The sequence below is a fragment of the Myripristis murdjan genome, chromosome 5 (assembly GCF_902150065.1).
Source record: "Myripristis murdjan chromosome 5, fMyrMur1.1, whole genome shotgun sequence".
In the NCBI taxonomy this organism is placed as follows: domain Eukaryota; kingdom Metazoa; phylum Chordata; class Actinopteri; order Holocentriformes; family Holocentridae; genus Myripristis; species Myripristis murdjan.
The window spans coordinates 26,222,282-26,366,460 of NC_043984.1; the positions used below are offsets into that span (position 1 = coordinate 26,222,282).

The window sequence follows — 144,179 nt, forward strand, 5'->3', positions numbered from 1 at the left end:
TTTTTGTTTGTTTGTTTTTTGTTATCTTCCACCTAAAATCTGCACACCAGGCATGTGTGGCTCACCGGGTTTAAGTCATAGTTCAACACACCCACACACACTCACACACATACACACACACTGCTATGATGACAAGTTTCACTTGAAGAAGGCAGATGTAGCCTAGGTGAAGCTGATCAGCAGCTAATAAATTGTTGAAAAGGTGAACTCATAAATAATATCCATGACTGCTATTGAAGCCATCTTGCATAATGTGCATATTCAGTCTTGTTGGGATAATGTATCTTTGTAGTAACAGTTTTTTTTCCTGTATACTCTTATGTATATTATAATTTCAATTTTTAATAGCAGTAATTAACAATTAGTTAAGAATAAGGTTATTACTAAGTTTAAGATGCTCAGTTCTATTATTTGGCAGTGATTATGTCTGTAAGCTCATACTGTGTGTGTGCTCCACTAGTCTGTCCTGCTGATTGGAAGATTATCATCTAACTATTCACATGTCGGCCGGTAGACACAACATAATCTATGAAGCAGGTTATGCAGTGTTAGGTCGTTTTTTTTGTTTGCTTGTTTTTTTTTTGTTTTTTTTTTCTGCTGAGCCCATTATGGTTTTAAAGTTAAAAGGTGACTTATTATTGGACTCAGTGTGGACTTTTTGTTTTGGAACTTGGCAGTTTGTGGAATAAATCTGTTTATTTTTTGTATTTCATTCCTGCCTCTTTCTTTTCAGAACATTAAATAAATGGGTGACTGGCCAGCCAAAAGGGAACCGCAGCTTGCTGCTGAAATCAGGCAACCCAGGGGCTTTTTCGGTGTGTGGAGCTATTCTTTGTGGAAAAGCTCTCTGATGTGGAAGTGACACACTTGTGCCCAACTAATGAAAAATATTATCCAAAGTGATCCAAATCATCATTTTTTTCCAACTTAGGTTGAAGTAACAGTCCATTGAGACAATACGAATATACAGATTTGGAGTACATGACTGACATAGGTCCCTATGGCCAAGGACGGGTTCTGACAGGGAGACAGATGGCTTTACATGATAAAACAGGCAGGACTCTGGACACTGCGAACTTCTCAACAGCACAGCCACAAAAATCAATAGCAGCCTTGGCATAGAATTAATGCACCATATTGACTGAGCTGGGGTACATAAACTCAGGTCCTCCTCAGGGATGGCTGTAATGTAAAACTACCAGCTCTAGGACATGATCACTTATGTACTCATTTCATCACAGATACTTGTTAAATAAATAACAATAAATAAATCCGGTAATAATTTTATTCAATTCATAGGAGGATCTAATACGATTAAAAACATTTGACCTAAGCAACAAATAATTCTGTGTTCTTGCAAAGAAAGAAGTGTTTATATGCTCCACTTATCTCATGAAGAGCAGCATCAGGACAATAGAGGGGCGATACCAGGGTGTAAGTGGAGCTGTTGCTGTCCTCAGGTCTAATACAGATCAGGAGTAGAGACAGCAGCCCAACACAGACCCAGCTGGGGCTCGCGGCCAATGGGATCCCTCTGAGACACGCTTCAACAAGATGGATGTTGGGCAACGGGCTTCAAACTGGGCGCACTCAGCCCAGACATCATTGGGTCCGGGCTGAATAAAGAGGTGGTGGCCCTTCCCCTGCTCTCCCCTAATAGGAGGCGCTGCCTGGCTGACAGAAACCCATAAATAACCTAGTCGGTGTGTCACAGGAAAAGAACACACTCACCTGAGCACACTCACTCACACCATCACAAGGGGGAGGTGAGCCACACGAATACAAGGCCCTACAACTCTATAAAGACACGGAGAGTGTGTGTGTGTGAAGCTCATTTCTTGACATTCTACTTTTACTTATTCGTGTTATTTTTATATCACATCACTCTGTAATCTTGTAATCTTGTCAATATAGACCCTAGCACACAAAATACACAAAATTTCACAAAATTCATAGGTAAGACACATACACACACACACACAACTCAAGTGAGAATGAAAACATAGTATTTTCATAAATGAATGTTGCCATGGTGATATTCCAGATGGTGAAATGTTTGTTATTCTGCACCAAACTGTGCATGAAGCATAATTACTACTACCTCAATACAACTGCAGCCAACTTTAAACTGCACAAATGTGTCCAGCATGGATCTGACCAGTCCACCAGCCAGAACACTGGACACACACTGTCATGTTTCCCATGGTGTCCCATCAAGCCCAGTGACCAACCAGCATCAGTCACAACCAGTGGACCAAATAATGTGTTGCATGTCTAAGCAGCCTGCAACAGCTCACCAGTCACCAGCTGAATCACCAGTCAACACCTGTAAGCCAGTGGAAGTGGACCTGCCACAGGTTAACCAGTCACATGACCCCTGCAATCCACCAAAGGCTGATGAGACAGATGACATGGAAGCTAACTTTTAACCAATCAGTACTCCTTTATTTTCATGACACGAACATGAATATAAACAATCAAATCAAGTGTCTCTGTCATCTCCAAATTTACAAATATATACCTGCATTTTTAAAAGATGTCTAGCTGCACATATCAATACAGCAAAGTTGCTGGTTTTAGCTTTGTTAAGCATCATATTAACAGTTTATGATGATTATCAACACAAGTAATCGCCTCTCCGTGTATATCATATGTCACGTCTAAATCTACTTTCAACCCTGCCAAGACATATGAATTTTACAATGTTTGCAGGAAATCAGTATGACTCTGGACAATATGACTCTGGGCATGGCTAAAATACACCACACCACAGACACAAACACAAATAGCTTAACATATAAATGTGATGCATTTGTGAATTATGGTTTTCTTCTGATTAGAGTGGGTGATAGAAATGGAAATGATGACAGATCTGTTGGCAGCAGTTTCAAATATTGTTGGTGAGTCCAGCTTTCTCTAAACAGAGTATTCATTTGCGGCTGTATTTTAATCTTCTATTTTTTATTTGTTTTTTTTGCCAGTACCTGCGCTTACATATTAGCCTGCTTGTAAACCGACAAAGCTCAGTCGGTTTTATTATAGAAAAAAAAATGAAGGCATAGTTACAAATTGAAGAGAGAGAGAAAGCGAGAGCGAGAGGGGGCGTTCATGTTCACGTGATCAACACGCGTCACGACGTCACGCGGAAGTCATTCTGCCAAGATGGCAGCGTCCTTGATAAGCATGTTTTGATTTCAGAGGAGTGTCAAACATGAAGCACACCGGCAATTCATGATCGACACGGCTGACGAGAAGCTGACAGGATAAGACTTTGAAAGCGGAACATGGAAAGAAGGGAGTTCGTCGCGTCCCTTGTGGTAAAGTGACGTTTTTCTGTAGATAATGTAATCCTCTTAATCTTGTCAACCAACCAGCCAGCCCACCCCTGCTTTTAACTACTTGTGGCCATCACCTTAAATTGTTACATGCATTTAAGGGCACCCTTACAATTAGTTCTATATTTAAAATAACGAATATGTTAATGTTTGCTACATTTTTTCAGTCCCCATGCAAACAGCTGATCCTCAAAGAACAATAAACTAATAAACCATTATGTGAATACAGCATACTCACTTTGAATCTGAGCACACACAAAACCAAGCTTGAACAGTCAGCATGGAAAAATAAATGAATAATGAATAATAAATAAATACTCTGACATCATGAAGTTGGGGGATTGGTCAAAATATCCATTTGCATGCTGGAAGTCAGGACTTTGTTAATGTCACTTTATTCCAGTATGATTGTCACACGGCAATAGATGTACAAAGAGCATGTAATTTGGCACGACTTCCTCCTTGGTGATTTTATTTCAGTCGGGTTAGAGAATGAATGCCGCTGGTGTGTGATCGCAGTGTGTACCTGTACAGTAAACGTCACGTCCTTGTCACGTCCCAGGCGGGAGGCTGTGCGGGGATGTGCGTGGATCTGACCCTCTTCCCGCTGGACACCATTAAGACCAGACTGCAGAGCCAGCAGGGCTTCAACAAGGCGGGGGGCTTCAGGGGCATCTACGCCGGGGTCCCGTCCGCTGCCGTCGGCTCCTTTCCCAATGGTAAAGCGCTGTTTACACCATGTTATTCCCTTACCTAATGATATATAAAAAGTTCAAACGCTATTGTAGCCAACACCTGACATAGACCAGCTGACATTGTCTTCACAATGAATGTCACGGAGCGGCATAGTGCTAGCTAGTGTTAGTTGTCAAGCTAGCAGAAGATATAGATAAGAAAAGAAAAGATAGAAATAGAAAAGATATTTTTTGTTTATTTGCGAAAAACCGAAACTATCCAGGCATGCAGACCCAGACGGTAGCAGCGGCCTTTTCGGCAGTATGATATGTACAATATACTACTATCTATTTAATATATTATACAGATAATGTTAGCTGAAACATGTAGTGGCTTCTTCTTCCAATTCCGCTACGCACCCTGGTGGTGTGGTGGTGAAGTGCAGCCATACTGTCCAGTCTTCACGACAGAATATGATGCATTCAGGTCTTTTGGAAAACAAATTTCTTTTAGCCTATTTATCTAATTAATGTAAATAATACTCATTACATTAAAAAAATGCATTATTAGTGATTAAGTAATGATTTTCGGTGATGTGACCCCCAGAGATGTATGATTTTAATGCTTGCGCGGGAGCTCAAGCCACTGTTTCTGGGAGCTCAGCCTCAACTTGCTCCCACATAATTTGAACCCTGCCAAAACAGTGACACAACACACAAGTAGCACAACCAATCTGCTAATCCACATCCAGAGACATCATAAAGTCACTTTGGGTGTCGGAGCGACACCACCTGCATCCTCAAGCGCAGGAAAAAGTAGCATTAAAATGTTGCACCACACCCTATTTCCCGTGCATGGTCAAACTCTATTACCAAAGCCACCGCACTCTTCATATGAAACAGTATGATCATGATATCCCCCTGCAAAAAAATGCATTATGAAGTATTTAAAGTATTGTATTGTTTGCACTGCATCATATCATCGTGACAAGGCTGAATCGTATTGCACCGAATCACTGGCTACTTAAGATGGATTAAGATGCATCATCTCGTTGAATGTGTATTGAGATGTGTATCGAATCAGTCTCAAGGTCCTGTAAAACTGTCTATGTACATGTGGATGTGGTTACTGGACACAGACAAGTGGACAGGGATGCGCATGAAAGACATGTTTATAGTTTGTGTCTGAATGTTGATGTCCATGCACTTGTAAATGCAGACAGTCTGTGTGGGGTCACAAAATCTAGGAAGCACACAGACAGGCAGGTAGTGACAAAATTTTTTATTACACTCACAGACTCACAGCATCAGAAAGTATAAATCCTAGCTTCAGTGTGTTGAGATGCACACCATTAGTTGTGAGTAAGGACAATTGTTCCCCAAAGCTAGAACCAGAGAACCGAGACTCTTTTTTTGTTTGTTTGTTTGTGTCATTAAGAGACAAAATTTGGAGCTATGTGGTTCTCAAATCCACCCTCAAGTAGGCTTGGGTTGGGTGGAAAGAGTTTAGCTTGAACATCCTAAAGGTTTTTTCTTAGTGTCATTGTAGTGCGGGCAGTTACAATACATTAATCATGAATTAGGGACTGACATTTGATTTTGGAATTTGTGGGTTTATTGCAATATGATTGTTTGGTGCATGGATCAGCTTTGCGGGTTACAACCGTATTAGCTTTATTACACTGAATTGTTTCATGCTATGAGATACAGACTTCAAACTGAGCCACTCACAGTGAAATTACCTCACACACTGACATTCATTTTTCATAGGGTTTGTTTCTTGATGCCATCACTAAGAGAGTCTTGGTTCTTTATTTTCTAGCCATGGAGGGGTAATTTGGTCATGTTTATTTATACAGAGGCACATTTACCTGAATATAATGCAGATTAATAGAGATTTTCAATTAAAGGTAGACTTTATGGGGGTATTTGTTTTAAAAGGACACTACCAAGGTGGAATCTGAATAAATGACTGCTGTTCTGGGTAAATAAGACTGTCTTTTAAAGGTTAAAGGTTAAACAAAGATCTTGTGTCAAGACTGCTGTCTGTACGACAGGATCGCTCAAAAGACTTACCCTTCAGTCTGTTCATTTGTGTCTGGTTTATAATCAATACACCGTGCAGTCAATGTTGATACTTGCATCAGCCAGTATGTTACCCCCCCTAGGCCCGAGCTCTTGGCTTCTCTCACATTTATATGTTAATGAACATATTGGAGATCAAGAGAGAGTGAGCTTGAATGTCACAGTCAAATGTTCTCTGCTGCAGTTTGCTAATGAATTCAACACCTCCTGACGCATGACTCTGTGTTACTAGTTGGAGTTAGGACTGAACTCTTTTTGTCTGGGACACACATCATTGTCTTAATTTCTACATCTATTGCGCACACACACACACACACACACACACACACACACACACACCCCTCTGCTTTTCCCCTGTCAGTGGTAGTGAGGGATATTAATTGCTACATACAGGTTGACTAATGGTCCTTAAACAGCTGTGGTTCTGCTCGGTTTCAGCTGCTGCTTTCTTTGTCACCTATGAGTGTACGAAGTCCCTGCTCGGCGCTGGAGGACCGCTGGCAGCACCACACGTAGCACCTGTCACTCACATGTTGGCTGCCTCCCTGGGAGAAATAGTAAGTCCCATGTCTTCTTCCTGTCCCCACTGTCCTGTGGATTTGTACTCTTTTTTTTTTTTTTTTTTCACTCTGCCAATAGAGCCTCAAGTGAAGACAAGTTTCTCTGTAATCCCTTAATCATTCTTAGACGCTTTATTCTTAGAAAGCCAACAGCCTTTTAGTCGTATGCACTCATTGCTATTTCCCTCTTTGCTCATGTTCTTGTTCTCATTCCCTGCCATTCTAAGTTCCACAGTGAGCACCACCAGCGCGGCTCTTAATACGATTGCCCTGCGAATTTCACAGACAAATATGCCAAGGGGAACGGCAGAGGGGTGTGTGGGGTGGTGGCGGTGGTGGCTTCAGAATGTGGTTTTGGCTTTGGGCCCCGGGGTCCAGCTGGGTGAGTTTAGGAGCCTTTCTCAGCACTGTCCCAGCATTTCCCCCACCAGCTGAGTAAATAAGATCTCATTACTGCCTATTGACTTATCTGCTTTCCCAGCTCAGGCCCCCAGGCTCTGCCAATTTTGTCAGGGGAATTTGGGCCTGAAACTGATGAGGAGCAGCGCAATTTCCTCAGCCTGTCCTCTCCCAATCACTCGCAGTGAACCACAGAATCCAAGCTCCTATGGGGGCTGTGGGTATTCACATTGGCATGAAAAGGGGGGAGAGGGATTGGGGTGATGGTAAGAGGGATGCCCCCTGCTAAACCGCCTTGGCTTGCTGCAAAATACTAGGTTTTCAGTATTCATGGCTTTTGGATGGCTGTAATTTCCCCGAGTTTTGCATGTTTATGAAATGGGATTTTTCCACGTGGGTGGGTGTTCACTGTTTTTGAGTATTCTGCGTCTTGGGTTCTGTGACTGTTGAGAACAAGAGTGCCACATTTCATGTTGGAACAAACTGAATAAGGCCTGTATTTAGTCTTGTAATCCCTCCTCACTCTGTGTCTTGCACTCCAATTGTCCCAATGAGTGTATTAGTTACTGCAAAATGGGGCATATCCATCACAATGTGTGACTTTTTCAACTTTTCATCTGTAGCGTATTCTAGATGAGTGTGAGAGGTGAGGCTGAGGTCGAGGCTACCTTTAACCCCTTTCCCGCTGACAGGGATTTGAGCACATCAAAGGCAGAAATCCTCAGAGTGGAGCTGAGCAGAGCAGGGGCGGTATCCCACTGCATTCTGGCTAGCGGTTGCGTCTTGTTCAAAGCAAGTAATCTTCAGGCTTAGCCATGAAAGGCCTACCCCAGGACTGCCCTGAGTTGGATGCAAGGCCTAAACATCCACACGATGATGCAACAGCTCCCACATATGACTCTGTTTCAACATTTTCCCTGGTAATTGTTTTAAATTAGAACCAATTTCACAAAGACACACACAAAGAGGGACATTTTCTCTATTGTGTCTTGTGGGTCATGGTTCACTTGTTGGCATTTTGATTCAAGAATGATTTTTTTTTTTGTTTTTTCGTAACAATTCAGTTTGAGTTTGTAAACCGCGATGCAAGTTAAACGATTTGGTGCCAACATCATTTATCAAGTCGAATGACCTTTCTCTTCCCAAAATTTCAATATCAGTATCAATTAATAAACATATGCAGTAATGAAATGTTGCAGATCAATTCAGTTGACTTGGCAAACTTTATAATCAGTGCATTGATGCAATGATTGATGTAATAATCTGAATTTTTTTTCCCAAAATGCTTTCTCCATGGGCCTACAGGTTGTGGGGAGAGTGGGGAGATGTATGGGAGTTGGTTCAAACTAAAGCTGTAAGCTATTTGACCAGAACAGGCATCATTACCAGCAAATTCAGAAGCCAATCCTGTGTATCCTCCAGGTTTAAGCCTATAGCCTCTAAAGAAATATATGCCTCACTAGCTGGCTCTGTATCATCTGCTCTGTGACTGAGGAGGCTGACTTCCTGTTTCAGTAGAATTTAAATAGAGAGTAGGTACGGTTCTCTTATTCGCTGGCATTTAGTCTGTGTAGTTCAGGAATTATGATGGTTTCACACTCATGAAATAATACAGTAGAAAGCAAGTACAGGTACACATACACATATACACTATACACACAAACACACACTGGTCTTCTTTTCCTATTTCCTACCTCAGGTCCTTCCTCAGTCCCTACCTGCAACGTGTGAATACAAATCAGATTTCCGTCAACACAAATGAAAACTCCAGATTTTCATTAGCATTGTGTTTCATTTTCTATTCTACAGTCTTTGTTGTAGTCTGGCAGTGTAAGACAGGGTCACTTGTTTCCATTTTCTTTCTCTGTTGCTCGCTCTCCCCCTGTCTCTCTCTTGCTGGGAGCACCTGGCTCCAGGTACGCTTTGACACACAGCAACTTTCAGAAGTGGAGAAACAAGTCACCCTCCTCCCTACATGCACACACAGACTCACGCACACACACACACACTCATACACATACACACACACACACACTGTTATTTTCCCCATGAGTCCATTTTGTTGTGTTTTACCAACTGTGGCCACTCCGCATCCTTCTCAATACAAGTTGTATGAGGCTTATATCTTTTAATCCCCTCCCCAAGACTCCCTGGACAGAGGACACACTCGGCTTGGCACTAACATACAGGACATGGACTTTAGTCAAAGTCTATTATATTCATACCAAAGGGAGATGTAGCTCTTTGCAAGGTATGAGACCAGAAATTCTTGAAAATAAAATAAAAAAGAGCACGTCTGCCCACTTACATCCATGCAATTACAAAATGTTCAGTCCAAAACATGATCATCAGAGCAGATCGGCATAATTTTTGAGCACATACAACAGCAAGCTCCATCACCTTTATAGGAAGTATGCAAAATAGTTGTGACTAGGGTTTGGCAATATGGGCAAAAAACAAATATCATGGTATCTTTGACAGAATCCATCGATATTGATAATGTAATGATAGTGTCGGGATGACTATTGTTGCTTTCATCAGATATTTACACACAACAGATATTTGATAAAGAGTCCTTAGTAATGTGAATATGATGACCAAACAGCTAAAATAATAAATAACAGAACAGTAAACAGAAAAGTTCAGAAAATTGTGTCCCTTTACTGTTATTAAGTGTTTAAAACAACACTTATGATATATCATGGTATTATGATATTCAAAATTCTAGATGATATCTAGTCTCATATCACAATATCACCCAGCCCTGCTTTTTAGAATCACCACAGCTGATGGTAATTGTATAGAGGATTTTCAGCAAATTATTATTTTTTTTTTATCTTAAACATCAATAGTGAGGTTAAATTGAGGGATCACAGGGGCAGAAAGACATAAAACAGAAAAATACAATACGCTGTATGGTGTTGTTAAAATGTCATTTGGAGCCGATGTAATTTGTATAGTAAGACCTCGATGAGGCCATTTTTCTACACCTGGCTTAACCTCTGAGTCAATTGCTGTTTGGCAAAGTGCTCAGGAGGAACTGAGGACAAAGATGGAGACATTCAGAAGTTGCAGAGAGAAGCAACTGGAGATGGACAAGCTGATGAGAGAATGCCTCCGCATGCGTCGTCCTGGTGTTTGTGTGACTGCGGCTGTGGGACGCCCCCATAAAGAATGTATAAGCTGATGGTGTCTGTCAGGCTTGAGCAGGCTGTTATCCAGCCATTAGATCAGATTTATCTTCATTCCCATTCGCCCGACGTCTACCCTGAAAGCTCATTTGTCAAGGCTAGGCGGCGGGTTTCTCTCGCATCTGTAACACCCCCCCTCCCAACACCCCACCCCAACCACCACACGTCTGTAGGAGGATGTACTGGAAAATACAGTGTGACATGACAAGATAGGGGGACAGAGGGAACGAGGGGGAGAAAAGTAGGATTTTTAGGGGAGAAACTGGCAGCCACTTAAATTGGCACAGAGAAATAATCCATGCATCGCCTTCAAGCACTGCCTCGCCCTGTGATTTATTGGCTGTTGTTTCGAAGTGGGAGACACTCGGTGTCCTCTTCTCTTCCATTCTTTTCCTCACCTTTTTTCTTCCCTCCCTGTCTTGCTTTTTCCTTCATCGTCTCTTACGTGACTCTCCCTTGGTGTCTCCAAGGCATTGGACTCCAGGACTGGGCATAGGATCAAAACCCAGCAAGTCTTGGGAAATTGGTTTTGCCACGTTTAGTATGGCTCATAAACATCAAACAGCATCAGCATGTTGTACTGCTGTTCAGAGGCAGTGATGTGGTTTGAAAAAAAATTAATGAATTCTTTTGAACGAGTTAGATGTTCATGTCATTTTTGTTGTTTCTTAGTAGACTTTATTGCTGACATACAAGGTATTTTGATGTTGACATAATTTTTTTTTTTCATAGGGTTTGCCTTTTAATAGGAAGTCTGTATGGCCATAATGGAAGAGTATAACATTTGATGTAAGAGGATCTCAGCATTTGTAAAGGTCCTGTGATGAGTTATTATAATAAAAAAGATCCTTTGAGACAGACTTCAGTGGAATTTAATTTGTTTATTGTTTGTGCTGTTCCAGCCTATTGTTTACACAGACAAAAACAGCTCAGTTGCTCAGTTGTCTTGTCCAGAAAATTGGACATTTTTCCCCGTGCTCCATCCTGCACTTCTTCACATGCGTTGCACAGCTGCTGTTCAAGTGCATTGTTGCAGATTCTCTGTCCTGGTGCTCAGTGCCAATATCTTTAGATGCCAAAAAAATCCAATTAGTTGAGTCTTTATGGGGTTTCAGGAGAAAAGCCCTTAACTGTTGTTCTTGCTTGTATGTTATTCTTACCTGTTGTCTCTCTGTGGTGCCAAATGTTAATCCTGGCCTTGATTGACCGACCACTGTGTCCTGATGGCCATGAGCGGGAAAAGAGCGATGTAGTATAGGAGGACAGGACAGAGGGAGGTAAAGACTCAATCTGTGGATTGATTTGCTGGCCGTGCCGATAATGTGCTGCGAGTCTCTGTTAATTTCCCATTCCGTACCGCGCTTTGCCCATGATTGAGTGTCAGCTTCTTACCTTGTTGTTTGGCGGCCAGTGCTGGAAACTGAAAACACGGTCTGTCATTTGGATTTACAGCGACAGGCCAAGGGAAACTCACAGGCTCCAATCACAGGCAGGCAGCCCCCTAATTAACGCAGCTTGACGACTCCAAATAGCTTGTAAATAAAGATGAATGGCAGCGGGAATTTAAAAGACCGCCAATGAGTTTATAATAGGTTTACAAGCTAGATAGAAGGAGTAAAGCAATGAGAATGAATGGCAAGACGAAAGAGGTGAAGAGACAGACGTCTGTCATCCTGACAGCCACCCACCCACAGCACTCCCCAAAATGTAACAAGTCTGACTTGTACCAAGGGACACCTTAATCTGCCCTCCTGTTTTTGTTTCCTTTTCCCTTTCTCTTGCTTAAAAGTCATAATGGCAAGCTGCCTCTAGAATTTCCATGACAAGCCTTTATAAACCTTATTAATTCACACTTTCTTGGGTCCCACCCCCAGCTTAGTGCTACCTGATTCATCAGCATCATTTTCCCGATTTGTCGAAGGTTTCAAAGATCTCAACTCGCCTTGGATGCTGCTCTCTTTATCCTCTGTCCTCTCACTATCATTCTCCCCACCCCGAGGCGTGCAAATTACTCTCAAATAAACAATGTCCCTAATTTATTTGGTATAATCTCTGGCTCATTCTGCCCTCTCCTCTGCAGTGACAGGAGAGGAGAGCCATCTCCACTCTAGGCCCCCCATCCAATTACATCAGTAATTACTTGTCATAGCCACTTTCTTTCTATTTAGCCTCCTTATTCTGGTCCTTTGGAGAATTGGGTTGGGGAAAACATGATGTACTACATATCATAAATGGTAACCCGGCCAAAGGGAGAGCAAATGAGATATCTGAAATGGATACTGCCAGACTAGTTATCACGAGGAGGGCATGCAGATACCATTTTGGCCTTTTGGTGGTACTGTTGTACCACGGTTAGCTTAGGGAACTGCTAGAGAATGGTCGTACTCACCTGCAATATCAATGAGAATTGCATATTCTCTGACACTCATTTGAGGTCCTTTGTTCTTAGGTACTATAATGCAGTCAATGGCTAAAGAATGAGGCATACAGTATCTGTTTATTGTCTGTTGTCTATTGAAAGAGGCCAAGATTTCACTAAAGCACTCATCCTGTGGCAACGAGTGCTTTCTGCTACAGTGAAGCTCAAAATGTTACTAGCAATTAGACATAATTACAAAAAGCCTGTAGGGTTTTCATAGGAGAGCTTTTTGTGAACTCAACCCACACATGTGCACATGCGTTTGCTCTACAGGCTTCAGTTTGTGATTTAACTTAACTTCCAGCAGTGTTTGACTTCTCCTTCCTTCCTTCCTCCTGTGTGCTTCTGATCTTTGTGGCCATGTTCATTCAGGTTGCATGAGATGCCCTTGGTATTTGGCTGACAGAGGCAACAACAGAGACGATGGGTAGCTTACGAAGGCAAGTCCTCCAACAGCTGTCAGAGTTGCCTACTCCCCCTCACAGAGAATGGTATAAGACCTCTGTACCTTCTGGGGTCCATCTCTGGCACCTTTGGTTGGAAACAAATCCTAGATCATCATGGAAAGAGGGCTTAACAGGAAAGAGGTACATTTCATCTTTATTGCAGTGCCTCCATCTCGCTCTCTCTATCTTTTTCCCTCTCCGTTCGTTGTGATGCTGTGACGAGGTTGGCACTGGCAGACTGGCATCTGTACCACTGAGGGGAATCGCAGCGGGGGGGCAGCTCACCAATTGCTCTGTAAGATTGCTTGCTGTTAGATGGTATTTCCGCTCCAATGCTGGATAAATGGGAAATCAAGTCGCCAGGTGGGCAGCCGTGCCTGCCCGCCTGCCTGCTCGCCTGCCTTTAGGGTGATGGGAGTTTTGGAGCATAAATATTCATGTCCATCTTGAATAGCTGTTGGCAGTCCATATTTTTGTTGACATATGAAGGTTGGATAGGAATTTGTAGCTGGGAGTGGGGTTACAGAGGTTTGCATACCTTAGTCTATCAGCGTGTTTGATGGAAGGGCATATGCTTTGGACACAGATGCACAGTCAACCTGCTGACACTGCGACCTTTTCAGCTGTTGCTCAGGTGCTGTGTGTGATTCGTGATGGTCTCACTATGCTGGTTTGTTAATTGGCCTACAGGTACACAAACTTCAGCGATTGTTAGCCTGTTAGCTTGCTGTAATTGCTTTCCTCAGGCCGTGTCATGTCATGTACGCCTGCCGCTTTCTCTGAACAAACACTGGCTAGCGTTATGTACAACAAAACTCCGCTGTACCTTTTAGCTGCCCTCAGTGTTCAAACATTATTTCCAGGATATTTCTGCACTGAAATACGCCGTGTTTATGAAAATTTGAGGTATGTGCTCAGTTTATGTCATTTTCAAGGCCCTCATGTGCGTGTCTTTGTATGTTGGTGTCTGTAAAACGCAGGTATATATGCGTTTTGTGCTTTTGTACGTATGTTTTTATATGTATGGGGGGGTGAAATCACTAACTAGATGAGTTGTTTGTTATATGAGGTGGGGTGAAGAGTCTTGTAGCACAGACTGTTTTACAAGGCATGTTAAAGGCGGTTTTCTCTCCATCCTGCAGGTGGCGTGCCTGATCCGGGTGCCCACAGAGGTGGTGAAGCAGAGAACCCAGGCTTCCCCCTCCAGCACCACCTACCAGATGCTGCTGGCAACTCTCAGAGAAGAGGTAAACTACAGTCAAAAGTCATTTTTTGTAGTTCCATTTAATGCTGTCACAGGATGATTAAAACAAAAAAACGTTTTCATAATACTTTAATGTGTTGTGTCCTGGGGTTAAATATTCAGAATGCTAACATACACCTACTCATGATCCACGTATGCTACAGTACACACACAATCTACAATTATTCTCTTTTCTTTGAGCAGGGTGTCAGAGGCTTGTACAGAGGATACAGGAGTACAGTTCTCAGAGAGGTAGGATTCATTCGGACATTTTTTCCCCTTTTTCTCACTCTTTTTCTCACTCCGTTTATTTCTCTCTGTCGAGAACGATCCCAAACAAATCAACACAGTGTGTGTAACACCTGCTAAAAACCTTTCACACCCTTGGCACGCCTGTCTTCATATCTTGGCTTCTGATAAAGTTTGAAGAGTTTAGAAGCACATGCATGCTGTAGAAATCAATTTCATGAGCTGAGATTGAGGACAATTACTTGACTCCTTGAAGGCTATGCATTCTTTTGATTGGCTAGAGGAATACTGAGGCTTTCCACTACTTTGATTGAAGGTATTTTAATTTCTCTGGGGCTTTGTTCAGGTTGGAAATATTGATGTTAATTTTTTTCCCCCTCACTTTCATCTCATTCAATTACTTGTGCCAGCTCAAGACCAGCTCCCTCCTATTGGAGCTGCATCTGATTAATTAATGCAATTAGTGGCGTCATAAATGTAGAACAAAACAAGGCTAAATGAGCATTGGGCTGCTTCCTCTTTAGAATTGGGCAGTATGGCAAAAAAGTCATATCACAATATATTTTTTTACGATTCTGGCGGTTTCATGGCATATCACAGTATTTTATTTTATTTATTTTGGGGCCTGGGCTTTTATGTACGGTTGTTTGTTTTAGTGGCATATTCTACTGTCAGGAGTACATAATAAACAACCAAGCAAAAAAAAATCTCATTATGTATGTTCTGAAGGCTTTGATTACTATGGGGTTTGCTTGGCCACACAAAATGATACAAGATATGAAGGAATCAGAATGATTCATGCAACACAATGTTCAGTACTTTTGTTGGTTTGGCAAATATTATAGCCAGCTCATTCAAATGTTAATAAAAACACCATCCATTTTTTAAACATTAACATCCAAAATTTTAAACATTAACTATACCTTTAGGCTGTTAATAATATAATTTTTTCACAAATCCAATTTGTTTAATATACAGAAATATTCATATTTACCTATGGCAAGGTGAAGGAGTCTCAATCACTCAGCCGGGCTGCCTTCATGATGTTGGTACCACTGCCAGTAGCTGGGACCACCTGCCTCTCCTCTCCCAGTCCCCAGGAGTCGAGCACCTCTCTCAAGCCTTGTGCAGTTACTGCTCCGGTGTGGTTGTCCGGGAAATAAGACATCTGCAAGCAGTGGTTGCACAACGCCCATTCATCACTAATGAAATGTACTGTTATGCTGAAGTATGGCTTCATTGTGTGGCTAGACCACAAGTCTGCTGTTGTAGAAAGTGGGTGACTGCACTAACTCTGCTTCCAGCTTGCTTCAGTGTTATTGGTAAAATGCTGGGGTAGCAGTATTTTTAATAGAAGTACTTTTGCCCCAGTAAGACATAGCTGGAATCTAGTGTTTTAATCATTCATTTGAACCCGTCTTTCTCGACCACGTCCTTGAATAGGTGGATTGTTATGGCATTCATAATGTCGCTCCATCATTTGCTTTGCCTGTTACACACAGTGCCTCGAGAAAACGCCTCTTCAAGTGATGTCTGACCCTCTGGTTTCAATGTTTGACTGGCACAACTCCAACAAGTGCAATCTCTTACACTCTTGGTGCTTGGAGTAAGTGCTGTGTGTTATGCTTACCACCGCCGGCAACAACAGTGACTCAGCAAACTTTACAATGTATAGTCTTTTGGCGTATATTGTACTTTTTAAAACCAAAGTAAAGCTTCTAAACAGCAGACACGGTTACTCTGTACGGCACAGGTTCTTCTGTCTTCTGTTCTTCTCTTCATCTCTCTTTTCCTCTCTTAAATGTACCGTGGCGACGGAGCCTCTCCCAGGTATCCACAGACTGTAACGGTAGCTGGCTAGTGTCATGATACTGCAAATATACAATTATTCATGTTAAAAATTGTTTGTGTGCCTCAAATTGCTGTGTGCCATTGTGTTTGTCCCTGTCAAAAAGAGTTAGTTGTGGGTTATTTACTGTTGTGTTTAAGTTATAACAGTTAGTTAGAAGAATACGTCGTTAATAGGATTTCCTTTCAGTACCCTCTCAATCATTTGCCCAGACCATAGTGTTCTCTGCGATGTGCAATACTCTGTCTTTGGTTGCCTCTTGAAGATTTGTTCAGTTATGCACAGGTATATGAAAAATTCATAACATATGGAAAATTAAAACTGGTATACCAGATGAACCAGTATACCGCCCAGCACTCCTCTTTTTTTTCTTTTCCTTTGCTACACCACAAGTGAACAGTATTTACAGTGTATAGAGGTGTATAACTACAGGACAATGGAAAGGCAGAACGAGACAAACTGAGATAGAATGCGGCAAAACAAAAACAACACAGTAAAGGAAAAACACAGTTAAGCAAAAAAAATATATATTTTTTTTTCAGACAGGAATATAGTTGCCACAGTAAACCGCATTTTATAGTTGTATGTGTAGACGTGAATGTTCTGTGTGTGGGCGCTCACCTCTATGTAATGAAATGGCTGCTCCAGTTCTTTGATACATGATCATCTGTTTAATTGCACCTGCACTGCATGATAATACAGAATCAATCTGGTCAAACCTTATAGATCTCTCAGTTTTAGCTTTCCCTGCTCTCTCGAGTGTCAGTAGAACTTGGGAAGAAAATGAAAATGGGAGAAAGAGAGGGAAAGAGGTGTATGAAGGTGACACTTGTCTTTCCATCCTTTTTGGGGAGGTGGGTGAGGGTGTAATCTAGTCCCCACTGCTGTGCTAGCCTGTACTTATTTTCTGCCTCACTAAACTGATGTTATTCACGCAAATTCCATCTGGACAGCTGGGGAAAAAAGGACAACAAGACACTGTGATTTCTCCGAGGGGCTCTGAATAAATGAATACATTTCGAGGCTGGTGCGCGGCCCGTGTGCATACTAACACTGGCAGATGAAACACAGCGGCGGCGTCAGGGTTTTACGGCACAGGAACAGCAAAGGAGCGGCCAGGAACCTCTGTGGCGATTGGCTTTGACGTGTGTCAGGAAGGTAATTCATTTCCTCCCGGCCTCTGCCTCGGTCCGCCTATCTCTCCTCTTTTGGCCAAGCGACCCTGTCAAAATAAGTTTGTTTATGTGGTGTGGCGCAGCTCGGCGGCCCCCCCCACACCTTTCTGGCCCACTAATTGGGGTCCTCTCTGTGCTGTATATTCATTAGGCAGCCTTCAGAAGGCATTTCTGATGTGTCTAATATCACACTAGTGCAGCATGGGAGTGTAGACCATGGTGGGCAGACTGGACTGGACTTGTAAAGTAGAGTGGAGGCGTTACTTACATGAACACAGTCTTTTTCACATTGTAGCACCAACCCACATCCAGATCAGTGTCGCTGCCTGCACAGGTTTCAAATATCTTTAGTGGATTTTACACCGCGCAGCTGAAAAAAGGTCTTAGGTTTGCCTAAAAATACTGTACTCTGTCAGCTAAGAGGCGTTAAACACTTTTAGCCTTTGTACCACATTAATCTTTACTGTGGTCTCCCCATCCCTTAACAGAAACTGCCAAGTTGTGTGCTGAGTAGGCAAATCTTGGGTTCCGGCTGGATAGAGCATGAAATCAATGAGATTCAGATTGTGGTGAATAAAGCTGCTTGGTCAAAAATTGCTTAATTCACCTGAACAAAAAGAGGACACAGAATTAACATCAAAAAGACTTTGTTTAGGACTTTCACAAAGAGAACTTTTGCTTGCAAGAACTGTATCTGAGTTGTTCTGTTCAGTGTCTAGGCATTCATGTAAGCCCTGGATCAACATTCAGTTAGTCAAGTATTCCTTGTATGGAAATCATCAAATACACTAAAACATAGGGCGTCCCAGTGGCTCACCTGATCGAGCGTGTGTGTGTCGTGTCAAGGTTAAGTCCTAACGCAGCGGCCCGGGCTCAATTCCAAACTGAGCTGTTCGCTGCATGTCATCCCGTCTCTCTCCCTCGCCTATCCTGTCTGTCTCTACTGACACTCTTGAAAAAGCAGAATTGCTGAGAACATAATCTTAAAAAAAAAAAAAAAACTTAAACACTAAAACATATTTTTGAGATGTTAACTGATATCTCTGTGTTATTTGAGATAGAGGACAACAATACTAGGCATTACCTTCACATATACTTACATTGCATTTTGAATAAGTGGGGAAGGCAGAGAGGAACTGAAACTTATGGTCACTCTTCATGTGGAGCTCCATTTACTGTGCACCATCTGATTGTATTTGTCATTTTGGCAGGATCCCTAATTTCAGCCCCCGCTCGCTCTTTTTGATAGCATCACCTTTTGCCACTAGATGGCATGCTAAGATTAGCGCTACCCAACTCCAATCCGTATGCCTGATTTTTTTTTTTTCTCTCTCTCTTTCTCATTGCACTCCTATCCCTACTCTCCCTCCGCTTTTTCCTCCTGTCCCCTCTGCTCCCCCACCTCACCAAGCCAGCTCCATGACATTTATGAGCAGCAATCACCCCAGTGAAAATTATAGTTTTTTTTTTGTTTTTTTTTTTTGATGGAGTGCCCCATATTTTTGGCTCCAGAATGGTTTGATGTGATCTAGGATTTGATCTCCACTTCACCAATTTGCAATTTGAGTAATGAGTCTCAGTCAGGTTATTAGATGGCAATTTAGTATTGGGTGGTACAGGGACTGGGCTGTGATAGGTGTAAGTGAAGCTGACAGTCTCTGACACGGTGGACTGAGGAGCCAGGAACATCCTTTGATTAGTATATAGCATTTGATTTGCATTTGATTAGCACATAGCATACGGCCACACTACTTCACTTTTGATATGCCTCTCATTATTATATATTACTGTGCTTTGTGTACACAGTATGAGCAGGCTAAGTGTGAAAGAACAGTATTGGGAGGATAAATATGTCCATGGTCTTCCTTTCACCATTACTTAATTAATTTAATTTAATTTAATTTTACTTTTTTATTTTTAGCTACCCTCTGAAACAGCCTCGTAGCATTTCCATCTCACACCCCAACAGATGGGACCTGGCAACCCAAGGTACAGGATCTCGCAACCTCAGACAGGGCTTATGAAACACCTCTCCGTCCAGGCTGCTTCCCACCACACTGCACCTCTTACTTCCTGTCTGTCCCTCTCTCCTTCAATCCTTATTTGATCCCTTCTCTGCTCTCTCCATCAGGGGGTTTGGCTGGAAGGAAAGACTCGCTGCCTTGGGCTTTACCTGGCACTAACACACCAAATCACATCTCTCCAAGTCTGACATGTTGGCACTGGTTAGCTGTTTGGTTTACAATTTATTTTAAGTATATTTACTGATCAGTTTTAAAGTGCGACTTGGTCTGGCTCCCAGCTGTTTGCCAATGCACAGCCTCAGATCCTCAAGCAGGACTTTTCTGGTCACTCCGGTTGTTTCAGATGAAGCGACAGAGTTTTAGGCGCTGGAATCACCTGCCAGAGATGCATATAGACTAGAATCAGTATCATCACAAATCACAGATTAAAGTTGAAATCCACTTTTCACACATGGTTGCTGCTAGCACTTTGGAATTCACCCGGGTTTCTCTAGCTAATCTGTCTGTATCTGTGTATGTCTTAGATTTCCACCGCACATACAACAGTGTGTGTGCTTGACTGGTTGGTTTATAGTAAAAAGGCCAGAACAGAATCCAGCGAACTGATTGATAGTTTGGACATTTCTGAATAGCAGAGGATGGAGAGATTCTCCTAGCGATTGCAGATGTGCACATTTCAGTCTTACCATATTCCACTAAATACACTGATATCATATGTGATATATTAATGAGAAAAAAAAAACAAACAAACAAAAAAAAAAACAGTATGGATTTCAGCTTAAAACCTGTTTTTACTAGTTTGATGTTTGCTTTTATTTTGATGTTAAAGTGCTTTCTAAACTCCATTATTTTACAACTGTGTAACACAAATGTATATATTATTGTTAGGTATATTTTTTACTATTAGAAGTATTATTATTATTAGTAGTAGTAGTAGTAGTAGTAGTATCATCGTTGTTGTTGTTATTATTGTTGTTATTATTATTGTTATTATTATTATTATTATTATCGATATTGTTATTGTTATTGTTGTTTTTATGGTCACAACCCTTAACTCAGAGATAGTGACTTGTGAACAATGACTGAAACCCCTTAATCTCTCTCTCTCTCTCTTTCTCTCTCTCTCTCTCTCGCTCTCTCTCTCTCTCTCTCTCTCTTTCTCTCTCTCTCTCTCTCGCTCTCTCTCTCTCTCTCTCTCTCTCTCTCTCTCTCTCTCTCTCTCTCTCTGTCTGACAGGTCTTTGGCCCCCCAGGGCCCTAGTCTAACCTCCACCCCAATTTGTTTGAATTCCCTTGTTGTTTACCTTCCTGCTCAGCCTTAGTCACACTGGATTCTGCTTCTGCAAGGTGGAACAGTGTGTGCGCTTGTTGGTGTGTGTGACAGTAACCATGCGTTTCATGATCATCATTTCCTGTGCGCAAAGGTCTGACTGGTTTACTTATAAGTGCAATGATTTTACACATGTGTTCATTGTTGTGTATACACCGAGTTGCATTTGTCGGAGTCCATTGACAGCTGTAGTGAGGCTGGTGGGGGGTTCTGTTTCATCGTCTGTGGTATTAAGGTCAAAAACCTCTCAACAGACGTACAGCAGAGCAGAGCTGACCCTTCTATGGCCCTTTTTGGAAAGGAGCCACTTTTCGCTGTCTGTGACGCAGGTTCAGATGGGAGAGGTGAGGGGGAATCACTCTCATATCCTGTCCCGGTGTGCACTGATCCACATAGGCTCATGTTTATACACCCTCATATGACTTAGACAGAGCAGAGGAGAGACAGGGCAGGAGGGATGAACAGTGTTTATTTTCCTCTGCATATGTAAGGGCAGGATTTGTGGGGCACGTGTGAAGAAACAGAGGCTTCCTCCTGCTTTGTGTTTAGAGTTGGACCTTGGCGGAGGAGCTACCATTAGTTTCTCAGAGCCAGGTGGTTGACCAGAACTTTTCTAAATGGCTTCAACACCTTCACAAAATTGGATTAAATGAAATGGAAAAATCGCCTTGGAAAAAAAAAGCAAAATTATACCAAGGAAAATATTTAGCTGTGGTTAAAAAATTAAATAGAATATGTAACAGTGGAATGGCTGTTTTCACTTAAACTCTGCTCTTTATTATATTGGCCTGTTTATAGTTGCCACTTTCAATTTGTAGCTTTGTGCAATTATACAGGAGTAGAAAAAAATATCTTTATCAGGCTCTCCGCAAGCCAGCAGAATAACTGTTCATTATTGTGAAATTGAAGTCAGCATTATCCATTTCAGGCATGTAAGTGAATGTTGTGACAATGTGTGCTACTGACGCTAGCTTATCTGCTTTCACTGTGATCAATGAGTGGCCTAAGAGACCCGAAGAAACCTGTCAGCCTTTGTAGATTTGACCCTTGACATGACATGACCTGATACCATGTGGCCCTCCACATCGTATCAGGTAGATTGTGTGTGTGTGTATGTGTGTTTATTTATATACATATATATATATATATATATATATATATGTATATATGTATATGTATATGTATACATATATATACATATATATATATATATATATATATATATATATATATATATATATATATATATGAGACATGGAGAAACTAGTATGGACAAAATCCAATATCACAGTATGACCTTTACAACAATATTGTGACAATATTGTATGGCTGACTATTGGTGCTTTCACAGCATATTTACACACAGGAGATTTTTGGTAGATGATGATTGGTAATGTGAATATATTGACCAGGCAAGTAGGAACAAATAATAATGAAGCCTTTAAAACCAGGAAAACACCACTTATCACAATATTACAATATTCAAAATTCAATACCACAATGTTGACATAATGTTGATACATTGCCCAACCCTACAAGAAACAAACAAAGAAAAAAGCGAGAGAGAAATGGGACTTATAGTGAACTATCTGGCTGTTGACAGGACTCTTTGGTGTAAGAAAATATTTGGAACTGGCATTGACCTGGCAGAGCACACACACATATATACACACACACACACACACACACACACACACATACATATACAGACCTTAAATATTGCTGTCTGTTTTTTTCTAGGAGAGGACCCTCTGCACCATCAACACATTGTTTCTTTTAGGATTTCTGTCCTATTTATCTTAGCTATCTTTGTTTGGGTTAGTTTCAGCTGATTTACAGCAGGCTCACATTTAGTCTTTAGTTAAAAACTTTTATTGAGCAAATAGGGTTCAGTAGCCAACACCACAGTACTCCATGGGGTCATATTCATTTCTCTGTTGCATTTTTTTGTAAGTCAGTCAAATCCAAATTATGCAGCCTGGAACTTTTGTAGCTGTTTTTCCCCTTTTCATTTTTTTTTTCTTTTTAACATTTTAATCTAAAAGAGGTCAGGAGCAGACAGCACCGGGCCGGCTATAGGGAAAACTTAGCTTGATGGATCCATTCTCTTTTTGATTTGTAACAAAAGCTAACAGTATCCATTTTGTTTGATGAAACTCGCTATCTGTCTACCCGCTTGAGTTATGGGCCATCATTTGTTAATGCTGACCCCATTTTGGATGTTAACAAGCCAAGCAGACCTTTGTCAGAAGAGCGATGGTCTTCTTTTGCCATAAAAAGGGCTTCCTCTCCATCACTGGTCTGGATGGTCTCTCACACTTTACTACACATGTCACTCCAGGGATTAATGGCTTACTACCACCAGCACTCTGGGAGATGGAGGGATGGACTTATGTGCACAAACACTGGATGCACCTGTCATTCGCATTATGGGTGTGAGTGTGCGTATCTGGGTATCTTCATTTTTTCCTGTTTTCCTGCATCCACCCTGGCCTTGGTGTAGTGCATTTCACTCCCCTCATACAAACACACACACACATATGCACACACACTCCCTGTGGGATGGTCGTTGGTGGGTGGCTTCTGCTGTAGATCCGAGAGTGAAACCTCTGTGACCTCTCTTAGATCAACAAATGCTCTTATTGATGACTTACACAGTTGGATGGGCTTGATGAGTTTGCTGCCATGCAGGCAGACCCCCACGTGGGCCTTCCACTCAGTGCTTCTCCAGGACTTGGCTGGAGGACAGTGGAGCGCTTGTTGTGCTTCCCGGTGAGGATGATGCATTTGAAGGCCGTGCCACTGAGACTCATGGATCACACACTCATGTTGAGCCGTTGCGTCCCCACTGAGTACTTCAATGCGCTCTAAAATCCATCATCGGGGATGTGATTCGTAATGCAGGGATTCTCTTTGCGTATGTGTGTGTCTGTGTGTGTGTGAGTGTGTGTGTGTGCAAAGACTTATTACCAATATTTACTGCCAGACATTTTTCCAGGAAACAGACATAGTTGTTTTTGACAGTTTTAGTGTTTTTTTTTTTGTTGTCTTTTACCTACGTTTTGTCTGTGTGCATGTGTGCGCCTGCTTTCATGTGCACAACACTACACGCTGTGGACGTGACCAACATGGAGGCGATGTTAATGAGTGGTTCTCTCCGGGTCTCGTGGCAATGTTTGCTTCCCACAATTTTCTGCATGTTTGCCTCAATCCGAGCAGAACACCCTTGGCGCACCACATGTGTTTCTAATAACACACAACCCCGTCGGTCTGGCAGGGGACTGAAGGTGGGGGGTGGCAGAGTATTTAAGGGAGGGGCATTTCGTCTAGCAAGGAGACATGAGGCATGAAGGTGGGTTGGATGTGATAGGTAAGGAAATGCGCAAAGATACCAAGTGGGTTGCTGCAGGTTGGAATCGAGCGCCAGACATACATAATGGATTAGAAATGGTGCGTCATACTGCAGACGGCCGTACTTGGATGCAGATTTTGCTACAGCTGGATACCGGTGCCACTTGCCTCAAATGTCCAGTTACTATAATACTTGTCACATTCAGTAAACCCATTATAAATTTGCTGTATTCTATTCATGAGAGAAAAGGGAAGAGAGAGAGAGAAATATATAAATCAGTATTGCGCCATAGCCAGACATCGGGAAGCACCCTGCAATTAGAGGTTAACCTCACGCCTTTTTTCTGCACCACTGCTCTTTCATGAGAGGAAACACCGAAACACCCCCCCTCGGTGATCCAGCTCTCATCTCATTTACTGACGCACTGCCACATTGTGGATTTTCAATATGTTTAGATGCAACAATGCAAAAATGACGTTTTTTTTTCTGTCTTTTGGGAGACAGTGTCCCTGGCAAATTCCTTTGGCTTTTCCAATTGAAAGAATTCTTGGCTCAGGCCCCAAATCGCATTTTTCAAGCGCATTATTCTTGGCAGGATCGTCTTGTAGTTTTTGCGAGGTTTTTTCCGTTTGCGTAAGTGCCCCCTTTCCACACAGTCATATGAGACTCTCCAGAAGCAGCACCTGCTTCAGCCCGCCTTCACCCCCACTGTTCTTCCAGCCACTGCCATTGTCTTGCTCGTGGTGCTTACCCACCAAAAAAACATCTGGAGCAAACCACAATGATGTCAAGGGTCACAGTGTGATGTCACTGCTTTATGTCCAATAGAAAAAGAGCTATATTGTGTCACTCCCACCGCAAGCGTTCACCTCACTGAATCCCGACAAAGAGGTTACGAGTTCAAACCAGTTTATGATTCATCACTCATGTACATTATTGGCTGTCAGAGGTGAAGCTTGTGTTTATTTAAGCAGTCGGGTCACACAGTTCAATATTATTATTTTTGCTCTCTCCCTTACTCATTTAAAGTAACAATCCTTAACGTTTTCATATAAATAAATATCCACTGTGCTGTTTTCTACTGATGATAGATATAGCACAACAGCGATTCAACATATACATAATTCATGAAAGCCTTTGCATTTGCTTTCGTAAACTGAGAAAAGATTGATTGCATCTGGTGTCAGACGGGTCTTTCTGGGGGAAAATCCTCATTTATACTGGAAGTCATGTATTTTGTACGTTCAGCAGTAGCAACAGTGGTTTGTGTGGAATAAACTGAAGACCAAGTGTTTAGTTAGCACGAGCACTACAAGCCACAGTGAGTGAACAGCATCACCTACAGAGGCTTAGTCTGGATTGCAGCACTGGAAACACTGTTTTACTCGTAGGTGCTCTCTGGGATGTGCAGCACAAAAAAATGCCACAGCATTGAGGGTTTAGCATCAAAGTTGTTGCCAACATCAGAAAAGCGATGCACCCAATGACACTAATGTAATGTCACTAATGTAACCACTCAAAAGCGGTGCGAGGGGTGTGTCAGTGTTTAATGGATCAACTGCTTTGTGATGAGCAACTTGGATTACACAGCAAGTCAGTGCAAACATGCAGAGTTAGCATTGTCCTTTTCAGACACTGCTCAGGATAATGTTGTGCAGCCTTCTGTTGAGGCCTGTATGGATTGATCAGGTCCATACATGGCTGTGCTGACTGACTCATGTGTGTGTGTGGGTTCAAGCTGGCTGCGTCACTGCCAATATACACTTCTCTCACTATGACGATCCTGTTATTTCCAGCTGTGCTGCTGCTCTGCTTATCTGATTCCCAGCTGATAAGATGTGTGTCTACGTGTATATATATGTGTGTGTGTGTGTGAGTGTGTGTTAGGGAGAGAGAGGGAGAGAAACATTTCAGTTGGCCTGCAGGCAGTGATTGGTAAGCTGGAATCACTCTGGTCTGTGTTTTATTGCTCTGGGCACTGCTCCCAGAGAACACTGTGTGCGTGCGTAAGTGTGTCCACGTCTGGCATGTGTGTTTTTTAATACGTGCATGTGCGTGTGGGATGTGCCAGGCTGGAGATACCGAACCCAAATCAGCCTTATTCTGGACCTCCCGGACCTCTTGACTTCACGTTGCTTCTATTTACATCGAGGCCCAGTCTCGCTAATGACACGCCACATTCCTGTTAGTAATCAGTGGTTGGATGGAAACGGAGCAAAGTCTGAACCATTCTCCACCACCTCTGGGAGCTCGGCGAAGTCGGCCATATTCTGGACCTTGCCAGAAGGCATAAATGTCTCGCTACGGTCACACCCATCCTCTTCCCATGCCCAGGCCCTCAACACCAGTCTCTGCTTCCAGTCTGCTCCCCCTGTCTGCCTCCCAGCCCCGGCCAGATCTTCAGGCAGCCATAGATCTCCTCCTGTCAACAACTAATTGGTTGACCCGCAGGGCATCCTGTGTCACACCATACCACCATTCATTGGCTAATGTGCACTATGCCATCGATGCCATTCGTCACCGGCTGTGACAGACCCAAATTGTCATGTTTTTAACCTTGCGAAAGAATAAAACCCTTTTTTTTTATGATTTGTGCAAGAATAAGACTTCATCTTGATCTCATGAACATACCAGAAAGTTTACAGAATATAAACTATGCATGCATCAGTGTGCATATTTGGTCTGTTCCTACATTTATATGTTTGCACTTGCCTCCAGTCTATGTTTTCATTTTATTTATTTATTTATTTAGTTATGTCAGAGACTTACATTTTGCTACTCCCATTTTTCTTTTACTTTCCCCACCGCCTTGTTTCATTAGCTGCAGGCTACACTTCAACTCACTTCATTAACAGTTGGGGAGCAACAGTCTTAAACACAGGTGTGTGTGTGTGTGTGTGTGCGTGTGTGTTGATAAGAGAGATTGTGTTTTCTCTTTGTTCCTTTGCCTGCTTGTTGTATCGAGTGTCCATCTTGAAGCAACTGGCTGCGTGCTGGTGTGTGTTGTGGATGGTGGGATAGAAAAAAAAATCACCGGCAGAACGTAAATATTATCCAGAGTTTCTGGGAAGCATTTCTCTCATGTCAATGGAATTGCGCTCTTGAATGTTTGCCAGTGTGCTGATCCCCTCCCCTCCCTCTCCATCCCTCCCCTCTTTCGCTCCCCCTCTCCTCTACACCTTAGAACAAGTCTTAATTTGTCGGGAATATTACTGCCCTGTGCTGACATTCGCCGGGCTACGGGGGCTTATGGGAACCGGGGCCAGCTGCGATTTGATTGGCCGGCGCGGGGATGTGCCGGCGCTCGAACCTCTCCCTAGTTTGGCTTGTTTAAACATACACACACACACACACACACACACACACACTCCGCGCCGCCCTCGGCATTCAAAAGCTGTCAGGTGGAATTCTTCAGCAAGTGCATTCACACTCGTTGTGGTTTGTACAGCGCCGGGGAGCTGGAAAGGCTGGAATGAGTGATTGCTAGTCGCTCAAGGCTGAGCACTCTTCGTAGACACACAGCATAGGCCTTAAAGGGACACATGCCCACGCTGCAGGATGCACACTAGACTGCACAGTGTGGAGCTGTGACAGATTTAGGTTTTGAGGAACTGCGCTGAGCACTAGGGGAGATGTGCTTTGTATGTGTTATAGTTTTAGGTTTGGAAAGGATGATTTGTGAGAAGTTTGCCTGAGGGGAGTGTATGGAGGAATGTGTGTGAGTGTGTGTGCTTGGACTAAGACGGCGTACGGGGGTCTGTTTTCTGTAAGAGGGAGAGCAGGCCTTGGCTTCCACCAACCAGCACTACACAACCACCAAGAGAGAAGTAATCTAAGCCAACCTGCTCCCCTCCTCCTCTCTCTCTCTCTCTCTCTCTCTCCCTTTCTCATTCTCTCTCCCTCTCTCTCTTTCTCTCTCTCTCTCTCTCTCTCTTTCTCTTTCTCTTCCTCCCTCCAGCCTCTCTTATGAAGTGTGAGGCTAAACACAGGCCCAGAGTGCCGGATCAGGCTCCCACTATCGATTGACTTTATTTATGTGTTTGTTTATTTATTTAAAAGGCCCTGAACCCCTATGTCCCTGAGGTGTACTTATGTGCCACACACACACACATACATATCCACACACAACCCTACTGTATACATACAAATACCCCTTGGATCAGTGTGCTCATATGTTTAGCCAGGCTGTGAAACACTTTGCAGCGAGCTTTTTTTTTTTTTTTTTTTTTTTTTTTTTTAATCATTGAAGCAGTGAGCTGTCAGTGCCGTGACACATATCGTCATTAGCGTAACAAGGTGTGACATTAGCTCATATATGGACACAGGATGCCGGCTCAGTGTTAAGTACAATAACACAGTTGTTGAATTAAAAGAAAATAATCAACATCCCTTATATGGTCAAGGCCAAGGAACCATTTCGAAAAGCTCATTAGGCCAGTGCAGCCTAATTTGGCCAGTTCTATTTTGAAGTCGTATCCTCGTGTTACCATTGTTTGGTGGTAATCAGAGACAGTCTGACTGATGTTATTTTCGAGAAATCACTGATGAACCCCGCTCACAGTTGTGTCACTGCTCAGGGCATTGCAACACGCCTCCTTATCGCAGATCTTCCACGCTTCATTAGAACGGCATCAACCGGTAACACACCCGTCAGTGTGTGCGGAACAACGTCTGCGCATTGTTGGCAGATGTTTTGTACATATTTGTTCCTATTTGTACGTTTGATTGTCCAACTTACCTATCCAGATCGCACATCAGCTGACAGAGAAACAGGTCTGACTTCTTCCCGCCCAGTGACTTTTTATGCCTGAGGTTGATCAGTTGGCACGTCGTCATCCAGAGGCATCCGACACCATCTGCCTCGCTGAGGTGATTTATGGCTTTATCAGCCTAAAACAAATTAAAATCTGATTCTTATCTGTGTTTGTTTTGAGCGTGTCACTATATTCAGTTCCTTGTCATGCTTAAGTGACACACAGCAGATGGAATGTAGATGTGGGTGTGTTTGAATATGTGTGTGTGTGTGTGTGTGTACTTGTATGGCTTTGGCGAGTGAATCCAGCTTGCAGCCCCACTGCATTAGCAGGTAATAAATGTGGACTTAGACTTAGGGCTTTGCTCCGCCTAGCCAGTGAGTCCACTTCTCATATGGTTAGTGTGTGTGTGTGTGTGTGTGTGTGTGTGTGTGTGTGTGCTGGTCTTCACATGGCCCATAGTGATCCCTCATTTTGAATAAGACTGCTGCTGATCGCTTCACCATCTGATTCCCATCTTATTCCTCTTAAACGCTCTCCTCCTCCTCTTCCTTTTCCTCCTTTTTCTTCTTCTTCTCCATCTCCCTCTCTTTCTCTCTCACCTTATTCTTTCGGTCTCCTTCTCCTTGTTCTTCTCCTCGACACAACTCACATAATGAACGCAGAGGAAAAGGTTCTTGTTCCCAAATGGCTTTCATTCCACCTTATGCTCTCTCTAACCAGGAAGTGTGTGAGACACCGTTGAACTTTTGTCTGCTTTTGATTGCTTCTCTCTCGGAAACCCCTCAGCAACCAGCTTGGCGAGCCCTCCTCCTCCTCTCATGAACACAGCTGCCACCACACTGCTGGTGAACCTCTGTGCTCCCCCCCATTCTCTCTGTCCCATGTCTTCCTCTCCTTAATATCCTCCTCTCTCATTTCCCCTCATTTTCTTCTCATGGCGTTGAGAGGAAAATTTCTCCTCTTGGTTCTCCGTCTGATTCCAGTGCAGTGTTGTGGCACTTTTATCTGCTACGTTTATAGCCTAAGCTGAGGTCTCCTCTCCGGGGCATGATTTAACACTCCAGAGAGAAAGTATCACAGTGAAAGAGAGAGAGACAGATTGAAACAGATGAAAAACAAAAAGGTACAAGAGTAAGAACTCAAATGCACTTAAAAAAAGAGCAACAAGTTAATAGAACAGAATTGGTCCAATCTCAGCCTGAACTCTTGCCCACTCACCATTTAACAAAATGGCCACTTAGCCTAAACGATCCAAAGAATCACTCACTGTTTTTGTGTTTTGGTTTAATTGAAAATTTTAGAGAGTGCACGGTCTCATTTCCAATGGCTGTTTGGCAAATGACAAAACCACATGCGGTAATGGTCACTCGCATCGAGGGCTGATAGTGTCCAGCACACCGCTTGGCCCCCGTGCATCATACCATTTGTGATTCTCTTTGAGTTCCACATCTGGTGACAAGAACAAACAGAAAGAGTTGCAAGAGTCTAAGTTGGCAGAAACGTTGGATCTGAGATTGCACCATAGTGTCTGGACTGAGTTGGCCTGTGACTAGTAGTTGTAAAAAATATTCTGGGAGTCTGGGATTTCATAATATAGCAATAAAATGCGGGAGGGTGTCCTTTGCTGTAATTGTAATCATAGTAAAAATGCTCTCAAGGGCATCATAGTTTACCAATGTGTGTTTCAGCAGAATTTTTCTCAGTGAAGTCGTTTAGATATATACAGATGAATATCAGGAGGAAATAAGATGAGTGCCTCTCAGCTTTCTAGGAGTTTGCATATCAACCAAGGTCAGCGTGTCTTTGACTGATCGGATTGCTCGGCTAAAACTACCTGATGTGTGAAGTGACTTGCTTTAATTGTCACTTCAATTATTATAAAACAATTAGGTCTTGCAAAATAAGCTCTTTTATCAACTTATCATGCAGTTGGTAGTGTTTATTTAGTTCACTGTGATGCACGCGTACCTTGTTGCACATTTTGAGTGCTTAGTGGATGGTGCAAGCCTTGTATCATCTCAAAGGCATCGTAACACACTAAAAACTGCAGATGCTGTTATAAATTGCTGCTGATCTTTTTTTTAGTGGGTAATGGAAAAATGATCAGGGAGATTATTTGCTAGACGGTGTCTGTATTCCTGTAACAGTAGAAAGATGATCTTTACATAAACTTTTAATGCAGTAGGTAAATGTTTCAAATCAGTTAAAATATAGAGTGATGAGGTGTCTGCCGGGAAATAAAAAATCCACTGGAAAAGATGAATAATGTCTCATCTGGTGGATTGGATATCTATACATTAGTCTATTCGTCTCTCTCGGTCTTAATCTCCATCTTCCTTAATCTCTCTCACTTTCCCCGTCCTTCTCCCTTCTCTGAATGCTCATCAGTATGCAGAGCCTGCAGTATGACCTATTAAAAGTCATTTGTCAAATTGCAGCCAACTGGCTTCACTGCAATCAGGCTCAATGTGAATATATTTTGACATGTGTTTTTCCTGCCCTCGGCTGAGCGCCTAAGGACCTGTGACAGCCCGAAGCCTCTCCGAATACTAATACAGTTAGCTCTAATACAGTTGGCACAGACGCACACACACACATGCACACACACACACAAGGACTGGACACACTCAAGCACTGTCAGCAGAATGACACAGCAGACGCAATCTCCATATTTGGATGATATAGTACCTGACAGTCACGGCAAGTGGCACTGTCACCGTTGATCACACGCAAATGTGTCACACAACAAACAAATAGCACCGGCCTTCAGACACGCGCGCATACACGCACGGAAATGCAATTATGGACGCCAGTGAATTCATATAGAAATGCAAAAGAAATGCACACACACACACACACAGACACACACACAGACACACAGAGGATAGCACGTCCATGTGAGTGGTGGTCATGTGTTTCCCAGCAGTGGAATCCTATCCCTGGAGGCCGGCTGGATGACACAGATGTTTGTGGGCTTTCGGAGCAGATGCTGCTGAGCTCTCCTGGAATGGAGAGTTGTTACTTTGTGGCCAAGTTGCAAAGCCGTAGCTTGGCATGGTTTTTGCTGGGGGAAAAAAAAAAAAAAAAAAAAAGTTGATTACAACACCAACCATAACCTTAGGGATGAAAAATTATGATCATCGGGGCAGATCCAACAATTTTTAACTTTGTGGCTTGGCCACTGGGAGGGAGCATTGGAGGGTAGTGGTCAGTAGGGCGGGAGAGATGGATTGGTAGGTGGATGGAGGTCTTTGGAGGACCGCAAAGAAGGAAGATGTACAGTAGCATAAAGCCAGAAATTATAACTCTAGAAGCAGTAACAATGAGGTAGACAAGCATGAGCAAACAATGGAGGTCTGGCAATCATAGGACCAGTGTCCAGATTGAATTTTTTGGGGTGAGGCCTGCCGAATCTTTTTTAGTACTGGACCAGAGCTAAAAGAAAGAATGATTCGGGTGAACGTTACGTTGCAGCATGTTGGTCCTTGTTCAATGGGACACAGTTGCTTACATTCTCAAAATGTGGCTCAACCTGATCATACTCCATTTCTGGATAAGACATAAGATAGAAGGGAGATTGCGTATATCAGAGGTGTTATGAAATATTTTGGAAGGTAATATTTTGCTGAGGGAGGTGCAGGATGGTTGATGGGTGCAGTAAAAGGTAAAATTGTATTTGCTGTAGTTGCGGGATGAAAAGGGATTCATCATCCCTCGCTATGCAATTACAGCACAAAATGAAACCTTTGGTATGTTTTGATTTTAGCTACGGATTTGCACTGGAAAGCCCCTGTTCCACAGTTCTGGAAATGATCTCTTATGCCTCTGTTTCTTGTTTTTTTTCGTGTAGCATATCTACTAATGGGCCGTGTTTGCAAACCTCAACAATGTGTTAATGTGTTGGGTGTGTTCATCTCCCTGGTCTTTGCTATGATTTGGTTGCTGCCCATATGGCTTTGAAAGCATGCTGATCTGCTCAGGCTGGAATTGAGCGAGCTTGCAAACTTTTGGCAAGCAGTGGAAAACCTCAGTCATATTCAATGGACATAAACATCGCTGCTCCGCTTTCAAGGGGCAATGTGCTCAATTTCCCATATATGGCTGTCATTGATCCGTAAAATAATAGTCCTGATTTTAGCCTGTGTGAAGTGTGTGAAAGAAACGAGAAATACATGTGGCAGCCCCCCTTTGAGTCTCCAAGGTGTACCTTTGGCATCCATATTGGATTTATATTTATATTGTTCATCCTTGCTTCCCAAATCGGCTTGGATTCAAACCCATCGATGGTACAGTTGTTGGATTCTGTTTGTTTATACGACTTTATGTCCTGATGATGTGGGAAAGCTGCTTGGTGCACTCCGTGAACACTTCTTTCTCCCATTATGCTCATTGGATTTTATGAAGGGCTGGCTGTTTGTCTGGGATAACATGCGGAGCCTGGCTCGACTGGCCATCTGCACATATACACACGCACACAATGCGCACACACACACACACAAACATACATCCACACAGAGTGAGGATGGTTGGTTATATGGTGCTGAGGAGCTGTGGCTTTACATGAGGCAGGGGGTCTAGACAAGCTCAGTGGAGCTATGTGAGTTTTATTCTGCCCGGCTGCCTGCATGCTAGCCTGCAGTAGGAAGGCCCTGGCTGCCTGCATGGCTGTGTGCTAGTCTAGCGTAACATAGTTGAGTGCATCATGTGCCCTGCACACTTGTGGCTGACCCCACTGAAACTTCAGGATGTCAAAACCATTGGGTTTGGCACAGTAACCTTGCGGTTAGAGAGAGTGTCCCATCTTGACCAAAACAGCCCATGTTCAAGCCATGAATCCATCTCCAAAAATATTTCCAAGGAAGTATCCTCAAGCAAGACACTGAGCACTTTTTCATTCACTGTAAGTTGCTCTTGATGAATCTGTAACCACACTGGTACTGTACACTGTCAGAGACTTGGCTGACTTGGCTTCCAAGGGATTGTGTGTTGTGCAAGAGTCTTTGTTTGCATCTATGTATCGGCCTTGTTAGTTATCAGTAAAAGTATTTTCATTGCTTTGGTTATGTCTTTTACAACACCACATCACTTTGCTGAGTTAAAGGAATAGCTCACCCAAATTGAAAACTCTGTGTATATTCTTGCCCTCATATCAGTCAAAACAACAGAGAACATTTCTCTGTCCCCTCCCGTTTTTGGTTTACACTTTTAAATAAGAGATTTACATCACTCAAACTGAAAAATCTCTGCTCCAAGTGACTTATAAAGTTAATGATTATAATACTTAATATTACCACAAAAATTACTACAGAGATCACCACTGACCCCCGAAATGTCCAATCTAATTGTTTAAATGATCATAATTAGCCTCTTGTTGATGTTGTACTTGCCAGGCGAAACTATTGTTCATGCAGTGAAATCGCTTTGGTAGAGGAACAAGGAAACGCAGAAATGTGACTGTCTGCTAGTTACATGGAAAACCTTCACCAATGGCCATCTGTCTCAGTCATCAGCCACAAGTTTATTGACTGAGTGCACACAAAGGATGAGTTTTCCTGGTTGTTCAGCTCCGTAGGACATGAATGGAACCGATGACTTGTTGACTTGTTGCTCACAGTCTGAACGGGGTAAAGTGTACAATGGATGCATTGGTGACGACAGGAGAATCATCAGTGTGGCTTGAATAGCTCCATTCCTTGTTTTTCTGTCATTGTCTGGTTTTATTTCTTATTTGGCCTTTATTACACCTGCTTTCTCCTTCCATCACTATACTGGCATCAAGTAAAGCTATTAAATATTGGAGTTGCAGCTTTTTGGGATAGGGAATGTTTGAGTAGGAAGCACATTAGAGATAGAGATAGATAGATAGATACTTTATTCATCCCGAAGGAAATTCACAGTTTTCAGCAGTATCCACAGAGTACAAGATTAAGTAAATCAAGAATAAAGAATAAAAGCTGACCCTCGAGATCTAAAGATCTAAGTACCAATGTGCAAAAAAACAATGTGCAAAAAACCAATAAAACCAGTGTGCATCGATGTATACAATGTGCATAGATGAGCGCAATGTGCAAATTTACAGTATAAACAGATGATAAATAAATAAATAGCACCCAGATGATAAATAGATAATAAAAAGCCAATAAAACCAGTGTGCATCGAAGTATACAGTGTGCATAGATGTGGGCAATGTCCAAATTCACAGTATCTACAGTAAAATGTTGGCCCACCCAGACAAGATAATTTGTCCTCTATATCCTCACTATTCAATATTATACACACACACACACACTCGCACAGCTGCAGTCTGCTGCATACAGTTTGCCAGTCCTGGTCAGGTTCGCACATGTATAAAGTGTGTGCGTGTTTATGTGTGTACAATGTGCTTGTGTGTTTGCCCCCAGGCCTCCCATAACTATAAATGGCTTATCAATTTTAATCTGACCACATGTGGCAGTCAGACAGTCCATCTCTGCCAGGCAACACACACACACACACACACACACACACACACACTCACACACACATTGTGTGCCAGGGGTGTCGAAGCAAGTCATAAATCACTGGAGGATCAGACTTCCCAGAACCTCTGCAGAACCCATCTCTCTCTCTCTCTCTCTCTCTCTCTCTCTCTCTCTCTCTCTCTCCCTCTCTCTCTCTCTGGTCTGGAAAAAGGCTGAACTCATCAGGGTGGTAATAAAAGACAGGTGTCTTTTTATTCCTTTTGAAAGCCCACTCTTTTTGCACCACAGTTGGAAAACAGAGCTGGACTCGCTTCTCGTCGTATAACACTCCACTTTTTTTGGGGAGCTGGATACCAGACCTACGTCAAATAGAGTTTTGAGATCATCTCCGAGGACCGTGAGCTGTTGCCTCTGTCTGCGTGGATAGGCCAGATGGGCAGAGTTTCCACTGGAACACTTGTTTGAGCTCCAAGTACCAGGCCCGCTCCGTCAAGCCACGGCCAAGTGTTTGAAAGGATCGCATCTCATTTCATGTGACTTCCAAAATGACGCATAAAAATAATTTATGTTGTGTTTGCAGTATTTGTGGAGTGATAAATACTTGCACATATACAGTGTTCTCTACAGGTGTGTGTGTGTGTGTGCAAGCTTAAATCCAGCAGAAGAAAAGTCTGTACAGGTGAAATGTTAAAAACAACTTGTGTGGGGTAGAAGAAGATGAGTGATTGAGTGGGAAAGAAAGTTGTATTTTTGTTTAATTACTACTAGTCATCTGTTAATGTTTATAATGTTACCTGAATTTATTATACTATACTGCTATGGCAACATAGGAGTCTGTCGTAGCATGCCAAAATGCAAATCAGAGTTGAATTGAGTAAGAGATGGTAATGTAGTGTGTGTGTGAGTGTGTGTGTGTGTGTGTGTGTGTGTGTGTGTGTGTAAGGGAGAGAAAGAGATGTTTTTCTACAGCAGAGACAACTGGCAGAAGTTTTTGGCAGGAAGGTCCTTGAAGACTCTTAAAAAGTTTTAGAATAAATTGTCCAAACTTGTATAAACTTTTCCAAATCTAGGCTAACCTCTTAAAAACAGTCACTGGATGTCTTTTTTTCCACACAATTGCAGATTTCTTTGCATTGCCGGTCCACTCTTAGATTAATGCAGGGCAGGTGGAATAATATGCAAAACACATTTTTCAAAATTGAACACATCTATATATCATCAACACAAAATGGGCTTGATGATGCTTTACAGTTAATTTCCTGGTGTGCTTTTTCTTACTCAGCACATTCATAATTTCAAAACTTTCATTTCCTATGTTCATTTGGAAATAGTCACACCATGCCAGGGGTTGTTTCTTTACTTTGGATTTTAAAATCGGTCGTAAATTTAATTCCAAGTAGGATTAAAAATGTCTTAAAAAGTCTTAAATTTGGCTGTGTGAAACCAGATACAGCAGATCCCCTGTAGGTTACTCCAGTTCAGAGGGAGTGTTTATATGAGGTCAGCTCATGCGGAGTGAGAGCTTATTAAGCCTATTAAGGGACATAAACACTGTGAATGTATTGTCTTTGTGCTGTAGCTGACTCACAGTTGGATTAGGCCGGTTTGTGCTAATGTGCTAACGTAGTCTGATGGAATATGTTGGAAAGGGCCGGGGCAGACGGATGGATGCCGCCGTTTTTTCCAAGATCAAAAGCTGATGACACGACTCACTGTCACTTTATTTATTTCTCTCTTCGGCTATTTTTTTCCCCCTCTCTTCCTTCCTCTCCTGCTCTGTCGCTCCTGCTGTGCAAGATGACAGGATACACCAAGCCCTGTGTGTGTGTGTGTGGCCCTGTGTATGTGTGTCTGTGTGCATGTGTGTGCGCACATGTGTCTGTGTGTGTATGATCAAGTGCATACTGCCCTGTGTGTGTGTGTGTGTGTGTGTGTGTGTGTGTGTGTGTGTGTGTCACTCGCCCCCTGCCTTGGCACCGCCATTGATTTCCTCTCGCTGTCACTTCCTGTGCGAGCTGATCGAGCGTTTCCAGTGGCAACACTCTCCCTCCAACCATCACACTCCAGCCTCCATCCATCTCTCCATTCATCCATTCATTTATCCATCCATCCATCCATGCATCCATCCATGAGCGCCAGACCGCAGATCTCCTCATTTATTAATCATCAGCGAGAAGTAACAAGGGAGCAGTCAGAAGAAAGAGGGAGGAAAGAGAGAAGTGGCTGCAATGCACAAGATTATTATAGATGACAATCTCCATTAATCCATTTTGAGGAAAAAATGTATTTAGCATTCCTGTGTTTAGTATGGATTTAGTAGCTTTTGTTTTATTTTATTTTATTTTAATCAAGGCACTGCGTCCTCAAAAATAAGTTTGCTCTTATGGCAATAATCATTTTGTCAGAGTGGATCTGAAACAGTGAATTTCTCACTTTCAGCCAGAAAAGCTTCAGACCATCTGCTGCCTGTGCCCGTCTCCTCTTTTCTCTCTGGTCCAGTTATGGAGCAAAGTGTGTGTGTGTGTGTGTGTGTGTGTGTGTGTGTTGCTTGGTTCAGGGGGATCGCAGTCATAAGTTCAGTGTTACAAATGACTGTACTTTAGGTTCAGGAGGAGGCAGGTGGGTGCCGATACTGTAAAATATGGTGTCGCAACAAGAAATGGAAAAGTCTTCAGCTTAAATTTCAGACTTGGGTTTGGCAGCAGTAGCGAGTGGCATAGGTTCTTTTCCAGTTATGTTTTTTTTTTAAGTCAGAAATTTTCAAAGCACAAACTATCACCTGTATGGTAAATATCTTTATTTTTTCATAAGCATATTGTGAATGCATCACTCTTTGACTTTGTTTTCCAGATCCCCTTCTCTCTGGTGCAGTTTCCGCTGTGGGAATATTTAAAGGTATGTATTGGATCACTCCATCTCTCTGTCTAGCACATTGTATTCCCTCTCTGCCTTTATTATCCATCTATTTTATTCCTTCTTATCTCTCTCTCTCCCTCCACTTGCCCCAGGCAGCAACTCCACCGCTGCTCAGTACAGTCATTTACAGTAATTATTCGCAGCGATAAACCCCTAGTAAAGTTATAATAGTGTGCTTATGCTCTGACACATTTACAGCCGTCTCACACCCCCCATTTTCTCATATCACTTCCGCAGTAGAAAATTGGAAATTACGCCCTGCTTTAATGGGTCGTCATGGCTTCCATCAAACCAACCTGTAATTTGTCATGAGCTTTGAGCACAGCCAGTCTTTAATCTCTCTCTAATTCTGCCTCTCTCTGTCTCTCAACCTTAGTCTCTCTCTCTCTCTTTTTCTCTCTCTCATTCTCTCAGTCTTGCCCTCTCTTTCTTTTCATTGTGTGTCCCTGAACACATAAAAACCCCCCATTTCTCTTTGAAAAGGCGGCGTTTTGTGGGGGTGACATCATGTCTCAAGGGTGCGAGAAGCGGACAGTCAAACATTCCGTCAATGTTAGGACCTAACGGGCCGGCTAGGACGAACAATACGCCGCACAGCTGTGTGTGTGTGTGTGTGTGTGTGTGTGTGTGTGTGTGTGTGTGTGTGTTTGTGTGTGTCCCTGTGTTTGTAAGAGTTTGATGTTGTCGTTCACAAGTGTCTCTTTGTCCCCCAGTCAAAGGCCCTCTCTCTCCAGGCCATCTGCACGCGGCCGTTGGTGGAGAGCTTAACTGCTGGAATCTGTATCTCCTCTCCTCTCCTTTCCTCTCCTCTCCTCTCCTCTCCTCTCCTCTCCTCTCCTCTCTTCCTTTTGAAACTTCCCGTATACCACCTCTCCCATCCCGTCCCCCTATTTGTCCTCTGATCTCCGCCCTCCTCTTCCTCCTCTTCCTCCTCGTCTTCTTCTCTCTCTCCTCCCGCCCCTTCCAGATGTATAGTCCAACTCCTCATCCTCGACATAAACGTGGTGTCCTGAATGGCTAACGAGGCGATTGCGCCGCACAAAGGAGGAGGACGGCTGCGGGAGGAGAGAAAAAAACAGCAACAAACAAACAAAAGAGAAAAAAAAAAGGCAGCTACGAGCGAGCCAACAGGTTTTTATTGTCGTTCCTTGAGAACGATCAGGCCGTTGGGATGTTTAGTGGCTTCCACGAATGAGAACAATGTGATTTAGATTGAATAATGCCAGAGTGAAGGAATGTGGAAGAGTGTTTGTGTGTGGTTGTGTGCGTCTGTGTGTGTGTGTGTGTGTGTGTGTGTGTGTGTGTCTGTGTGTGTGTGGCATTCTCACCCTGGGATCTCCCATCTGCTCTGTGGGATAGTAATGTGCTGTGTTATGGCCTTTTTCGTTTTGTTTCACACAGAGCCAACACAGCTGTCAGCAAGAGAGAGAGAGAGAGGGAGAGGGAGAGATTGAGAGAGAGAGGGAGAGGGAGAGATTGAGAGAGAGAGGGAGAGAGAGAGGAGAAGAGAAGTGGAGAGAGAGAGGGAGAAAGGGAGAAAAGAGGCCTCTACATTTTGTCCTAGAAAACCGACTAATGACTGCCAATCCACCATCAAATGGTGCAAGAGGAATAAACACTGAAATCGTTCCTCTCAGTGCATTAAACAGCAATCCCGCTGGTCCCTGAATTTTTGGGATGTTTGGGATGTTATGCAAGTTTGTGGGATGTACACATATGGAAAGTCAGAGAATTTGGTAAATTCTCTCGAGAGGTCCGGACAGTTTTCAAACGGTTGACTGTACAGGGATATAACTTGTAACCATGTTTTCCAATTTGTTTCGCATATTGATTACATGAGTTTGTAGGTTTCTGCTGCTCGTTCAAATGGCAAGACAAACTGGCAGACACCACATTTTTCATCCCTTTAGATGATGTTGTCTGACCTGTAAAACAATAATAATAAAAAAAAAAAAAACAGGAAGGAATAACATTTTTAGGATGTGGCAGCACTTTGTCTTGGTTATGAAAAGTTATGAAAACGTTATTGAATTTTATATCCAAGCCACGATGGGAACTCTTATTGCGATGATCACATACACTTACAAAAGGAGTTTCCCAAGTAAATATTGATGATGCCAGTTAGGAATGGACCGCGGGGCTGGACCCCACCTTGGTTATACGGAGTCTGCCTCGTGAAGACTTTACACACAGCGTGCCCAAGGCCTTTGGAGGATGATTCAAAAATACTTAACAAGACTTACAGACCATAGTCTCTAGTCTCTACATATCACAACCGCATTTTTAAATCATATTGGAAGCCATAATGCTACTACATATATGTCTGCCACTTGCACTTCACCTGATGTTGCTTTATCTATAGCATCCCAGACAACAAATTTAATGGATGTGCTGTTACATTTGTCTCGATTATGTCGCTCATTTGTACAGGAATACACTGTTTCGAAAAAGGAAAAATAAAACAGAAAAAAAAACAAAAAAAAAACGGGAAGGGACTAATTGCTCTGCTAACTAAGTATACTGCTTTTTTTTTTTTTTTTCAAGTGAGATTCATATAATAAAATGCCCTACTTTATTCATCTTTTATTTGTGATGATTCCAGAGTTGCCAAATGCCAAGGCCAATATGTGTTTTCAAAACTTTATTATTCATTCAAAATTTTATTTTTATTTATTATATATTTTAACTTATTGGTTTTTAGGTTATTATTATTTATCTATTATTATTCACTGGTCCTGGGAGACACTTTTCGTTCTTCCATGTTTTTTAACAAGTTTGAATGAGGTTAAAGTATATCTGAATCTGAATCTGAAAATGACATCACAAAGAAATTGTAATGTAGACAAATATTTTAATATTTCTCTTTTCCCTCTCTCAAGCTTATTTTAGATCCAGTCCTGTCTTGAGGTCGACTAGTCATCTAATTGTTCGGATAACCCGCTGACTAGTCGACCTTGAGAAAGTGTAATTTCCTCATGCTCACACAAACACACAAAATACACACCTATACACACAAAAACATGCAAACACAACTCCCATGTGTTTGCTGTGGGAGGTGGGCCAGGTGTTCAGCCTGACCCTTACTCCAAAGGTTGGAGGCGGTCAGAGGTCATCGAGATTGTTTTCCCAGGTTTACCTCTTATTATTTATTCGCGAAACAAAGAGCGAGAGGAATCCCCCAGCACGCCGGCCTTTGATGTGGAAAACAAAATCTCCTTTTTAATCTTCCGTCTAATGGAATGCACATGATGCATCGCGGCCCCGCACACATTGTCTGCCCTCCCTGCTCTCTTCTCTGTCTTTTTTTTTATGTGTGTGTGTGTGCCTGTTTGCTTGTTTGTGTTTGCATGTGTCGTGCCCGCACATGTGCACACACGGCTGTTGTGATGTCAGTGTGTGTCTGGGAGAGGAGGAAAAACGAGGGGGCATGCAACAGATTAAACTTGCAGGGGGAGAATGGTCTTAAGAAAATATTAGTAATAGCTCCATGCTGTTGCTCAATTGCCTCTCCCCGAGAAGCAATCATACCTTGCAGCGCCCGAGGCAGCTCAACTGTCCATGTGCATTTTTACAAGAGGAGTAACCCTCCATAGTCGGTCTCTTCATTGCTTCACTAAAACGTGGAGAAAATTTCCCTTCCGGCCTGTGTTGCTTCCCAGGACAAAAACATCAGGTGGTTTTACTCAGTAGCCAGTTGCATCTGAACAAGCAGTCCAACGATGAGGGTTTATTTAAACACAGACAGAATGTGCTTGCCAAATTAATTTCTCCTGTTGGATTTTTTTTTTTTTTTAAGAGAAAAATGGTATGCAACTAGCTTTGTTTTCAGTTAAAGCTCTACTTCAGCCTACCATAGCCAACAGAGCAACAATTTTAACATTATATATGTGCTTTGGAGAAATACAAAACTATAAGTCGATCATTCAGTGTTTCAAACATGTAGAGGATCCTACAAAATGGTCATCATTTTGTCATCCTAAGGACCTAAGGTACTGTCATTTGAAAAGGATCCCCATTTATTTTACATTTTGATCTGCCAATTATGTAAGGGTAAGTGTCCCTTCTTTCAAATGGTGACTATCTCATTTCAGAAATAAACTGTCCACATCAACGCTGGGCTGTTACAGACAGCGACATGGAAAAGTTGAACACATTCGCTTGTGCTGATCCACTGTCCTGCTTAATGCTCAAATGTCAGACTTTATTTCCATGCTCTTGGCAGGATTATTGCCTCTACTGTTGTTCTCAGATGGCCACAGATGGCTTTTTTGTATTTTATACTCTTTTTTCCCCCCCCCCAGGACGAGATTTGGATGCACTCAGAGCCCAACAAGTGTGATATTATTCACATGAGTATTGTATAACTTTATCAACAGCACCGATAAAGGGCGTTTTTGAAAGTTTATTTTCTGCTGAACTAAGCAGCAACGTGAAAATTTCACTTGTGCTGCATCGACTCCTTCTCTCGCCCCGTCCGGGTTCTTGGGAAACGAGGAGCATGACATCACTGGGGAGAGCAGGCAACACAAAAATAGCCGGACAGCCCCGTTCCCAGCTGCGGGCCCGGACCCCAGACCCCGACCAAAGTTCACAATGTGTTTTCAATGTGTCTGATATCTCCCATAACCACAACCTCTCTCTCTCTCTCTCTTTCTCTCTCTTTGTGTCTCTCCCTCTTTCTCACTCTTTCATCATCCCCCTCTTCCGTCATCCCTCCCTTTCTCTCTCCCTCTCTCTCTCGTCATCTCTCTCCTTCTCCCAGACTCTGTGGTCGTGGAGGCAAGGTCACACGCTCTACTCTTGGCAGGCTGCAGTGTGCGGAGCTTTTGCAGGTGCAAGGGATTATATGCTGCTTTGGGAAAGAGGCGGAGAGGGGTGAGGGAGGGAGGGATGGAGGGATGGATGGAGGGATAGATAGGTGGATGGATTGGTTGGTAGATGGCCAGGAGGGCAGGAGACATTTACCCAAGGCCACATTCTTGTAGGGTTCCACAAAAGTTAGCTCAGCTGGCACATTGCATCCTCACCTGCACGGCAGACGCAGAAGACTAGAGGAAAAAAAAGGAAGATAGAGAAGAGAAGGAGAGAAAACGAGGTGAAGCGAGAAGGGGATCATGAATCCCTGCTTATTCTTGTGCAATTAATGTTGTTCCTAATTGATCGACAGCTTTAACTTGACAATCCTCTCTATATAATAACTGCATTGTTATCATGTCAGGAAGGGCTCATTATCACACTGCAGTTCTCAGCCTCCAGCCAACACAAATCATACCATAGCAGACTTTGTGGCTCTGGCTTTGCCTGGATGAGTATCAGGGGAGACACAGATGACTAGGAGAGGAGAGGAGCAATAAGAGGAGCCAGTTCCTTGGTCTGGGCCCCTGCAGCTGTGCGACCTCCTGAGCACTGGGGCCTGAAGTGGTTTAAGAGAGAGGGAGAAGAAAGACGGTGTTGGAAGTGAAGGGAAAAGGGAGTGGACAAAGAAGCAAGACAAGTAGGGAAAAGACAACAACCAGATTGGAATATGAAACAATAGGGATACATAAACACAGGCTGTAAGTGTGTGAAAGACAGGCATAGGTTGGAAAAAACAGAAGATGGAAGGTCACAGACTGTTTGACTCAGAGCCACAGCTTGGAGGAGCTCGAGACGGAGCAGAGAGCCGATTTGAAATACAAGCGCAGACACCAGCGCAAACAAGTCCCACGGCACATCCATGTTTTTCCAAGCTACGGTTAGCAAGCTAAAAGACAAATTTAAAACACACCGTAAAAGTACAAATATCCATCATAATCCATGCATGACAGGGTTTTAAATCGTGACCAAGAAGGTAGGTACAGTCTGTCCTGTATTTCCAACTGTATCCAGATTCATAGTTAAAACTGCAAGACTTTCTTATCTGTTTTTTTTTTTTTATACTTGTGTGTTATGTAAAAGCTTTCTGCACTGCCTGTGCTGTGCTCTTGATTAAAAAACAAAACAAAACTGCATCATACCATCACCCCCTGACACCACTGGCACTGACATGAGTACAAATGCCAAACCAAAATCAGATATGGGCTGTGAGTCTGTTGAAAATGAAGAAGATCTGGTACTAAATAAGATTCTGTATCAGTCATCTGGAAAGAATATGGCTTCAGCAAACATGATACATAGCAACATAGTCACATATAAACAAAATGTTGTTGCAAAATAACCCTGACTATGAAAGGGTACATGAGAAATATGTTTCTTAATGTGAAACACAACCAGGTCGCAGAATACCATGAGTGTACTGCAAAGAAAAAGGCAGCCAGTAAGTGTTAATATGCCTCATTTATAAATAATGTGACTGTACTTAAGTTAAAAAAAAAAAAAACAATCAGATCTTCAACAAAGTTCTTGAATATGCATTATGTGAAATGTTTGCATAAATGTGTGCTAAAATGTTCATATTTCCAGCATTTGGCCATCAGAGGCCTATTGGACTAATGGTAAATGTGGTATTTATAAATAAGAGTTAACAAAATGAATCATCATTAAGGTAATTTTGAGCTGTGTTGTGGTATGGATTGAGATTGTATGGCCCAACCATAACCATCTAATCAGCCTGCCTCACAGGTTGGTGCTGCACCTCATCTGAGAAGTTGTAGATTTGCCCTGTTTTTTCCAAATGAAATTCAAGTGCCATGCAGACCTATAAAAACCTGAAAGCGAAATAAAAATGTTGCTCCTAAACAGTGGCAAGTGAGCAACAAAACAGCTGCAAGCATGAAACCCCCCACAGAGATTCTTTTTTGGGATTTTTTTTTTCACTCACCACTAAGAAGAAATGTGAGTTCAGGATCACCTTACATGATCTCTGGTGATTGAGTCCAGAAATTCAGTTACTGCAAAGTTTGTGCAGCTTTAACGTTATATTTTGACTGAACAAAATGTGCCTCTTGGTGCCCACATTGGACTCCCAATACCCCGTGGTAATCAGTCACAGACATTTGCATTATGCTCTTCAGTATTAGTATAACCAGACAGGTGAATAGGAATCAAAGGGCACAAAATATTCAAAGTACATGCCATGAATCTGAAGGTAGACATTACACACCTGGACATTGTAGGTTTGAATCTGACTCTGGTGATTGAGTCCAAAAGTTCATATTTGCTGTACTGTCACTTTGTTGTATTGTACCTCTTCAAATATTCCACTGTATGCTGTTTAATGAAAAACCAGAGCCACCTTTAAAATATATATCAAAAAAAAAAAAAAAAAAAGTCCACAGACCAATCTATGGAGCAGTTGTTGGACAGTCCCAGCTTTCAGTCCATAACTCTTGCACTGCTGCGACGGGCCAGACAGGACAAGCAGATTGATGTTGGCTGCTTTGGGGGCAATGGAGGGATGGAGAAGGAGGGAGCGAGGGGAGGGGATGAGGACACTGCGCCCCAAGGAGCTGAGACGTGGCCCGACGCCACCCCACCTGGACTCACTCCACGCCAAGAGCAGGAGAAAAAAAAAAAAAAAAAACAGAGAGAAGGGGAGAGAGAATGAAAACAGAGGCAAAGAGACAAGAAGAGGAGGTGTGGAGGAGTGGGTGTTAAATGGGCAGATGCAATAAAAGTGAAGTGTAAACAGTAGGAAATGTACAGGAAAGGTGATATAGTGAGGTGAGGAATGGTTTGCGGCGGACTTAAATTTGAGGTGGAGACGCTTTCCAAGCAAAGAATCAGAAAAGTCTGTTCTGATTTGTCAGATGACGATTATTTTCTTTTACATAAACTAAAGACAGCCAGGGTTGAGCTTTGTATACATTCAGCGGAGGTTGTGGAGTTTCGCGTGATACATGAGTCATATTCACACTCCAGATGATCCGAATTATTCTGGTAAAGATCTAAAAATGGACGCGCACTATATCGGTGCTCAGCAGGGTTTTTCAGTTCAGACACAAGAAGGGTCATGGCTATATGGAGAAAAGAAGGGATCGGGGGATAGACAGGAAAGTGGGAAGACAGGACAGGACAGTTCAAGCCAAAACGAGAAAAAAAAGGGCAGGAGGGGGGTGTGAGGAGGCCGGCGTGGAGGTTTTGGGCGAAGCGGGGTCCAGAGTAGGAATGAAATCCACCTCCCTCCGCGACAGAGGTATCCAAGCGGGATCTTCGAATTTCAGTCCATTTCCTCTTACATTACGCTTCGCATTCTCACTTTCACTCATACATAATCTGCTTGACACTCGACAATACTCAAGCAGACACACTGAGCGATTCCACATCCAGCATTTATCCACCAGGTCCACCCACGTGGAGCGGGGATGGCCCTGTTTGAACCGCCTCGCAAACTGACAGTTCACCTGCCAGGAAGCAACAACACGAGCCCGAGACGAAATTACATCACCGGTTGATTTGCATCTAACGTGCACCTCTATGCCGAATGCATCACATCATTTTTTCTTGCCAAATTTACATCCCCCAATGTCCAACGGGGCTCCATTTGCGAGATTTATAAGGATACTAACATCTTTTACATCCTTCCAGAAATATTACACAATAGCTTACAGTTCGAAAGCTCTGTCTTTGTATTGTTGGTGAAGGCTTGGTCGGATTTTCTGCCTCCCTAGTGAGGAAAACATACATTTAAATCCAATCTCATTGACAGGGAGCTCTAACTAGTAAAAAAAAAAAAAAAAAATCAAACAATGTTTCTAACGCCTTCCTCTATCTCACTTTAATGTCCAAAACCCCATTCTTTCCTCTTGCTCACAGTCACATTGCTCCTTGGTGGCCCATATGGACATGTTTACTGAGAACAGTTGCTATGTTTGTGGTGGAGAGTGATATACACACATACACACACACATACTCTCACATGCACACTCACTCACTCACACACTGCGGCTCAGTGGGGACGCCTCTGGAACGCACAGCTCATCGAGCCTCCAACTTGGCCTGGGACACATGGAGGGAAGTTGGGGTATAGCTACTCTCCATAAAACTCCGAGGAGGGAATGTGTGTGTGTGTGTGTGTTTGTGTGTGGATGTGTCCGTATAAGTGTGCAAGAGAGAGAGATCGGTGATAGGTGTGTATGTGTGTACCTGACTGTGTGCGCATGTCCAAATGTGGATGTAAGTGTATGTGTTTTTCTTTGTTTCTGTGTCTCTGCACATGTATGGGGCCGTAGGAGGAGGGAGTGTGTGTGTGTGTGTGAGTAAGGCGTGGGTTGGACGAGGCAGCGGAAGGCAGGCAATGGGAATAGAAGTGTGTCTGTCTGGTTTTTGTGGTCTAATAATGGGGAATGTCTCAGATGGGGGATATTATCATTTTTATGAAGTTAATGGAGACTGGGGCAAAGGTTCCACTGTTTATTGCTGAATTAATGTGTTACTGTAACTGTGGTTTAATAAATTGGACTTTTTATGGGTTTATTTTTTAATATTTAAAGACTCTGGTGAGAGCATAGAGAGGCCCTGTTATGTTTGCACTTTGCTAAATGTGTGTATGTGTTTGTGTACACACACTCAGTCTCTCTCTCTCTCTCTCTCCCTCTAGGCGCGGTAGCAGCATTTGTGACCACTCCTCTTGACGTGGCCAAAACCAGGATCATGCTTGCAAAGGTACACACACACACACACACACACACACACACAGAGCACACCAGCTACTCTGCCAGCAACTTTTAAACAGTGCTGTCAGGTGATGCCTTGCAGACAGAAAGCTGAGTGGGCTCACAGCCTCAACAAACCTCAACACCGGCAACATGCAGGATAGAGCAGGCCAAGGTTGCACGGGGACAGTAGTGAAACACACACGTACACATAGACACCGACACATGCACACGCATCTATCACTTGATCTGGACTATGGACAGTGTCGGGCGGACATGTTTGTGCGCATGGTTAGTGTTAGTGTGCGGACTTGTTGCCGCTCCAGAGGAATTTCCATCTCAGGGCTTCTTATCTCAGCTGGAGAGGTGAACCAGAAGGCCGGTGTCACCGCTGTTAACCGTTACTCTGTCTGTCCTCGGACTCTCGCCCGCTCTCTCTCTCTCTCCTTGTTTTACATGCTCAGTGTCTCTCCATCATCTCTCCCTCTCCTTAGCACTCGCCCGCCTTCTCGTCTTCCCGCTCTCCTCCTCGTACTTCTGGCTCACTCCTGCTCCTGTGTATGTCTGGCTTCCCTCACTATGTCCTGTATGGGTGTGTGGGTGTGTGGGTGGGTGCGTGTAGGGGGTAGTGAGTTCAGAGTCACCCCCTGCAACTCCCTCACCCCCCCCACCCCCCCCCCCACACACACACACACTGTCCTTGGAGAAGACACAGTGTTCCATTCCTCACCCCCCCCTAACTAATGAGATACTGGAATTAGCAAGACACTTGGACAGACTTGGATCTCTTGTGTGAAGCTGTTGGCCGAACGCGGTGCGGCAGGACACCAGAGTTGCCTGTAAACATTATTCGAAGAGCAGCTGTCGTCATTTACTAGCGACCGACTTGGCTTGCGGCACCCCAATCGCATTATAACTTTATAAGGTCGAAATTCAAATGAGCTAATATATTCCACTTATTTATAGCCTGTAAGTTAAGAAAGTCACAGGGCAGTTTTCTGTTGCATTCTGATGAATAAATAGTGGGGGATCTGATCGATTTAAAAAAACAAAAAAAAACAACAACAACTAAATTTCTCTTTTGTTTACTAAAGACGGTGTACTGTATATGGTAAAACTTTCATGAACTGTGACCTGTAAAACAGAAATAACAAAATTTATTAAAAAAAAAAAAATCCTCAGTGAATTACCAGCTACAGTATTTATTCTGCAGCTAGAGTATTTGAAATCACAAGCATAAGGACTGTGTAGACTCAAAAAATGTGGAAATAATGTAATTATTCTAGCGAGTTAGACCAACTATGTTGACTCAAGCATTACATTCATGCTCATTTCACACACATGTCAGTGGAGTTCAAGTTCAATCGGCTTTACTGGCATGACATTTTCACATGTGTTGCCAAAGCCCAATGACACCTTTAACAAAAAGAATTAGATGAACAAAGATCATTTAAATGGTTTACAATATATCATACAGCAGTAAATGATACTTGCAAATATGCAAGGAATAAACAAAAAAGAACAATAGTAATTTGAACTAAAGGTAGTTTAATGTAAGTGAGTATAACATGGGAGTCAAGAGATTGTAATATAGATAGAACAAGGCTATCAGCTGGTTGATCAATAGTTGATTCTGAATGGTCCTCATTTAAATCATCCCTCTGCAGTTTTCATTATTATAGCTACAAGAGACAGTCAATCAGTTGGGCATAAAGGAAACCTATTTTGATAAAATTGCCATTAATTACGTATGCATGAAACATGTTATCATTATTTTATGACACTACAAGGGTTATATAAGTAAAATATTGCATCACAAAATTGAGTAATCCCAACAAAAGAGCCATTTTTACATGTGGTGCCTCTCCTTAAAGGTTACATGTTGTTTTTGAAACTGTATAGACTGACGTTAAACTCCCACAGCAGCAAAGGACAAGCCCAGGTGAGAGAAAGAGAGAGGGAGAGAGAGGGAGAGAGTTGATGGCTATGGAGGATTAGGAAGAGAAGGAAGGGGGGATGTAGGTGTTGGAACTTGTCACATTAGTTTCCGACCCGGAGTGGCAGAGCCCTCGGAGGACAGAGCTCTTTCTTTTGCACGCTTGGCAGAATGAAAGAGCACCGTTGTACAGTAAGCAGCCTGGCACAGCGGGTCAGAGCGGGCGCATCTCCAGGTCACAGCTGGACCTGTGAAACCGTTCCAGGACAGGACTCCAGCCATGCTGCCCTGGCGGCAGCGTTGGATCACCGCCTGGCACGCCGTGTAGGGTGGCACCCACTCCCGCTACACACCACCTATGCTGCTACCGTACAACATGGCTCTTTTTCCCCAGCCTGGCACATTCCTCGCCAGTGCTCCAAACCGCTGCCGTTACGCCACATCCACCACCCGCCGCTGGAACCCACTGTAGCAAACACACCAGGCGCTGTCGGTTTGCAACCTGCTGCAACAGGCCTCTTGCTGTTATGGTTTGCACACCCTGTTCACACAACAGAGTCAACACTGTCACTCATCTCATACCATCACGCAGTCTCGATGCTGAAGAACATGGAGTGAGGCAAGGCTGTGAATACACTGCAAAAACTCAAAATCTTACCAAGATTATTTGTCTTATTTCAAGTCAAAAATGTCTTATTTCTAGTCAAAATATCTCATTACACTTAAAATAAGACATGATCACCTCAGAAGTAAATTGTTTTTAGACAATTTGCTTGTTTCATTGGCAAAATTTGCCTGTGGAAAAAGTGAAAATTCACTTGAAATAAGTGAAAATTAGCTAGAAACAAGAAACAAATTTTGCCAATGAAACAAGCAAATTTTCACTTGTTTCAAGCAAATATTCACTTAAAACAAGAGACAACTGTCTAAAAACAAGTTACTTCTGAGGTGATCATGTCTTATTTTAAGCGTAATGAGATATTTTGACTAGGAATAAGACATTTTTGACTTGAAATAAGACAAATAATCTTGGTAAGATTTTGAGTTTTTTGCAGTGTACTGGAGTTGGGAATCAGGTAGATTTTAGTGCTGCACTGACACAGTCGTGCCACATTTAAATAACAAGTCTCAGTAAGAGCCACACAAGTAAGCCAGGGTGAAAGTGCTAGTTGGAGCTACACCGACAGATATTTTGCACGTCAGCATAAGTTGCATGTAGACGGTGTGTGTGTGTGTGTGTGTGTGTACGTGTGTGTTTTGGACACCCTGTTCCTCCGTTCCCTGCTTCCACCATTCCATAACTGCAAAGGAAAAGAAAACTTGTCAGACGAGCAAAAGGGGAGAGTCATTTCTCAGCCACCCGTCTCCAACAGAAACAGGGGTGAGGAAGGAGGCTTTTTTTTTTTTTTTTTTTTTTTTTTTTTTTTGGATTCCCGTCAGATTAAGAAAATGCAGGAATCTTCTTCTTGTTTCACCAGTTCTACGTATCACAGTTTACAGTGGTAGACACAACTGTTCACACACTCACACACACCTCGGTTTTACTATAATTGCGGTGACATTGTATTGACTTACATTCATTCTCTACTATCTCTAATCTTAGCCATAGCCAATTTATACCTAACCCTAACCTAACCCTAACTCTAACCTTAACCCTAACCTTGACCAATAAGACAGAAATAGCTTTTTATCTTTGCGAGGACCACCCAAAATGTCCTTACAACCCCAAATGTCCCCATAAGTGGACTCATAACAGCGGTTTCTCAGTAGTTGGTCCTCACAAGTATAGGAAAAAACAAGCCCTCGCATACACACACATATGTACATGTACTCCTGCCAAGCATGGGGGTGATTTACAGTCTGGCCTACAGTTATGCTAACCCTGCTCCCCACCCTTCACTCCCTCTTCCCTTCCTCACTGTAGTCTGCCCTCTTCTCCTCCCTCTCCCTCTCTCCTCTCTCTCCCCTCATTTATCCCGGACTCACCCCATCCAGCAACTTTCATCTCTATCTGCCACTCCTGAGTGATGGATTAAAAACTCTGCCTGGTTTTAGAGCCAGCTAAGCCATATTGTGTAAATAAAAGCGCTGGCTGGCTGAGAAATAGAGAAGCCGGAAGGAGTGAGAAAGAGGTCTCAGGGTGGTGGGGGTTGTAGCAACAGGTGGAGTGTGTGGGGTGGGCAAATGGCCGGGTGGGTGGCTGAGTGGGTGTCGGAGGTGTCACCTGCGCTGACACAGCTGTCCCTCCGGAGAAATGCAGGAATGGAGGGTGTGGGGGGGGAGCTCGCCTGAGGAAGACTAAACAGAGTGTCTGTCCAAGGGGCAGGAAGCGAAGGAGACAATCCGTCCATCATCACACCTCTATTTGCTCTCTCTTTCTCTCTCTCTTTTTTTTTTCTCCATTCTCCCGCTCCCCCCTCCCTCTCTGCCCCTCTCTCTCTCTCTGTTTCTCCAGGCTGGGACGGCCACAGCGAGCGGCAACATCCCGCTGGTGCTCTATGACGTGTGGAAGAGCAGAGGGCTTACAGGGTGAGTGCATGTTTACAAGTGTACGTGTGTATGTGTGCATGTGTGTGTGTGTGCCAGCCTTCAATTTAGACTAAAGGTCAAAGGGCATCTCAATTGTTTGAAAAACAGACGGCCTCCTCTACCTTGGCCCATTTAAAAAAAAATCCTCTTATTTTACATGATTTGATTTAACTTGCCCCGAGCCCTCACATAATCAAGTTTGATGATAGAATCGCTACTCGGGGGACATGAATTTACAACCGCAGCTGAAAAATGAGATGTATAAAAGCTTTTCTTGCCGACGTGGTGCACTGTCGTATTGATTAAGGTATTACAGGGGCCAAGTGGAGGGTTTATTTGAGCGTTTTGATGTGTTTATGACGCGCGCCGGAGAGAAGGCCAGGTCTAATGGGACCGCAAAGGGCTGCCAGCGCTAAAACAAACCCCCGGCCCCGATGAATAATAGGTCTGCTTGTGTACAAGCCGCCATCATTTAGTTAAGATGCACCGCCGCTTGATGTTCATAGCAGATTTGGTTTGGGACCGGGCCAAATGCCAGTGGGACGTGAGACAACTCTCTCTCTCTTTCTCTCTCTCTGTCTGCCTTTCTCTCCAAATCTCTCTCTCTCACACACACACACACACACATGTTAATATACAAACTCAGCCACTACATCAGCGTTTGTTTGTGTAGGCTGCAGCACTGGAATCTAATCAGAGAGTAATTACATTTCTGTTTCAGCCACAGCTCTGTGCTTAATGACCAGCCCAGGGTGATGCCTCCAATAGAGACTTGGGTGGGGAGAGCGAGGCTGGGGAAAGGGAAAGGGACGCAAGAGGGATGCATTATGCCAAGCTGCTCTGAAACATCGGTCATAGCCGTGCAGCCGTGCCTTCGCTTTTAATAAAGGTCGCGTTTCGCGGTGATTTCGCGGAGGTGAGAGCGAGCCGGCCCCTCTGAAAAAAAGCCGAGCTGCCAATCCCGCTCTCCCAGCTGCAGCACAGCCCAACGGTAACGTAAGGGAGAGCTCTTTGATGCCAATCCACCACCTCCACACCACCACGGCAACCTTTGATGTTATTTTTTTTCCCTCTCTCTCTCTTTCTCTCTCTTTCTCCCTTTTTTTTTTCTCTGCCCTTTCTCTCTTGTTCACTTCCTTGTTTCCTGTAGCTGACTGTCCTCCCGGGCTGATAGGACCAGCTGCATCACTGTCGCTTTGTTTCAACGTACAGCCCAGACAGCAAGCCACCATGAGCTTTGCTACTGATGATGGAATCCTGAAAATCCCATTCACCCGTGATATTGATGCAGACAGGCATTTTGGGAGAGCCAGGGGAGGGGGAGGGAGGGGAGAATGAAAGTAGAGAGAGAACAAGATGAAAAAGTGAAAAAGGGGAGACAAAGGAGAGCGTATAGAAAGTAAAAGGGGGCCCGTTGTTCCGCAGGGCCAAAAGGCCTGGTGGTTGCGCTGGTGCATGCCTGATACAAATTGCTGGGGCTTTAAAGCTGTAATTATGGTAATAGGCCCAATTGCAGTGTAGTGAAGCTCTAAAGTGCTTCCATGTGTGTGTACCGTGCCCCAGAGACCCTGGGTTAGGTTAGAGCGGTGCAGTCAGGCCCGCGCCGGCCTCCCCAAGCCACACTCACCCACCGTGTAACAAAACTACGAATCATGGCAAAACAAAGACTAACAAGCAGCGTGTTCTCAAGCCCAACAAAAATAATTATAAATAATAATGCCATGCTGGTACCCAATAAATACAGCAAAAAGACACAATGCAGAGCCACAATGTATTTTTATGGCAGAAGTATTTTTTGTAAAAGACAGGAAATTGGACACTTGAGGCTATTCAAATAACCTTCATATTTTATATCACTGTTGATGAATGTTGGGGTTCAGCCGCGGTTTATAACCCTCTCTTAATACACACCAAAACTGAAGGCGCAGTGATGAGCAACTCTCCGTTGAGGCTCGAGGCTATTTTTAGCCCGATTTGTCCGGAGAGGCGATTGGCCGACGATAGCAGGATGACTGATCTGTATGGCTGGCCAGGCCGTGATGTCACGGTGAGTCAGGGCACCCTCGGAGCTGATGGGAAAACCGGAGCTCTGGCTTCTCTCTCTGACGTCTCCGGCTCCGCAGGTGGGCTTGATCCCAGACAGGAAGTGACACGGAGCGTCGGTTTAAAATTAGTTCATTCCTGGCGCTGGAAACCGGGGCTTCACACGGGAAGATGAAGCGGTACAAATCAGCCATAAATAGTCGTATGCGCTTTGTTATTTGGTTCTATCAACTGTTTAATTGCTCAGTATTTCTATGAGTGGATATTTTCTCTCTCTGTGCCTTTGTGTCTCTCTTAATTTCTCTCACTGGAGTTTGATTGGACTTGGATCGTACGTTACATTGTTGTATAAGTAATTGTGTTTCTCGCCTAGAAAAGAGGCCTGTGGCTTTTGTTTCGGCAGATGGTGATAGATGGCTGTGTTGAGATGGAAAGAGCATGCTGCAGGGCAAGACCACGCGCTCTGACTAATGTCTCTGCGTTTACTTGGACGGGCTTAAGCATTTATACGACTGTGGGCTTACACGAACGCCGCCACACTTGCATACACTGCCTCACATATTCATACACACCCTCCATGTCTCTCTGTCATGCACTTTCTCTGTCACACACACATACACACACACCAAGCCCAACCATCCACAGCTAACCCTTCACTGTCCGTCTTTCCCAAACACCCGATCTGGGCCAGGGCATTCTCAAACGTGGAGTTGTGCGAATGGTTTGGATAGTTTGCAGATCCCTGACATGCTTGGCACCTTGTACAGCTTTGCAGTCGACAAAATTGATGTATAAGTGGTAAGACCACTTGTGACCCCATTTCTAAATGGAGAGCACATAAACCTGTCTTCCCTGGTCACCAGCACTATCCCACACCCACAGGTGCTGCAGGCTTTTGGGGGCTCCCTTTGTTGGACACAAATCCACTTGAGCGAGGTTTCCATCCAAGTTATTTTTGCGGTAATTGTTGATGTATCAGGTTAGAAAAGACGGATTCAAGCAGCAAAAGTCGATCAAATTTTCTCAGTATTTTGAAACAAAAAAATTTCAAAGCAGAACAAAGCAGAACTTTTTTTTTTTTTAAGCAAGAAATGATACGATAAGTGGTAATGGAAACATTTTTTTTTTTTTTTTTTTTTTTTTTTTAAGAAATAACAACATAGACTTGGCATGATCCGCCCAACAGATGGTTCAGTCTCATTGCACAACAGTTGAAAAGTGGCTTTAAAAGCTCTGAAATGTTGTCTGTAAAATATCTGTTTACCCTGGTCTCCAAGAAATGCCTCATTGTCTATCATAACTGTATGATCATTAGCTGGTAGAATATTGCCAAGTTCATTTCTTTTCTGTTTTTGTATAGAAGCCAGCATGAAATATGGCCAACATCAGGCACTAAAGAACAATAACAACTTACTCAATACTTATCAGATCTTCAAAGACGCTTTCCATTTTCTCATGGACGTTTCCCTCTGATGTCGCGACATTGGAGACGCCTGTTTATTGGTTTAAACGCAGCTGATGGAAACACAACCAGTTCACTTTTTAGTTTTTGCAACATTTCAATCGTTGGCTTAAGAATTGTTTGACAGTTGGACAGAAATATAGTTAACTGCCACACTTACAGACAGACATGCAGGAGATGCATACAGACAGACATTTTGTTTATATACATATATATATATATATATATACTTTTTTGTCTCAGCCTTTCTTAGTCACACACACACACACACACACACACACACACACACTATTCTTCATCCATTACATCTGGCTTGGATGGGGCCAGACCAGATGAGTGTGGGGGCGTACTGGCAGACAGAATGTGCTAGTAGGCAAAAACACAGTCGAGTGGACACGGTGAGAGAAGCAGAAAAAGGAGAGAGAGAGAGAGAGAGAGGTGAATAGGGAGATGAACAGACTGGACAAAGTGAGCCTGTGTTTGAGAAGTGTTAGCAGATGACGCAGCAAGAAAAGGAGACGGAGAGCAAGACGGGAAAAGAAATCCCCCAAGAAGCGAGCCAGTTGAGCGGAGCGTCACAGGACAGAGGAAGAGAAATGGATGGACAGCAGAGGGACGTGTGTGGATGTCATCTGGCCATCAGTCATACACAGAGAAAGAGGGGAGACAGGGAGTGAGAGAGCTCCAGGGAGGCCCGGGGGGGGCTTGAAGCCTAATCCCAAAAACAGCTGTGTGTAGTGGTGGTGGTGGGGGGACCTTGGGAGACCATCGCTCTCTCATGGCCCATCACATCTTCTGACCCCGACAACGTCAACAGCTTCTTGTCGGGCCTCAACCACTACAGACCGGCTCTCAGGCCCCCTCTCACTCTGGAAAAGCACCTTGTAGGCTCCACATATCTTTTTACTCATCCCAAAAGACCCTCTGCACCCAAAAAAGAGACCCCGCTTCCACGAAATTGTCCTAAATCATTCACAGATATTGTTAACTAATGAAGTGGTATGTGATACACTCTGCCACGGAGCCAGCAGGAGACACATTCACAGGCTTTCTTCAGGGAGAAAATTAAGCAAGAGCCACGCTCTGCAGTCAAAACACTAACAGGCAAAGCAGAGTAAAACTCCCTCTGAATGCTTTTTGCTGCTATTGAAAGATGGTAATAATAATAAAAAAATAAAAAAAACGTGCTCATGTTAGAGACTTCTAACTTCAGAATCTTTTGCTGCCAACCCAATGTAAACACTGTCGTTGGTTCAACTCATTTCAATGTGTGTGTGTAAGATCCGACCACCTGATGGAACAGAGGCGTACCACACTGTTGGCTGAAGGGAAATACCCGATTTGCTGCCTTGGTGGAGGTCTGTGCTCCACCGAGTGGTTTTTCGAGTTTTGTGGTGATATCTCTCAAACAGTTGTGCTGAATCTTTAAATAAAATTTTTAAGAAATTGCTTAAAATCACAGACTAAGAAGAAAATGGTACTTATTGAGCGTGGAAAAAAAACAAGGTTGGGAGCTTTTGCTTGCAAACACACATTAAAGAACAATATGGCAATCTACATGCAGATACTGTACACACTTCCTCAGGTGGCATGCCTTGAGCCACTTTGGAAGCTTTGGAGGTTTTTTTCTTGTGGACTAAGGAGAGTGTAACACTTGGATTTGTGGTACGATGGCACATTAAGATTGATACACTCACTTCCTGTGATAAAAGGTCAACTGCATACTCTCTCTTGCTCTTTTTTGGTAATTTTCTGACCAGAGAAATACACATTCACAGTTATAACAAAGGAATATACTGTTCAAATCTTTAATTCTATAACTTCTATAGCACTAGTTTAAGTTTTTATAATTATAATAAAACTATAATAAAACTGTAATGATGCAGCTTAAATGAAAATGTGTGCTCAAGGTAAATAAAACTACAATGTATTTTTCCCTTCTCCATCTCATAAGTTTCCCAGTGTGGCTCTTGGTTGTAGTGTAAGTGGGTTTGTTGACGCACGTTTCATTGGGCCCTTTTATATGAAAATGTGTGATGACTGGCCAGAATCACACACTCTCTTGAGTTGGTTGCCGCATAGGGAAAATATTCACGCTGTAATTCTGCACAATTGCAAGTTCTCGGAGGGACTGACGTGCATTGCCTTTGACTTTCTTTGTCTGCAGTCTGTTTGCCGGCAGCATACCGAGGATGACCTTCATCAGCGTGGGCGGCTTCATCTTCCTGGGAACCTACGAGAAGGTGCGCCGCGTCCTGTTATAGCAGCCGGGCCCGTCCGACCATCGCCGTCCCAAACCCGGGCAGAGCTGAGGCGCAGTAGGGGAAGCCTCTCTGGCAGGGAATGGCACCCTGGTCCCCTGGAGGTCCAAGCCTAAACCCACCCACACTCCCCCGCCCAGAAGGGCCCCCGCACTGTCTGCTGTGGCCGGAGAAGCAGGAACACCTGGTGCTCGGGAGAAGAGTCATCCATCCGCCTGATCGCATTACCTAGGGCTCTGCATTCCTGCTCATCAGTGCCTTGCGGATTGAGTTTAACAGCCCGCGGCCTCCCTTCTTTAACAGCACCGACGGTTTCCCAAATGAAACCCACACCCCGTCTCACAAGACAAGCTATTAAGCATATTTACTGTATAAATCATGTGTGTGAATGAATGAAACATGGTATTAAAGACAGTATTTTTTTTTTTAAACTTTGTGAGTATGACATTTGAGATTACATTTGTTCCCTTTGGGCTACCCATTATGTTTTGTGGACACTTAGATCTTAGTGTTCCTCATATTTTTTTTTTTTTTCCCCCCACTGGCTGTATAGTAAAATCTCTAGTGAGCCAAGCCACCTGTGTTTAAGACCCACTGGGGAGAGAGACAGTCATATCTCACCATTGTTCACATCCTGTAGGAGCACCGCTGAGCTCATCCACCTGCAAGGGCTTTAATTTTGCACCGCAGTAACAGAAAATTCTCCAAATGTCCAGTAATGTAGGTTTATTAAGAGACCCAATGTCCTGCACAAGCTGTATTTTTATTCTGGGGTTATTTGGCTGTTTATTTCCTCTTACACTGTAATAGCATTTTATTAGGTGATTGCTCGCTGCTCTCTCTAATTCTATGAAGCATTTCTGGTGTTTTCATGGTCTTAAAAAGCTGGTTAGTTGTGTGTTTGTGTGGTGTCCTTCAGTGGTAGGTTTGCAGGCAAGCTGAAGACTTAATATCCTGTCAGGGGCACAGAGAGATGGATAGTCTCACAGGTGGGAGTGTTTGTCACACTGCCTGTCACTAGGCCGGCGGACAACAATAGTCGACGTGTGATTGGTGGAGGCCAGGGCCGGGGGCATGTCAATCATCCAGTGACAAACACTCATCTGGAATGCACATTCTGGCCAGCTACTGACCCTCGCTCAGCCCTGATTCAACAGCAAATATTTTAAACAGCCCACAGTAGGAAAAATATGCCTGCTGTCTTTGGAGCTTAGGGAGTCAGGAGACAACCCCGGTTGGAAGATTACCTTCATGTGTGTTTGTGGTCCAGGCAGAAGCTGCTTCAATTCTTTGAAGATCAAGGTCTTTGGATTTCATGACTTTGTGCATGCCTCGTTTGAATTGATGGCTTTTCCATATCCACTGTGACCATGTATGCAGTAGTAAATGCTTGGTCAGCTGTTTGAAATACTGTTGTCGCAAAAACATTCTTTCACTCCTTTATGCTGAGTGTACTATATTCCAGCTGACACGCTGTCAGTCCAATCCATAAGAAAGGGGATACATAAGGGCCAAACACTCCAAATAATAGCAAAATGTGATTTTATTAGACACTTCAATGCCATGTTAGACACTTCAATGTTTTACCTTTGACATTGGTACAATGGTTTCAGACAGTTTATTTCAATAAATTACTCAGAACATGAACTGCACCTCACCCACGCATGTCCCTTTTACCTGGATACACTGGGATTGTTTTCCTAATGAGGACCTCTGATTGGTCTTGCTAGTAAAATTCAGTTCTCTGATAGGCACAATCAGATGTAACCAGAGGAACATGTCCTCCAACTAACCTTGATAAGGCCACTGGCAGCAGTACACAATACAGACAAGTGCACATTGGCAAAACACATGCATACATGAGACAATGTAATTATCCGGAACATTCGCTGTGTCCTGTGACCCAGTGTATCCAGGGATTGTGACAGTCAGGGGAGCATTTGACTGCATTATCCTCTAAGTTTGGTTAGAGCACATTTCACAAGCTTCCCAACTGTTCACAGAATGAAGCTGCACCAATAGTTCCCTCACACATGAAACATTATCGTACTGTAGTGATGACAATAACTTATTGTTTTGTTACCACATGGTGATCTGACGAACGCTTAATACTGGCCATTTCCTGTTTGTGGATGAACAAAGGTGGCTGTTGAGGCACAATACAGCAGTAACAACTTACCAACACGACTACATCATTCTTCCCAATTCCCCATCTTTGTCAGATGGATCTTAAAGCATAAAAACTGCATAATTAAGCATCGGGCCAATTAAATGTCAGTGCTCACGTGCACATAACTGTAGATTTGATTATAAATGTGGTGAACTATGATGCATGCCAAGTGTTGTCCTGTGTCCATACCAAGAAAACATCCTCATTGCCTTTTACCGCTTGGTAGGTGACACGAGAGCTCAACATAACAAGAGTAGTTAGTCTTAACGTTTGACCACATTTGGTTACAAACATGCGCCAAAGTCAGCTTCTTGGCCAAATCGAGAAATTAATTGGAAGTCGAAGAACAAACAAGAACCTTGTTTCCCAATCAGAGGCGATCACAACAGCTTTGCAATAACTTATAGTACTGAGAAACAGGTGGAAGAGCCTTAATGTTACGTACAGGCAACATGACAACAACAAAGATATGTGACGTGTCTCCTCACAAAGAGGAGGACCACTGGTTCCTGCGTACCTATTGGCAGATATCATGTACATCATCTGCCGCTCTAGAGCTTGTACAAAAAGTGCTTTAAATGTCGTAACCTATCTTCCCCAAATATCCCGTCTTGTACCATCTGATGTACCAAAATAATATACACCAAAGCTCTTCCTTCATACAATAACAGTGAGTGTGAATTGTGTTTCCGTAAGGCCATGGTTGGCAGCGTTTGCCAAAAACATTCAAGTGCAATTAAGTGTTTCTGTAGTATGATAAAGAGTGTACCATTATCTCTCACAAAAAATCTCTTGATATAGGCTATAACAAGTTGGGTTTCTTGAGTTTTCTTTGATCATGCAATAAGGCACCGCAGCTGAAGCTGGAAAAAGCTGATAAAGGCTCTTTTTTTCCTTTTTTGAAAAAAAAAAAAAAAATACCATCACTCCTTTCTTTGTCATGCACATAATAAATTCAAATACTCTTTTGTAAAAGTTATATAATATATAATATATAAGACAACTCTTATGTACAGTCAAATGTTCAAAGGTATATTTCTTTCCCCCCCTGCACACACTGCACATACTGTACAAAATTCCCTACAACTGCATGCTTCAAATGCAAGTCACATTATTTGGAGCTAGAATTTTGATTGGTCACCTCCCAAGGGAAGGTTTTAACTATGTACAGCTGATACGCTCAGATGGGACGCCACCCACACAAGCTCCGCCTTCAAACTCCGGATGCCCCCTGCCTTTTCCCCTTCTCCCAGCACCCCCTTTAGGTCCAAAGCCAGGGGGGGCGGTCAGGGCCATTCGCCTCAATCTGAGGTAGCAGTTCATTTCCCAGTGCAAAGAAACTCCACTCAGCGAGTCCACATTTTGGGTTTGTATTGGGGATTGGGGGGCAGCTAATCACTCGCTCTCCTTAGGGGGGCGCTCTCATTCTGAGAGGCTCTGAGAGTGTGTCCATTGGACAGCAGAGTCTGCCTGAGCTCTGGCTCACAGTCACTGTCGAGGCCGTGGTGCGTCACCCCAGCCAGCTTCACCGGTTTGTGGAAGGAGTCTTCTTGCGAGGGTGAGCACACCGACATCTTTCCTGTTCTGTTCACTGACGAACCTGACAGACAGAGAGAGGAGGAATGTGGGGAAGGGGAGGAGGAAGAGGCAGGCCAAGTCAATGACACAACATAGACAAATACACAAGTTGCTGTAGGCTACTGAGGCAAAGGAATGCACATTCACAGTGCTGCGTTGACATGTGAAGGTAAGAATTGGTATTTCGAGGGCGATTCCACCGGGATCATTCCTTGCTAAAGGAGCTGAATCCCAAAACAGGCCCAGGCGTGCAACCGCGGAGTTTGACAGGAGTGGAAACTCAATGCTTCTTTTCAGTTTTTAGAATAAAGACTAAGAGATATCCTCAGGTGCTTTGGGCTTGCAACTACGATACAGTGTCAAGTATTGGTAGGAGTCCATCCATCAGCAAGCCCTTACAAAGTACCTCGCCCTGACAAGGCTTCCTAAACAGTGCTCCAACAGTTTCCCATGCTATCAGTTAGTATAAATGGATATTGATATAACATGAAAAAGTTTGCTGGGATGGTCTGGGGTTGTAACAAGCGTATCAGATTTATTGCGTCAGGGCTTTTGTCTCTTGAGATAAATGCAGACAAAGGCTGTTGGCATTTGCTAGCAGTTCTAGTTCAAGTCTTCAGGGCTACAGAGGCTTCTTAAACGCCTGAGCTATACCATCGAGCGGTGTAACCTTCAAGTAAATGGAAGCTCAACACACTGTCGTCATCATCTTACCTTTTCTATCCCGGTGGCTCTGTTGTGACGTGTCATGATTGTTGGGAAATGTAGATCCTTGAATGTCCCTTTGGATCCCGTTGGGGGTCCCGTTGCACAGCGGGGCCGTGTGGGGTGCTGTGTCAAGGTGCTCCCCTAGGTGAGGGTGAGAGTTTGGCTGGGGGAGGGAGTGCTGCTGGTACTCCAAGCCCACAGCAGGACCAAAACTGTGTGACAGGTAGTCAGGGTCTTTGGAGTAGTTGTTGCCGTTCTCCATGCAGTCCGTACACACCACCGCACCATCAAAACCTGCAGAGAGTGGGGGGCGGGAGAGGGAGAGAGAGAGAGTGCAAAAAAAACAAAAAAAAATATGTCAACAGTGTGGTTAGGGTGTCTTCTGTAATTATTTCTGATGCAGAGCAGGCCTTCATGGACAGCGGCAATCTTTTTCATCATTGCACAATACAGCAATTAAAGTCATGGGAAAAATGGGAGAAATGGTTTGCAAGCACAAACTTTAATAGGACCGAGCAGACTGGGAGCTGACTGGTACCTGTAGTGTCTATGTGTCCGTTGGGCTGGGGTCCACCACTTGTGTCTACCCGGATGCACACATCCTGCCTCTCAGACAGCGTGCCCTGGGAGGAGAGGTAGCTGGGAACATCAGGGGGAACAATCGTCTCATCTGGAGAGATGAAGGAAGAAAGGGCGAAATGAGAAAAAGGCTTGTGTATGCTGAGACACATGACTTCTTCCATTCAGTTCACAGAGCCTGAAAAGCCATTTTTACTAGTTTCAAGCTACAAAGTACAACTTTTTGGTCACATTAAAATAAAATATAAAATATAAATAGTACACATTATCGGTCTGTGATCATGTGAGCAAAAGTGGCTTTTCAGTGATGGCTGAAACATTTTGGGACACAAGTCTCCAATGCAACAAGAAAACAAGGGCAAACTGTAAGAAACTTAAGACACAGGCTGAATTTGCAACAAGACCTTGAAAAATTTGAGTGAACACCGGGTTTTTTTAAATCCTAGATTGGTTGCATTCACCATCTGCTTTTTCGAGGTCTCTGCTGGCTATACAGATGCCGGTTAGTTCCCCCTCAAGCTATATGCTGCTTGAAGGCAGACAGTTCATCAAGATGAGTGACAAGTTCTGCAGCATGAACTTGACCAACTTAGCAGGGGAGGAGAGGACCTAACAATGCTCTTCCTGCCTCAAGGCAAAAAGTTTTATACAGAGCTCTAATATTTTACAAACCCTTCTTTCAAAAGCTAACAAAAATAATCTAAAAAATAACAAGAAAAAACAAATCAAAAAGAAAATCAAAGGTCCAGATGAGAAGCACTTCACATCACATACTACCAAGCTCACCTGTGTTGGTGACACTGCACTCCTCGCTCTTCTTCCTGGTCTGGTAGATGATGCACACCCACACCAGTGAAGTCACCACAATGCTGGTCACCACAGCGATGACTATGATCCCTATGGTGACCGTGCTGGGGCCCGGCTGCGGGTTGCATAGGCTCAGGCGCTGGGTCACCACCAGCTGGCTGTGTGCTCGCTCCGTGCCCAGAGTGTTGGACATCAGGCAGGTGTAGCGGCCGGCGTCCTCCAGCGTGGCAGAGCCGATGACCAGCAGCTGGTTCCCAGGGGTGAAGTGGTGTTTGTCGGACGGGCGCAGGGGCTGGTCGTTGCGGAGCCAGGTGATGCGAGGCGGGGGGCTGCCCAGGGCCTTGCACTGCAGGGCCACCGTGTCTCCTACCACCACACTGCGGTCCTCCAGGTCCTGAGCCAGGTGTGGTGTTTCTGTGGAGAAGAGGACTTACAGGTTGACTCCCATTGAAAAACGTAAAAAAAATCCAGCAGTGTGTTAGGTTAATATTTAATTAATTAAAAATATTGAGTATTTTAGTTATTTGCTGACAGTTTTGATAATAGACTTTAAGATCTGTCTCATTTACTTGCACTCTCTCACCAAAAGTTCATATATTTCACCTCTAAACTACTATCTAATCAAATGCAATTGCCATAAAACATATGACTAATGCAGAGACTGTTTGAGAATGTTTTGTGGGTGCTGAAAAAGTTTTTTTAAAGAGTATTTTCAGATGGAAAACAAGCCTAACTTTTCTCTAAAGCTTTGTACTGTTTGACATTACAACAGTGCCGATGACACAGCAAGTCAATCAGGCAGTGGTGACTGATTTATCTAGGTAAAGTCCCATATGAGTAATGTAAATGATATCTGGGATTTCACCAATGGTTTTACATCACAGGACATGTCTACAAATCTGACAAATTGTGGAGGCAGTTAACTTCATGATCATATCCAAACCATGCATTTCACTTCACTGAAATACTGCGTTTCTGCGCTGGTTTCACAACTAATCAGGACAGAATCCTCTTCAGAACAAGCACCGTCTTCAGTGTTGAGTGTGAATTGAGCATTGAAGTGTGTGTGTGTGTGTGTGTGTGTGTGTGTGTTGAGGTAGGCCTCTCCACTCAGACGGAGCACTTCCCCTCACAGTGGGACATGCACAGATTAAGAGATCTCACTTAACCCACTCCAGTCCTCTCTCCTCTATCAATACTTTCCCCATCAATCCCCCTTTTCCCTCCCCCTCCTCCTGCGCCTAAATCCCCCTTTCCTGCCTTTCCCTCCCTCTGCCATTCCTACTCCTCCTCTGCACCCCCACCCCGTTTCCCCCACCTCTCTTTTCCAGACAGGGGCCCCTGAACTACATGCCCCTCCTCAAACTTTCAAACCCAAACAACACCAAATCCGTCCAGAGGCATTGTCGTTTGTCTCAATATTTTACATTGTTCACTGGAGTAGTGCTTATCCTGAACTAGTGTGTAGGACAAACACAGCTCTAATATTACCCATTACAAGCCAGTCTGTCATCCAATATCAACCCTACTGGTCTGACTATTGAAATATAGAAAGTGAATGGAGGAAGGGCCAGGTAAAGTTTAACCCCTGCTTGTAAGCTCTTCAAAAGAAGCTGCACGCCTGTGACTACGGTGTAATAGCCCTATCAGTTCCTCTTGAATTGCCAAATACCCTTCTCAAGACATCCCCAGCACATTTTTGCAACAAAGCTAAGCAGCAAAGTGCAGCTGAACCTTTTCTCAAACGAGCAACCTGGTTACAAGATTTCCTTTGCTGGGTTCAAAGACAATAGACAAAGACTCCGTGTTAAAACTGTTACATTTCAGGTTTGTTTGATTCCACAGTGTAAAACAGCCAATAAACTAGAGGCACTGAGGCCTGCACTGAAGCAGGCATGACTGTCCCTCCCACAGAGAGAGGAGGAGGGGGGTGAGAATGCCTAACAAACACCCCTCTGTGAGTCCCCCCTCCCTCCCCCACCATCCCCCATTGACCCCGGCCGCGACCTTTAGCCCGTGACCTGTAACAAGGCCACAGCTGCCAAGAAAAGAAAAATATAAAGCTTTTCATTCTAAGGCCTCGGGCTGACCAATTCCCAACTGAGAACCAAGCTATTTACAAGTGCTCATTTTTGGGGTTGTGGGAAAATTATTAACATTGTATTGAACTAAACCCAAGTCATGAGAGCGCCGATATTAGTCGCAAACTCCAAAAGGAGAGGACATCATCTAGACCAGGCACCACCAATTAGCAAACTTGGGTCGAGGTTGGACCTGGTAATGGTTCCACCCAGACTACATACAGTTAACACTTTTTATGATGATGTCATGGTTTCTTGTGGCTACTGTATCTCAGTGTCTTGTCCAATCCTGTATGTTACTGAAATGACTCAACAATCTCGACCAATCAAAGTGACCGTACAGGTGAGCAGTATTTTATTTTCATGTCTATTTTTAAGATATAATCATTCTGATGCTTCTGTTTGTCAGTAGGCCTGCTTATTTATTTTTTCTTACTTTTACTATGTGAGAATGGCCGGGAAAGGGACTTATTGTTGAATTGAACTTCATTACATTAGTTGTATACATACACCTATACACATACAGACCCTAAATACAACATCCATATAGGCCTACAAATCAAAAGAAAAGTTGATATGACGGCTTGGACCTTTTGCTTGGGGAGGTGGGGGGACTTGAAGTAAATGGACCTCCTAAAATTTTAATTGATAAGCCCTGATCTGGACTGTTCAGTTAGAAGTAGCTGTCAGCAGTTCCCTGGCACCTTGTAAAATACTGGTATTCCTTATATAATACAACAATCACAGTTTGGGGTGTCCGTTATTCATTCAGTTGGAACTAGCTGCTGTGCAAAACGCTGTGTTGAAAGAAAGACAGAGTAAGCCTGTGGCTCTTACCCAGCACGGTGAGGGTGGCGTTGGCAGAGACGGTGCCTGCAGTGTTCTTGGCAGTGCAGCTGTACACGCCCATGTCCTCTGGCTTGACGTCCATGATGAAGAACACATCGTCATCAGGCATGACGTGCATTCGGCGCTCGCGGGCAGCGGGGAAGTCCGTGCCTCCGTCCTTCTGCCAGGCGATCTGTGGGGCCGGGTGGCCCTCGGCGGCGCACTCCAGCCTGGCTGTGTGGCCCGTCCGGATGGTGCTGTCCCTGGGGGTCTTCACGAAGGATGGGAGAACTAGAAGGGAACGAGACACAACTTTAGTCCAAATAAGGTGACAAGGATAATATGACATTATTTTAAACCTTTTATTTATAAATATCAACTGTGTGCACTGCTGTTTTCTCTACGATGACCTGCTCTACACTCAGTACATTCACATCCAGGAACGGGCCAGTTAGTCAGCAGCTCCACTGGAGGTGTTGGTTGTTAAAGGTACAGTTCGCCCATTTTGAAAAATTCAATATTTCACATACCCCCTAGGCAAACACTGGCAGCCTAAGCAGCTTATGGATTTATGTTTTCCTCATGAGATCTTAATCTGAGTTAGAGGTTAAGTTAAAGACACTGTTATTCAGCATAATTTATTTTATATGCACTTATATTTTTATGCATTGTTTGTCAACAGAGAAGCACCGTCTATCTATAGATAGATAGATACAGATAGACAGATAGATAGATAGATAGATAGGTTTAAAGCAAACTTTGTTAATACTGATGGTGATAACCTGTAATAAAAAACACTGAGGCATTATATTAAATGTGAGACAATGTTTTACAATTCAATACAGGCCAAATGTAGAAATCATCCTACTGACTGGTATAGATGCATTGAGAGTATAGCTACTTGAGTTGACTATGACAATTTTATCTTCAACTCAAATATGTGACGGGTCCTGAGAAAATGAATACCTCTACATGTGGGTCCTGGCATGAAAAAGTTTGGGACCCCCTGCCCTAGGCTGCTGCTAAAGCCCCGGCTGGCACACGGAAACAAAATTCTGGTGTAATTGCCCCACTGAGTGAAGAAGAAGAAGGCTTGATATGAGGTCTGATTTAGAGTTCAGCAGGGAACCAAACTCTAGATAATGACTCTTGATCTGCAGGAAGGCAGAGTGACAGAGCGTGGAGGAGGAGGCCGTGTCAGCGCTGACATGCCGCTAAATCAATTTGTTCCAAATTCCAAAGATCGGCACAGAGAGAGAGTGAAGACTTTATTCAAGAAGAGGAGAAGAGCTCAGCATAGCTACTCATCTCAATCGCTACTCTGTCAAACGGCTTCGTGTTTTACTTAAAAATGTAGAATCGCACACACATTGACATACTTGAAAACACATATGTGACTGGGCAGATCAACAGGCAAACAAAAAAAAAAAATGAAAGCCTTTAAATTTGACAGAAGCTGGCATGATGACACAACTATTTAACCGGCATGAACTCTTCTTAGCATCATGGCGATGGTCCATCTTAAATATTGTTTTATTTTATTGCCCTTTTTACAGCTGCTGACCCAAATGTTCCTTTGGGGTATTCAGTCATTTTAATTTTGGCAGGCAGGTTAATAAATCCCTGGGAAGATTATCATTTAGACAAGTCCTACGCTTAACACTGAGTTGACAATTTCAATCCAAAAATCAGTTTCACCATGTACAAATCTCTAGATCTCTAGTGTCATATTTTATTCTTTATTTTTTTTATTTATTTATTTATTTAATCTTGTAATCTGTGGATACTGCTGAAAACTGTGAATTTCCTTCAGGATGAATAAAGTATCTATCTATCTATCTATCTATCTATCTATCTATCTATCTATCTATTCTCCAGACGAGCTAACTTACCGTTGACAGTGAGGCGGGCCTTGCTGGAGTAGGAGGAGCCAAAGTGGTTGGTAATGATGCACTGGTAGCGTCCCTCGTGCGCAAAGGTGACATGGCGCAGGTGCAAGATGGTGGTGTACTCCATCACGCCCGTGCCTGGCGCCTCGGACACGCTGCCGTGATGGTGGGCGCGCACGTGGGCGTAGTTCTCGGTCTCGGCGTGCCGCAACAGTTCCTGGTCCTTGCGCCAGGCGAACGTCATGGGGGACGAGCTGCTGCTGGCCGCCGTGCACTTGAGCTGCACGTCGCTGCCCAGCACCGTCACCGTGGTCTCCGGCTGGACGGTGATCTGCGGCTTTGGAAGGTCATCTGGAGGCGGGAGTGGGATGGATAGAGGAACAAATGGTTGAATGAATAGTGGGAAAGAAAATGAAAGGAAGTATGAAAGTAGGAAGAAGAAAGAAAGGAGAGACAAGATATGGTGTGTGAAGAAGAAATGGAAGGAAAGGAGCACAGAGTGAGACAGTGAGGACAGACAGGGCAGGAAAGGGGAAGAAAGGAAATAAGGAGGGACAACGTGTGTTTAGAAAGAGAAGCAAAAATCACATCATGTGGTCAAATGTTGAACAACACAAATGTTTACTGGATAGGTGTCTGTTTGTGCAGCTCTGTGCTTAAGCTGATATAACAGATGCAAATAAAACACCCATGCAGAGCCATTAGCGCGTCTGAGTGCAAATGCGGAACCACGCTGCAACATAAGCCGAATAAAAACGCCACACAAACAAACACACACACAAGTATGTAAACAACTACATCGCGCCAAGCTGACAATATGGTCCATCTGTGTCTTGAATGCCGCTTGCGCACATGGCATGCATACACACACACCAACACAAACATACACACTGCTCACCACAAACAAAGCTCTCAGAGGGAGCTTGGAAGATGCTGGTGCCCTTGAGGCTCTCTGGGTGGGCACAGGTGGCATCAACACGAGTCTGCAATCCACGGGTCACCAACCACTCCGGCATCCACTGGAGCTGGCAGTCACACAGGAAACTGTCACTCTGGATGAGGCTGTGGAGTAAAACAGGGGACGGGAGGAGTAAAGGGCGGAGGAGAGGGATGAGGAAAAGAGAGGAGCACGTGAGGTGGCAGAGGGTGGATCAGAGAGGAAGTGAGATTTAGGTTATGACATTTTTTTTCCCCCCATTTTTTTTTCCACCAACACTGTGGTGTGTATCATGTCTCGCAATATCTAGGGAAATCACAATTTCCACTGAGTAAGTGTGAGAGTGTAACTGGATACATGTGTGTTTCAGAATAAGCAGTGTGTGTGGATGCCAGAGGAACCGAGGGAGCACGTTTCAAACCGCCTCAAGGCGTGTGTGGGTGTGTGTGCATCGCCTTATGCGCTGCTGGCCTGCGCATGTGTCTGCGCACATAAATTATGGGAGCTGTGTGTGAGTGAGTGAGTGAGTGAGTGTACATGTGTGTCTGCAGAAGAACATGAGTGACTTACAGGCTTTTGAGGTTCCTCATCTTGCTAAAGACCTCAGGTTGGATGGAACGAATGGCATTCTCTCCCAGGTTGCTGTTGGGACATCACACAGCGGGTCACTGGCTGTGACTCAGCGTCATGCATACATTGCAATCGTGCCCACACACACAGGCTCACCCCCTTTTATTAGCAAGGATGTCACTTTTAAACAAGGTGGAAAGACCCAGGCATGTATAACTGAGGATACATGCCAACTTTTCAGTGCCCCCCCCACCCCCTCCCTCAAATGGCCAGAGCCTGTGAAAGAGCTTATAGGAATTCCATTTCTTCTACGAAACTGACCATATGCTCAATAACTTTGTTCCTGAGCAGAGGCAGGAAAAAAAGGCCAAAGTTGAGTCTGTGCTAGCCTAACGAGAGGGAAGCAGCTGGGCCCTCGCAAAAGCCCCTGTCTTCTCCTTTTACAAAGAAGCTATTAAATTGCTAGCAGCCCCCTCTCCGCCAGCTACTTTTGGCAGTCTCCCTCCCCTAGCACTCTCTCTCTCTCCCTCTCCCGCTCCCCCTCTCACTCCAACTGGGAGGGAGGCCGCCAAGCATTGTGGGATACTCACAGGTGCTCCAGGGTCTCCAGGCCAGAGAAGGCTTTCTTGGCCACCGACTTGATCTTGTTTCCAAACAGAGTCCTGCCGTTTCCAAACATGAAGGCCGCCGATAGGTTGAGAGAGAGGGAGAGAGAGAGAGAGGGTATGTGTGTGTGTGTTAAAGAGAGAGAGACAGACAGAGAGAGAGTGTGTGTGAGAGTGAGAGTGAGAGAGAGAGAGAGAGAGAGAGAGAGAGAGAGAGAAGCACAATTAGCAAGGCTGAATCTGATAAGAGCAAGGGGATTGAGGTATTGGAAATCCGAACTGTGTGGAGATTAGCTCGGAGGAAGGGTGAGGGAGAGTGGACAGGGTGGGGGTGGGGGTGGGGGGCAGCTGGGCTCTGTTCTGCTCTTCAAAGACCACTTTTATCTTTATTAGAATTTAATAGCGATGACAAGGCGGGGCTGTGTGTGTGTGTGTGTGTGTGTGTGTGTGTGTGTGTGTGTGTGTGTGTGTGTTAAGTTGGGGGTGGGGGGTGACAGGTTCTTTCTCACTGCTGGGGACAGCATTGCTTGTAAGGACATGCATGCATACGTGTGTGTGTGTGTGTGTGTGTGTGTTTGTGTGTCTGTGAATGTTTGTGTGCCCGGCCAAGGCCTGGTTTGAGCCAAGAGTGTGTTGCTATTCCCTTGATTTGGGGTTCTAATCCCACTCCCCTCTCCCACCCCACTTCCCAACCCCCCCTCCCGTCAGTCCTGTTCTCTTCTTCTGGCCTTCTTCTCACAGGAAGAGGAGACACGGCCGGCTGGTTCACAGTGAAGACCCCGGTGTTTTAGTGCTTCAGTCCCCTCTTTCAAACACACACACACACACACACACACACACACACACTCATGCACGTGCACAGATGCATGTCCTTACAAATCATGCTGTCCCTAGCAGTGAGACGAAAGATTTATTTACTATGCAGATGACAGCATGTTCAACACTTGGTAGCAAATTAAAGTTTCAATAACTGCTGGTTTTTCTGTCATATTCTGCTGTGCAGATGTCGACTAATTTCATTTGTGTCTAAATATTGATGTATTTGATGTTGCTCATTATGAGCACATTTTAGTGTAAGCTAAGCTGAAAACTGACTTGGACCCCAGGAGGATAAGCTGATTGCTGGAGCACTAGCTAATGGGAATAATTGTAATAAACACTAATAAAAAACAAACACACACACATACACATCCAAATGTGTTGCAAGGACTTTGCACTTTCTGCTGATGTCCTGCTGTTGTTATTAAGGATCAGTGAAAGAAAGTCTTTTTCTGATTTTTCATTATATTTGAGGTTGTGCAATACAGACAGAATCTTCTATCATGATATGAATCATTTCATATCTTGATAATGGTTTATATCTCAAAATAGAATGTAAGTAAAACTGGCTATACAAAATATTCACAATTAGTTTTTTTTTATATATATAAATCTGTGAGCTAAATACAAACAACAGAAGTAGCCTCCTTTTTAGGTCCAAGTTCCTCATCTTGTCTTGGTCAGGCTGAATCCTGTTCTGTATCGGAGTGTTGCAAGCAGTTTCATTATGTGTCATGCTCCTCTATGGCTTTTTGTTATTCCAGCCCATGTGTAGCTATGGTGCATTCAAGACAACTAGGAGCTCCAACTCCATGACATCAACTACTGCCAGGAAGCAGCTTTTGCAACAACAGTGACAGTGAATATACAACAAACGAAAATCTCTAGTGAGAGAGAATTTTTCTCTTGTCCAAAAATATATATCACTGTATCACACAACCCTAATTATATATATATTTTTTAAATTGTATTCAAATTTCTTACCCCTCTTGGAAGACTGTCCACAAATGTCTCTGCAAGTGACTGGGGAGCCTCTACCTTTTAGCAGCTAACTGCTTTAAAGACCGAGCCTGTCATCTCCACAGAGTGATGACACACACTCAACCTCCCACTGACTTTGTGTTCAAACTATAGACTTTCCAGGAACTTAAAATTTAATTGGGGATATTCAGCTGAATCCAAATATAAACACAAATTTACAACACCACCAATGCAGGCCTATATAAAGAGAGAGAAAACAAGTGCAACAAAACACACACAGGCCAACTCGCCTCCCATTTAGTGATAATCACAAGCCGCTTTCCGGGCAACACAGAATGAGTGGTGGACACTTTGACGTCTCACCCCTTCTGTCTCTTTTTGCATCTCTTTTTCCCATGGCCTGGTTGGTTCACGAGTGTGTTGCCAGTGCTGGGATATGGCGGGCTGCTTCCGCCAATGCCAAGACAAAAGAGGCCGGGTCAGAGGGCGGGGCATATGAGGTGTTTGATGTTGATGACCAAATGTGGCCCCCAATTTCACCCTCTCTCAATTCCTAACAACGGGGACTGGGAAAGAGGGAGGAGTGGAGCGGCGGCATGGAGGAGGGATAGAATTGAGCCTATTGGGGTCCGATCTCCTGCCGGCCTGAAGAAAGGGCCTTTCTCACTCTCTCTTTCTCGTTTTCTTTCTCTTAAAGCAGCGCTCACACTGGGAACCATCTTGGATCAACATCATCTTTTCATCTTGCGGGGCTGATGATTACACAGGGCTGTAAAACGCCAGAAACTCCATGTCTGCTCGAGTTTCTCAACTTGCTAACTTCTGACATTGAACTTTTTACTACCTGGCTCATTGAGAATGTCAAATCATGAGCCATCATAAAAAACAGATAATAAATGATTCACTGTATCTTGTTCCCCTCTCTATGGGCGGCAAACTGAACCCCAACTTGGCCGCCACTACAGCGAAACGATGAATAAAAAGATGAGAACCAGACCGGGCTGGAGAAAAACTGGCTGGAGATTCTGCAGGCCAACCGGAGTTAAAATCTTGCAATAGATATTTCATGAAAAAGACTTGTAAAAAAAAAAAAAAAAAAAAAGATGCAGAGGACTCATTCAGTCATTGTTCTGTGTTCAAGTCATTGTTCAGTGCCAACACTTTTAAGTGACGTGTGGGGTCCTGAAGGAATAGGTATCTTAAACTGGTGAACTCTATGGCCCCAGTCTGGACTGGCTAAACTTCGCTGGCAGCGGAGCGCGAGTCAAAATCTGGAGAGGAACTTTTGGATGCAGGAAAAATGAGAGAGCCTGTTCCCATTTCTCCGATTGTCTGAGTTTGAAGAGCAACAGAAAGGATCCCAGAACCAGTGGCAGGCCATGAAGGGGGGGATGAGGAGCAGGCAGGAGGGGGTGATAAAGAAGGAGCGGCAGAGAGAGAGAGAGAGAGAGAGAGAGAAAAAAAAGGAGGGGAGACACTCACAGCTTGTTGAGGCTGTCCAGTCCAGAGAAGGCCCCATTGGTGTCCTCTATTGTGCCTGAGATGTCATTATGGTCCAGCTCCCTGTGGAGAATGAGAGAAAAAAAAAGGGATAAGAGAGATGGAAGGGGGGGAAGGGGAAGGAAGGAGAGAGGAGGAGGAGAGGGTCGGGGTCTGCCAGTGCTGAAGCATTTCATAGCCTTGGCAGTGGCTGGTCTGGAAGTCACGGGTTACCCCCTCGCCCACACTCCCTCCCTTACTCACCGCCCCCCCCTCCATCCTCCCCCCTCTGCACCTGGCCTTAAGAGCCCCTCCACTGCTCTGCTCTGCCAACCAAGCGCATTCTTTCCTTAGAGGGATGGAGAGGGAGTGTGCATGTGAGCATGTGTGTGTGTGTCCCTGCGTGTAAAGGCAAACCCAGCGCAAGCAAACACATGTATAATTCATGACGGCATGGAGGGATTGGCGCACACACAATGCCTTGTGAGAACCAGACAGTTGGGTCTGTGCATCCGATGGTGGCAGGTATGGCACAGCCAAAACCGAAGCCAAGAGTCCCCTTAATGAGGTCAGGGACAGAGCTTAGCCACGGCCAGACAAAGACAGAAAAGAGACTCAGTAAAAGAAAAAAGAGGGGAAAAGGGCCGCTTTGAGTGCGCTTGGAGGTTTCCAAACACTTGCTGAATGCACTTAATTTGCTTCCCCTCGCAGGGCTAGCACACTACCTCTGAGGGTGAAGTCATCGCTGCAAAGGAACCACCACCCCACCCCTTCGCATGGCGATCGAAAAGAAAAACAAAAACAACGGAGCTGGGAGACAAAGGAGTGTGAGTTTGCCGCTCTGGCGCACACTTTGTCTTCTGGGCCATTGAAAGACTTTCTTTCAAACTTGGGAAAGGCCTTTGAGGTTGATGGTCACCAACACCCCCTCGCCACCTCCAAAATAACACCCACTGCCCCTCCTCCTCCCTTCACTTTCCATCCTTCCCTCGTCCCCCTCTGGTTCTTTTCAGCCTCTGCTGGGCTCTGTCTTAGCTGGACTGGACTGGGGCTGCCAATTTCCTACTCTTTCTGGCTGGGTGGACATGAATGGCCGTTGCCTTGTTAAAGGAGGGCCAGCGGTGGGGGCTGTTGAGTAGGGGACCGGGGATGGGGAAGGGGGCCCCCGATGAGCCAACGACCCCCGTGGCCGAATTAGAGGGCAGGCTGGCCAGCTTGGAGCTTTCACACCCCAATGCAGGCTCCAGCCCCACGCCAGCGCGACCAGCAGCGCAGGCCCAATTAAAGCTCCCCCGGCTCCCTTTCAGGGCCCAGCCTGTGCCTGTTCTCCCCTCCATTGATTAGATTAGGCCTGCCTCAAAGACACAGAGGGCAGGAGAGGCAGAGAAAAAGAGGGAGAGAGAAGAGGGAGAGAATTGCAGAGACAGAGATACTGTGTGTGCCGAGGGGTGGCCTTTGGAGATGGCAGCATAGCCTCAGGAGAACAGATAGACAGAGATGGGGCTTGAAAGGGAAAAGACAGAAAAGGAACAAAGAAGGCAAATATGAAAAGAAGAGAAGAAGTGTAAGAAATAAAAGAGAGAGGGGGTAAGAGACTGGAGCCAAATGAAGGGCCCCTCTCAGAAGCTGAGCTCGCCTTCCCCCCTCTCTTTCTCCTCTGCAGCTAGTTAGCTAGCTCCCTGTGTGCCAGCAGAGAAAGGCCTGTATGCGTCTTGGCTTGTCACCCCACTGTGAGAGAAGCTTGTCTTGCGAGCTCAGGCACGACTCTTTTCTCTGGCTCTCTCATTGAGAGAAGGCACAGCCAAGAAGACCTTTGGTTAGGAACCAAACCCCCCAAGCCTTTCTCCTGGATTTCTCCCCTGACTTTCTTTGATTCCCTCCTTTTCTTTCTCTACGCCTGTTTGGATTTTTTGTGCAAAGGGTGGAACACAGGGAACAGAAACCTTCTATCCTGCTTTTCATTGCTTTAAAAAGCGGGGAAGGATCTCCAGGGAGGTGAGCGACACAGAACACATGTGCGTCCAAGTTAGTTCAGAACCGATGGCCAAAACAAAAAACAGACAAAAGGAGTGAAGAGAGAAAAGACACAACAAAATAACAAAAAAAAAAGTTCCCACAGAGTTCCCACAGAAACCATTACAATACTAATGTATGCACATCTTGGAAAGAGAAAAATAACCCAACTGTGTATATGAATAAACATGAATGCAAATGAGATTAAACTCTAAAATGCAGCTGTGCTGAAGAGTAAACAGCGCTGTTTTAAAATCAACTGCAGGGGACTAAGTAAGGCCATGTATCAAATATCACATAAGCAAAACCAATAATAAGTGGATAAACTTTCACTATTCCTGAGTGGCACATCTTGCTGTTACCATCAGCAGGGGCAGAACAGTTACATGTGGGTTTGTGGGATGGTTGGGGTCTTGCGGGGGTGGGTTGGGGTACTTACAAGATGCGCAAGGCCCTGAGGCCCCTGAAGGCACCCTCAGTGATGTGGCTGATGGAGTTGTGGCCCAGACGGAGGGTGTGGAGATCTCCCAGCACAGCCAGACTGCCCTCGTCTAGACGAGTCAAGTTATTGTACGACAGATTCCTGGAGAGTGAGAAAAAGAGGGAGAGGGAGGGAAAGTGAGAGAGAGAGAGAGAGAGAATGACATGAGAGAGGAAAGAGGACAGTCAGACAGACAGAGACAGGGAGTGAGAGAAAAAAAAAACGGCAAGAGAAAAATGTACTGTGTGAGGTCTGGAAGGAGATGACAGGTTGGCAGAACACTGAGGGAACTTGAGACATCATTATACTGAAATTTCATGGCTGATTCAATGTCTATTTGCCACTCTATGATGTGTTTTTCCATTGTGCTTTTTTTTTTTTTTGCTGCACCACAAGGTTTGTTAATAGAGAATGGGTTTAGCAGACCTCAAAATTCAACAGAGGTCCTAACCGTTTGACAGTGAGGAACACTAATTCTTGGTTGAAACCTCACATATCGACAGCCTCGATTTGTAAGCCTGCTTCAGCGTGTGGTAAACCCCTGGAGAATATGCTGTCACTCACGTGTACTGCTAAGTGAAAAAAAAATGACCCTCTTAAAAAGTCATTTATTTTCATAGCCAGCCTTAGAACCTTTTTCATTTTTTTTTTTTTTTTTTTACATGAAACTTTTTACCAGTGGAGTACGATAATTCAAATAAAGCAGGTAACACCGCTTATTAAGATGATGACACTTGGTTCAAGACACATTTTGCTACATGCTGACTTGCATGGAAAAACAAGCACGAATATATCCTCATTTTGTCCATTTGTTTTAAGTAATCTCAGTTATTTAAACCTCCAAGAGGTTTAAATAACAAGAAAAGACAGATGTTTTGTGCAGGCCAGTTAAAGCACGTAACATATAATAGCCTACCTCCTGATAAGTTCTGATTACAAATGATGATAAATCCCATAAAGCCATCGTTCAGACAGTGGTCAAAGGCAGTGTTGTGCATTTTATTGCCCTCTCTGTGGCCCTCGCCGCCTGTCTCTGCGGTCAGGCCGTGGGTCTGCTTGACCAGTCATGTGTGGAGAGATTCTCCCTGATGACCAGCACAGCCTGGCCCATTCGGAATGCAATAACAGGCTGCTCATAAAGACAAGTCTCTCTCTCCCATCAACCAAGGGAGCCATCATGACCCAAGATAATAAAATCATATAACCGCGGACTGTTGCAGGGCAGGGACGATGATGCACGGCTGGCCGAGGGAGCAATCTGTCATACAAGCGCGCACAGGAAACAGCGTCAAGATACACAGAGCAAACGAACCCGAATGCAGAGAAAAAGCAGTAAATCCATCGACCTCCATCCCTCCTGACAGTAACATGTAAACAAACACAGGCACCACAGATACCCCAGGCATATCACGGTTAGCGACACATCAGCTGACCGCAGACGTTAACAGCAGCAATGCAGTAACAGTCACATCAACAGAATATGAAAGACTGTCGGATAATAACTCCTCATTCATGAGACAAAAGCCGTGAGGACGATCCTTCAGCGTAATTACCACAACACAACCAGCGGAGGATTACACACCGGTTTGCCAAACCCCCATGCCTCAGACCTGAATACAAAAACTCTTGTCGAAGGGCTTAAGTGCTGTCGAGCCCAGCTCTAATTATGGGATAAACAGGCTTATCCTGAGAATAGCGTAGCGTATTGAGTGTTAAAGTACAATGTCATTTAACCCTAGGTAACGCAGAAGCATGATATGGGTGGGAAAAAGAAGGTCTGGGTTTTCAGCCTATAGGGTAAGGACATAACCTGGGCTTCAGATAGAAAGATCAAAGAAACACTTTTTTTATTATTATTATTATTTCATGAAGATCATGAGCTTGTATGAAACAAACTGTCCCCTCTGGTGTTTCAATACATCAAGTAACTTCGCTGTTGGAGCCTCAAATGGTCTGATGCAACCAGGCCTCTGGCAGTATTTTGTCAAGATCTCACATATATCACGGGACTAGATCGTTTCTTGGTGTACCAGAAATTGTGAGACCCCTACATGGGTCGCAGAGTTTCTGGAACAGCAAGAGCATGAGTTATGGTTTTGTCCACAACACTGTGTGAAAAGATGCAGCCACCAAACCTGGAAGAATTCACTATCTAGAAAGTATGCAAGCACAAAAGAAAAAAAAATAAAAATAAAGGTCACAGAACAAACAAAAACACTAGTTTGGACTGCACTGAATTTGAGAAGGGACATAATGAAGCTGCAAGTAATCAAGACCAAAAATGGCAAAGGTTTTGTTAAATGGGTAATGACCGTTATTATGTTACTGTGCTTGAATACATACAGCTTCTCCAAATAAATGCTGCTGTGTCTGTTGGTCTTTGGTTGCACGGTCGACTACCTTACATGACTGAAGCAACAGCGGGAGGACGTACATGGTTGGGCTCAGCGATAAATCCAAAATCACAAAATGGCAAAGTGCAATATTCAAAACACAGGAGCTGCAATTTTTTTGATAAAAGATAAAAGTGTGTGACAAAATATCACTGTGAATGTTTTGTTGTGGGGAAAACATTTTTGTTTTGGCATAGATCCCATTAAAATCACATCATCATTATTTATTTTATTTATTTATTTATTTATTGTAGTGAAAATGAAAAATTGTAAATCATACCAAAACCACAACATCTGCCAAAATAATCAAAATATCACCTTTTTGCATACTGTTCAGCTCTAGTTCAGAGGAAGTGTAACTGCTAAGTGTAACAGGTAACTGGAAATGCTAGAATTTACAGGACTGTAATTGTTAGACCATGAAAACAGTTCACATGTTAAAGAATGCTAATATGTACTGTACTCCCTTAAATAAAACTGAAATAATTCAAAGTATTTTAAAGGTTTAGAGTTGGCTATTTCAGTCTATCCAGCATGGCTTCCTAGTCAAAGATCCTGCCATGTTCACTGCCATGTTGGTGTGAGAGGTTCAGACCGCAGAAGAAGAGGAGCTTCGCACCGGCAATTACAACAGCACACGCGCTGGTACAGAGCAGTGAAGGATAAAAGTTTCTATCATTATGAGTAACTTAGTTTTGATTTCTCTTGAGGATCAGAGATGATAAGATGATGATAATTTTAGGCCTACACATCTGGTAAGGGCAGTACTGACACTCAGATGCACACACAGCGATATGGGGAGGCCATGAAGACACTTTACTGTGAAATACTGTGCTCTTTGTAAAATAAAATTGATTATACTGTTGGTGCCCAAGGCTTTAAATGTGTAACTCGTATTTTCAATGTAATCTGGGATACAGAGAAGAAAAACAAAACTTTGCCATTTGTCTCTGCAGGACACGTCCTCAAAATACGAGCTTAAAAGGAAAGAATATGCGATACAACACTCAACTCTGTTCCACTGCAGTTTTCCTTCCATGTTTAGCAGTTTTAACCACTGTCTGCTGAAAGTTATTTGCATGTCAATGGGGACATCTGGCAGGACAGTTTGGGTGTTCGGGCTAATTTAAATGCTGGTACTCACAGTTCCCTAAGTTTCTGGCAGAACTTCCATCCGTCAGGATTGATGCGGGCTATGGAGTTGTTACTGAGAAATAGTTGCTGAAGGGAAGTGAGCCCGTACAGGGAGCCACTGTTAACCTCCGTCAGGCTGTTGTAGTCCAAGTGACTGTGCAAGACAAAACAGAGGGAAATATATATTGTCATGGCCCACTGTGAAGGAAACGTAGATTTTTTATGTAGTGTGAAGTTGGCACGTTGATGTAGTGGTTAGCATGCAACTGTGATCTAAACATATGGGTAGATAATATTAATCTTGCCTCCTTTGAAATGTCTTGTGCTATGCAGCCACAAAAAACTTGGTGGAACTAATAAAGTGCTTATTCCATGACACAGCAGTCACTAATTAACCAAGCAACATTCCTGATGTCCAAGTTTATTATACATGCAGGTGGTATATCAAGAGACGCAGACTGTTATTGATTCTGTTATTGAGTGTTTTTACTTACAGGACTTTCATCTTGGCCAGGTCATAAAAGGCTCCATCGGTCAACTTGCTGATGTTGTTCCTCTGCAGCTTGAGCACCTCCAAGCTGGACAGACCCTGGAAGGTCAGACCCTCCACCTGACGGATGCGGTTCCTGTTTAACTCACTGCAGGGTGGGTGGGCGCGCGCACACATGCACACAAACACACACACACACACAGATGAAAAAAAAAAAAAATAGTGATTGGTGGTGAGGCAACCTATCGAGTCATGTAATCATACCTTTGTTCTTTCTGTATTATACTAACCGCCTTTCCTTCCCTCAAAAAAGGGGAGCCTTTTTTTTGTTTTGTTTTGACTAAGGAATGCTATGCCCTCATGCAGCATATGCATCCATCAAGCCAAAGTCAAACCCAAAGATTCCTGTAGCTTACACGCTTCAGTTGGAGCATTTTGCCCCTAACAAACCCCTAGCTTAACAGGCATTCCTCCACCTGTGGCATGGGGCCAGCGCTGTGTACCCGCAGGCTTCGGCTTACAAACAAGGGTCAAACTATGACCTGGCCATCCCTCCATGCCAGCCCAACACTTCATAAATCTCAGTGGGGTCAACTGGAGGAGAAAACAAACTTAACAAATGCATCAAAATAGCGCCGTGCTTAAGGCATCTGTTTGTACTTGGAAGAGTGAGCAAACACAAAGAACGAAGCAAATTATGTCTTCATGCGAGTGCCGGGAAAACATTTCATTTTGCAGTTTGAATATTACTGATGAGAAATTCTGGACAGAGAAGAAAGAAGATGACATACTGTGTGAGATGTGAAAAAAAATGTTCTCACCTCCACCTTGTGATAAAGCCGAGCCTCGCATGCATGTTACACTGACTTTGTACACCTGGTATGTGTGCGTGTGTGTGTGTATCAGGGGGTGATAGCTCCAAGCCCCGCAAGCGTAAACATCCACACAGGATCTTTTATGTCTAATGTGTATCACCACTAGCATGTGCAGATACAGTGTCACCGGGGCCACCTGTCTCACAATAGACACCTGGGGAAACTGCTGGGGCCACAATGAGGGAGACTCCCATTACATGAGTCCCTTTACTTCCAAGAATGGAGGTGTTGAGCTATGGATGGGTCTACCTCATCGCTACGCTGCAGGGAAGATGGAAGAGGATAATGGAGCGTGGCTCTGGGAATGAGCTAGCTCGCTTTGAGGATATGGAAGAAAGCTATAAATCAACGATAATATGGCTTTGGTGTTTACCTAGGCGACCCCCCACCCCCCAGGGGTCTCACTCACGCTAATAGTGTTGCAAATGTTAAACACACAAAGCTAGACCTGCAGACGCTACGAGCTTCTCTCCCTTCACATTTCTTAATTTTCCTAAACTCTCCGAGTCTCTAATGTCTCCTAAAAGCTGAACTGAGAAACAGAATCTCCTTCGTTTCCAGCTACAACACAAACATGAATTATGTTTTCGCTGAGTGGACTGTCCTGACAGACTGCCAACGAGAACGCTGTCACAACGCGCGAACTACGTTGTTAAACTGATTAAATCTGGAGGTACTCACAGCTGGGTGAGCCTTGGGAGCTGGAAGGCTCTCACGGGGACCTGGCTGATGCGGTTTCGGCTGAGTCTGAGCACCTGTAGAGTCGAGCCCAGATGATCCAGCGATCCAAGCTCCAGCACACTGATCTTGTTGTTGCTCAGGTAGCTGGAACAGAGATGCGGTGGCATTGTGGCATGAGGAGTTTAAAACATGGATTATTAGCACTGTTATCTGTTATCCATCCCTCCAACAACACTTTTTCTTTCATACAGTCCACAAACGTTGTAGTGTTTTGACAGTGTTGGCTATTTGTGTTTATATGATTCCGGTTTTCTATATTCTTCTAGTTTCATCTTATTTGTAAAGCTACTTGACAAGGAGACATTTACATATCAAATATATGTAAACCTATGGTCAGGCTAGCAGATGTTCTAAGTACACTGAGATTGTACTTACAGGTCTTTGATTTGGAGGCCTGCAGGGAAGCAGTGACCTCGAAGCTCGGTGATGTCATTGTTGCTGAGGTCCAGGGTTTCCACAGACACCAGCTCTCTGGTCCGCCTGCCATCAATGCTGCGGATCTTGTTATGATGTCTGTAAAATAAATAAAACACACAATAGGCATTGGCTACAGCAATTTCATCCACAGACCTACAAATCTATCATTTACAAGTCCAAGAAATGTCCGAATTGTAACCCCCCCACCTTCCCTGAGCCCACTCAGGAACTAAGAGGGAAGAGTACACAGAACAAAGTGGTCTTCGTTCCACCAGCAAGCGTGCACTTCGAGAGCTTCCAAACAGAGGGTGGCTTTCTCCAAACATTTCGAAGGACACCTGTGCCTCTCCACAGAGCTTAGTCACAGGTCTTCTAGATGGATGGGGCCTCACTGATCACCCAGGGCCACTTCAGGGGGGATTTTCAGAGTACTTAAGAGTGTGATGGAACGGAGAGATGGCTGCTTCAGTTCTCAAGAAGGTCTGGCCACTATCAAGGTCCTAATCCTCCCAGGACCAAGGAGGGGAAACTCCTGATGAACTGACAACAAAGCCAAACTGAGATCAAACTATCTTGAAATGTCCTGTCAAACATCTACAAACCAGCTACTCGAGTGCATTAATGTTAGCATAGCTGGCTATTTTTTTTTTCCAGAGGAAGAATTTGGATTAATCAAAATATATGTGGTTACATCATGCAAAAACACGACCTAGTGACATTAAGGCTGCTTGAGCACAGAGTAGCAACGAATACAGGCATCCCCCATAGCTTGTTGGAAAAACACAACCACCTCCCTCTTTAAGGAGTCTCCACACAAGGGAACAGTATTTCAAGACGCCTCGGCCCTCTTTGGACAGGCCTTGCTAGCTTGGGTGTGCCAGAAGCCTGAGAAAGCTTCAACAGTTTTGAGTTTGTATTCTTGCCCTGCTTGAGGGGGGGGCTTGTGTGGAATGGAGGGTCACAGTCCTCCCCACCCTGTCCTCCTCAACATCTGCGGTGGGTTATTTTGAGGACCGGGACCTATTCTACACAAAAGAAGAGAGAGAAGGGGAGAGAGAGACGGAGCAAGAGAGATGGAATCCCAGTCATTTCCCGGCATGCAGATACCTTGGAGGAGCATGGCTGAACACATACACACACACACACACAAAACCACACATACATGCAAAAGACACAAAAGAGACACTGCCCTACTCTTCTGCAAACACACTCACAGGCCTGTGTGTACATATATGCAAAACAGATGCATATATAGAGAACACATGCAAAAAAAAAAAAACACACATGTACAGAAGAATACACTGACTGACATCTGTCCAACTGATCTAGTGGTTCAGTCTATCACCCGTTTGTGTGCGCGTGTGTGGGAGTCTGAAGGCCAGAGTGTTATCTGAGTATACATGAAAGCCTTCATTGGGTGACACATATGACACATGCCTGGGCACCAACACCACTTTCCTGACACTGTGGCTAATGTTACTGACCTCTTTCTCTCTCTCTCTCTCTCACACACACACACACACACACACACACACACGCATATGCACACTCAAGGCCAATATTACAGGTTTCCAGGCTACAATGTGGCCTAAATTACATGTCCTTAAAGAATTTAAAAATAATTTCTTTCTGCAAGTGTTAAGCTCAGTAAGATAAGATGAATGCAAAAGTAGCAACAGAAGCCACAAAACCAATTTGACAAAGGGCTCATGTATGTGTGTGTGTGTGTGTGTGTGTGTGTGTGTGTGTGTGTGTGTGTGTGTGTGTGTGTGTGTGTGAGGGAAAGAGAGAGAGAGAGCAGGTGTTCCACCAGTCAAACTCCATCAAAACAAGGTCAGTCCCTCCTTCCTTCCCAGCCCTCACCCAGCAGATGGACACACACACACACACACACACACACACACACACATTTGGTCATTTACTTGGGTGTCTGGCAAAAGGGGGGGTGGGGTGGCTGCACCATAGTGTCCCACCTGAATAAACAGCAGCGGAAATAGTTAAGGATGAGTTGTGTGCGCGCGCACACACGCAGGACAGAGCAACAGACAGAGGCTGCAGTGAACATGGGCGAGGGAGGGAAGGAATGGGGAGGGAGAAAGGAAGGAGGGAGAAAGAGGGGTGAGGTGAGGTCAACAGCTGGTGACCTCTGCTGGGAAAAACAGATCAGTCTCAAACTGATGGGAGAGGTTGGCCTCTCAATCTTTTCTCTCGCTCTGCGACCAGTCCGCCAAGTCCAAATTCCCTCTCCTCTTTCGCTCATACTCTCTTTTCCACATCCCCTTCTCCCCTCCCACATGCAGAGCCCAGCTGTGTGTGTGAGAGATAAAGAGTTGGTTCTGAGCGTGTTTGAAGTCCCCACACACAATAGCGGCGTTTATAAAAACTGTGATTATCACACGGCCAGTGACATTTCTGCTAAAAGGAGCTTGATTCAGCCTCACGCTCTTTGATGTCAGAGGGCCCTATTCGCCCTGATCCCACTTAATTCCAAATCTCATCATCCCCCCCATTGACCATCTGATTATAAAGAGGCAGCCTCTTTTTGACACCTCTTTTGATGTATGGAAAGCGCTGCCGCGGTTTACACTAGTGTGCCCATTCTTCCATTTCCAATGCCATCTTTGGGGGCGTTTGTTCAGCCCGTCCCAACCCGTTTGAAGCTGGCCACTGGGACAAAAGGAGAATTATTTCAAAATCAGATCATCCCATGGGCCATATGATTTCTATCCGGAGCTGTTTTGAAGGTTCTCTTTGATGTCGATGGGGCGGGCTATGCACACAATAAAGAAGTTTGTACTGCTATGCTGTCACTTTGACACTGTGTTTTTAAACCTTATTGTTGCTTCTTTTTTTTGCCATCCTGCTGTGGCATTCTGGGAATCCATGGGATATCAGTGGGTTCACCAAGTGCATTGTGGGACTCTGGGAGCCTGGCATATGGTCTCATTTTGGCTGGTTTTTGTCAAAGGTTTCTACATGCTCAGGTGATTTTTATTCCACTCTGAAAACTGTGATCCTCATGAGATACTTTTCAGTGGCCTGGTCCTGATTGGTCAATAGATATCTGATCAAAGTGCAGCGATTGGTCCAAAGAACATCTTAAATTGCAGCAACACGGCCAACCACACAGATTAACAGGATAAGTACTCACACGGCCACTGCTCATTGGCTTATCTCTGCCTGATGAACTCCACGAGAGAGAGGGGCAGAGATCAAAAGGAGCTGCAGGACAAGTGAGTGAGAGAACAGAGGTGAAAGGAATAAAAGGGAGAGAGCTACGGGGAGCGGAAAAGAAGGTGAAAGAGTGAGTCGCCCCTACAGCAAGAAAGAGATTAAGAAGAGAGAAATGAGACAGAAAAAAAGGGAAGAGAAAGCCCTCAAGAAGGAAAGTCGAAACAAAACACTACCTTTTCCCTGATTTCTACTTTTAAATGTTTCATATGGTACCTCAGATAGAAGCTGTACTGAGCATGGGTGATGGAGAAAATCACAAAGCCAATTTTGGTCCAGAGTGCCCTTGATTTCTGCCGTATAAGCTCCAATGAACACTGAACATCCATTCAAGCAAAATGTTCCTTGCCATTTAATTGCAGAATCTTCTCATTCAGTCGACTACTGAGTACATGCACACCATATCAGAGGAACTGGAAGTCTGACTTGACAAATTATCTGGATGACCTGAGCGCTCACATGTTCATTCAAATTACTGTGGGACTGTCACAGCTAACAAGACAGATTTACAGGCTAATAGGAAATGATAACGCTAAAGATGGCCTGCCATATGAATGAATTATGAATGTAGGAATAAATCTGCATAAAAGTGTAGAGAAATATAGTCTGTATGGGGACCTGTAGCAAATAGTATTAGTGAAGATGCTTCCGTGCTTTAAAAATCTTCTGTGTTGCTGATGTGTGTGGCAAAGTGGCTTAAAGTAGCAAATTCAGATTTTCCGAGAAGAAATATGACTGGAGAATAGGGCTGCACGATATATCGACATTACGATGTGAACATGAGCAATATAGTCCAGTAATTTCAGGCCAAAATTGGGGTCAACCTAGGACAAATTGCAAGAGAAGCAAACTCAACTGATTTTGTATCCTCAGTTTGTCCTGAGTGAGGGAAAAAAAAAAGTCCCAAGAAATCCCATTGGTGGAAAGTTTTGAAAATCACCTATTTATGACCACATATTACCAAAAACACTGTTTTTAACACACAGGGGAAAGAGGTTCAAAATTTCACTTTCAGATATCACTATAAAAATTCACAAGTTGATTACACACACAAAGACAAGAAAAAAAGTCAATTACAAGTTCTTTGAATTATTCTGTTTACACATGCATATCACACATTACCTGATTTGATATGCGCTAATTGGAATATAAGGAATAAATGCCAGAACAGATATTTAAACAGTGAATTAAAAGGTTACTATATATATAGTAACCTTTTAATTCACTGTTATATAGTAACCTCTTAATTCAAGGTTACTATATACATATAGTAACCTTTTAATTCACTGTTTAAATGTCTCTTCTGGTATTTATTCCTTATATTCCTTATTAAAGCATATCAAATCAGATAATGTGTGATATGCATGTGTAAGCAGAATAATTTTGAACCCCTTTCCCCTGTGTGTTAAAAACAGTGTTTTTTGGTAATATGTGGTCATAAATAGGTGATTTTCAAAACTTTCCACCAATGGGATTTCTTGGGACTTTTTCACTCAGGACATACTGAGGATACAAAATCAGTTGTGTTTGCTTCTCTTGCAATGTGTCCTAGGTTTTTTCATAAAATGACTGGACTAATAGTCACACTGCAGTGTGTGATGTCAAGTGAGGCAAATTAACTCTAACAGGAGATGCGACAACCATTCTCATTTTCCATGACTAATCTACGAGAAATTCCATCTGATATTAAATAATTTTGTCCGATTTAGGGGTTCTTGGATACACAGAGTTTGTTCACTATGTGCTCTGGTGACGGGGTGCACTTCATCAGTTTATCAAACAATCAAAATAGGCAGCGCTCACTTTCAGGTTGTGGTAGGCGAATAGTGGAGCCTGCTTCAAATGATCAAATGCACCCTGTCACCAGAGCATATAGCGAGCTGATCGCTGTGCGTGCAGAACCTGCGTGTCACCTGCCTGTAAACACGCACGAGACAAGGCTCCTGTCACAGATAATGTCACCTGGATGCTAATGGCAGGCATTCCGTTACACAAGGCGGCTTTTGAGTGTGTGCACTCCCATTATCAGCCACTATCACAGAGCTGGTCCTTGCCCTGATGTAAGAGATGCTTACCACACACAAACACACTCACACACACACACACACACACACACACACACACACAAAACTTGCAATATCCAGATCTATCTGTACTTAGGCTACATCTCGCTGGCATACAGATAAATCTGTTTGTTGCTTGAATTTGAGATGTTCACACCCTAAGCTGTGCTGGGAGGCCTTTTTAAAATCATCCACCTAGCAAACATGAACATTGTTAGAACTGGTTTAGATTAAATGTAAATACCACAACTGTGACACATAAGACCAATTGTAAAGTTTATTAAGAAACATATGTTGTTTTCCCCAAAGTGTGGTAGAAATAGGACAGGGGTTTTGTTTTGTTAGATAGACTTTTAAAGTACCCAAATGATAGAAATTATGATTGTTTATTATATATCTGTACATAGATAACTCCATGCATGTATCTGGTGAAATTTCCTGTATATATTCATATCGCAATATGTAGCCTATCACAGGAATAAAAGATACTGCAATGTCATTTTTCCCAATATCATGCGGCCCTATTAGAGACAGTATTTTTTTTTTTTTTTTTTATGAGTAAGAAGCTCATATTTAAGGTTACAACAATATGGGGTGAATGCAGGATTACTGTTCATTGTGTTTATTCCAGAAGCACCAGTCACTTGTCTCATTTACATCCATCAGAAACAAGTCTTACATAGAGGCAAGACACAAGTTCAGAGACAGTATCATCTGTCAGACAGTAGCACCCACATTAAATGGGCTGTGTGCCTTTTGGAGTGCTCACTTCTCAATGTGGGGCTAGAGACAGACGTTCTCTGTCCTGTGTGTGTGTGTGTGTGTGTGTGTGTGTGTGTGTGTGTGTGTGCTTGTGCGTGTGTATAAAACCACTGTCTCACACAGGCCTGCAGTCAGACGACATTCCAGCCACTCTTCAACCAACGGCACAGGAATTCAGCCCGCACTGTGCTGCCATCTATACTGCTACCTCTGCCAAGGCACACTCACACACATACATACAGAAACACATCCATCAAAACACACACACACACACACACACACTAAAGGGGAGGGCTTGGTGGTTGGCAAAGGAGTGTGGGTGTACTGGGTTTACTCTTGGGCATAACCCTGAGCTTGAGTGCACCTCTCTCCTCCTCTTTTCCTTCCACTTCCTTTCACTTACTTCTTCTTAAGGGTTCCTCCTTCTACAGTAACGTGGTGATGTCACCCTGCTGTGGCCCTATTTGCATCCCTCACCACTCCCACCCTCTCAACCTTCTTCCCCAGCTCCCTGTCACTCATTTTACAGTAAGCCATCTGACTGACAGCTACAGCTGCAAGTGTTCCAGTGGGCCTTCAGCTGTGTGGCTTTGTAAAGACACGGCCCTCCCACTAGTACCCGCTCCCATCAGGCCTACAGGCCTTCCCCTAGCAACAGGCCTCCAGTCAGGCCAAAAAAAGACACCCCAATCATTTGCAGGAGAGGGTGCGACTCACTAGAGTGACTCTGCAGAGTTTGCACAAGTAAAGGTGAACTTACTCTGATCTCTCGTATCAGAGGCTGAGTCAAGGGGCGGTGTTGAACCCAACAGGTTCAGACAGACAGAAAAAACATTCTGAAACATTTTGGACACATGACACAGGATACATTTTGACCTTTCAGAGTTGGTCAATGAAACCTCACTTCCTGCAATCGATGTACAGCCTTAAAAGCATTCTGACTAAAGCTTGACATCATGATAGAGTCTGAGAAGCAGGCAGATGACACACAGGGAGAGGGTGAGGTGTGACTCCCACTAAACTGACCACTGAAAGTGATACGACGATGAGCAATGTCACAGGAACCAGCAGCTGCGTACTTTACTACCGAGGAGTCAGCCGGCATGCTGGCAAGGTGTTAAAAAAAAATACAGACTGTTTGTGAGGGTTAGCACTAAACTAGCTGCGGTGGCTTGTTTCAGGTTGACTGAGATGCCAGAATGTTCCACAGCCACACATGAGGGGGAAAAACTGTCGGAGGCTGGAAAACAACAAGACCCCTCCAACAGACGAGCCATGAACACTGTCACAACTGTGTGTATCTGTGTGTGTGTGAAAAGGAGCTTGTCGATGGGCCACTTGGCTCACAGTTGTGGCATACACAAGCGCGCACACACAAGCGGTTATGCATGCACGCCAACGTACGCACACACACACACACCCTTCCCAAATAGGGCAGTAAATCTCTAGTGAGATGCCAGTGTAGGCAGCCCCCACAGGCAGAGTTTCACAACTGGAAGCAACCAAGCTGGAGCTATATGTGAGCTGACACTCCAAGCAGCCAGCACTACTCAGTATAGACAAGACCGCGTGGCCAACTAACAAGACTAGTCAGTTACTTGACCACATTCTAATTGTCCCTGACAGGCTTCCATACTGACGCCAACAGGGCCCAAATGAAAAGGGGATTTTTGATCTCAGCCCTGAATGCTTGCAATCCTGTTAAAATCAATGCAGTATCACCACCGAGATGTTTCAGAAGCATCTGAGACAAACTCTATGTCAGGAGACTATTTCAAGCGCAGTGCCACCAGGCCACTGACCTAAAATGAATATGGCAGCAGAGAGAAAGATGATTATGGTACCAGACAGGCCGTGCGTGGGCTGATACTCACAGGTAGAGCGATACGATCTTGGAGGCAGCCTGTCCTAAATCTGGTATGGAGGTCAGTTCATTGTGGTCCAGCCGCCTGAAAATGACAAACACACGCAATGATGGGTTAGAGAACAAATCTGTAGCTGGGCAAGGGGGGGCGAAGGACAGAAAAATTCATGAGGATAAGGTGCTGTGAGGTTACGGGGCTCTGCAGAAGCATTTATGTCACCACAGAAGCACATGCACTTAAAAACTGAAAAATTCAAGAGCACAGGCAAAAAAAAAAAAAAAATAGCAGCATGATTGGTAAAAATGGATGCCTACTTTGTATCTCAAGCTGTACATCAACTTGTTTTTGACACAGAATGAAACCGTTTTGGAAACTGTGTCAAACACAAAACTGAGTCATGGTTCTTGAAATCATTTTAATCAAATCTTGTAATTTCAGCAATGATAGGGCTATTCCACACGCCTTATCACATGAGGGTGAATTCAGAACCTCAAGTAATTCAAAGGATTTCAAGCACAACTTGACACATCTGCCGTAAAGCAAGTACCAAGTCATCCTTTTAAAACCAAAAATAACACGGGAGTAAAACAGATGTCGGAGAGCGTATGACCGGCTGGCCCGGCCTGCCAAAGATGTCACCAGTGTGTGTATCACCGGTCAGCTCGTGTGTGTATGTGTCTTGTGTGCCGGTGCTGAGTGACACAGAGCCAAGCCCTCTCCTCACCATATAAAATATTTACAAGGCCAGCGTTGGCCACGGTATCGGGTGGTGGAGGGGAGGCTTAATATAGAAAACCACCACTTTATTCTCAATTGGACCCAGTTCAAGGCAATACATACAAGGATGCTGCTAGAATGCGGAGTGGCAATCACTGGTATTAGAGGGACTTTTTCCATTCAGAAAAATGGCATAGCAACGCGGATTATACCGTCCATCCGGCCAAAATGTGGCTAATAAACCGGCATGTTTGACGGCTGATCTGAGAAGTCAAAAGGCACACAGCTATATTTGCATTGAAACATTATAGTCACACGCTCTCCCGACAGACACGGACCAAACACAAACACACCCTGAGGGGATTAGAAAGTCCATTAAAAAGTGAAGGGGCAGCACTTTGTGGGGAGTTGTGTTCATGGATTTGCTGTCCGCCTGCCAATCGATGCTGTGTTCTATTGAAAGCGACTGATTTAAAAAAGGGAGCACCGTCAACACATATATACACAAGCACACACACACACACACACCCTAGCTGAGAAGCTGAGTGTCTGGAGGAAAGTGCCACTCAGAGTGTCATGACAGTTTTCCCTAAAGTGTGATACCCGAGGCACTCTTCTCCAAGTGTCCTTTCTGGGTGGGCAATTTCCTCACTGGCCAAGTGTGTGTGTGTGTGTGTGTGTGTGTGTGTGTTCTTCCTAAGCACTCTGTTATGTGTGTACATCACGTGAGTGACTGAGCGATGATGCCAAAATACTTACAGCTCTCGCAAGTTGGGGAGGTTGGTGAAGACTTCTGCATCGACGGCGGTCAGCTTGTTGTAGCCAAGATTTCTGAAAGAGTGGAAAAGCAGATGTTACTCCACAGCTCGTTGAAATCAAACCCCTATATGTGGTGCACGCAGTACACATCAAAAAGGGAGCGGAAACAGTCAAAATGTCAGCAGTGCAACAATGCTACTTTTTTTTTTATGTTGTCGTACAACTTTTTAAACTGTTTAAAGATCCCGGTCAATAGCAGCTGCTTTTGACACGCTGACTTCATCTTGACATACTGCCTCAACCGTCCGCATTAAGTATGCCTGAAAACACTGCAGCACATCCATTCAGCTGGCTTTCCAGGGGGCCAGATCAATACTATCAATACAGAGTGTGTGTCTCTCCTGGCTCACTTACCTAACATAGCCCACAGGCCATCCATCTGCCGCAGTCAATTTGCACTTTCGGCTAACAGCGTATTTAATAGCTGGCACTTGACTTGTACAGAGGCTTATTAGAAAGCGATTTGTCCAGTGATATAATATTACCTCTGTCAGAGAGTGCGCGAGAGAGCATGAACGTGCGTGCATAACACGCATCTGCATTTCAGATGAAACTTCCCACGCAGTATGAATCGGATTTATTTCACATCTAAACAAATGCAATCTCCCTTGCGCACACACTCATGTACACGTACGCCCCCCCCCATCCCTCCCTCGCTCCTGCCCGCCTGGCCCTCGGCCTGTTGGCACACAGGAGTCTGCAGTGAGAGCCGTGTTTGTGTTTGTGCGGAGGGTTTTAGGCTGAGCGGGACAAAGGAAGCCCACAGCTATGAGTCGCCTGCCTCCCACCCCTCCGCCCCCCCCATCCAGACGTGAGAGATGGCCCAGGAATGTTTCACAGGCCTGCCGAGAGATGGCCACTTGTTCCCAGAGAATGGGGGACACATTTACCTGACACACCACATTCCTCATCCTCTCATCCCACCGTGGAATTGGAAGATTGTGCTGTGGGAGAATAAGGATGGGCAGGGAAAGGGGGTGGGGGGCGTTGTGGCATACTTTGAGCGCTGTTTAAATGAAGAGATGGGAATCACATTTAGAGTCACAGTTCCCAAACTGAGAGAAAACACGCGGTGAATTTAATTCTTACACTTCTTTTACACTGACATAAAGTCTGACCACCATCTGGGATTTAAGCTCAGTGGATAAAGCTTCACCTTTAGCTCCAATCAACACTGGTGTTAACAGGTCACCTGTTAATTTGCGACCTGCATTGGCATGATAACGAAAGAGATGCTCTACATTTTCGATAAGCAATCTTAGCCTCAGTGTAACCTTAACCTGTGTAATTACCAATAACTCACAATCTTTTTGGATGGCCTCTGATTTTTGTTCATAGTTTAGTTGTGATGAGAGAACGGTGGGGTGGATTTAAGTTGGATTGGTAGATTGTGAAACCAGTTAACCAGATGGTGAAATATGTCATCAAGGACTTTGGCTAACGTAAACAGTGTCACTCGCTTATTTTAGCGGTTAGTTTGGGTGAAAACACTCTTGTAAAACCTTCTTCTCTGGTGTAAAAGTGGTATCAGAAAAGCCTAGATATGTTATGTAATGAGGTTCCGTGTTAAAGAATATTGCTATTGTCTTACATGGCAAACACAGCGTTTATTTATACCCACTTTATGTCTGTCGGTATCAACCCCCATCTCTCAACAGATTTCCCTTTCAAATCTTCTTTGCTTAAGAGCAGATAATAACAGAGTCCCTTCCTAATTCTTTCTCCCTCCCGTGTGTGTGTGACAAGATAATAGCAGAGCGTGTGTCTGCCCTTCAGGCATAGCCCTGACAGGGAGGTGTGTGTATGTATGTCTATGTTAAGATCACTCACTGGGGCACCTAAAGCCATTGTGGCCTACATTACTAAATTGCTGTCCCCTGCAACAGGAGGCAATTACCTCGTTATAGGGAAACTAAGTGAAAAATCGCAGGGTTTTCCTTCAGGCTGCCTCTGCCGGGAGGTACATATATTCAGCCAACACACACACACACACACACACACACACACAGCACAGAGGATCAACTTGCTGTCATCTGGTACAGCGATCAGTGGTTTTAACAAGCTGCTTATCACCACAAAACAAGCCAAAGAAACTTCACCAGTGGACCCCACGTAACAACTTAATGCTGATTTATCTAGGGGTGTCACCTCTTAAGACACCTTTTCAGGTTTTAAGAGAGCATGACAAAATCTTTTTAGATGTAAAGAGGGAAGGAAATTGGTTCTATCCAAAGGCAGGAAACTGAACGACTGAAATGGGGAACAAAGCAAGAACAGAACAAAGGGAAGACTATGAAAGAAAGAAATAAGAAACGAGATACATTTGAGAGCAAAAGCTGCCGTACTGACGCTAAAGGCCACAGCAACAAACAAAACAGGTCCTCTGTGTGTGTACGTAAGCATGCATGAGCCTTTTTCTCAGTCACCTCTAACAAGCCAAGGGGAAGGGAGGTGTTTACACAACCGAGTCCTTTTCTCTCCACCTCATTCAGCCAGAATCATTTTCTTGCCTATCAGATGAGATAAGTTTCACAGAGTTTTAACACCTACTATATGAGGTGGTGCTGATAACGCCTGTTTCCCTCTCACTCTCTTCCCCCGCTCTCCTGTGGAGGGGGGCTGGTGGGGGTGTGCCACCGCTAACTGTGGTTAATGCTTTCCAGAAACTGACCTTACCATAATGTCATTTCTGGGAGAATTTGCCGCACTGGGATCAGAAGCTTATAAGTTATTAGAGAGTGTCAGACTGCCTCACGGGCAGAGAGAGCCATATTCACTGAGAATTGCAGAATGAAACATAAGGAGAAGAACATGCACCTTTCAAATAACTTGTCAAACTCAAGACTTGCTGCAAAGAGCAAATCAGCGATGGCAGGACACAGCTTATCTGAGTTTTCTGCATCTCCTTGATCTAGCCGGAAAAGTCCTATTGTTGAGACGTTTCAAAGACACAAACCGGTTAAAGTCAACACTGTGATTAACAATGGCAAACACTACAAAGCACTTGGCTGCTCAAAGCCTGGAATGTTTCATACGGTGCATTCCATTGCATGGTACAACTAGAATGCCTCTGTTTATCCAAATGGGCAGGACTGTTTGACATTAGTCAGCGGGATCAAAATCAACACTCTTAGCCAGGTACTTGACCAAAAAAGCATCAACAAGTGGGATAATTTAAGGCAACAGGTTGAGCCAAATACCAAATTTCCCAAGTGAATTTAGTCCTGGCTTGAGGACCTTTTCACAGAAAGCAAGCCCAGCACAAACAGCTCTTACAAGTTCAGGCCCTTAAGTGCTCACACTCAAGAAGAAGGTGACTAGGGCTGAATGATACGGTACAAAAAAAAAGAATAAAATAAAATCACATTACATTTTTTTTTACACATACTGCAATTGCAAAACAAATCACAAATTTAGTGAGAATGCAAATTTTTGCATAATTTTCATTTTCACAAAAAAATGATTAAGTGATTGATGTGATTTTTGCTGGGGTTTGTACCAAACAAATATTTTCTTGGGTCTGAGATTACAATTTGTAGATCAGGATATCTCTGTGGCACCACAATATTTGATTTAAAGTGGTAGGCTATTTTGTCACCCATTTTACCTTTATCAGAAAATTGCAAAATTGTTCTTGCAATTCGAATACTGCACTTGGCATATTGTGATTTTGATAATATTTCACTGAACTATTCAGCCTTAATTGGTACTAAAATATTTGCAAATGTATTTGCAAGCACAGACCATCTCATTCTGGACTGCAGTCACCATCATCAACCACACTTATCTATTATTTTCAAACTAACTGCTAACCATCAGCGAGCACAAAGGTCAGTATAACCTCTATTCTGTCAGCATAAGTGGAGAGGCATGTTACAACAGGGCAGCTGAGGTGACGGCTGGGTTGGGATAAAGAGGCGCAGTTATACTTCAACCTCCAACTCCCTGAGACCCTACTTGACCCTCTACAGCTTTCCTACCTTCAGAGCTGCCCCACCCCCAACACTTCACCACACATTAGGAACAATAGCCACAGAAGTTGAGAGATAGTCACACATCGGGAGGAAACGGATCCCTTCTCTGTGCATTTAATACAGCCTTTAAATGCAGAACAAAACAGAAACTTAAACATAAACAAGCTGCAACACAATCACGCCAAATCATTCAAACTTGGTGGAATTCACTAGTATTCCCCTTTCCGTTACAAAAACAACAAACTGCGTGGTCATATGGCAATGTAGTCAGAGACCGACACTCAACCACCTGTTGCCCTGCAGCAGTTCCTATTCCCCACATTTTTCCAGGTCAAGTGACAACAACCTAGGTCAGCAGAGTGCTAGAAGGCTCAGGGGTCACCTGAAACAACATTAGCTGTAGCCGTAGCCTGTCTGGCAGAGAGAGAAAAAAAAACTCCACAAGACAATCTATGATAAAGCCATTAACAGCCTCTGACTGACTAAGCAAACTGTCCCGGGAGGAGAAAAAAGCCTCAAAGCCCACCACTGCAATAGACCATAACTGCTTGGCTACGTAGCTGATTTGACAAATAAAACTCATTAAAGGGCTTTAAAAAATAGCTGTGTTATGGGTGGTGTGGGAGTAGAGGAGTGCTGGGAGTAGAGGAGTGATGTCATAGCATATGACACTGTGCTCGTAAGTCAGCGCACTGTCTGTTATGTGTGCAGGGGGGGAGGACATACACATACAGAGATAGATCATCATTATCTTTCCCATCTCTATCATAGATAAAGGCAGCGTGAACTTCGCTCGCTCAATGTGTGAAGTGATGTCAGTGATGAGCCTTCTGTAGTCCAGCTGGGAGACGGAGGCCCTTTAATGTGGTCCATTTCAGAACACCATAAAACTAGTCAAATAATAACCTGTGTGTCAGAGAGCCAGCCACACACACGCACACACACAGACACACACACACACACTTCTCTTCCTGTCATAAATGTCCGGTTTATAGCCAGACAACAGCAGTGAGAGTGTACACAAAGCTAACACCAGCTCGAGGCCACACCATTAGCGGTAGGGGAGAGGTGGAATAAAGACAATATCTTATCAACCCTCACCAACAAAGAGGTTAAAAGCCTAAGCCAGCGACCATGATTTGTTACGATAGTGATAAATATGATGCACTAGCATCCAAGTGTAATTACTGGTACGTTTTGGCATACGGGATCTTGAAAGGGCAAGGGGAACTTGTGTGCGAGATCAAAGATATGTGGTGCTGATGAGGTCAGCATATTTCACTGTTTGCTTTGCAGATCCCCCACCACCCCCCACACCCCTTTAACAAAACTCCAGGCAACAAAGGAGTAGCTCCAGCCTTTGAGATCAGTCAGAGAAGATGCGTGACTTGGTTTCTGAAGTCTTCGGAGGCAGGAAGGCAAGCCACATCTTGGGGCCATGTGCACTGCCATTCTTTATGCTGCTGGTTTGGGGCCAGGGCTGAAGCAAGGGATGGAGCAGGGCACTCCAAACAAACAGCAGGAAGGTTGGGAGAGGGGTCTGCGCTAGCCTGAGGCACTGTGTGAACCCGAGGCAGGCCCAACAACACCAGTCTGGACTTTGCATATGGAGAGCAGAGTAACACTTATGCAGCCCATACTTATGCGTTAGCACACATGGTCCACACACACTCACAGCTTGAGCTTCTGCACACAATACTGATGGAATCAAGCATGATAATAATCTGATTTGTTAGAAACATCACCAGACTACTTCATTATGAATAAAAGGAGATGAGCGTTCCCAATTCACCTGACAGAACAACATAAATATGTTAAATGCAGCTATTGTTTCAGTACTGTGCAGACTGCTGACCTTATGCTCTCCACTTCAAAGTGAGGAAAATGACTGATCGTTAGACAGTCTATTTTCCCTGTACTTACTGTTTATTATGCTAGCAGAGACAAAATTCTGCAATAATGACCCTATTGCCAGAGGAGAAAGAAAAGGGCCAAATAGTTACCTGAGCTATCTATACAATCTAAGTGCATGTGAATGTGTGGCTGTCTAGATACTCAATCTTTGATCATCCTTTCACTTCTGCAGTATCACAGAAAGCAGAGGCTAAAGCGGGGGGGTTGTAAGGAGTTTGGCCCAAGTTAGCACTCACAGCTCCACTCACTTCTCGACAGATTGCCTGTTTTTTGGGGGGAGCTGCTCCACTTGCAGAGTACCTCTCTCTTTCCAAGTCACGCTTTTTTTCTAACATCTTCTCCAGATTTCCAAACTCTTACCAGATGTAGAGAATTCACAGATGATTCATCGATCAAACCCACTTTGTAGACACCGGCTTGGGGGGGAAAGGGAGAAAAGGGGGGGAATTGGCGCCCTGAAGTGTCTTAACAAAAAGGCCATCTATTCTGCTGACTGGATTCCTGCGGAATGACTTGTGGCAGCAGCTGTTTGATTGTCATTAAAGCCAGTGCAAGTCCATGAGCTCACTTCATAACTTCATGTTAATGTCAGCCTTTATCTTGTTATGAGAACAGGGGCTCAACCTTGGTTATTCCTTGCTAATTTGTTCATATATAATGTTAGGCATGAATTATCTCTTAACATGAAGGGTTACAACTGGACTGTGTACATAAAATTCAAGGCTCAAATTTGCGTACAGGAACATTCAGTGCTTTAACCATCGGGCTAAATGTCAAACAACCTGATAAGGGGGAATTAAGAGAAGAGCAGCTGATAAAAATCAGACCAACGATAATAATATCTTAAACCCTTGGAAACACTCAAGATGTGGCTTTTAAAAAAATCTGCTAAAGAACATCCAAGTCACAGGGCTGGGGAAACTATGACAATAAACAAACTCGGTATAATCACTCCCAATACCACAAGATTACAGGGCTGCGTAGCGAGAAATGCCCTAGAAACCACAAGAGGCTAAGCCTTGCTAAGTACTGCTGCTGTTGCTGTGTCACTGCCCAGCTGCTGAAATGTCCATCTTGGTCAAGAAAAGGGAAGAAACATTTCTGTGGTTTAGTGTTCATCAGTCAATCAAGTCCTGCTTTCATATCAAGCTTAATTCACATAACTGACAAATAGTAACCAAGGCCCTGTGTTACAATCACTGAGCCACTGGCAATCATTGTCATATCGTGCTTACTGCTTATTACTTGGGATGAATATTCTCAGGTTATGAAAGTGACTAGAAAAAGAGGCAATGTTCCCTAAAAAAGGAACTCACTAACAGGATATGACAGCCGAGTAAAGTTTCACTTTCTCTGAGGTTCTTGAGCGTGTAATGACATGGGTGACGGTGGTTGAGGTTTCAACCACTGTCAGGACTTTCACCCAACAGTGTAACCAGCCTGAAGGCAGCAGTAGTAGCAGCAGACCATGACATTGACAAAACACTTCCAGGCAGTGGAAAATGTCCCCCTGTAGTCTCTCCGGGCCCGGTGACCCACAGCCCCGCACTCTGTCCACCAGCCCCCAACCAACGAGCTGAGCCACCAGCACCCGGTCAGGAAACCACCAGAACAAACCCATTTCCTGAGGCCAGAAGCCAAAACCAACTGTTGGGGGTGGTGTTTACCAATACTGCTGCTCTGCGGGGTTTAGGGCTAAGACTTTGGACTGAGTCGGGAACGGAAGGCCTGTTCCGCTGAATATACCTCTGTATGATTATCAGAGGCGTAAAGCAAAGTTATAACTAGCTCTTTGGGGAAACCACTCAGGAAAAGTTGGGTTGAAAAGGGGAACACAAAATTGTCACTCATTGCCTCTGAGCAGTGTGCGTGTTGGTGACATGATTCTGCTTTGAATAATGAAAATGAAGTCAGCCCCATACAGCACCGTGGCTTTCTGGAACCTGTAGCTAAACAAAAAAAGCAAAATATTTTAATACCTCAGATGAGAAAAGTGGTAGAGAGGAAGGCAAGCAGGCACCAGGCATCTGCTTTATCTCTATCTGACCATAGCAATCACAGCCAACATTAGTAATGCTCATGCTTTTATTTACCCGCAAAACCCCATTACGCGGATGGCACTGCAGGCAAAAACGCTATTTATACACATTACCATGGCCGCAAATAAGATAAGGTACCACTCCTGAGAGGGAATATGTGAGAGGAAGCTTGCTTTGAATGTTATTAGGCTATTCATCAATCAAAAACAATAGACACACATCTGAGACTGGTGGGCAATTTGTTAAGTCTTGCAAGCATCCCATGTAAACCAGCAAAAGATGTTTGACAGAGAAAAGGTTAAAAAAAAAAAAATAAAACACGTAAATTCATGATTTACAAAGTCTTCAGAAAGAGTGCATCAGTCCTCAAGTATTCACCTTGAATAACCTGTGCGGTCACTCATGAATCTTCCCCATCATCCTAACTCCCTCAATCCTTCACCAAACTCTCCTTGTTAGCTCAGTCCGCGCCGCAACGATATGCCAACATGCGTTTGTTTCCTATCCCCATCAAGGCCACACTCACACGGGGGACCAGTAAATGCAGGGTCCTGAAGGCAGGCTATTTTGACACCTGGAAGGCATTAGGGCCTGATTCCTCACACAGGTCTGTGCCCAGAAGCCTGCCTCGGAGGACATGAGACGACTACTGATGGATCAGCCCCAGCCACCTATCCCCCCTGAGCCACTATTGCAGCGCACATCACTGTATTCCCTGAAGGCTGCACGACCACTGCAGCAGCTACTTGAAATTCCAATACTTTTTCGTGGACACAAAACAGTAAGAAATCTTTCTTTGTTTAAGGCTGGATTTAAACTCTGCATGATCTACCTTGTCTTTGCAGAAAGCACAGTGAGAACTAGCAGGATAACTAACTTCTACATGTAGAGGTGCACAGTACTTTAAAAAAAAATCTCTTCTTGTTGCTAGACAATTTAAACCACTCATATATTTTGCAGTTTGTCTAATAACTGAACCCTCAGAAGGAGGGGCCTGTTGCTCATAAACACCTCTGTGGCCAATGCATACCTATTTGTGCTCCCTGTGCATTTATGTGCACGACACAGCTACAACACAGCCACAGTCATTAGAACCAGACATTCTGCACTATCTAGCCTATATTGGCCAACACTATTAAGTCATTTGGACTCAGAAATAATGTGAAAACTGCTTATTATTAAGATTTAGCTGTGCTGAGTAAGAGCAACACACTGTGCATGAGCCATATGTGAAAAGCATACAAGTTTCAAGTTGACAGGACTTTCTTCAGAGTCAGCACACATCTAATAGACATTACTGCACTACAAGGGAGAGGGCACACTTTATTGTGGGAGCTGGTGATGGCTCATCTTTACTGACACCCAACAGTAATGTTTGCCCTGCCACCACTGCCGCCTCCCTGGGATAAACAGAAAAAGGACAGTTGTTGATTGCACACTAATTTCACTTGGATTTAAGACCTACAGATGGGGATGATCGCACACATTTAGTGCAAAAAATCCAGCATAGTGTGACTGGGCTCTGTGTCACTCAGTGAATAAGTGTTAGAGGATGGACAAAAAGGTATTAACAACCAACATCAGGCATTGCAGAACCTCTTGTATGTCTGCATCACACATTCATGAGTGGAATCAAATTTGTATTTCTTTATCATCTGACTTGAATTAATTCTCATCTGGTTCATTTAAAACATCTTAATGCATTATACTAGGATAAGACAAAAGGATTACAGTTCCCAACACAGTTTTATCCTATTAATTATATAATCCATTGTTGTCATGTATAATAAACCTTGCTCTGTCAGCATGTCATGTGCAGCGATGCCAGGTTGTTGTATTGTAAGTAAAGCGTGCCACAGCTATGGAAGAAGTTCACAGTACATGTCACATTCAAGTCAATTTACCACTTTATATGCCACAATCTATTCATAACAATAAGCCACTTGCTTTTGTTATGCCTGGAGAAGAAAATATTTAACTAGGACTGCGTGGCAGTTTCCCTTTTGCCTGTACATACGGCCACAGCTTGCACACACACACTCACACATCCTTTCTGTGGGCAGGCGGTACACACAAACTAAAATAACAACGTTCAATCCGCAACACAAAAGTAATTTCATCCAGTCAAGTGGACAAGACTTGGCGTGAGGTACTTCTTAATGGGATCACATTCAGCTACAAGTGAAACCCTCCTTACTTGTCTCTTTGGGTTTACAGTAATCATCTACTAATCTGGCTCTTTTACAAAACCCAGAAGAAAAGAGCGCTCCCTTTGTGTTAGCTGCCAACATAAAGGGACTATCTCAAGTGGTGAGAAATATGCAACCTAGGTGTTTTAAACAATAATTCAAAGCCATAAAGCCATTCCCTTTGAAATCAACAAGATTGCGGGTCCTTAAATCTTAACCGATAAGGTCAGCCAAGATAAAATGAGTAGACATGGAGTTAGACTTGGCTTACACAGGCCCTAGTATCTCTCACACCAGACGGTTTTAGAGCCAGCTGTTTCAAGATGGGACACTTGTCCTAGATGTGCACTGTCCATGAAGACAGGAGGAGCAGTGTGTGTGCATACATGTGTGATAAACAGCGCCTGCACTTGAACTTGGTTTAGTGGTTCTTAGGGGCAACGAGGCTACCTGGGCACAAGCACCGTTATTCATGTTTTTAGAGGACTTTTTAAAAGTTGCATTCCTCACTTCCCAGGGGAAGATAAACTGCCTAACACAGGAACCTGGGAGCCAGAGGAGTCTGCAGGCCTTTGGTCTTTAACCCCATGCTCCCAGCAACTCTCTCACACTCACACACACACACCCCCCTAAAAGCTCATTTGGTGATTTGGCAGAAAAGTCCATACCAAAAAGCCCAATTGTTGTAAATGATTGCAAGTGCCATTGGAAATGCCAGTTATAATATCCTGTGGTCAGAGCCAAAATGCTCACTGGGAGGACACAGCAGTGTGTTGTTTGTAAATAAATTGTGTCATTCAGCTTGATGAATGCCGTGGCTCCTTGAACATCAGGAGATGCTCCACGAAAATGTTCCCATATTGACTTATTTCCTTAATAAACCGACAGACAAGGTTTCAATTGTTGTCATTCTTATCCTGAGAAGCCCATGCTTAATTTGCAAGAAATCTAATTTGTGAGGTATGGCTAGCTGAATCAAATCTAGGATACAGGGTAATAACTTTCACCAATTTCCTTGAATAAAGACAATTTGGATGTTGTTACACTTCGGGGTCTGTCTACTTACTCACAGTGAGGGAAGAGTTTGTTTTGACATGGAAAACATAGGATATCAATCATCCCTGTGTCATTTTCAGTTTGCCAAACTATGTGGCCTCAAAATATGTGTGACAGCAAAGCTCAGCCCACAAAATCTAGGTAGATTTTTAATAAATGAAACTCAAAGGAAAAGTAGTTCAAATTTAAGACTTATTACATTTCACCAGGCATTAGATAAATCTGTTGAAATCACAGTAAGATTTAGTGAGCAGTGGAAGCCAGAGAATACTTTGTCAGTGGTTCGACTTCTCCAACTACCGAGGCAATTTGAAGGCAGAGGACTGAATGAGCAGCGCTCTCCCCGTCCCCCATAAAAACTAAATGGACCCTTGAGCAAGGCATTTGACCCCCCAATAAATGATCCAATGCCTGTAATGAATGGTGTACAATGTGTATGTGTGCAACCGTCACTCCTCTTGCAATTATAATTCGCCCATCTGTTGTTTTGAATAAAACTACAATTAGTCATCAAGGCTGGTTTCATAAGCAGAAAAGACAAAACCTCATCACACAACACTGAAACAGGCATAAACACAGGCCCCAATGAGATGGAAAGGAAACAATTTTGCCTTTGAATAATAGCTGAATTGTTCTGCTGTCATGGAGCTATGACTACAAAAATTCCTAGATTGCGTAAATAATCCAAATCATGTTTCAACTTTACAATATAGGTTAACAAATGCCAGAGCGAAAAGAAAGCCTGGCGGTATGTACTGCCAGTGGTTTCCAAAGTGGGGTGCAGGGACCTCCACAGGTCCTTACAGGGGTGACAGGGAGTCCCCAGCAAAAGGAGTAATACCTGTAGTTTGATTTCATTCTTAATTCATTCACTAGGCCTGTGCCCTAACCCCATGCGATAACAAATGTGGATGACTTTTTTTTTTTCTTTTTTTTTTTTTTTTGGCTGTGTTTCACTTTCCCCATCTACAATATCCTCGCTGTAGACAATTTGTGAACTCAAAACTAAACCATAACCACAAAAATCTTCACAGGCGGGTTTCAGTGGGAGAAAATCTTATCAGCTGGGATCCACGGCTTAATGTATGTTTATTTTGGGATCTCTGACAAAAACAAGTGTGAGAGCCCCTGTGTTATTCTACACTTTTCTCTTTGGAAACATTGTTATCCCGTTATGGGCTGGTCAATAAATAGGCTAGGGCAACTGGGCGCTTTACTTACAAGGAAACTGTCCTGGCTGGAAGGTCCAGCGGTGTAGCTGTCAGCTCCCGATTGCTGCAGTCCACTGAATCTCCACTGCATGTACAGTTCTGGGCACATGGCAAATCTGAGCCCAATCCATAACTGATTAACAGTTCGAGGCACAAAACTAAATAAAAAACATAGTGAGAAACATATCCAAATCGTCCCACGTACGCCGCCATTTTGTATCCAGTTTTAATAGCGCGGCCGCTGAGCTCTCTCCTCGTCTCCACAAATTGGAAAACTAATATAGCTTCAGGCAGCTCGGACGCGTTTTACAGCACATTAATTGTCGTCTTGTAATAAAGGGGTTATTACAAATAACAGTGGTACAGTCCAACGTTTTCCCCTACGAACAGCAGTCATTTAGGACACAAGTTCCCAGTCCAACTTTCTCCCTTGGTGTCCGACGCGGGCTGAAAATCAAAGGTGATTCACAGTTTAACTTGCAAAAAAGTAGGCTACAGCGAACTATTATCGGCATAAACTTCAATGTATGTGGCGAGAAAGTGTTCATAAAAGGCTAAAAACTAAGTTCCTCTCTCGGAAGGACGAGTGTTTCCCAAAAACAACATGTTTGAAGACATGTAAGAGAGATGGTAAAGGACACTGCCGGGATAAAGCAGTAACAAAATAACAACCAAACGCTAAGTTACATTATCTTGCAGCAAAACTAGCGTCCACAGTACCTCGGCTACTATTAAAACTTCACAGCGCGGTTACAATGTAACGAATGACGATGTGGTAAATCTTCACTGCAAGGTTAAAAGTGTAACATATAAATGAACACCCGGAGGAACAGTGTCGGAAAACTCCAGCGCTGGTGTCTCAAGCAGAGCGCTGCATATCGTCCAAATCGCAACACCACTTTGCTCCGGTCAAATAATCCCAACTTTGGAAGACGCTTCAGCTCCGATCAAGAAGACCTAAACCAGCGGCTTATCAGGTACAGTCTGCGGTCACAAAATCTCGGCGATCCGATTAATAGCAAAACAAAGTCCACCCCCGTTCTGGCCGTCTACCACCACCATGAGTTTTTTCCTTTCTAGAGTTACTTTTCCTTTTTTCACTGTGATCGTTCCGTAGTCCCACGTTGGATGCACAACAGCGGTTACAGGGCCCGCCCATTCTCCTCCGCGATTGGCTGCTGAGATTTGATGAGCGGGTCAAAGTCTAATTTCATTGGCTGTTAGGGGTTCTTCAGGCGTCGCGGAGCTGGAGGGCCAGTGAGCGGCTGTCACTCAGCGCTCGTTGGCCCCGCCCATGTTTCCCACCCCGGGGTGTGAAACCGCACCACCTCCTTTCACTCTCACTGCTTCTTAAAGAGACAATCACCAAGACCGAGGTCTATAATCGCATAATGATAAACCATAATAACATAATTGCTTTGACTTCTGTCACCGGTTTTCATTTCAAGTGCTTGTATTCAACGTTAAAATTGAACCAGTGGTTGTAAAAAAAAAAAAAAGAAAGAAAGAAAGAAAAGAAAAAGAAAAAGAAAGGAACAAAAACAGCACAAGTAGGGAATCGTTTTTGTGTTCTTCAACTTTCTCTCAAAGAATTTCAAAGAGAAAGGCAATCCCTTACAAAAAGAACTACAGTAATATTACAAAACATTTTAATTAATAAAATAAAGTTAACACTTCCCTCAAACTATTCAAAGTATGATCTAAGGATAACAAATGACTTTTTTTTAAATCAAGTGCAGAGTTTTGTGTCTATGGGCAAGAGAGGTTTGACTGTCTTGCATGAATCACAGTTTTGCTTCAACTTAACTGCAGGTAAGGCAAAAACAACATACTTCTCCTTACGCCTTACAGCTCAAACATCTACACAAACCACCGAGTTTTGCTATGCTCACATTTTGTTACTTTGATTTTGTTAGGCATTTTGCTTAAGATTTCTGGACAACTACTATAATTACTCATTTGGACTCATATTAAGCCTGCCTCTACTAATAATAATAGTAATATTCAACGCTGCCGACGGGAGGGACACCAGGTCAGTTGTCCCGGGTCCTGGGTCAAGGGAGGGCCCTCTAACCTTTAAATAATCTGCTGAGGGGGGGCTTTGGAGATCATCTTTTTCCTGGGCATGAGCAAGACACACGGCGGCCCTGGTAATAATAACAGCGACAGCATAATTGTGACAAAAACAGTGACAGCAACAACAGTAAGCAGGTCAGGGTTACTTGCTTTAAGCATCTTTTTTTCTGAAAAATCAGTAGTTTGACAATAAGCTGTAATCTATCATCTAATGAATTATACATGTTAAAAATTAGTTTGAATCCTCCCACAATGGCCTTACAAATGCAAGATTTTTATCACTCCCTTGCATTTTTAAATGAGGAAAAATGTAAGAGTGATAAAAAAAAAAAAATCATTCTGATCAGTGTGAATAAATTATACTATTCCGTTGTGTGAGTGTGTGTATGTGTGAGTGTGTGTGTCAAAGGTGTCATAACTGCTATCTGTTATCTATGCTATTATAAAATGCATATGTTTGCACTTGACAGTGTATCAGTGTGTGCATGACTGTGCATCTGAGTATCTGTGCATCTGAGACTTGGGCGAATATATGCTTGTGCACGTGTGTCTGTGCATGCGTGCGACTCTGCTGAGTTTGACGTGCGTGCTTGTGTGTGAGAGCACAACCATGCCTGAGTGTGTGTGTATTTTGTGCATGTAGATTGATCTTTGCACCATTTGAGTGTGCCCTATAATGGTCTCATGATAGCACATAATTCTTCCCAAATGGTGAAGTCATGTCCACCCGTTGTCTCAAAAATGCACATCTGTGATAAATTGGTGGGCTCGTCAGCCACTTGGCCCCGTGAACACTTTTTTCCCCATCACATTTTTTCCTGGCACTGACAGATTGTATTGATTGACTTTGTCAGAGCTATTGTGATCACTTCGTGTTGGGATAAGTCCCAGATTTCAATGCAATTAATCACAGCAGCGGGGACAGAGATATTCACACCTGCAGCACTGCAGGCAGTTCAGTGGCACAGTTCCTCGTTCCTTTCGCAATGAATAGGCGAAGGTTTCACGTTGCATCATGTGTCTGTGAATGAGCACAGTAGCCCACGGGTTAGGCCTACAGCCCTCATGACTGAGGAAAGTATCTGAGAAATAAGACCCTGTTAAAACATGACTTCACTTGTGATGGAAAGCTGAGTTATGGTGGAAACATTGTTGTTTTACAACCAAAATCTGCAATTCATCCCAAAATCCTATTACTTTGAGAGCTGAGGCTTGTGGGCAGGGGCGTTGCTAGGCTCTGAAGACATCAGGGGCTTAGTTCAGTGAATCAGTGAGTATTGCCAACAGCCTTGTGATGCAAAGCCTATAAGAATATTTGATACAACATTGAAAAACAGAGCCCAGACGTCTGAGGAAGACACACTATGAGCCGTAACGTCAGTCTCCTCAGCAAAGAATAAAGTTTATGCTTCTCTTTAATGTTGTAATGTCTTTTAATTAGGATTGCTCATTATCGAGGTGCCCCTGAGGCGTGCTTGGTGGAGTGCGTGCCTTTGCTGCGTGTCATTCCCTCCCTCCCCCCTTCTTTTCTTGTCTCTCACTACTGTCAAATGAAGCAGAAATTGCAAAAACTTAATCTTAAAAAAAAAAAAAAAAGTGTGCTGCCAAAAACTTCAACACACAATTCATTTAAAGATGGATCATTACACTCTACTTTTGACCAGACTGGTCCAATACAGTGTTCCAGACACTGCCTTATGTATTTGAAAAATAGAATGTTATGTAGTTATGAATGTGTAGGTATCATTTATCGGCCTATGCATTTTTCATTCTGCTAAAATGTAGCTACATGCATATGGATTTCCTTTGTTTTAAAATTAAATCACTCCGTTTTACTGACAATATTTCATATCATATAGGAAATTGTTTAATTAGTTTTCGTGGGAAGCTATGCTGATGTGTGAAATGTCTTAAGAGAGAAAGTATGTGCTGTGGTTGTGGAAAACTGTAATAAAGACATATTTAATCGTAAAGTATATCTTTATAATACATATACCCACAGAGGGTACCCATACAAATAAGAGGTGTGTTTTGTTCTCGCTGTCGAGAGGGCAATTTGACTGGTGTCCTGTAGGCTTGTTTATGTATCCATAAACAACTCACACATGCTTTGATTTATGGTTCAATAAGATTTCATCATGTGTCATAGCTTTATGTAATATGTGTTCTTGCCTGTAACTTGTGGTATGACATGACATAAACATTCCTTTTAACGCCAGTATGTGCGTATAGGTGAAGATCTACCCACAGACTCTACAGGTTTTAATTCTTGAGCAGGTATTGTTTAATTCAGTTAACATCACCAGTTGTTTTTTCTCCCCCCCTCCATACTCTTGTATTCTCATTAGAGGTATTCTGTGTCCCTTCAACACAAGCTACAGGTGACAGGACTACAATCACAGCCATCTCAAGTACGCATGGCCCTGCATTTTGATGTTCCTTCAGCAGATATGGCATTTGGATCAGGTACTTTGGTGGTCTATTTTGAGAGGACTGTTGACACTTGTTTAAATGTTATTTATCTGGTGGATGACCTGCTGTGAATGACTTGGCACACAAATAGCTTTTGTGTGAACAAAACAGCAGGCGAAAACACCAGTTAAAATTTGGGCCAGCACACCAAGCTCAGGCTAATTTTCCAAAAGACGAAATGCTTAGATATTAATATGGAGGGCTGTTATTTGTGCTATTATGTAAATTCAAAGTAATTACAGTGAGATGATAACACTGAAATACTGTTGCTGTTGCTAACACAGTTTGATGGACTTGCTGAATGAATTTTACAGATTATTACAAGTATCTTTCCACCAGTTGCAACTGTTTTACTGATGATGGTTTTTTTCTGATTAGTGATTCATTCATTCATTCGTTCATTTTCCAAACCGCTTATCCTTGTAAGGGTCGCAAGGAAGTTGGAATCAAATTAAGTATTTTTTTTCATAACTTTATTTCATGGATAAGCAATGATGACATCCTCTACATGCAGGAATATACATGTTTTTTTTTTTGTTTTTGTTTTTGTTTTGTTTTTTAAGTAAGTAAGTAAATAAGTTCATGAAAGTTTGCAGCACATACTGTTAAAGTTGTCTAACATTTATTGACCAAACCACAACATTGCTATATTACCGTTTCCATGTCATATCTGTCGCAAATTTATGGCGCAGGGCAGCACAAGACTCCAATCCCTCTTCAGTTCCTTACCTTGAGGGCTCAGACATTTCACATGGCACCGTTTTGAGGATATTTCTCCCCAGGCATGGACTGATTTATAATCTGGGAAATAGAGAGCTGTACAAAGAATTCACGTTATAAGGAAGGCATTAGCAGCTATTGCTACCATAACTGGCCCTCGCCTCATACTCACCCGCGCGCTGCTGTGTGAAGTTGTGACTGATGAGAAGAGTGGACGTGAGTCTGTCATGACAGCGTGTTGTAAAGGGGATAATGACTGCACCAGATGAGCGCTTGTCTTTTTTTTTTTTTTTTTTCCTGTATGGATGTTTTTAACACCAACCATATTGGAGTTTACACAGCTGGAATGGGATGAAAGCGCCAGCGCAGACGTGGTCGAAGTAAAGGTGTCAAACATGAAGATGTCGGATCTAGTGTGAGAAACGTGAAGGTGTGTCCTGTGAGTTTAATATGTATTTTTCACAATTCGCATTATTCAAGTTCTTTTTTTATACAACGGCTGGAGGGCTGATGTGATCGTGATATGTGTGTGTGTGTTTGTGTGTGTGTGTGTGTGTGTTGAGGGGTTGGATCTGTGAGGCCCGGAGCAATTCATCACGCTCGTCTTACTGGAATCTTCAAAGATAACAAACCATCTGCTCCAGCCATTCATCAACAATAAAAAGGAGAGGCGTGAAACGCAGCCAACTCATCATACTGCGACTGGATGGCTAACGGGTGTTGCGGGAGCGTGGAGATGCCTTGCTAATGGGAAGCAGAGACAGTTTGGGCATTTCTGTCGATAGGCTGCCTGCTAAGTGGCGTGATGCGTGGCCGCCAAAGGAGGACACAAGGAAAGAGAGAAAAAAAAACACACGGCAAGACAGATGTAGGTATACGGAGACAGAGGGAAAATGTGAGAGGACAACACGCACCCTGATAAAGTAAATGTCCTCGTGGGCAAGAGGCCAGATTCTACATGTACACAGATCCTCCTGGCCAACACACTGTGTGCTCAAGCCGCTGTGTTACCGCTCCCTTTTGACTTCACGGAGATTACACTTAAAGGATAGATTCAGTATTTTTCAGCGACAGCCATATTAAAATGCCAATAGCCCTCATTTATAACCATATATAGCACAGCCTCACCACTAGCTTTGTCTTGAAATTGTCCACTCAAAAAGTGGTTGCAAATGGTGCATTATAACAAGTTTTACTCAGCATTTTCAACATAATTCCCTCGTGTGCCTACGCATTCACACTGTGCGCGCTGCGTCCTCCTCGACTTGGACCTCCAAATTTCTGTCTTGTAAATCTCCGACGTGCGACAACGCGTCAACTCTGGATAAATGAATGCTCACGAGAAGACACGGCTGAATTTTCCTCCTCGGAAAATGCCAAAGAGAGGAGCATCCATATTTCCTGAGTCGACACATCAGCCATGTTGTCACAGGTTGGAAATTTACAGGACGGAAACTCTCAAGTCCAAGTTCACATTAACGCAGCATTAAGCAGGGCTAGCAGCAGAACAGTGGGGATGAATACAAGGTAGAAATGCTAAGAAAGCAACTTACATCAACCATTTTGGGTGGACAACTTTGGGATCTCTTTAACTGTTCGGCGAGTATCCTCATTTTCAAAAAGCATAAAATATAATGTTTCTGGGGCTGAACATGAGTGTCCAATGGGATTGTGTTGAAGGCTAAAGAAGCCGCAACAGAGTAAGATTCTCATCATCAAAAGTAATGGTGAGGCTGTGCAATGTACGATTATAAATGATCGGTATAAACATTTTAATACGGCCCGGGTTGAAAAATACCAAACATATCCTTTAAACGCATGTAATGGAAGACGATCCTTCTGCAGAATTTGATCAGCATTAACCAGGAGAAAGACGCTGCCCACCAAAAACCTGTTCAGGGAGTCTACGAGGAGCAGGCATTTCACCCAGGTCATGAACTAACCACCTGTTAATGGAGGAGGGGAAAACAAAGAAAGGGTTGAATAAAGAGAGCTTAAGTGCGGTGTGGTTGTTGGTGTTCAACACAACCGCACGCTCTGCAGGTGTCTAAACACCACGGCTCTGGCTTTTCTTCCTTTTTTTTTTTTTACCTATATTGAAAGTGTGTACTAACATTTACATTGCTCACTGCTGTTTGTTTAATGAGCAGAGTGAATCTACCCGAGCCGTGCCAAGTTCCTGTCAGTAGGTGAGTCTCGCAGCCCGGCGGCCTAGTGACGGGCGATGAGAGATGACCCTGCCACCTCCCTAACCTGTTCGGTCACACGGGGTGGGTGTGGCTATCAGAGCTCGCCCGGTCTGTTATGCCTACACCTCAAGTTACAGTGTCAGCCGCAGTGAAGGCGTGCATTGTTGAAAGGAAGGCCAAGACGGCAATTTGTTTCCATTTCTTTTCAGCAGGCGTTTACCTGTGTCCACATTGCTCACATCCTCACCCTGCGAAGACAAAGTTAAATCCATAGATTCTTGGTTTATTCAGCTTCTTTGACAGACAGGGTGGGGAAGGGTGGCTGTGCTGTTTATTTGGCTATGCTTGTTTTAATAGGCCTTGTCAATAGAATATTTCATAAAAGAAGCGATGGCCTGGAACAGTTTTTGTTATGTGCCAGGAGAGGAATGTGCAGTGTTGAGGCTCTTTGAAAGGTGACTTCTGTGTAGCATGGCTGTGGCAGCCAAGCAGCTTTTTGTCTGCCAGCATTCTTTGTTGCTGTGTTTTTAGTGTGAATGCATTAGTGCCAAGGAGGGATCTCAGTCCCTGCCTTCTCTTTTTCTCTCGCTCTAGCTGTCTCCCTTTCTCCCCCGGTTTCTTTTTCCACTTAGCTGTTGTTCAGAAGGGGCTAAACACAGCTTTTGTTGTTGTATGAAGCATAATTATTGCTGTTCACCATAGAATTATTGAACCCAGTGCCCTCACCGCGCTCAACCACAGATGCGTTTCCATAAAAGCTCACATTAAAACGCTGTTTTCAACTTTAGCATTGGCAGTGTTTCACACTGAGCTCTTAGAATTGCACTATTTAAACCCACAGAATATAAAAAAAACTAGACTTACCTTTGGCCTGTCACACTTCATGGTTGGTTACACATAGGCACAGCGTGTAGACATCCACTGAGTGGTTTAATTAGCCAGCTAAATCAGAATGACCCCCGAGTCTAAATTCAATTAGGTCTTCAAACACGCTCAATGGCACTACAGGCCAGAGGTGGAAAATTCAATTTATTTGATGTAACTGGATACCCATTTACTGCATGGCGGACCATATGGTCTCTCCCTTGGTGTGCGTCGTATATGTTTACGAGCAATTCATTCTACATCATTACATTATCTTAAGTGTATCATTAACTGTGGAGAAATGGCAATTAGGTGGCGTGTTAACCGATGCTGTGTGTGTATGTGTGTGTGTGTGTGTGTGTGTGTGTGTGTTCCATTCATAGGGGCAGGAGGAACTGATAAGCAGGTTTACCCACGGCAATCCAGAACTCCTTCAACATTAAACTTTTTTTCCCCCTCAACCACATCAATTACAGCAATTCAGTAAAACCACAGTTCACCGCAATCTTAATTTGTACTGTTAATAAAGACTGTGATTGCTGTACTAAAGCTCTCACTCTAAATACTCTAAAGCAGGCACAGCCAGCTCACAAACACGCTGAGAAAGAAAACCCACCCAGCACGCTAATGAACATGAGATCGACGTTCCATCAGTGGAGAGAATGAACCCAAATTAATCAAACGTTCCCCTTTCACAAACCTGCCTCTCTCTCTACTCACTACACTATACAGGCTGACTCATTAGCGGAGGCTTTGGTGGTGCTTGTATAGCTATGGGGAATACAAAGAGAGAAAAGGGTGATCTCTCCTTTTTCTCCATGTTCCCTTGCTCCTGACAAAGTAGGGCCTTGGTGAATAGGGGAGGCCGAGGCGATGCTGAATAGAGCTGGAGGAGTGGGGCTCGCTCATGCAGAGAGCTCTCAGCCCCTCTATACCTGCCCTGGAGAAAAGAGTGGCCAGCTGCTGCTGCTGAGCTTTTTTCCCTGGCCTCAATAGAGACCTTGTGAAAGGAGCCCGGACAGGCTAGCTGAATACAGGGAGAGGGAGTGAGGAATGGAAGATACAGAGGGAAGGAAAGAGGGAAGAGGGGGGTAATTGGGAGGAGAGTGTACAGAGTCTGCTTTAGCCCATCGTTATGCCCCCACTGAGTGCAGAGCCCCTAGGGTTGGCCTGTGACAGAGAGGAAGAGTGGCTTGGTTTAATCAATCATACTGGAAATTAGCATGTTATAATGAAGCAGTCGGAGTAGTCCATTATTTGGGCAGTTCAAAGGGGAGATTGACTTTGGAGCTGGGATCTGCGGACGCTGGCCAAATCAAGCTTGGCAGGGCCTCTGCTGAAGCTCAAAAGCAAAATAAGTACTTAAAAGAAACTTTCAATTGCTTGCTTAGTACAGTAGCAATGGCATGCATTTAATCAAGTCGATATGTGTGCACCTTTGTCGATATATCTTTATTCCAGCATCACTCTTGGAATCATTTTGGTACCGTTACTCTCCATCCTTCCTCCTGCCCTGCTTGTGCCAGGCCTACAGATGAGTGTCTGTCCCTGGCTAAGCTGTTTCCGGGTTCTTCAGGTTCCTTTATTCTAATGGTGGTGGGTCCTCCAGTGGTGTACGGCTATAGCCACAGCTGTTAAGCTTATGCTTCCTTGCTTGATCCTCTCCTATCTGCTCCTCTCATTCCTCCTTCATGCCTCCCCCATCGATATTGGACTGCTTCCTGTCCTCCCTCCTCCTTTTACCTGGACAGTGTGCTTGCCTCCCTCCTACCACTGCAGGCCTACCTCATTTTTAAAAGCCAGTTTCATTCCTCCTTTGCTCCCGCTCCCCTGCCTGCCCCCAGGCCTCGGCTGCTGCTAATAGGATAATGGCTGCCATGTTATGCACACTTAAGACCCACAGAGCTGTGCTTGGGGCTCTGTGTGTGTGTGTGTGTGTGTGTGTGTGTGTGTGTGTGTGTGCATGGGTCCATGTGTGCTCTCTATTGGGCTGTGGGAAATGCAGGAGGTCAATTATCCTCTCTGTAGGGAGTGCATGAAAGGTGGATCTCTGCATCTTCTCCCAAGTAAAAATGAGTAAATAACAAACTCCACAAGCCAGGAAACCATTTGAGTTACCAGAGTAAAAGAGTTTTGGCCATCCTCTGTTTTCTACCTGGGCTTTATATCAAGAGCTCAGCTGAGGACACTTCAGACAGGCCATGACTCTTGAAAACAGCAAGAGTGAAAGCCCTCATCCAGTGGAATGGCGGTCTCCATCATCCACCCCACCGCTCACAATGGCTGCCTCAGCCCTCAGGCTTTGGGGCTTTGCATACACGGTTTAATTGGGAAGTTCCTAATCTCTCCACAAGTTTACCAACCGCCTGAATAGTTTCTTTGAAAGTCTTCAAGCTCGGGATTTCTCCAAATCTGTGAGTTTAATTAAACATAATTTTGTATCAGAATACACAGATTTGAATCTCTTGCAGTGCAAAACTGAACTGCATGCTTAATTAATATATTCCTCACTTGTAAAATGTGATACCCTTAGAAAGCCTAAAATCAAGGCAACTTATTTCACAAGAAAAGTAGGTGAATGGATAATAAAAAGGATGACACTTTTACTGGATCCTCTATATCATAATGATGGATTGATGACGAATGAATGGTGAAACTGATGAAATATGGTGTAATTTATAGTGTATTGAACGTATACTGCATTTTTCTGCATTTATAGGTAGGGGGAAAAAGTACATAATAATGCAAGGCCATTTGGGCTCTCCTGAGTTTCAGCCAGACTCTGAAGGTGCTGTGTAAACTACCAAGCAGATGTTCACTGCTTGTGATGTACGCCCCGTTACTTTTCAGCAGAGGACACTTCTCTCCATGCAACTTAGCTTTGAACCTTACAAACTCACTTGTGCATTTTACTCCCTCAAACACTGTAAAAAAAAAAAAAAAAAAAAAAAAAAAAAACAAGGCAGGAGTGAGAGAAAAGTGTGAGAGAAAAGAAAGTGGATAGAATGAGGGAGAGAGAGAATAGACAAGGAGAGGTAAAGTGACATTTCCCTCCACTAATATGAATTTTTCTCCTCCATAAAAGACTGAGCACTAGAGATAAAGTGGAGCAAAAGCAGAGCCAAAAACTCCGTCAGGGTTTTGGATCCAGCTGGAAAAGTTCTCGAAGGATACTCATAACATTTTAGCATGCACCTCCACTTTGTTCTTTGTTGGCGCTGGAAAATCAAGAAATCAAACACACTGTACTCATCTCACGTTGAGACCTTTGGAACAGAGAGCCAAAATCCACACAGATACCTACATGCACATGCACAGACACATACTGTGCAAACACACGTAACATGAGCACACACATGCATGTGCACACAGATGGAGTACAGTATATGTACACCTTTGAAATTTTCATGTTGTTAGTTTGAAACCAACAGCTCCAAAAAAAAAAAAAAAAAAAAAAAAAAAAATCATCCATGTTGTTTAAATTAACATTCTTTAGCATCTTGACAAATTAGAGATGTTACACAAAACACGTTTGCAAAATGAAATTTGCCATGGCATCCAATGTGATAATTTAACATCTAGCATTACACAAGATCTCGACAATGTCTTCCATATGCCTGATTTGTGAACGCATTACTCTACTGGCTGGTAGCACTTGGCATGATGAAAAAGCCACAAGCGCCCATGAATTAGAGGTTTCTTGGTGATTTTACACTTGAGTTGCACAACATGTAAGTATGAACACACAACAGATGTCTGGATTTGTCGAGGGGAGAAGCATTAAATTCAAGTTAATAAAATGAGATATGGACATCTGAGACCAATATGGTAAACATCGCTTTGCTTCACCACTCACTACATTCGACATGTTGCATTCATTCCTCGTTAGCTCATTGTAAACAATGACAGAAATTAATCGGTGCTCGAGCTATGCGGGATCATTTCAGCATCTTTTGACTTAAATCCTGCACATCAATTTGACCCTGTGCACCCAAACATGATGAGCTGATTAGTTTTGCTGGTAAGGTGCTGCTATGTGTCAAACCTCCCTGATGTTCCCCATTACACACACACACACACACACACACACACACTTGTGCTCGCACAGCTGCCTCCTCCTGTGCTGGATTTGTTGTGCTTATTTAGCGTGGGCAAGTCAGGCAGTTTGAGGCCAGGAGCGTGACAAGGCAGATGCACCACAGTTCCGCATGTCTAACTCCATCCAGATACCCACAATTTCTCTCTCTCTCTCTCTCTCTCTCTCTCTCTCTCTCTCTCTCTCTCTCGTAGAAAGAGTCTTGCACACTAAGAACTTGTAAATTTGAAAATGGTTTAGCCGGTGCCACTAAAGGTAATCACCAGTCTAGAAAAGTACAGAGAGAGAGAGAGAGAGAGAGGAGTGCACAGTGCAAATTTGCATTGTGAGTGACCAGTATCACTAAAAAACACTTTGCTATTTTTTTTTTTTTTTTCAAACTATGTCTCCTCTAGTAATTCATGTGATGTATGCTAGGACAAACCAAAATATAGGTATTATTGTATCACATGGTGGTAACAGAATCTAGGAAATGGAGTAATTGGGCACCATCTTTGAAATATCATGGTCAACACACTATCACTGTCTCTTTCAGTGGGGAATTGTCCATGTTTAAAGCTCTTCTATATGCATTATCATTTGCATTTCATATTTAGGGACATGAAAGAGTCACAATAAATGTATTTTTCCACTCACTGAGGCTTGCGTGCATGCACTACCCACAGCCTCATGAAACAGCAAGATTACATCATGTTTTGTAGCGGCCTTGTCGTTGTCATGGTAACTATAAATAGTCAAGTTAGGCACATGGCTGATTTATAGAGATTATTTTAAAATTACAGTCAATAAAATGTCAATTCTGCAGTGTCAAGTTGGCCAACAGTCTTTGTCTTGCTTGGGACCGTCCTGGCCTGGGCTTGCAGTTGTTGTCATTGAGTTGTTGCCCTCAACTTGTGCAATCTGTTATACGTTAAAAAAAAAAATAATAATAATAAAAAAACAGTGCATCTGGAAGTGTGATTGGATGATAGCATGTCTGACATTGACGGGACGAGAGGAGTGAACAGGGAAATTTATGATTTGTAATGATATAAACTAGTGAGTATGAAGTTAGTCAGTATTCTTATTTAGTCGTATTTGAGGTCAGTAATGTCATAAAACAGATACACAAACAGATCTAATGGCTCGTGGAGGAGCTTCTGCAAAGCCCCAAATAAATGGAGGTAAATGTAACTCATGTTGAAGTTATATAAAACCCATCTTGTCCTTTGTACAATTTCATATTACCCTGTGACCTAAGAGTGTCATGCATGTATTCCTGCTGTAAGGAGGAAAACTAACTTTATTTTCAACATTATTGACCAGCAGAAACTAACCGATGTCATAACCTGCATTGCAACCAGTAGCAATCAGTTCATTTGAATGTAGTTTAATGTAGTTCAGCTTTTTTGTCTTCACCTTAATCTAAAGCTACACCCGAAAAGGCTCAATTTAAAACAGTATGACTAATAAATAAATGAATGCATAAATATTTTTTTCAGCTTTCTTGCATATTTCAAGATTATATAGTCTCTCAGATTGCTATTTAGACAATGAAAATCGTGTTCTCCTGGGAGAGCATACCCTTTGACCCTTCTACATGGATTGCATTACTATCTCTGAGCTAAGCCTAGGTGCTCTACAAGCCAAGTCATGCCTCTTGGCAGTGCCGGCTAACTACCATCTGTCTTCAAGGCCAGCATAAGGCCAGCATAACAGATTTATAATCAACAAATTGTCTCTTAATAATGATATTTAGGTTATGTTCTCGCTCATCAGGGTTAAAAGATCAGTTATTAAAACCTTAAAATCAATTATAAAACTATCAAGTAACCACTAATAGCCTAGAATGCTAAAGTACTTAAACAATGGTCACTGTGATTTTCCTGTCTGGCATGGCTCTTCCTTAACTATTTCCAAGGAACAGACCATATTAGGATTTGATCCACCGAGTCAGGTATAGCAGGATCTCAACAACAAAATCCCAAATAAGTAATCCTTGACTTGACTTTTTAGGGCCTAACATGGCTGAACGCAAGGCTCTGAACACCTGCATTTATTCATTTAAAAACAAAGTCTTGTGAAATATTAATATCCAGCCTGCCCCACTGGACAATCTGCTTCTTGACACCTGTGAGGAGTCTCTAAGTCAAACACAGCAAGGTTGATTAAAACATGACCATAACAGGAACTTTGCAGTGGAAATCAAATTTGGAGCTGAGGTGAGATGCGGAGCGCTGAAGTCTGGCAGTCACTGAGGGGAGAGGATTGATTGTCTTGGATAAAGACTCACTCATCTCAAATTTAATCTTGGACCTGTTTGGAATATGGCCTGTTCTGATTGTCGTATTTGGCTTGCGTGAAGTAGATAGATGTCCAGTTGACTGTTGATAGGACATTACATTTGTGACTGCTAAAATGCTGGATATAAGTATAAACCCAAATCTGTATAATGCATGCATGTTTGCATTTACCTCTGCTGTTCCAGGTTTCTATGGATATGCATGCTCGCCATATTGTGTGTCTGCTTCTGCTCTGTGTGTTGTGTGTGTGTATGTCAACATGCATGAATGCATAAATGCAGGCATGTGAGTGCACATTTGGTATGAGCATTACTGACCCATATGCAGGTGTGAATATGTGTGTGCGTGCCTGCAGACATGCACACAGTACACTGGAGTAATGGCACCAACACCTCCTGTCTTTTTTCACTGTATGAGAGACCTTCTTCTTCTTCTCTCCCTCTTTGACAACAGATGGGACAGGAAATGCTTGCCTAATTGGAAAGATTAGGGATGCTTCTGCCAGCTGTTGAACAAGTGTGTGTGTGTGTGTGTGTGTGTTTGTGTGCGTATGTACGCTAAAAAGGTGAAGAGACAGATTGTCCCAAAAAATAACTTGGAGAACAAAAGAGCTTTGGGTATACTAACCACCGCCTGTTAGGTAGTTAATGCTGAATAAAAAATGGATAGGGCGGGTAGTTGGTCAAATTGAGCAAACATACTGACAATATGAAAATGTTTTATATTGCCCTTCATACTGTTAAATGTCCTCATTAACTGCGAGACAACTCACATCTCACAGCGCCATTTTGCAATCGTAAGTCCACAGAGTGTAATGATGCCCCTGTTTCTGGTGACATGTATATGGGCTCATATAAAAGTTACTGTCAAATGGGAGCCTGCGTGTCTATGCCAACTTTTCCTTTCCCATGCAGTTCCTCTATCTATGACTGTTGGTGTGTGTGTGTGCGTGCGTGTGTGTGTGTGTCTAGAGAGAGGTATCAAATACATTTGGTTTGCCCTCTGACATGCTGGCCAGCGTTAGCAGAAAGCCAAACTGTCATTCGTACCCAGAGCAACACTTTGTGCACATATTCCACCTATTTTATGCATGTTTTGACCGCTTGCCAGCTGCACATGCCCCATGCAAGGGAAGGCCTTCACTTACTTCGATGGTTTGAATCAGTGACACCTCTGCCAAAAGCAGCAGTAAAAGCCAATGGGTGGGAATAGGCTTTTCATGAAGTGAACTGACCTGAGAAAGCAAGGAGACATATTTTCATTCCTTTACCAAAATGGGTTTTACAGGCAGTTTAATCTCATCATGAAATCTTTGAAGTCTCTGTATTGTGACATAAACAACAGATGTATCAAATGTTAAAAACTGCCTTACGGTGCCTGACCTTTCAGACAATTAGAATGAAACAGAAGGACGATAATGTGCTGGAATGTGGAAATGCAATGCAGTGTTTGTCATTGCAGAAACATTTGATCCGCACCTGGGCTAAGTTGCTTACACAACCTTCACACCTGCATGCCCCAGACCTGTTTGGTGTGTGCATATGCTTGTGTGTGTGCTTGAGTGCATGAGAAACAGAGAGGGAGAGAGGGAGAGAGAGAAAGAGGAGGCAGCAGAAGAAAGAGATGGGGAGAGAGAAAGGCCGAGGGGCAACATATGAGTGAGGAAGAAAGATAGAACAAATTGTGATGGACAAAGCCAGAATAACTCACTGAAAGAGCTTGCGGAGGCTCCAGGTGGCCATTTTCTCCCTCACCGTCTTCTGGAGCGAGCTGTAAACTCTCTGTTCAGATCTGCGCAGGGTGTTTTTCAAGGCCTCCCTAGCTCGGTGCGGGACCTTCTTTTATTTTCCTTCTGCACAGTTGCTTTTTCAATCACCCAACAACACATTGCTGCATGTCAATGGCCTGGTTTCAATCAACCTGCAAAGCATTAAGCTCTCCTTTGGTCTAGAAACACTCTTCTCTCGCTATCTGGTTTACAGGCCCATGACTCAGAACCAGGGGGACTGTTGTGGTAACAAAGAACAACAAGTTCATCTCTTTTTTTTCATGAGTTTACTCTGCCATAAGCTCTCTCCTGCTTACACAAAATGTAATCACAATCAGGGTGAAAATAATCCTCCTTTTGCCTCAAGGTGAGACAATTTGAAAAATGCTGTCTGATTTGGGATGATTTCAGGAGTGTTACACAGTGTGGTGGCTGCTAAATGCTTGATAGTAGAATAGTGATCCTTATTGCGGGTAAAACAAATTGTGCTGTGCAGTCCTGACACAAGTGTTCTTTCACCGTGCTTAGCTGCTGAGCGATATGCAGAATGCAGACAGATGGGAAATAAGCTGTCATTACTTACTATTGCTCATTTATCTTTAAACGGCTGCATTTAAACATAATTATCTCGACTGCAGAGCCCATCAAGACAGGACAACACAGGACATCTGTGCATGTGCATGTGCATGTGTGTGTGTGCGTGTTTATGTGTGTGCGTGTGTGTGTGTGTGTGTGTATGTGTGTGCTGCTGTGTCTTGGGAGTGCTGGAAAATTGAGATGGTGATATTCCATCTATTTTTCTTGGTCTGTAATTGCTATATTTTTCATTTTCACTCTCACACACACACACACAACAGATGTTTTTTATGTGTACTGCCGTGTTTTCACAGCTTTGAAATAGTCACGGCCCCTTCTGATAATTCACCTAATGTGCTGTTGTGTTCAGCTTTGGACCATAACCTCATGCTGGTTAGTGGATTCATCTACCATCTAAAACAACAGGCCACGATGAGTTATATACGTATTATGCAGTCTGTGTTGAAACACAAAGTCTTTTCATAGGCATAACCACAATGTGCTGATTATTATATCAGAATAACAAACCTCACAATGTACATTTAATGCAGTTCACTTATTAAAATAAATATTTTTTCTTCTGTCATGTTTTGTGTACATGCTCTCTGCAACAAATTACACAAAACTTTTCACCCATAAATGGAAGACATAATTTAAAATTAGGCTTAAAAGAGTTGTGGCTTAAGTAATCAGGCCTCATTGTGAAGATATGGAAGCCACCCAAAACCTGTACAAATGAGCTGTGCAGCGTCTATAGAGAATGCTTCATTGGCCGTCTACACAATAGGCTGAAGGGTAGAGGAATGTGCGCAGGAACATGTTCAATGTGGTGACTAGCCGTCTTGGGCTCATACCCGGAGGCTTGTTCCTATGCAAAACAACCCAGCTAGCAGCTAGCTACCAGCCCTAGGGGCCTTGCACCACAGGTGCAGCTCTGGTATCTCCTTCAACGAAAAAAAAAAAATTGACCTTGTGACACTCAAACAAAAACAAACAGTGGGCCGCACACCGGTGGTGGCTAGGGTTGTTCTTTCCATTTTGCCTCCTTCTTTCTGCTCAGCATCTTTTCGGGACAGCTTCCCCCGACAAATCTACAAAGCAAACAGAACTGTGTGAACACCGTGTGCAATAAGGGTAAACACAGGTTGTTGTGACGTGTGTGGTGAGTGAGTGGACATGTGTGGTGGGCATTCCTGACATTGAATCAGCGGTGCTATTTTTTGGAGGCACCTATAGTCCCCCGCCCAAGGCTCACCTGTTGAGCCCTGACAACCAAACAAATGGCTTCCATCACAGCTCAGAGTCACCTTTGACCCCCAGGCTTTGAGTTGCCCTGCAGAGCTCGGGTGTTTGAGAAGCCTCCCTGGTTCAATAACATCTTTCCCCCTGGAGCAGCTAAAGCGCTTAGCTGTTTAACACCTGTGGCTCCATCCCCTGAGCTCAAACACAACTGCTCATATTGTCCACATATCCTGACACAATACACAGTCATTTGTCATGGCTTGTCTCCTGGACCCCTGGATGCAGCAGCAATTTGTTACATTTTTGTGAAAATGACAGAAGCTACACATTTGATGCCTCTCATGCAACAGTCACTGGATCACCAGGGTTTATCTCATAGGTTCAGGATGTTTTCAAAAATACATCAAAAATATTTTACTGTGGCATAATGTTGTATCAAGAAATATAAACCATCATTCTAAATGAGATGACTTGTAGTTTTCCCCATTATGACTTTGTAATATCACAGTCATTACATTTACAATCCTGTCAAAAGTGGTTCCATTCTGCAAGAAGTGGACGTGAAGAGATGATTGTATTTCTCCAGACTCCAGATAGATAACAGTGTGCAATAATGAAAACAGAGCAAATCATCCCATAATCCAGAATTGCTACCTAGATAGTAAGATCAGTATGTCTCTGCAAGCCACCTTAAATGCATTTTTGAAAAATATGAGCCTATGACTGCCAGGAGGTGAGGCATAGCTGCAATAGAGCATTAACCAAACAGTCAGTATCGGGTTGCAAAATGTCTTAGCATTAAATCATGTTTGCTTTGCAAGAAGATGGGTTTTGGTCTTTCTGGGCCATTTTGGATGAGTTGTATACGGCGTCAGAAGGGACACAAGTTGTTTTCACTAGAAATCCGACCTCATTTCTCTGACAAGCCAATCAACATGTCTGTGTCCCCTTGTGTGTAGTTACCTTAGATGTGACTGGCATGTCTGTGGACCTCCTGTGGGCACCCAAAACACCTCGTGTAGCTCTAACCAACACACACATATGCAGTCACACACACGATGGTGGTCAAAATAAATTGCTAGCCTCTAAGTAAATTTACATTTCTGATTCATTAATCTGACCTATTCATGTAACAAAGTTACAGTAACATGAATTATGTGGCATGCATATACAGCCAGAGAACATAAAATGAAACGGTGGTATATGTTTATTCTGGGCTTTTACAAGCAATTTGCCAAGCAGCAACTGCAAAGCAATGTCTCCCTAGCACTTTAATGTATAGCACAAGACTACAAAAGCTAAACTATGTCTCATAATGTCCAAACAAAAGGTGAGAACAGAACTATACAGGCTGATCTTAATGTGTGAGATGGCAATCCCTCACTGAAAAATACACAATTCGGAGAGCTGATGAAAGGTGGTAAAGGTATACAAACGTGTGCCCCTCAAGGTGTGCTGAGGCGGGCCTTGTGTTGGTGAACAAGAGACATCTGGACTAAGTATGGCATCTCCTCTCCTCTCCCATACTCTCCTCTCCTCTCCAGCCCTCATACTACCTCCTTGTGTCATTATGAACACATCTGCCTCCAATGTACATGTTTCTGTTCAAACATGTGCCGCAGTAGAAAATTACTGCTCAAGCATGCATGAAAACACTCAATCTGTGGCAGATACTCACTCACGTAATGTGTGATGAACAATTCCTGCCTTACCTCATGCACCAAAAACATGATCAGCTTTGAGAGTGATGCGTTTTCACTAGCTTATACAGTGCACATAAGACACACACATACACACACTTATAAACTGTTTTGTCTTGCTGCTCAGTAAATAAACCTGCTGCAACCTTCAAACAGACCTGCTTTGCTCACTCCATGAAGAAACACACATTGTTTTTCTTAACACCCACCTGACACTGTGTGCAGGATAATCTCATGCACAAACACACACATCCACACATGCATGCACACACATACATAAGCCCATATAGATATGCAGATACATTGAAAGATGCATAAGCACAAGGATATGAAACAGAGTTTAATAACAACTCAAGGAAACAGTCATTCCTTAAGAGACCGAAAACATTCATTGCCTCTTGATGGGAAAAAAAAAAACATTCATATTCAGAAACCTTCGTGTTAAACATTTAGGCCCTAGGTCTGCATACCACTAAGAGCATGTAATTGCTCGTATCAAGCTGATACAGATGCACAGAAATGCTGCAATCCAAGACTGTCCTGCCAAACACTACAACACACAAGAGCAGCACCTGCCTGAAGTGTGCTTGCTGTAATACCTTGGCTTCAGTGCATGTATTTGTGTGTGTGTGTGTGTGTGTGTGTGTGTGTGTGTGTGTGTGTGTGTGTGTGTGTGCATGTGTATTCCTGCAGGAGAGATTGTGATGAAGCAGTACTAGCATTAGCTCATCAGTTGTGCTGCCTCTACAGCTGCTGGGCCTGACTGGTGGAGACATGTTCACATACGGAGGTTCTTGCAGCTCACAAAACATTTCTTATGATCAGCACTTTGCTTTGAACTGGAACCAGAAGTGTGACTTTCTGGGTTGTGATGCACTGGATGGTTTGAGTAGAACTCTGATGAGGTTTGTAATAGACTTAATAAAAAATGTTAAATGGTCCAATAAATGGACTTGTTTGGACTTTATCGACTTTGACTTGTGGTTGCAACCCCTGCAAGCGCTGTATGTATCAATGACAATTTCACTAAGAGCTTGCAAAATTTGTTATACCAGTGCACTGACAGTACTTTTCCATAGGTTGATATACTGGACTACAAACATTGCAACATTGCAATGGAAATACTATTTACCATCTGGTAATGTAGTTAAAGCTGAATAACAATATGTTCCATCATCAGTTACTTGAGTGATTCACTACATCACACACACACACACACACACACACACACACACACACACACACACACACACACACACACAAACACACGAGCAACTCTTTCACACAAATCACTGATAAATGGTACCCAAATGCCATTGCGACTCCACTGCTGGGTGTGAATCTGTGCTGTGTGTAGCGGGGGGAGATTGTGTATTTTGAGAGTGTATTTGGAGTACAGCCGGTCAATAAATATTTGATGACAGTGCCACCTCTCCTTTGCACTGAGGCCCAAGCAGATCATCTCCTGACCTTCAGACACCCAGAGCCAGATGAATTATTAAGAGCAGAGCTGTCAGTCACAGCCACCAGGCCCATCCCAGGTGGAATAGAGAGGGAAGGCTATCTGTGATCACATCTCGCTCAGCTGTCAATCGCCAAACCACCACCTGCTGATTGGACACTCCAACCAAGAGAGAGGAGTTTCTGTCACCTCAGCAGAATTATATTTGATGTAAATGCAAGAACCGTGTACAATTTAGAAGTTCCAGACACTCTCTACTGTATCGTTTTTTTTTTTTTTTTAAATAAGCTATTCCAATGTGGATGGATGGATGAGTGGATAGATATATGGATGGATAAATTAGAAAGTGTCCCTTAGATCTTTTGCAAAGCCGCATAATGCATGCATATGAACTGCTATTCAAGATTAATGGGATCCTTTTATCCTTGCGTCATCTGGGAATGCTATCTGTTTGCTGCCTCATATAGAAAGTCTATCTTTTGATATGCCAAATGTTTCCAGTGTCCTCGAAGAGACTCCTGCAACATATTATATTAGCAGTTCCTTTCCAAGCATTTGCCATCACTCTAGGTTAATGTCTGTTTTGATGAGATTGCACATGATTGTTCAGGGTTTTGCAAGTGGTGCTCAGTTGCTGTGGTCCTCTTAGCCCTCAGAGGCAGAGCAGACTATTGAACTGATTGTGACCTGCTAAGTGTTGTTTGGGTGGGGCCCTCCAATTTCACTACTCAGCTATTAGAAGCTGCTGTGTTTGTGCTAGCCCATACGGATTAATCAATGTGTGTGTGTGTGTGTGTGTGTGTGTGCCTGCCTGCAGAGTACGACTTCTGCTGAGAGTGTGATTCACTGGCTGATTCGATCTTTGAATTATTGCGTGTGTGTTTGTGTGTGTGCGCGCACGTGCATATGTGTGTTTATCCATGCAGACTTATGTATATGTTTCTGTCAGCGTTTCCTGAGGCCCTCATGGACCTGGAGGTTACCTCAGCCCAGAGTAACCTTCTCGCATGAAGGTGTTGCATATGATACTTCCTCACTCCGTGGCCAAACACCACCTGATCCCTGATCCAACACTCCAGCCTGATCCCTTCTATCCCCTGTACTCCCCCTCTGAACTTTCTCCACCACCACTTCACCCAACCCTCCCTTCTCCCAATGCTGGACATTTGGTCGCCACCCCACCCTTCTCCCCACTCCATCTTTCCCAGCCCCAGCAACAGCTGGGCTCAACTTGCAGCTGATCGGCACTTTTTCTTTGTTTTGGCTGTGGCTGGATGTTGTAGCTGGGTGACATGGGACCAAAGCCAACTGCTCTGCCCAGCAAAATTTGTGCCTTGGGGAGAGAAGAGACATGAACAGGAGTGTTGATTTTCAGATTCATGTTATTAAGATCAAACTGTTTGTAATGTGATTAATGTGATTAGTGTGATTAAAATTAATATAATACTTCAGCGATCCCTGTAGGAAAAGTCACTTAACCCCCTTTAGAAAGGTCAAAGTAAATATTGAAACAGCACCCTATGACTAGGGCATTGATAGGGATTCTGTGTCTTGCTCATGGACCCCATTCACACTTTGTAAAAAAAAGATCTTTTTTTCTTTCTATTATTATGTATTTATTTATTTATATCAGATAATAATAATAATAATAATAATAATAATAACAATAATAATCACAATAACAATAATAATAATAATAATAATAATAATAATTATATTATTGTTGTTGTTATTATCATTATTATTATTATTGTTATTATTATTTCTTTTTTAAATTTTGCATGCATATTTTTGGCATTTCTGCTTTATTAGATAATGACAGAAACAAAAGGCTCAACTTAGAACCTAGCCTGGTCGGTGATGGTAAGGCTTGATGCGTGGTACACGGTCTACCAGGTAATGGTAGTGTGTCCTGATGCATGGAAGTCATATTGTGAAAAGAAGGGGTGTTTGATAGAGTGGACTGTTGGTGTGAAATTCAAACCTGAATAAAAGTTGTTTTTGCAGGGAGATGGTGACTTCTTTCTTCTCTGCGGCAGTCTTAAAAGCAGACGTTGGGCACAACTGCTTTGTTAATGAGCCAGAGATAAGGAATACGATAGGTGAGGAAAACTGGGGACACAGTGACATCATGGCATATAGAAGTGAGGGGGAGGACAGGGCACAAGGAGGTTGGAGTAAGGTACAGAGGAATCAAAGTAAGAAAAGAAATGAAAAAAAAAAATCTGATCTGAGGTTGATCACAAATCCAATCACAAGTGGTCACTGGAGATGCATTTGAGACACACGATAATGCCATCTGTGAGCTGTGATCTGTCTCAGCCATCCCCTTGTAAACAGAAGATGGATGTTAAAACCAAGACTTTATAGGGCTGAGGACACTTAGGCAGGATGTATTATTACTGGGGCTTAATTGAAACTGCATGATGACACACTATGTTACTTTTCTTCCAACTGGAAAACTCTTGAGAAAATGCCCTTAAATCCTTAAAACGAGAGTATGAATGATAGTCAACGGTATCAGTGAGCAAAGTCCTTGCCATTCAGTAAATCACTTTAATAACCCTTTTTGTGTTCTCTGTGTGCTCCTGTGTAGTTTTACATTGAGGTCAAGAAAAGAAAACCACATACATTTCATACTTAATTCATGAAAGCTACATTTCTATGGTATCATATCTTTACATGAGTCTGCCCATCCATCTTGTGTCTCTGGCCATCTTCTATGTACTGTTGACAGCCGGTTTCAACCATGATAAGCAGGGACAACAGCAGGGCATTTTATTTTCTTAGCGAGCTAAACGCTGGCAGGCCTGCCTAATCAGATCTCCCAGGGGCCCGATTGGCTTAATGGCCATCTTGAATGACAGGTGACATTGCCATCTCTCAAAGGCAGCTGTGTGTGAGGAGAAGTGGATCGTCATGGTTGATACACAGCGGATTGCCCTACCTGTCACTGTGCGGCAGGGAATTGAAGGGTAGGGATGTTCCTCTGCTTGGATCTGACAAACCTTATTAGAAACAAGTGTGCTGATCTTTATGGATTGCACTTGAAAACAAGTAGATTTGTATGACGATCAAAAGAGACAAGATAAAATGAATGGAGGATTTTACTTTTTATGGTTCAGGATTTATAGTATGAGAGGGGTATCAGTTTAATGTGACAGTGACCTTGAAAAGGAAAGCCCCCATGCATTCCAGATCTAAATCTGCACTTTGAAGCATGTATGCTTAAACACTTGTTTCACATCACACGCATGCAGCACTCAAACAACATTCTTGTTTCACAATAGTATGTGTATTCTCTTGATGCCCTGAGAGTGATTAAGCCAGCATCACTCTTATTGTGCCCAGTGGACATCAGGTCTGTGTTTATTTCAAACGCAGTGGCCCTTGTGCTGTCTCTGCTATCTCAGCAATAGGTGTCCAGGGAGGCGTTCTGCTCAGGGCTTGGATTCTTATGGGTTTCCTAAGTGAAAAGACAGGCCCTGCCAGGATTACTCCTCCAGTTAACAGCAATGGCTTTTCCAGGGACTGGACACTTGCATGCAGTAAAGCTCTTTCACTGAAAGGACTGCTTCTCTGCTGTCAGCACTTCTTGACAATGCCTCCTGAAATGCTCAAACTTGACCAATCGTCTGTATTCTCTTGTATCTTGCACAGAGAACGAGGACATATTTCATGTACCTCGCTATCAGCTGGGAAGCCAGTATAACTTTTCAATAGCTGCTCTCAGACTGATATTTTGAGCAGCGCATGACTTTACGTATGGGATCAGCAAAAAATAATCAGCCTTATCATTTTACCTCCATCGACACTCGTGCAGTGAAATACTATCAAGTAAAAATAGGCGTTGAATATGAGAAACATTCATTATCTCATGTGTGTCTGATTTCATAATCTGTGGGAAATAGACATGGCTACATGGCCTTGTCGGGCTCTCAGTTAAATAATCACCCTTACTCTGTTTCGTGCTTGATGTTTGATGCCACATTTCTCACTCCGTCAGTGTCTCTTTAACACATATCCCTATCACTTTAGCACGCTTTCACCTTTACCATTTCACTCTCATCTTTGCTTGCTCCTTTATTACTTTTCTTACCAGCTTGCCCAGCCTCAGTTATGTTGAAATGCTTGGAGAAAATATGAATTTGCATCCTTTCTCTGCCAAACGTGTGTGGCTCATCCTTGTGCCCATCTGTGTGTGTTTGTGTGCGTGTAGTCCCACCTATGGGGTTTCAGATTCCTGCCTATGCAGAGAGAATCACTTATTTCACAATTAATCTGAGCACTGCCTATTAGCACAGGGGCTCATGGGTGCAGCTCAGGGGAGGCGGAGACAAATTGCTATTTGAATGGAGGACAGGTCCTATTATGAACATCTTGAAGGTTTGTTTACTCATGACTATAGTCTGGGGACAAGCAGATACGGCCTTCCACTCGAATACATTAAAATCTGATTTCTCCATACACAGGCTGAAATTACCTTTCAAGACAAGAGATTGAATTTTTCAACTTCATAAGACATGATTAATAGGAATTTCATTCTCTAGCATTGATCTCCACACCATTCATTTCATCACCCAATCAAGAATGTCTGACTCCTGATAAACCAGTTATTTCTCCTTTCCAAGACCCTCTCAGGTCTATTTCCTATCAGGATAGTTATGAGAATACCAGAGAATTACAGTAGACGAATCCAAAGAACATACTTCATCTTGTATTTCCGTGGGAGGCTCTAGGAGAGAAACAGAGACAGAGAATGAAAAAGAGTTTGGCGGCTGTAATGGTGAACTTTTCCCCACTTCCACCTGGCTGCAGCGGAGGACTTTTCAGCCATGACAGGCCCCTGGGATCTGATGCTCAGCAAAGCGGACCGTGCATATGGGCTGTGATCCTGTGTGTCTGTGCGTCTGTGTTTCTGCGTGTGTGTATGTGTGTCCAGAGAGACAGCTGTCCAGCTCATCTTCCCCCCTCGCGGCCTGCCTCATTTATAATTAACCCAGATGACCAGGTGGCTATGTCCCTCTGTCCCTGCCAAGGCATGCTTCACTCTGACCTCTGACCTTCTGTCAGACATTCCACTACTGACAGCCACAGCTCATATTTACTGGTCATGTACTGCTTGGCTGACTAGACAGCTCAGCTCTGGTTTTGGAACAACACACTGTGGATGTATAATAGAAAGATATTTATTCAAGATAGAGGAGAGAGGTAGTTTTATTGAGGCTAGCCTGGCTAGAAGCTCCCAAAGGTCCAACGCTCACTGGAGGCCAGTTTCGGGAACAGGAAGCTACATCACCACCTGCTATCCTCATTCCTGGTTCCCCCCGCGATGCTGACGCTGGCAACAGAGCATGCGCAGTTGTGGGTGACTTGCATTTTGCTCCGTTGCGATCGGCTTAAGTCTTCCATCCGTCTTGAATCTCCACACTCAGCAAGAACGTTTGTTATCCGGCACAGATCAACACTCCAACAGAGGCTATATAGGCCCCTTTCTACCTAATCAAAACCACAGACTACAGGCTAACCTTTGGCCCCTCTCCCTCTCGGCCTAGTGCTCTCGCTCCCCTCCCAGCCACCCCTAACCCTGCGTCCCATCCCCCTGCGTGTCATTACCATGGCAACATTAAAGACATTTCCAGATGTGTCTGGGACCTTTGGCTGGTAACGCAAAGTCCCAACAACCTTCATGCAACCTCTCATCCACAAATGCGGCCCTATCGCCCGCGGAGCCGTCCGCCAACATTCGGTCAAGAATAGGTTGAGGCTCACACATTCTCTGTGCCCTTCTTTCGTCGCCCTCATAATGGTGCAAGGGGGGCTGAGGGCGGGACAGGGACCCAAGGTTAGCGAACAAGGCGTATCCAGTTTCTGTTGTGTAACAGCAATACCTCCAGGCTTCCTGTGCACATGTTCTGTGTAATGCTCGTGTCCTGGTGATTGGGTGGGCCATTAGAGGACATGGGGCAAGTGAAACTCTACCTGATTCATACTTCCTTCCACTGCTGCTGCTGGAAGTTGGAGCTGGACTTCAAAGATGTCTGAGATGTTTTGCAAGTATGAGTAGCTGAATAATTGATTGCCACTCAAGCATTATCTCTCTTTGTTTGGTTAAGAAAATTAAAGTTGACTTGGACTTTTCTCATCTTCTGCCGTGCATTGTTTCATGCTGAACTCTTTTCTAAGGTCACTCATTCAACACCTTGCATGGAAACATAGAGGCATGATGCAGCAGAATGTGACCCTGTGTTTTGACACTTCTCTTTTTCACTGCCCATATCTCTCTTTCACTCTCCCTCCCTTTCTCCTCTATCCAAAGGGCAGGGCCATGGCACACTAATCTCCCCATACCCGCTTTACCCTTCTGACTGCCCCGCCCTGACCCCACCTCGCCTCCCTTTGTTTGCTTTGGCACTCCAGAGGACATCCGTCACAGCACCTGCCACTGCAGCCTGCAGCCTGCCTTCACCCATACCCCCTCAAGCGTGCTAAAGGGTGAGCCACGTGTCCCCGGCACCCTCTAAATGGGTGACAATACCACTGTCCTCGCCCGTCTGGATTAAGCACCAGTACACTCTGCTCTCGATGCCCCAGTGGCTGCTCGGAAAGGAGGGTAGGGGTGGGGAAGGCATTAAAAAGGGGGAAACAGGTGTGTGTTGTTTTTTCTTAGCTGTCCCCAGGGCCCCCACACATGTCAAAAACATTTCTCTGTCCCACCAAAGTAGCACTGGTGTGACTGGGAGGGGCGCTAACTTGGGGGCTGGGTGGAACTGAGGTTGGAGGGGATTTGAATGGTGCAGGCTCAAAAGGTTGCTGGGTGATATTTCCGGTGGCTATTAAATAGGCCATCCAAGTTGTTTGTAAAAATGTAGTGGTCATTTCTTTTTCAGTGGTCACAGGAACTGTAGGATATCAGGATCTAGCTACACACAACATCCAAAGAAAATAAATTCCAGAGCTGCTTCAGCCCACCTACCAGTTTCATATTAGGTGGTCTGGTTGGAAGCGCTCTTTCTTTTGACTGGCCAAGGTAAATATGCGGGAAGAGGGTCTACGGGGGCCTCTGTTGCTTTGTCCTTTTCCTGAATAGTAGTTTATAACAGGGGTTGAACTCAGCACAGAGACTAGGCAAAGTGACTGGCACCTCCTGACACCTGTATCAAGGCTTCTTTGTCCAAGTGCCCATATGTGGAGCGCAGGGAAGTGGCCCTGCATTGGCCACAACTAGGCCAGACTGAAAGAGAGAGGAGCTGCCTTTGTCCTCAGGGGTCTGTAATGGACTGATAGCATCATGCTGACCTCCCTCCCTCTCCACCTCCTTCTCTTCCTCTCTTTAGTCCTTTGGCTGTTAAAGGCCCCATTTAGGGCTGCTGATACTCTCAACCTTTGGCTATCGGCAAGCTAGGGCCAGAGAGAGGTGCAGATTGTGTGCTATGATAGATCAGCTAAGGTAATGGGGAGAATACACAGTGAACTCTTGTTCTGCGCGAGTACCGATATTATACATTGCATACTGTAATGCTATATGCTGTGCATTCAGCCACTCTGATATCAGTTCCCATTAATCATCAACGTATTGTTCGTAAAGGTATTGGTGGCAGACAATTCAAATGACACTCTGAAGGTGATATGTGAAGGTTGGGCCAAGCTGAAAACAAGCACCCATTCAACTTGTCGATGCGTATCAGCGCCGGTGGCTCTGCAGTCGTCGCAGGCTGCACAACGTCACCGCACCGAGGCCTGCTCTCACCACTCTCACCTAGATGGAGGGGGATGACAGGGGCTAGGATCACCTCTGTGTTAGACCTCCCGCGGGGGTGATCAGGTCCTCCAACCAGCCCGACAGCCAACATCATCTGCTGATTCTTTCACCATGTGAGAAGACCTCTGTTGCAGTGGTCCGTGATGAAAGAGACCCTTTCTTCTCCCCTTGCCGGGCCATCTGACAATCCAATCTACCAGGCCAGCAGTAACCTAATATCCCTCTACTGATAGGGGCTCTCTCCCACTCCCTTTGCCTCCCTTGCCCCCCCTCCCTCCTTTTTTTTCTTCTCTATCTTTTCCTCCTTGTTGTTGTGGCAGGGATCCACAGAGAGGGGTGAAGGTTGGCAGGGCAGGTGTCTGATTTTCATTAGAATTGCAAATAGGAGTGAGTGGATGCCTGATCAGATAAGAAGGAGAGCAGAGAACAAGAGAGCAGAGGAGAGGAGTGTAGAGGAGATGAGTGTAGAGGAGAGGAGAGGAGAAGAAGGTGTCTCGGACAGACTGTTCTGCGTTTCATCCCCATGGGAGACGGGGAAGGCTCATCTAACTCACCACCACACCCAGGAGAAAAGACCCAACTCCCCTTACCCCTTACCTCACTCACTCACCCGCCCTCCCTCCCTCCCTCGCTTCCCCCCTCCATCCATCCCCTAGAGTCCCATGGACTGGGGCTAATGACATGGGAAGGAGGTTTGCAAAGGCTGAACAAATCCTCAAAGCATTGCTGGGCAAATCAAATAATACAATAATTACACTATTACTAATGAGGTATAATACATTTTGCAATGCAATTGTTACCCAGTCATTACCAAAAGCTGTTTTAAAACGGATGAATTTTGTTTCGCTGAGTTCAAATCACCAATGTTTCACCAATGTTTCACACTTCATTGAAGCTCATTCCAGTGATCCTGAAGCTTGCACATGTCATTTCAAAGGCATAGTTAATGGGTGAGCATCATACTTCATTATATCAGCCAGTAGCTATTCAGCACATTAAAGCAAATGCAGTTTACTGATGCAGGCCAATGGATAAGTAACGCTCACATGTATGTTCACACCAACAAAGCACACACAAACACACACACATGCACACACACACACACACACACACACACACACACACACACACACACACATAAAACAGACCATGACCAGCTGGGCCTTAAAGCCGTCAAACCAACAGCTGGACTTTACAGTTCTCCCCTCTTGGTGAAATATCACACCACATTTCTGGCTCCAAGAACTCAAATTAACAAAGAGGATTTGCTCAGCATTTTAGAATTCCAAGTTTGGGGGAAACAAGCAATTCTCAGGGCTCTGTGAAAATCACTGCAGCTGGGGAACATCTTGTCTGAATGTGGCTCATTCAGGAAAACTCGATGATAACCCCTTTCCTAACCCTGGTTTGTATGTAAGAGTCTTTGACACAGACACACCTTGCAGTCCCCATAGTCAGCAATGTACATGCTCCCTAAGGGAGAAGAAGTGTTGAAAATCATCAATTCCACTGGGCTTGTTGCCGTGGTGAAGGCTTGCAGCAACACGGTTGGCTGGCTGCTGCACTCCCAATATGCACCTGGGTGTGTTTGTGAAAGGACAGGATGGGCCGGAACGAAGGAACAGCTATGTCAATACCGCCAAAATGGGAAAAACAAACATTTCTGGGTGAAGTGTCGCTTCAGTTATTTTTCCCCCTGAATAGCTTTCCCTCAGTAAATTCCCCCCTCCATGCAGACTGTGTAGCAGCGCAAAACAATTTCCTGCAACTATTTCAATATTTTTTCCTTACATGTCCCATCAAAAAAGCTTGAAATGAGGAACATAATAATTTATATCCTCTGATTTGTATGGCACCAGACAAACAATCCTTATAAATGCCTTGACTTTGTGCTTTATGTCAACATTGATTGTTATGACAGAGAAGACATGTGGGAGCTGGAGGGAGTTTTGAGTCCATTATCATGAGTAAACTGTCTCATCTTTGTGTGGAGTGAGATGAGACAGAGCTGGTCTGTGTGGGTGAGCTGGCTGATGCCCCCGGTGCCCTACTCTGCCCTGTCCTGGACCGAGGTTACAGTTCTCCTCGGTTTAATAAAGTGAATTCCCCCACAGATGGACACGGCTATAGAGCACCTGGCTTTGCCCTGCTCCCACTGGGCTCTGTGTTCTCACGACACTGTGCCGCTCTGCAGCACCTGTTGGTCAGACCTCGGGCAGCAGATGTTCCAGCTAAATTCCATCGGTAAGGCATGACTATCGATTTGGAGGAAATCCCTGCCAGAATCCATCACGTCGCTTGCTTTGAATCGTGGACGCGCACAGCTCCAATTTGTCCTGCTCTTAAACGGCGGGAATGAGGAGTTCTGTTTGCAAAGCCTTTGAAAGCTGCTTCCTTTATGTCATGACACATGGAGATACACAGACCAGTTGACCATGCGCACAACCGTGAACATGTGCATGTGCATCCAACTGCACTCAAACACACCCTCTGTCTCTGTCCCTCTCACCCTTTCTCTTTCTTTCTATCTCTGTCTCTCTCTCTCTCTCACACACACACACACACAGATACAAACACTCAAAGTCAACAGAAAAGTGTTATCTGATATCTGTTGGGGGACATAAATCATATTCTCTTGTCTCTGGCGATTACAATACAGACATTTACTCTGTGAAAAAGATAGTGTTTTCCCTGCCCCTGTGCTGATATGAAACGGGATCTGCTCTGCTCAGGAGATATGGATCATAGAGCATATTTGCTGACGGATAGGAGTGTCAAAACGACGCAGACTCGACAGCCTAACGAGTGGCTGACTTATGGAGCAAATCGGCCCTATGACACTCTGTTATCTCTCTACATACATGGGTAGCTGTCAGAAACAGGGGACAAGAAACACACGACAAGTGACGGACAGAATGAGTGGAAGAGTGAAGAGGGTGCATGACAGAGCCGGTGACAAACTGAGGGATGGAGTGAGAAAGAGAGTGAGTGGCAGGAGCTCACTGGGTGAATAGCTGGAGTGACCGGTAGACTGAATGCCATGGGAAGAAAGAAGGAAAAAAGGAGGGAGAGAGTAGTAAAAGACTTTTGTAACAGGGTGCAGAGTCCTTGAAACTTTTAGACTGGGAGCCCCCACCCCTCCCACACACACACACACACCCACATCCCACCAATGGCCAAAACAGGGCTCTTTCAGAGAAGTGGCTGTGCAGCTGCAAACTCTGAAGGAATAACAGACAATTACAGACTCTGGTTGCCTTGGCAATATGTTGCTTTCTTCCAAGCCATGCTATTTACCACAATGTCCAATAATGCGAACAAAAGCAGGAAGGCCAAACAATAGACCTTTGGCCGTAGCCTTTCACTCTCCTCCTTTTTCCCCCAAAATAATGCATTTTCCCTCAATGACTTCAAACATCCCAGCTACAAAAACATTGTTGCATGTTCAATGCATTACAGACCCACAGATACAGGGGTGCAAGGCCTCCTTACAGGGGCTGAGGGCTCCTCAAACTCCTTTTCTTGTTATTGTGGAGCGTTTTTATTAATGGGGCATGAGTGGGGTATGGTGTGGGTGTATGACATGTCCCGTGGACTGACACACTGTGTGTTTGTGTGTCCGTTTTTGGCTCTGTGTATGTGTGTGTTTATGTGTGTGTGTGTGTGTGTGTGTGTCCTCCCTGCACACACAGACCCCATCTGTTTTGTGGCCGGACACAGTCTGGGAAAGTGTGTGCAGGCGAAGAATTCACACACAGCACAAAGGTCCAATTATGAGCCCCCACTCAGAGAAGGAGAAGGAGGGGAGGGGGGTGTGGGGGGTTAGGGAAAGGGGATAATGGGAGCTTGTCCATCTCCGAAGGGGGTACGATGGTTTCCTTGCCTCTCACCTCACCCTCCTCTCTCCTCCCTCCTCCCACCACAAACAAATATGTGTTAACAAGAACAGAGCATGGAGAAAATTCCTTTGGAAGAACACAAACCCACGATTTTAGTTTTTAAAACAGTTTGAGCGGAGGCTCTGCAATTTGAAAAAAAGCAAGACTGTATATGTAAGGACACATATCTGATATGCAAAAAAAGAAAAAGTATAATCTTCTTCAAATAGTCTTAAGCTCTCACTATCTCACAAGGTGAGTGCTGCTTTCAGGTTTTTTTTTTTTTTCCATTTTCCCTAGACTGTCTCCAGTCTCGTCTGAAGCGAGTTTAATCTCTGGAGTGTTGGGCTTCTGGCGTCTATAAGGCCTCACCTCCAGTCTGTCTTTACTGTAGTAAAACTGATTAGATTAGCCTCTGTTAGGGTAAAGTGATAGTAGCCCTGCTAGCGTCACCTTTTAAGCGCCAACCTCAAAAGGGACTCCATTTGTGCCACCTCCCAGCTTTGAATCCTTATCTCTAATTTCAACAGCACACTTGTGGGAAATTGCATTTTGATTTTGCATTATGACGTACCTGTTTTATCTCAGCAAAAAGTCAGACGACTCCTCACTTTGGCCTGACAGCATAGTGCTGCTGTAGCTATGAGGCTAGACAGTCTTTGATCTTTTTCTTGTTTAAAGTAGACGGGACAATACGTGAATTCTGTTAATGTGCTATAGACGACTAGGAGGGTTTTCAGGTACAAATCTTGGCCAATATCAAATTCTAGCTTGGGGGTCAATAAACAGCAAAGAAACATCTCCAAGTTAGGAAGTGCTAAGGCCCTATGGAGGTTTCCTGGTGTCAAAGACATTAAAGTCTACCTATCTACAGATTGATTCCACATTGGCTCTATTTATCATTTGCCAGACCCCTGTGTATGTTTTTGCAATCTACAGGTTTTACATACTCCCATAGGGGAATAATCCAAAAAGCAAATTTCACACTAAAGGCATTCCAAATGCATCTTAACAGAGTGAGTTCAGCTGCAGAGCAGCCTGTCTCAGTGTATCTTCAAGTTCATTGTGTCCCAAGAGGAACTACATACCACATCTCAGCACAGGATCTTGTTCTTTATTGCACTTGTGTGTACAGAATTCAGTGTTCGTGCATATTGGGCCAAGCGTGGCACGAAGGAACATATGTGAATGCAAGGGCGTATGCGCACATGCATACATGTGTAAGGTATAGAATGAGCAAACATACAGTTGCGTGTGTGTATGTCTATGTGTGTGTGTCTCTGACATTGGAGCGTCAGCAGCTGGTGAACTCCTCTCACACACCAGGTGCGACCTGTAGATCTCAGCGCTGTGTCAGCACATAGCGTGGCAACATGACACTGTTATGCATACACATACACACAAACACAGGCACACACTTATGCGCACAAACACACACACACCGACACACACATACATGGGTGTTGCACCAGAGAAGGCTCACACTAGCTTCATCAGATATACATGCAGAATGTGTGATTGAATGTGAAAAGCATAACTCACTGACTGAATCACTGCATTCATTTGAATCTGATAGGTTGGCGTCCTGGGAGCTTTGTAGATTGTTTTGGGTTGCAGAAAGCGCGAGAGAGAGAGAGTGAGAGAAAGAGTGAGAGAGAGGGAGAGAGAGAGGCAGAAGGGGAGAGCACTTCATGTCATATAGTCCCAGCAGTGTTCATGACTGAAGTGATAGGGACACACAAGTGGTAAAGACAGGCAATAAAAGGCATTTGGTTGCCATCTGTCTCTGTGGCCTCAGTGTCAAACAGTTGGCTGTCAGTCTCATACCATAGACACACAACCAGGATAACCATTAGTCTATAAAGAGGCACCCATCTATAGACAAACGGTTAGGGATTTCTATGGTCATGTTTGTGGTGAGATAATGATCATAAAGCTATTGCAAACAGCTGTTCACTTGAAAGACTGGCTAAATGGAACTTTAATAAATTAAAAAAAATGCCCTTTTGACAGAGGATTGTTTATGTGTCAGAGAATAATGGGTTGCCATATTAAGGATTATATGATGTAGCTCAACATGAGGATGGACGCCTCATACTGTAGGCTCCCTAATGAGAAATCATGATAATATTCCTATGAAGTTCCTACAGGCTCCGCTTGTGGTACTCAACAGCAACATAACAGTAACTTTATTGTCTTTTGTGGTATTTTATTCCTATAGGGGCTTTCAGTTTACCTGTGATTTTTATATAGTGTCCTTCTAAGATTTATTATAGGATTACTATACTTCTTGTCTACTGTGTCCTTTACCTCTGCTTGACCGCCCATGATCCAAAGTCCGGACAAGGCATCAACTTCTCCCAATTACTGGTTAACAGTAAGTACTTTATTGAACCTCAATAATCTGCAGAATTAATCTTTTTCTTATGAGGAAAACGGAGTGGGCGATAGGAGTGGCGCTGACAGACGTGCTGCGAGGACACCGACACCGCCGGCTCCCACATCTATCCCCAACAGCAGACTTCCCAATCGTCTCCGGCTTCACATAAGCCCGTCATCGGGATTTAGAGGTTATTGCTTTGTGTTCCCGTCTTTGTCCAAGGGGTAATCTTTCAGAGCTGAGGTGAGACTGAGGTGAACACAAGCGAAATGCAGTGTAATGCAGCATTAATGTTAAGCACACTACTCTCATCAACTCATGCTCATCAGCTCTGATGGAAATAATCTGTGATGACAAACGTGGGAGTGTGGGGTTACCTAATATTTGTCAAGGCCGATGTAGTGGCCGGGAGGGAAGATGAGAGGAGAGGGGGGACGGCAGTTTGTGAACAGCCCGAACTCTTACCCTCCCCAGCCACCCCATTCAATAAATCCTGGAAGCGCCCCTGATTGTGAGGCCAGTAGTGTTTGAGCACTGAAGGTCATGGGTGACACCTGTTTCCCGTCTCATCTCCCAACGCCAAGTTGAGGGGGGGACGGGTCTCAACCCACACCCACAGCGGAGCACAAACCCTCCTGTGTTTCTTTCCTGCATCAAACAACCCTTCACTGAGGAGGGAATGAAACAGCCAAGTTTGTATATCAGGGTGGGAAATTAATTTCCAAGGTGACAGAAATGAGGTACCCTCTTTCAAAGCCTTGAATCTTCATGCTTGAGTTACTCAGTGGTCTTTACCCACTGCTGGCCAAACTTATATTCCAGTACCTGAGCTAATCAATAATGTTTACTTTTGTTATACTTGCAAGACATGTAGAGTTTGAGGATAACTCTAGTTAGCAGCTCCATGACAGGCAGTCCTACATACAAATGTTGGAGAGAGTTTGCCCCCTTGTGGAAGCTACAGATAATGCTGTTTTTATTACCTCCAGTGTGGAACAAAGCCAGAATGTCTACACCTCCCTACACTGTTTTTAAAGAAATCATGTATAATTATATCAAGGGATTCATTAGCTGTTACATTAACTGTCAGATGAATTTTCTCAAAGAATTTCAAAACAACAACTCCTGGCATAGTTTGCCAAAGGCTGTTTGATTTAGTTGGACTTCCCTTGTTGGATGGGTTGTACCTGTTTGTGATGTGCTGCTGGCTGACAGAAAGCCATCTGTTTTCTCTTGTCATGGTCAGGAGGTTTGGGCCCTTGCCTTTTACCATATGGTCTTGTGTAATGCTATGTGACGGACACACACACACACACACGCACGCACACAGAAACACTCACGGGCATACACACATACACTAAGACACACATACACACAGACACCGATATGTACATACACAACACAATCTCACACCCTTAAGGCAGGTTTATGTTGGGAATAGGCTCCGTAAAGAGGGGGAAAATCATTTGCTCCCAGCCTCTTTATTAGCCCCCTGTTTCTCAGTTGACTTCTCTGCAGCTGAGGCGTGAAACTGCTCTGTGTTAGGCCTGGCCTGGCCTGGCCTGGCCTTTACTGGCCTGGACTGGCCAGCCGTGCAAGCCGCCATGCTTGCAGCTGCGCCCCCAATCAAGGTGCAACCCTCCCTATCCGAGCTTGTTCTTCGCTGCTACCCCTCCTCCTCTTCCTCCTCTGACCATTCTTCCTCCCAACCTTTCCTCCGTGGCCCCATCTTCTCTCCAACATGCCAAACCACTTACATCTCAGTAATTAAATAGCCTCTGTTGCTCTTGCTCCCTCCAACGCCAAAAGATTATATGGTTTCAGAGTGCAGCCATATGTAATGCGTGCTTACTGAGCGGGCAATTCACCTCCTGCGTTCAATGACTTGCAGAGACTGACATGTGTTACTTATTGCCAGTGAAAACAAGACAGACAAGGGCTTACTTTAACGATTACGCCATCACTGAATTTTAGATTAATGTAAAACCAAATCCAAGAATAGCAGTTTTGGAACATAAACACATCCTGTCAGTGTCTCTATCGACAGATATATTGTTGAATAGGCAAAACCTGCCAGTTCTCACACCGTTAGTCATCATTTGATGTTCACTCCACAAGAAGTAAGTCAACATGCAAATTACTACTGTAAATGTAAGAATATTCAACAATTCTTTTAAATTGATGAGAAAACCTGAAATCCAGCTTTGGATGTATGGACAGCAGATGGCATCAGTGTGCCAATACTTGGCTTCAATGTGCTGTTTAGCTGAGCTCTGAGCAGCTGAAGCTTTACTCAGGTTTAGAAGAGAGCATGAGCTGCTGAATGTGGCCATCACCACTGAATTTATCCCTAAACGCAACTCATCAGATATGTGCGCTTCTGCTAAAATGCTTGGTGGCAAAAACAACATTGTACATCGTCCTAAACAGGCACTGGGACATTGACATCACCGCAGTCAGCCAAACTGAACATAATACGTCAACAGTGGTCTTTTCTTCCATTTCCTCAGAACAACAATGATGAAAACGTCTTGATGCTCAACCTTAATTAACTGTTTTTTGATTCTTATGATTGAAGTATTCCTTCTTCTCTTCTCCACCTGGTGCATCCTGGTGTTGTCATGGGAACATGCAGTGGATGGGGGGTGACAGCTGTTTGGGTCCAGTGAAATGGTTCAGCCAATCTGGCAACCCGGCCCCATGGACAGATGGGGAGGTTGGCAAAGCAGTGATCACATTTAGCAACGTCACACATCACGCTGGATTTGCTGTGAGTGAAACTCATTTCCAGGTTTTATTTTGCAAAAGGAGGGCGGGTAGTATTGTATTCTTTGTTTCTAGGCAATGGGAAAGTCATAAAGAAGATAAAGCTGTGGAGACACCGGAGAGAAAGCTCTGGAAAGATTTGATCCTGGGTTGGAGCAGCAAGAGAGGGACACATGTAGCTCCGCAGATGTGGGACTCGCCCATGTTTCAAAAAAGTTGTCATAAAGTAAGCCACATCATATATGAAGTTGTCACTATGTTACTGGAAACCATTTATTTTCTACATCATCGGTGACAGCACAATTAGTCAGGCAGCACTGATCAAAATACACAACAGTTCTGCTGATGTGCTGAGCCAGCTGCAATCATCTATACTTTATCATAGCTTCAGCTTATTGTGGCTGACTTGTGATGAGTACAGCAACTGGCAACATGTTGGTTTAGTTTAAACTGCAGTGTGTCCTCACGTTCCACTCAAAAACATCAGCGCATCAGTACAGTGGGCATGGATCCCAGTGAGCTTTCACTCCTTGTTCAGTCTATACTTTCTATATTCTGCACTACACAGGATGTTCTCTGGAAAAGTCTTGCATCAGGGTGTTAGCGAATTACTTCAAAGCAGAGCAGCGCCCTCTAAATTCGGCTCATCAGAGGAATTTATTGATTTGGCCGCCAAAGATCTCATTTGTCTCCCACTTGGTGGAGTCTCAGATGACAGAACGCTTGCATTTTACCCCCTGCGAGTGGCAGCCAGCCTCAGACGGAGAGACAGAGTATTAATCAGGCCTCACTTTCTTGTCTGCTCTCTCCTCTCCCATCCTCATCTCTCTGGATTACTCCTCAGAGTGGGCAGCTGCGACCAACACTGGAAATGAGCCTTGAAAGTGTAATTAATGGGTGTAATGGTGAGATAATTACAGGGAACAAAAATATTGATCAGGCCACAAACTCCTGAGTCTTAAAATCGAGGAGTGTGAGGCTCAGCAGTTACCTCATATGGGTGTCAGGAAATATGGTGAGTGAGGTAATGCAATACATTCAACCGTGTTTGGGCTTTTTTCATCACCCCCGGGAGATTATTGAGATGCATAAAGAATCTCGCAGACATGAGAGGGGTTCTTGGTGAACTCTGACTTTGTTTGATTTATTGGGATTGGATGTCTGTCCTAGGCAGAGTGATTGCTATTTTCAGTCAGGGAAAAAGTGCCTTTATTACAACAGGAAAATGCCAAAGGTTATCCAGCAGTCATATGGGGTCTCAGCG

The 144,179-nt window shown here is 43.8% G+C and overlaps 2 protein-coding genes across 2 annotated transcripts; one reads left to right on the plus strand and one right to left on the minus strand.

Annotated features, from left to right (window-relative positions):
• The first annotated feature begins 3,136 nt into the window (after positions 1-3,136).
• slc25a26 (solute carrier family 25 member 26) lies at positions 3,137-59,677 on the plus strand. The gene is made up of 10 exons (XM_030051364.1): positions 3,137-3,317; positions 3,898-4,054; positions 6,533-6,651; positions 14,252-14,356; positions 14,557-14,604; positions 38,399-38,443; positions 43,227-43,296; positions 47,982-48,046; positions 52,428-52,501; positions 58,174-59,677. Exons 1-10 carry the CDS (start codon positions 3,285-3,287, stop codon positions 58,268-58,270), a joined length of 813 nt encoding a protein of 270 aa, XP_029907224.1. The 5' UTR covers positions 3,137-3,284; the 3' UTR covers positions 58,271-59,677.
• Positions 59,678-61,332: 1,655 nt separating this feature from the next.
• Positions 61,333-104,895, minus strand: lrig1 (leucine-rich repeats and immunoglobulin-like domains 1). Its single transcript, XM_030051362.1, has 18 exons — positions 104,693-104,895; positions 92,240-92,311; positions 90,773-90,847; positions 82,801-82,938; positions 82,366-82,509; positions 80,814-80,957; positions 80,330-80,473; positions 76,751-76,894; positions 74,302-74,382; positions 71,005-71,076; positions 70,415-70,486; positions 69,806-69,969; positions 68,911-69,258; positions 67,028-67,309; positions 64,089-64,523; positions 63,262-63,393; positions 62,730-63,017; positions 61,333-62,037 (listed from the first exon to the last, which is right to left on the minus strand). The coding sequence occupies exons 1-18, from the start codon at positions 104,893-104,895 to the stop codon at positions 61,829-61,831; spliced, it is 3,147 nt and encodes a 1,048-aa protein (XP_029907222.1). The 3' UTR covers positions 61,333-61,828.
• Between the last annotated feature and the right edge of the window lie 39,284 nt (positions 104,896-144,179).

Coding starts and splice junctions, on each gene's coding strand:
- slc25a26 (XM_030051364.1), top strand. CDS start 3,285: ATGGAAAGAAGGGAGTTCGTCGCGTCCCTTGTG. Junction 3,318..3,897: donor AGTTCGTCGCGTCCCTTGTG/GTAAAGTGACGT, acceptor GTCACGTCCCAG/GCGGGAGGCTGTGCGGGGAT. Junction 14,357..14,556: donor TGGCAACTCTCAGAGAAGAG/GTAAACTACAGT, acceptor TTCTTTGAGCAG/GGTGTCAGAGGCTTGTACAG.
- lrig1 (XM_030051362.1), bottom strand. CDS start 104,895: ATGGCGGCGTACGTGGGACGATTTGGATATGTTTCTCACTATGTTTTT. Junction 92,312..104,692: donor CCAGCCAGGACAGTTTCCTT/GTAAGTAAAGCG, acceptor CCACTCTTTCAG/AAATCTTGGCTACAACAAGC. Junction 76,895..80,329: donor TGCCAGAAACTTAGGGAACT/GTGAGTACCAGC, acceptor CTCACTCTCCAG/GAATCTGTCGTACAATAACT.